At 40.1% G+C, this 144,179-nt stretch overlaps 3 protein-coding genes and 1 pseudogene across 11 annotated transcripts in view; 3 read left to right on the forward strand and 1 right to left on the reverse strand.

Annotated features, from left to right (window-relative positions):
- The first annotated feature begins 8,603 nt into the window (after positions 1-8,603).
- LOC311626871 (heat shock protein HSP 90-alpha-like) lies at positions 8,604-14,037 on the forward strand (annotated as a pseudogene). The gene is made up of 3 exons: positions 8,604-8,623; positions 11,748-12,643; positions 13,020-14,037. The product of its transcript is annotated as a heat shock protein HSP 90-alpha-like (transcript).
- A 17,385-nt stretch (positions 14,038-31,422) lies between these two features.
- On the forward strand, positions 31,423-81,681 carry ACMSD (aminocarboxymuconate semialdehyde decarboxylase). Of its 3 annotated transcripts, XR_014795740.1 has the most exons (11): positions 31,423-31,617; positions 38,426-38,470; positions 43,219-43,315; positions 49,820-49,869; positions 51,556-51,792; positions 55,099-55,192; positions 57,838-57,933; positions 59,301-59,473; positions 77,105-77,203; positions 80,208-80,629; positions 81,131-81,681. XR_014795740.1 is itself a non-coding variant. In XM_084892268.1 (10 exons), exons 1-10 carry the CDS (start codon positions 31,561-31,563, stop codon positions 80,268-80,270), a joined length of 1,011 nt encoding a protein of 336 aa, XP_084748394.1. In that variant the 5' UTR covers positions 31,423-31,560; the 3' UTR covers positions 80,271-81,681. The 3 variants fall into 3 exon arrangements, 2 of the variants coding, with proteins under 2 accessions (XP_084748394.1, XP_084748395.1); XM_084892268.1 differs by having other exon boundaries at positions 80,208-81,681; XM_084892269.1 differs by lacking the exons at positions 31,423-31,617; positions 38,426-38,470 and adding an exon at positions 42,616-42,875 and having other exon boundaries at positions 80,208-81,681.
- An 11,430-nt stretch (positions 81,682-93,111) lies between these two features.
- Positions 93,112-129,524, forward strand: CCNT2 (cyclin T2). Of its 6 annotated transcripts, XM_084892262.1 has the most exons (10): positions 93,112-93,326; positions 93,996-94,077; positions 113,804-113,932; positions 115,938-115,998; positions 118,147-118,209; positions 121,328-121,373; positions 122,977-123,140; positions 125,235-125,305; positions 125,743-126,895; positions 126,997-129,524. In XM_084892262.1, the coding sequence occupies exons 1-10, from the start codon at positions 93,169-93,171 to the stop codon at positions 127,062-127,064; spliced, it is 1,995 nt and encodes a 664-aa protein (XP_084748388.1). In that variant the 5' UTR covers positions 93,112-93,168; the 3' UTR covers positions 127,065-129,524. The 6 variants fall into 6 exon arrangements, 5 of the variants coding, with proteins under 5 accessions (XP_084748388.1, XP_084748387.1, XP_084748389.1 ...); XR_014795739.1 differs by lacking the exon at positions 126,997-129,524 and having other exon boundaries at positions 121,328-121,692; positions 125,743-126,451; XM_084892261.1 differs by having other exon boundaries at positions 125,743-129,524.
- Positions 129,525-136,615: 7,091 nt separating this feature from the next.
- MAP3K19 (mitogen-activated protein kinase kinase kinase 19) overlaps positions 136,616-144,179 on the reverse strand; it is a 49,529-nt gene continuing 41,965 nt past the window's right edge. Inside the window, exons 12-14 of the mRNA XM_084892272.1 lie at positions 143,085-143,222; positions 141,053-141,750; positions 136,616-136,885 (exon numbers count right to left, since the gene is read on the reverse strand). Of these exons, the coding sequence (XP_084748398.1) occupies positions 136,819-136,885; positions 141,053-141,750; positions 143,085-143,222 (903 nt within the window). The 3' untranslated portion in view covers positions 136,616-136,818. The remainder of the gene's footprint in view (positions 136,886-141,052; positions 141,751-143,084; positions 143,223-144,179) is intronic.

Consider the following 144,179-nt stretch of genomic DNA (forward strand, 5'->3'; position numbering starts at 1 on the left):
TAGAACATTCCACCCCAAAGCCACAGAATATACATTCTTCTCAAGTGCACATGGGACATTCTCAAAGATAGACCACATTTTGGGACATAGGCAAAGTCTCTTCAAATTCAAGAAGATAGAAATCATATCAAGCATCTTCTCAGACCATAGTGGCATAAAACTGGAAATTAATTACAATAAAAATAATCCAAAGAAATCAAATACATGGAGACTAAACAACATGCTATTAAACAAGGACTGGGTTACCAGAGAAATCAAGGAAGAAATTAAAAACATCCTGGCAACAAATGACAATGAAAACACAACAATCCAAAATCTATGGGACACAGCAAAAGCAGTTTTGAGAGGGAAGTTCATATCCTTACAAGCCTATTGCAAAAAACTAGAAAAAATGGTAACAGATGAACTAACTCTACAACTCAAAGAGTTAGAAAAAGAGCAACAAGAAAAGCCCAGTGTAAGCAGAAGGAAGGAAATAACAAAAATCAGAGCACAGATAAATGACATAGAGACCAAAGAAACAATACATAAGATCAACAAAACCAAGAGCTAGTTCTTCGAAAGGATAAACAAGATTGATGGACCTCTAGCCAGGCTAACCAAGAAACAAAGAGAGAGGACCCAAATAAACAAAATCAGAAATGAAAGAGGTGAAATAACAACAGACCCCACCGAAATACAACAGATTGTTACAAAATACTACGAACAACTCTATTCCAACAAACTAAACAACCTGGAGGAAATGGACATATTCCTAGAAAAATACAAACTGCCAAAACTCAATCAGGAAGAATCTAAAAATCTCAATAGACCAGTGACGTGGGAAGAAATTGAAACCGTCATCAAAAAGCTTCCAGCAAACAAAAGCCCAGGGCCAGATGGCTTCACAGGAGAGTTTTACCAAACATTCAAGGAAGAACTAAAACCTATCCTCCTCAGACTATTCCAAAAAATCCAAGAGGAAGGAACACTTCTGAACTCCTTCTATGAAGCCAACATCACCCTAATACCAAAACCAGATAAAGACAACTCAATGAAAGAGAATTACAGGCCAATATCCCTCATGAACATAGATGCCAAAATCCTCAACAAAATTCTAGCAAATCGACTCCAGAAGAACATCACAAAGATCATACACCATGACCAAGTAGGATTTATTCCAGGAATGCAAGGATGGTACAATATCCGCAAATCAATAAACGTGATACATCACATAAACAAATTGAAAGATAAAAATCATATAATCATATCAATTGACGCAGAAAAAGCATTTGACAAAATCCAACACCCTTTCCTGTTAAAAACTCTTAAAAAGGTGGGAGTACAAGGATCATACCTCAACATAATAAAAGCTATATATGATAACCCACAGCCAACATTATACTCAATGGGCAAAAACTAAAACCATTCCCTCTAAGAACAGGAACAAGACAGGGATGCCCACTCTCGCCACTCCTGTTTGACATAGTTCTGGAAGTACTAGCCATTGCAATTAGACAAGAGGAGGAAATAAAAGGCATCCAAATTGGAAAAGAAGAAGTAAAGTTATCCTTATTTGCAGATGACATGATATTGTACATAAAAAACCCAAAAGACTCCATTAAAAAACTAATTGACTTAATAAATGAATTTGGCAACGTAGCAGGATATAAAATTAATGCCAAGAAATCCATGGCATTTCTATACACCAACAGTGAAACTACAGAAACAGAGGCTAAAAAAGCAATTCCATTCACCATCGCACCAAAAAAATTAAGATACCTAGGAATAAATTTAACTAAAGAAATAAAGGACCTATTTGCGGAAAACTACACGACACTGAAAAAAGAGATAGAGGAAGATGTAAGGAGATGGAAGAACATACCATGTTCATGGATTGGTAGAATCAACATCATCAAAATGTCCATACTTCCTAAAGCAATCTATAGGTTCAATGCACTCCCCATTAAAATACCAACGACATATTTCACTGACCTAGAAAGAACTCTCCAAAAGTTCATTTGGAACAATAAAAGACCCCGAATAGCCACAGCAATTCTGAGAAAGAAGAGTAAAGTAGGAGGGATCTCAATACCAGACTTCAAACTATACTACAAAGCCACTGTTCTCAAAACAGCCTGGTACTGGCACAAGAACAGACAAATAGATCAATGGAATAGAATTGAGAACCCAGATATCAACCCAAATCACTATGCTCAATTAATATTTGACAAAGGAGGCACGAATATACAATGGAGTCAAGACAGTCTCTTCAATAAATGGTGTTGGGAAAATTGGACAGACACATGCAAAAGAATGAAACTAGATCACCAACTTACACCATTCACAAGGATAAACTCAAAATGGATACAGGACTTAAACATCAGACGGGAAACCATAAAAATACTAGAAGCATCCACAGGTAGCAAAATCTCAGACGTATGCCAAAATAACTTCTTCACTGATACTGCCCCTAGGGCAATGGAAGCTAAAGAGAAAATAAACAAATGGGACTACTTCAAAATAAAAAGCTTTTTTACAGCAAAAGAAACCATCAATAAAACAACAAGAAAGCCCACGGTGTGGGAGATCATATTTGCAAATATTACCACTGATAAAGGTTTAATCTCCAACATTTACAGACAGCTTATACAACTAAATGAAAGGAAGATGAATGATCCAATTAAAAAATGGGCAATGGACCTAAACAGAATATTTTCAAAAGAAGACAGAAGGAAGGCCAAAAGGCACATAAAAACATGCTCAAAGTCACTAATTATCCGAGAGGTGCAAATCAAAACAACAATGCGGTACCATCTCACACCTGTCAGAATGGCCAACATCAACAAATCAACAAACGACAAGTGTTGGCGAGGTTGCGGAGAAAAAGGAACCCTCGTGCAGTGCTGGTGGGAATGCAGACTGGTGCAACCACTGTGGAGAACAGTGTGGAGTTTCCTCAAAAAACTGAAAATGGAACTCCCATTTGACCCAGTAATCCCACTTCTAGGAATATATCCCAAGAAACTAGAAACACCAATCAGAAAGGATATATGCACCCCTATGTTCATAGCAGCACAATCTACAATAGCCAGAATTTGGAAACAGCCTAGGTGCCCGTCAGCAGATGATTGGATCCAAAAACTATGGTACATCTACACAATGGAATACTATGCTGCCGTAAAGAAGAAGGAATTCTCATCATTTGCAGCAACCTGGATGGAATTGGAGAACATCATGCTGAGTGAAATAAGCCAATCAACGAAAGAGAAACACCACATGACCTCACACATCGGTGGATGATAAAGATCTTTATAAACTGATGAACCAAGAGACAGATATAGAGAAAGTAAAGCAACAGGCAGACTGTCAAATTACAGTGGGGAGGGTAGGGATATCAGGGGGAGATAATAGATCAACCGAAGGACTTGTATAAATGCATATAAGTACAACCAATGGACATAAAACTATGGGGAGGGAGGGGATGTGTGGGAGGGAGGGAGGGGGGCAATAAAAAAAAAATCAAGAAAATATGTAAAAAATAAATAAATAAATAAATAAATAAAAATTAAAAAATAAAATAAAAAAAATAAAAAAGAAAAAATAAATCATGAATTAAAGGTCATATCATTTTTTGAGCACTTTTTCACAATCTTCAACATTCAACTATGTCATCATTATTGTGTTTCTTCTAGTATTTGTTTCTTTGTCAGCTGAAAAAAAGAGACAGCAATCAACAATGCGATATGTTTGATGAAATGTTTGACCTTTAAATATCTCATGAAATTTGGAGCTGATTGGCCTACAAATGCTTTTGATATATTTGATGGTATATTTTTTACAAATATATATTTCATCACAATGGTGGTAGCATTGAACACATGTGAAAGAATTTCTTAGACCTGAATCCAAAAATTAATCTGACATCTATCTAAAAATAGAGATGGTTTCTCCCTTTTATGTCCCTTTCTCTATTTTTAAGAGCTCACTACTTGTTCATTTGCCTTCCCCAGATGTGATCTGGAAGACAGAAATCTTTTTATAAAGCCTAGCTGGAAGAGCTCACAGATATACAAAGGTGCTGATAACACCAAAGGTGCAACTTACGTCAAAATATCACAGAACTCAAAATTTTAAAGATCTGTTGTTGCCACTTCATCTTCCATTATTAAATGCATAGAAACCACAAGGTGTATATCTGTGAGAATTTTGTGAATTAACAAACATCCAAAATGCAGAACTAATGGGGGTGACATTTAGGCTTTGAGGCAGGGCTAAATTCAGGTTTTTAAAAGGTTGGTCAGCTGTTCTATGCAGATGTTGTTTTTATCTAGTGCTCAAATCATTTCATCATACAATCATGTTTCTTGAAGAGGCAGCAAACTTGAGGCTTGGGATATTTTTAGAAGAGGTAGTTCCTATATGTAGATGCACTTAGGAATTTCACAAAACTGGGTCCACGCCCATGGTCTAAAACAAGGTTTCAAACTGGGTCCTGGCCTATTCCTAGGCCCCCAAATCACCTTGTGAATCAAAATTGAATTTAATATCTTGAATTGTTACCAAGCCCATAGTCCTGTAAAATATTGTTCTATAGCCATGCTTTTCCACAGCAATATATCTGAGGCATTTCCCAAAGGCTATCCTGATAATAAATGAGCCTATTGTGTGACAGGTCTGAAAAAAACAACACGTGAATTTAAAATAATAGAAGAGAATAAAATACATAACATCATAGTCATGTATTGTATGTGAAAGAGGAAGCTTTTGTGTGTGTGTGTGTGTGTGTGTGTGTGTTTGTTTTGGATTATGATACAAAATGTATTTTTTAGGGTGAGTCAATAAAATAGATTTGAAGGCTACCACGCTAGATTACTATTTGCAGATTTCTCACCCAATGTAAGCTATTAATAAGAGAGGAAATTAATACAAACCTAATGGAAAATAATTTTCAATAAGTTTCATAACCTTGAAATTATCCACAACCTCTAAATCAGTTATTTCATCTTCGGATATCTACCAAAATCCAGACAAAGATTTTTTTTTACATAAAAAATGTTCACTATACTGTTATTCATTTCACTGAAACCCAAAATAGCTTAAATGCTTAATAACATGGAAACAGTAACTCAATTTTAGAATATAAAAACTGGTTGAGCATTGTATCATCATTAATAGCACATTTTCAGAGGATTTATAATGATGTGGGTAATGTTTATGATATAATATTAAATTTAAAAAGATTCCCTGTACCCTATAATCTTAAGAGTTGTAAAAAACTTGCTAGAATAGAAAATGTTAAAATACTGGTTTTCTAAATGGCTGAGTTATGGATGACTTTCAGTCTCTGCTCCTCTATATTTTTCAAGTTTTCCACAGTACATGTGTGACATATCTATTGTCTAGGGCGGGAAAGGTGTTTCTTTCAAAAAACAGTTCCCTCTCCCCAGGAGGGTCAGTGTACTTTCTCATCAGTGAGTTAACAGTGTCATCATTTGCTATTTTTCAAGGACCCCACCTCAGATGACCTCCCCACACACACACCCATCCCTGTTGGCCCAGAGACAGTAACATTTCCCTTCTTTAAATGCATTTTCATGGTGTAAAATGACCTTCAAGATCCTGTGTCACACTCTTCCTGGATGATTAGCACAAAAGCAACAGCACCTGGGTCAGGGTGTCTTGTCTCTCGGGCAGCATGCCCAAAGGTATCAGTGCTTTTCTCAAGAGCAGCATCTCCGTTTCCTATCCCGCTATAGCAAACCACCACAACCCGGTGGCTTAAAACAGTGGTCGGCAAACTACAGCTCACAAGCCACTCTGAGGCTTGTGAATAATTTCAAGGTGTATGAAACTTATTGAAAATTATTTTCCACTAGGTTTGTGTTAGTTTTCTCTTATGGATAGCTTACATTGGGTGGGAAATCTGCATATAGTAATCTAGCGTGGTAGTCTTCAAATCTAGTTTATTGACTCACCCTAAAAAATACATTTTGTATCATAATCCAAAACACATGCGGTTCTTTGGCCCCTTGAGTTTTTAGCAAAGGCCAGCTTAGGAGTACCCTAATTAAGTTAATAACAATGTACCTACCTATATATTGTAGTTTAAGTTTAAAAAATTTGGCTCTTAAAAGAAATTTCAATCGTCGTTGATATTTGGCTCTGTTGACTAATCAGTTTGCCGACCACTGGCTTAAAACAACTCAGACTCATTATCTCACAGTTCTGGAGGTCAGGAATCCAAGATGGTTCTCTCTGGACCAAAAATCAAAGCATCACCTGGCCTGAGAACAGCAGGACATTCTAGATGAGACTGTTCCCTTGCCTTTTCCAGCTTCTCAAGGCCCCTTTCTCTGTCCTCAAAGCCAGCAGCTTAGCATCTTCAGCCCTCTCTCTGCTTCCGTTCTCACATCACCTTCTCTTGTCGGACTCTCCTCCCTCAGTCTTCATTAGGATCCTTGCGATTACAGTGTGCTCACCCAGATGATGCAGGTTAGTGCTCTACCTCAATGTTCTGAACATAATGACATCTGCAAAGTCCCTTTGCCATGTAAGTAACATAGTCACATGTTCTGGGGATTAGGACATGGATATCTTTAGGGGGAGGGGCCATTATTCTACCACCACCAGATTAGACAGACAGTCTGAAACTGGGAGTTCATCCCTCTTGCATACAGACAGAGTGGTCTGAAACTGCAGTGCCAGTTAGCCCTCCCAAATGTGTACAGACTCCTGATTTTCCTGTAGGGGGCGACATCCATTAGTAACAGGGTCTGTAACTCAGTGGTTGGCGCTGGCCAAAGGTTCTCAAAGGGAAGAGAGGGTTCCTAGCTTCTACAGCATCACAACCTGCAGACAAGGTGCAAACACAGCCCCAAGTAGATGCTGGAGTTGCTATCACGACTCCGTTCTATGCTGGTCGCCTAGACGATGGTTATGTAGAAGGTAAGTGAGCCGAAGAAGAGAGATCATGAGCTCAAAAAATTCAGAGGTTAACAATAATAATGAAAACCTTAGATACACACAAGTTTGCTGTGAAAAAACAATTTTTAAATCAGAGATTATTCTAACTTGCTTTTTTATTTTTTTTAAATATATTTTATTGATTTTTTTACAGAGTGGAAGGGAGAGGGTTAGATAGCCAGAAACATTGATGAGAGGGAATCATTGATCAGCTGCCTCCTGCACACCCCCCAGTGGGGATGTGCCCGTAACCAAAGTACATGCCCTTGACCAGAATTGAACCTGGGACCTTTCAGTCTGCAGGCCGACGTTCTATCCACTGAGCCAAACCGGTTTTGGCCTTTTTTTTTATTTTAGAACTTTAAAAATTCCTACAGCAATGCAACATTGAAAAAAAAAATAGAAAATATAGTTAATTAAAAAGCTATGATAAAAATTTTGTTTTTATGTCCCATTCAAAGCTGAATATGAAACAAATAAGAGTCCGTTTTGTTTTTTAAACCCCTTTTACAGAGTTGTGGGTTTAGAACATTAAAATTCACTTAAACAACTAAATTAAACTTCAAAGCAGTAAGAACATTTGGTTATTTAACGATCCTCACACCTTCTGTTTGGGTTTATTTGCTTAAACTCAATAGTGTGCTATTTTTAAAAGATTAATTTCACTGAATTAATTAATTTGGAGTCACAGTGTTCTCCAGGCCCCTCCGCCCCGCAGCTGTGCTTCTGTAGCCTTCTGTGCTTCCCACCTTCCTTCAAAGCTGATGAAATAAAATGCCAGCGTTCATGAGCCTTTCCCTCTAACTCCTCATTGTGGACAAGAAGGTAAAGAAATCTGATTCTTTTCCGTCTGTCTCTCGGCTTTTTCTTCTCAAGGTATTATCCTGCCTGAAATAGTCCAGCTTCTGCCCTATTTGCTAAATTTCTGCCCACCCCTCCAAAGCTCAGCTTCCTCACTGCCTCTTCCCCCCAGTCTAGGGGAGCCACACAGGCCAAGGCTCTGAGTTTCTCCAGACTCGATGAGCTACCCCAAGTCTGACACTTCATCACCAACGTTCTTGCCAAGCATCTTCATGTAGCCTGATGTTATCTGCCTCATCTTTTATGTTTTTGAGGGCCTCAGCTTGGAGAGGTCAGGCCACTGTCCCAGAGTCACACAGGACACTCAGGAGTGGCTGGACCCTCCAGCCAAGTCTCCAAATCCTTTCCCAGTGCCTGAGACCCTGCCCCAGGCTGCCTCTTGTGTCATCATATTGCCCAAAGCAGGTCTTCTCATGTGATCATGGATTACCCTTTCCAATATTTGTATCTTTCCATCCTAGATATTATAAACTGCTTGAAGGTGATCATATTTCTTCATGCAAAATACAGCAAATACATATTCAGCTCTTACTCTTTGCCAGGTACTGTGCCAAGTGATAAAAATGGAAGGGTAAATTAAGACAATCCCTACCTTTAAAGTTCTTAGTCGGCTGCAGACAGAACTGAGAAGTACATCACCACAATGACACCTCAGTGTGAAAAGTGTCCGAATTCAGGACAAAGCAAGGGGGGGGGGGGGGTGTCTAGGCAGCCTGGGGTCAGGAAGGTCTCTCCAAAGGGAAAATCCTCTAAGTGAGACTGAAAGGCAAGGAAAGCAGAGGAAGGGGGGGTTCACCATGAGCCAGGTGTCACTCAGGTATCACCTGGTTCAATCCTCCCAGGAACCCTAGTACAGATGTGGGGAGGGCAGAGGAGGGGAGGTAGTTATGATCCATTTACTGATTCGCCATCCACTGTTAACACCAACAAACTCCTATGCAGCACTTCTTATGTGCTGGCGCTATTCCAAATACTTCACTTACATTAATTTAATTAACAACCTTTCAGGGTAATAGGATTGTCCTTATTTTACAAGTCAGTAGAGTGGGCACAGAAAGGTAAATATCTTTTCCACAGCCACACAGTAACTGGATTTAAATTTATTGGCAGTCTAGCTCCAGAGTCTGTGCTCATAACCACCACACTATGCCAACTCTACCAGACTATTTCTTCATCCCTTGAATATTTATATTGGCAAAAGTAATGCATATTCTTACTAAAAATGCAATAATTAAAAACTGTGCAAAATGTCATTTTTTTTATACTTCACCTGATATAATCTCCAGTATTTTGGGTGAATTTTGAAGCTAAATATTATTATGCCCATTTTATATATGGGAAAAGTGAGTCTTAGAAATGCTAAGTAACTTACCTGGGGTCACAGAGTTGAAATTCTGGGATTCAGAACTAAATCTTTCTAGGTCTACCATCTGTATGGGAACTGCCAAGCACGCTGGGGAGAGTGAAGAGGAGCCCAAACTGATGACCAGCATGTGCTCCGCAGGCACAATCAATGTGGGCTGCACATGTCACGCTGATAAAACCAGCTCTTCTTGGTGATGCACAGGCAGAAGGGACATGACCCTATTGGGCTTTTCTTGTTGGTGATGTGCAAGGCAGAGGGGACATGATCCTCTTGGGCTTTTGGGGAAAGCATGAGAATGTGGAGACTGAAATGTCAGAAACCAGAATCTGGATCAAGGCAGTGGAAAGAATAGGTCAACACTCATGATCTCAGTGGAATGGAGCAATGGAACCTGATGACAGTGAGGGCAGGGTCTCCAATTTGGACAGAGATCTGAAAAATGAGGAAGGAATACACATCCCAGTGAGAGGGAATAGCATGCACAAAGCCATCAGAAGGAAGGGGGCAGGATGCTCACAGGGAGCTGTTAGTAAGAATCTACACTAATAAAAGAGAAACATGCAAATTGACCATCACTCCGCTATGCCCATCAGCCAATCATGAGGAATATACAAATTAGAAGGACAAAGATGGCGGCCACCCAGAGACAGCAGACACTGGCTGGAGCCTGCAACAAAAACAAAAAAGACAGACTCTAGCGGGAGCAAAGGCCTGGGTCTCAGGTGCCAGAAGAAAACCGGTGCTGGAAGCCAAGGGAAGGAAGACCTGTTGCATGAATCTCTTTGTGCAACAGGCCTCTAGTGTGAAATAATAGTCTTTTGAGAGGCAATTTGGCAGTTGGTATAAGAATGTTCAATGCTCATACTCTTCAACCCAGTAAACCTCTTTCAGGTTTCCATCATAGAAAAACTCCTTGCACATGAGCACATTAATCCGTTGAAGATGGCAGTGGTAAAACAAAACTCTGGAAACAGCCTAAGTGCCCATGTACAAGGAAATGGGGGGGGGGGGGGGGGAAGAAATAGAACATCATCTTACAAAACACCAGAAAGCAATTAAAAGAAATGAAGTAGACATAGATATATAGATATGTAGCTTGGAAATATCTAGAAGACGTAGTAGTTAAAGAGAAAAAGAAGATTATTGGCAAGTCTGTTCCAAAAGTATCCCGGATCCATCACCCTCTGGTTTGGCCCCTGGCATTGGCAAACAAGGTTAATCCTTCCGTGGCATGGGGCATGCTGCTTTCAGAAAACTAAAGTGGAAAGCTCTTTCTGAGGACACTTTCACTGCGTTCATGACTGGTCAGACTGAGGAAATAGTCCATTGAAGTACATGTTAGGGGCACCTGACGTTGTATTGATTTTCTGTTATTAAATCTGAATTTCTCTGGAGGTACCAAGGTAAGCTTGATTAACGTTCTCTTTCAAATGATCCCCAAGTGGCAGCTTTTTTGCCTGTAATTCAAAGCCTAGTGCAGCTCCTTGTCAAACGGTTGCCAGGAGATAGAAGAGCCACCTCCCCCTCTCCCTGCCATGGCAACGTGCCGTTACTTCCTAATCCATCTTTTTTCTGTGGAAGTCTATGTTTCCGAGAGTGGGGTGCAACCCTTGATTAGCTAATCTGGCAGAGAGAAAAGAACCTTCTAACCTTCCTCTGCTCAGAGATCTCCTTACATGGTCTATGATCTTGCCCTATAGCTGCCATCATTCTTTTTTATTCTCTCACAGCTTCAGTGAGACACTTCTGGAAACAGAAATAAACTTTGAACCCTTAAAAGTACAATATTTTAACCTGGCCAGGTGGCTCAATTGGTTGGAGCATTGTACTGTACACTAAAAGGTTGCAGGTTTGATTCCCAGTCAGAGCACATGCCTGAGTTGTGAGCTCAATTCCCAAAGTTGGGCATGCAGGAGGCAGCCAATCAATGATTCTCATAATTGATGTTTCTTTCTCTCTCTCTCTCCCTCTTCCTTCTCTCATAAATCAATAAAATATATTTTATAAAATAAAAAGAGATACCATCAAAATTATTTCCAGTTTATTAAAAATTCATATATCCAGGCTCCAACTCAGAAATTCTGATTCAGTAGTCCTGGAGTGAGGACCAGGAATTCCCATTTTTAAAAAACTTCCCAGTAAGTCTGATGTCATATGAAATGTGATGAATATGTAAGTGTTCTTTTTTCCTTTTTAACAAAGAAGGAATGCTTGTTGCACACACATCTAGAACTTGTAATCTCATGTCCATAAATCTAAATAAAGGTAAAATGCCATAAGGAAAGATGAGAAGGAAAGAGCTCCTTCCTATGCTCTGACTGCATTTCTAGAGTGACTGATCACAATGGCTGGAGCATGGTCCCAACACACCAAGGTTATGGGTTTGATCCCCACCAGGGCACATACAAGAATCAACCAATAAATGCATAAATAAGTGGAACAACAATTTCTCTCTCTCTCTCTCTCTCTCTCTCTCCCTCCCTCCCTTCCCAATCCCATTCCTCTTTCTCTAAAATCAATTTTTAAAAAGATATGCATCAGGTTGATTCTGCATCCTTGTGCTGCATTGCTGCAGAGCCTTGGCAGACCCGTGGAGGAAAAGGAAGTGGAGACATTTGCAAGATCGAAATCTCACTATTGTGGATACTGAAATTGGAATAACCAAGGCTGATTTGATCAATAACCTGGGTACTAACGTCAAGTCCAGGACCAAAGCATTCATGGAAGCTTGCAGCCTGCTGTTGATATCTCTCTGATTGGCCAATTTAGGTGTCGGGTTCTATTCAGCCTATTTCTTGCTGAGAAAATGACTGCGATCTCCAAACACAATGATGATGAGCAGTTTGCCTCGGAGTAGTCTGCAGGAGGATCCTTCACAGTTAGGACTGATATAGGGGAACCCATAGGTCATGGAACAAAGGTTATCCTGAACCTGAAAGAGGACCAGATGGAGTACTTGGAGGAGAGATGGATCAAAAAGATTGTGAAGAAGCACTCTCAATTTATTGGCTATCTCATTACTCTTCTTGTTGAAAAGAAACATGATAAAGAAGCCTGTGATGATGAGGCTGAAGAAAAGGAAGAGAAAGAAAAAGAAGGAAAGGAGTCTGAAGACAAGCCTGAAATCAAAGATGTTGGTTTTGACAAAGGGGAAGATAAAAAGAAGGATGGGGACAAGAGGAAGAAAAGAAGATCAAGGAGAAGTACATCGATTGAGAAGAACTGAACAAAACAAAGCCAAATTGGACGAGAAATCCTAATGATATTACTAATGAAAAATATGGGGAATTCTACGGGAGTCTGATTAATGATTGGGAGGATCACTTGGCAGTGAAGCACTTTTCAGTTGAAGAACAGTTGGAATTGAGAGCCCTTCTTTTTGTCCCAAGAAGTGCTTCCTTCAACCTGTTTGAAAACAGAAAGAATAAGAACATTTGTTGGAAGCCATCCATTGTCTTCACTAGCAGAGAGGTGTGGATAAGGCTGGTCAACCTTGAAGCTCTGAAAGGTCAGAGCCAACCACCCACTGTCTAGTTGAGACAATGATGGCTAAAGCAACCTCCTCCTTTTAATCTTATGTAAATCCTTGCTGATTGGCTATTACTGGAATTGCCTGCCTAGAGCTATGGGTGGATCCATAGCCTTAATAAAAGGGATTTTTAGGCCAGAGCAAAACAGAGTCCTTCCCCTTGAGTTCCCGCCTGGCTCCCAATATTTCCAAATTAATATTTTCCAGTCTCTTTCATTTGCGTGCGGCCTCCTCCAAAGCCAGAACCCTGAACCTGAACTCTGAACCACATGGGACGTGAAAGGGGTACACTACAAACATTAAGTTGTATGTTTGCAGGGTTTCATCATGAATAACTGTGAGGAGCTGATCCCTGGATACGTGAACTTCATTAGAGGTGTGGTGGACTCTAAATAATGTCTGGAAGTTGTTGCAACAAAGCAAAATTTTGAAAGTTAACTGAAATAATTTGGTCAAAAATGCTTAGAACTCTTCACTGAACTGGCAGAAGATAAGGAGATCTACAAAAAAAATTGTGAGCAGTTCTCTAAAAATATTAAGCTTTGGAATCATGGAGATTCTCAAAATTGGAAGAAGCTCTCAGAGCTGTTAAGATACTACACATCTGCTTCTGGTGATGAGATGGCCTCCCTCAAGGACTACTGCACCAGAATGAAGGAGAACCAGAAGAATATCTACTACATCACAGGTGAGACCAAGGACCAGGTCGCTAGGTTGGCCTTTGTAGAATATTTTCCGAAGCACGGCCTAGAAGTGATCTATATGATTGACCCTATTGATGGGTACTGTGTGCAGTAGCTGAAGGAGTTTGAGGGGAAGACTTTGGTATTAGTCCCCAAAGAGGGCTTGGAACTTCCAGAAGATGAAGAAGAGAAAAAGAAACAGGAAGAGAATAAAACCAAGTTTGAAAACCTGTGCAAAATCCTGAAGGACATCTTAGAGAAAAAAGTAGAAAAGGTGGTCATATCAAACCGATTGGTGACATTCCCATGCTGCATTGTCACAAGCACATAGGGCTGGACAGCAGACATGGAGAGAATCAAGAAGACTCAAGCCCTGAGCAACAACTCAACAGTGGGTTACATGGCAGCAAAAAGCACCTGGAGATAAACCCAGACCATCCCATCATTGAGACCTGAAGGCAGACAAGAATGATAAGTCTGTGAAGGATCTGGTCATCCTGCTCTATGAGACCACGATCCTGTCCTCTGGCTTCAGTCTGGAAGACCTCCAGACACATGCTAACAGAATCTACAGGATGATCAAACTTGGTCTTGATATCGATGAAGATAACCCTCCCCCACTCCCCACCCCACCCCACACCCACCCCCGCTGACTAGAGCAGAGCAGCTGTGACAGAAAAGATGCCACCTTTGGAAGGAGACAATGACACCTCATGCATGGAGGAAGTAGACTAAGCTCACCTGGAGAATACCTGCACACATGTTCAATACTTTACCTTCATTCTCTTGGATAATATATTTTCAAGTACTTTTTTATTTACTTTTGTTAGCGTTTTTTAAATATGTTTGGCATGGCAACTACTTAAAGGGAAGACCAGGTTCCTTCCCCTCTATGTGTATGAGACTGTGATACTTCAGGCACTGAAGCCGAGCTCCTTTTTCTTTCCTCGTTCCATGTTGGTCTGTTTTAACAGAATGGATTATGTTTGTTGTAAGATACGTGTAGCCTAATTTTAGTTAGCTCTGTGGTCTGAAGTGTTTATCTCTCAAGCAAATTCCCAAGTAGACCAAATCTCTGTTGCTAAAGTGTTCTGAAATGCATGGTTAAAACAACCTTCATCTCCTAAGATCTACTTTTTGAGCCTAACATCCCCTGTAGTTATCAACTGCATGTTTGGCCTCTAGAAGTTAGTATGCTAAGCTGAACAACACAATGGTAGTAACTATCCATAGAGTTTGTCTCCAAAAGAAAGGATTGTTTAGCATAGCAGAAATACAAGCTACCTAGGCATGTTGTTGAGCCGCTTGAAAGCAAGTTTTGTGAATAGATGTGTAGTGCTGTAGTCACATTCTGCTTTAAAAGGTCATGGCAAATACAGACAAATTAAAAAGAAAAAAAGATATGCATCCTTCAGTATGCAGAAGTTCTTTGTGCAGACATCCCATTTTGACACATAGAACATTAAAAAGATAAATAATCAAGCGGTAAGATTAGTAAAATTAATAATTTCTACTGCTTCATCAAGAATATTCTTAAGTTAAACTGGTATTTTTGTTTTGTTTTGTTTGTTTTGTTTTTTAAAAGATTTTTAATTTATTTTTCGACCGCTCGGCCACGCTACCTCATGTGATTTTTAATTTATTTTTAGAGAGAGAAGAAGGGAGAGAAACATCTATGTGAGAAACATTGATTGGCTGCTTCTGCACACCCCCTACTGGGATCAAGCCCACAATCCAAGCATGTGCCCTGACCAGGAATTGAACCAGCATCCTTTTGGTGCACTGGACAATGCCCAGCCAACTGAGCCACACTGGCCAGGGCACTGACTTTTTTTCCTTTTTTTTTTTTTTTTTTTTTTTTAGCTGCAAATGTGTAACAGGTTCTGTGCCATTGCCTTGAATCCTACTTAAAGCATCAGAAGTTTTACTCATCATTGCTTTGACACTACCAATGCAAATGTCAGCACAATGAAAAAGGCAAACAATATTTTGAAACAATTATTTAAATAGTTTTTATGTGCACCACTGTGTGATCTTTCTCCAGTTATTGTCAGTTGCTGGAGAGGCAAATAGTTGGATATAACGAAGGCTGAGGTTCTGCCAGTCAGGTACAAGAGACAGAGAGGACCAAAAGAATCAAAGGTGTTTTAAAGGAGAGGTACACAGTATGTATACTTGGAATCTCAACTGAGAAGGGAAAAAAAGAAGGTGAGAACCAAGAGAGATTACAAAAGATAGTGAGAAAGTGGATTGGTCAATGAAAGGATGGTTTGGTCCAAGTGGGATGGTTGCCATTGAGATGTCAGAGGTACTATAGTTTATTTTTTTTTAATATTTTTTATTGATTTTTTACAGAGAGGAAGGGAGAGGGATAGAGAGAAACATCGATGAGAGAGAAACATCCCCTACTGGGAATGTGCCCACAACCTAGGTACATGCCCTTGCCCGGAATCAAACCTGGGACCTTTCAGTCCACAGGCCAACGCTCTATCCACTGAGCCAAACCGGTTTCGGTGGTACTGTAGTTTATTGATAATGTCAAACCTGTTTTGACTGTATGGCAGATAATAAGAGTGACTGATAATAATAATAACAGTAGCTGGCACTTACTAAGGCACTAAGCTAAGCATATCACAAATGTTATGTCATTGATCTTTATGTCAATTCTATGAGAGAAGTACTATCATTATTCATTGTCATTTATCCACTGGATTTAAAAAATGGAGGGTCTAGGGAGGTTAAATACTTTACTCAAGAACATTTTGTACTGGAATTGGGCTCCAAACCCAAAGCCCATCTATTTCATCACTACCCAATAGTATCCTTCCCCAACCAAGTCAAGGTATTTGGAAGTCAGGCTTGGTCAGCCTTTGCCTTTATAAAGAAAGAGCGATATAGGAGTGAAGTGATGAGAAGAAAACACTGTGGTGAAAACCTAGACAGGTAGGTAAGAGGTGGACACACCTGGCATTTTTCCTAGAGGCGCCATCCCTTCCAACTTCTCCTGTCATAGCTGCTTCCATTCAAATCACAGAAACTGAGTCCTTCCCTGCTTGTGTATTCTCAGCTTTATTCCTGTCTGTTCCTTGGTCCATGGATACGCGACTCAGTGACAGGAGCCTGGAAAAGAGGGACAGACTATTTGCATGTTAATTTGAAACTGGAAAAAAAATTAAAATATGGGCAGATGCATTTTCTTCACCCAGAGATAAAACATATGTTTTGAATAAGAACAGATCATATTACTGATTTACAAAACTTGACAAAATAACAGTTCTAGAGTTCAGTTATCTTTAACACTAATCTTTGTCTAATGAGACAAGCTTTCCAGATCCCCTTTTTTAATGGAAAAAAAAAAAAGCTGTTTTGCATAATGCTTTACATTTTTTCAAAGAATCTCATTCATTCTTTCATACATTAAAACTTAAATATAAAAGATATCTATAATATTAAAGCATAATATGCTAATTAGACCAGACATCCTTCTGGGCGAAGCTGCAGTGGGCTGGAGGCCATGGCAGAGGATGCAGAGGTGGCAGAGACATTGGGCCTCTAGTATAAAATATAAAACAATTATATAGAAAGTTTACTCTGACCTAATAAATACGAAATTGCTTAACCAAACACAGCACATCTTTTCTTATATTCCAGAGGGGTAGGTAGACAAAATGACAGCTTTTCACAGGTGACTTCTCTACCTTGGCTCTCCTGACACCCTGTGCAGTAGGTGACTGTGTAGGAAGAATAATGACCCCTGAAGAAGTCCACATCCTAATCCCCAAACCTGTGAATGTTACCTTACATGGCAAAAGGGTCTTCATTGATGTGATTAAGAATATTGAGATGAGGAAATTATCCTGGATAATCAGGGTGAGCTCAATGTGATCACAAAGTCCATATAAAGGGGAGACAAGAGAGTCAGAGGAGATGTGCAACGGAAGCAGAGATTGAAGTGATGCAGGCCACAGGTCAAGAAATGTGGGAACCTGGAGATGCGGGAGAGGCAAAGGAGCAAATTCTCTCCCATGCCTGCACCAAGGCCCGTCCTAGATGGCTGATGTCCAGAATTACAAGATAATAAACTTTTGCTGTTTAAAGCAACTAAGTTTATGGTAAGTATTATAGCAGCAGCCAGAAACTAATATAAATGGGCATCATTATTGGTCCTATTTAACTGATGTATATGAATGAAAAGTTCACATGACTTAAACCTCACATTCTGGAGGGAGTATAAAATGGTACAACCTCCATGAAGGATACATTGGCAATTACCCATCAAAACCACAATACATTTACTCCACTTAAACCCAGTCCTACAGATTGACCTACTTGCATGAAATCACACACGTTCAAGTACATTCACAGCAGCATTGTTAATTGGAGCAAAACATTGGAAACAATCCAATTGTTTATCTCTAGGGGCATAAAGGAATACTATGCAACCGTGGACAAGCATGAGGAGACTCTCTACATACTGACATGAAAAGATTCCCAAGATATATTAAGTAAGCAAAAAGCACCGTCCACAAAAGTATGTATGGTGTGCTACTTTTTTATGTATGAAGATGGAAAAAGGAGAATATATTTCATATTTGCTTATATTTGAATAAAGAAATACTGTGAAAGTACACAAAAACCTATAGAATACAGAGCTGTATGGAATGAGGTAAATGGCCAGAGAAGTAGAAGGAAGATTGTTCAATATACATCTTTTTATGTCTTATTTTTTCACAATGTGAATGCGCTACCCTATTTTTCTAATTAATTTTAAAATGAGTTTAAGTTGCTTATGGGCCTAAGGTAGCTCAATTAATGACAACAGTAGCAATAAAAGTGAAAGCAGCAGTAGTGGCAGCAGCTACCCCTTATTGAACACATGTTATGTGCTCAGCCCTTCCAGGCCTTTCTTATTAAACCATTCTTATAAATAGATCCTTATTATATTTACAGGTGAAGAAGCTGAAGCTCAGAGAGGTTGAAACTTGCTTGAGGTCACTCAGTTTGTAAGCAGAAACATTGACCTCCTGGAGCCTAGAAACCATGTTGTCAACATCTAGCATTAGTGCTCTAAATATCACACACAGTATATCACCAACAACTTGTTGACAGACAAAAGTGAAAACCACACTGGCTAAGTGGAGTATGAAGCTTTGGTTTTTTGGTTTTGGTTTTTTTTATTTTGGGGGGAGCAGGGCTGGGGTGGGCAGTCTTATCTGTGATGCTTCGGAGAACTTGATTTCAGGACAATTCATATTTATTTACTTATTTATTTGTTTGTTTGTTTGTTTGTTTATTATTTAATAGTTTGTTGATTTTTAGGGAGAGAGGGAAAGGTAGAGAGGGAAACATTGATGTGAGAATGCAACATCCATTGGCTGTCCCCTGCATGCCTCCACCAGGGATGGAGCCAGCAACCCAAGGACATGCCTTGACTGGGAATCGAATAAGCAATTTTTCAGTGCACATGACAATGCCCAACTAACTGAGCCACTGCTCAGGGCAATCCATTGTTTTTAAATTTGTAAAATTAGGTAATTGAATCATCTCACCAGTGTTTGCACCATAGAATTAAACTGTCAGGTTCTTCCTTTCATTCCAGGCCAAGATCTGGATACCAGCCCCCTGAGTTCTCCACCTGCCTACCAGGCCAGGTCAGGGCCTGGGGCAAGGACATAAATGGAGGCCTATCTGCTATATTTATGCCTGTAAGTTGTAAGCCAAGTTGTCAAATAAAATATATTCTGTCTACCCACCTTGACAAATACACCCCTTCAGAACTACGTGAAAGGCCAAGAAGTTTGAAGTTAAATTTCTTGGACTCAGAAATTCTGTCTGTGTCCAAACATGATACTGTGTAGACAGTTCTGGTCTCTGGCCCGCAAGCTATGCCTTTTCACTCCTCACTTCTAGTTCCCTTCCATCCACAATGGACCTCAAACTCCCAGCCCACATGTCCAAGCTCTACACACTCCCAAACAGCTACCTCTTGGCCACTTTTTGGGCCTGGGGATATGCATTCCATGGCACATTCTGTCCTTAGGAGGATGAACCAGGATGAGGCCCACACAAACCCTAGAAGCAAGCCCAGGGCCATTGGGAATTCCCAGGCTGTGGTCTAGATGGTGAGAGGGAGGGCTACCTGTAGGCGTGGTTCCTTGGTCTTTGAGACTCCTCACCCAGAGGGAGGCAGTATCCAAGTGTATTAACACATGGGGCACAGGGAAGGGAATCTCTTTCTCAAGGTCAAGAGAAACACTGCCTACCCCTAGATGTGTTCACAAAAGTGATCCTAGGAGATGGACAAAATTCAGGGCTCAGGCCAATCTATCACTTAGTGACCAGGAGAAAATAGTAAAGAGAAAGAATCACATGGTTCATGGTAAATTCAAGCACACAGTGGGTGGGGTAAGCAACTAGACTACACATAGAATTTCAGTGGATGTTTGGATCTATCTAAGCTCAAATTTAAAAGATGAGCAGTTGAGCAATGATAAAAATATACCGTTTTCCTTTTTGTTGTTAATGTTTTCAGAATATTTAAGTCCTGCTCACACACTTTGTACCTTAGAAATCATTCAGTCCCGGTATGAAAGTCCATGTCCAAGTTGTCTGAACTCTGTTGATCACAAGGAACTGAACGTTCCTCAGGCACCTAAGTAATGTGGGCTTGGAGTGAGGTTGCCGTGGGCCAGCTGTTACACCCAGGCCTTCTCCTCTCCCACCATCACGGATTCAGGCTGGGCCTGCTCAGGCTGGTCTCCATCCCTGTTTTGCTAAATCAGAGCTTTGGGATTTTGTGATGCACAACTGGAATAGAAGGAAAAGGAGGAGAAAACCCAGAAATCCAAAGGTGGGGGCGAGGGAAGAATTGGAGGCTTTATATGGAAAAAAAATATTTAAAGAAATTTGAAGATATTTTATTTTGATCTATGGTCCCCTTCATGGTGTCTGAGAAATACATATGGGGGACTCAAGTTACTTTGAAATTACATTTAATTGCTGGGCTATGCTTTGTTTGTGCTGACTTGGTAATGTAATGTCCTGGGTGAAGGCTTCTGAGCTTGTAGGTGTATGTGGACTAAGGATCTTGTGAATATTATAAGGAGATGTCAGCAGTCATATTAACACATCCATGGTGACCAGGACATAATGCAACTAACGTAGACATGGTTCAGAACCACAAGTAGCTTTGACAATCATCAGCGACCATCAGCAACCACCACCAGCATCATACGATTGTTCACATATAGCTCTGCCTCTAATTACTCTTGCCTCTACCAACCATCCAGGGTTTTCCTCACTCCTGACTCCAGTGCTCTCATGCCATCTGCATGCTGTTCTGTTTCTGTGTGTTGTTTTAGCTTCAGTATCTGTCATTCGAGCAAATATTTTTTCTCTTCTTCTAAGCAAATGATGAGATGATGTTACATGCTCCACTAGAAGTTATGCGTGGATGTGTGATTTTTTTTAGCCAGAGAAACTGAGTGGAAGTGACATGTGCCACTTGGAGGGGGAACTCTAAGAGTCAGAGTGCGCTTCACCCTTCTTTCTGCCGTGGTGGCCAGAATGTTTCAGAGAGTAGCTAACTGCATCTGGGTCTCAGACTGAGGAAACTAACATTGTACAGCAAGGCGTCCAGCCACGTTGGCTGAACAGCTGGCCCAGACAAGAAATAAACCTCTGTTTCCTTCATCCACTGAGATCTGGAGCTTGTTTGCTACTGTAGCATAAGCTAATCCAGAATGCTCAAAGTGTGGCCCTGAATCTACAGCAGCAGCACGCCTGGTAATATGTTAGAAATGCAAACTCATAGATTGCAGCCCAGACCTACTGAACCAGAAACTCTGGGGTGCAGCCCAGAATCCTGTGTTTTAATAATATTTAATTAATACTACTGATAATATTTAATTAGTATTCAGCTCAATATGTTTGAAAGTCACTGACCTAACCTATTTCAATGGATTCTGCTCCCATTACCAAACATCTAATGCTCTGTACCAAGAAATAAAATGCACCAAGAGATTGTGTCTGGTTTAATTTAATCATCCTCACCCTACTGGGCAGAAGTCTGTACCACACCACCTCGCAGGCCACTGTCTCCCTCAGATTAGTCCCTGGCCCAGAGGCCACAGTTTGGGCCAGGGAGGGCACAGGCCTACAAAGCCACCCAGAACCGCCCATTCACACGAGGGTATGGTTCAGAAGGGGCTGTGGATGCAGCAGGTACCATGATTGCTCTCAGTACATTATAACAAATATAGAAAAATACATAGTAGATAGGACAGCAAACTAGAAGACTTTAAAGGCGTTGTGATGGTTCTACTGACCTGTTGTAACAATCTTATCCCATCCTTCTCCCTCCTGTTCTTAGTTTGCCTTCTGCCAGACAACCTGTCTGTAGAGAAGGCCTGTTTTTTGGTTTTTAATATATTTTTATTGATTTCAGAGAGGAAGGAAGATGGAGAGAAAGATAGAAATATCAATGATGAAAGAGAATCATTACTGCAGCATGTGCACAGGAATCAAAGCTGGGACTTTTCAGTCCTCAGACTGACGCTCTATCCAAACCGGCCAGGGCTAGAAGAGGCCTTTTAAGGCTTAGCCCAGAGTTATAGAATTTGGGTGTACATTAAAATCACCTGAGGGCTTTAAAAAATCCAGACCTGTCAATTCTGAATCAGAATGGGGGCAGGGGAAGCTGTCAGATTTAGCAAGGAAAACTGCAGGACTCACAGTTCACTTTGAATTTCAGATGAATCATTATTTTTTAAGTGTAAGTATGCCCCATGTAATATCTGGGATATATTTTTACTAAAAATATCATTCATTATTTACTAATTCAAATTTAATTACTAATGGGCATCCCTGAACAGGGGCAGGGGTAGGGGCAGGGGCAGGGGCAGGGGCAGGGGCAGGGGCAGGGGCAGGGAGGGTGGCAGGTCAGTATTTTTACATTTCCCCAAGTGATTACTACTTGGGGTTTAAGATTGAGAACCTCTGGTTTTGCTCAAATCATCTGCAACCCCACACGATAAATTGTCATTATTTTCTATCACCAGAGTTCTGAATAAGTCCAGAGTGAAATTCATTCTTTTTTTAACACACTTCAGCTGATGGATTTTCCATTCATTCATTGCTGCTTCTCCTCCCACAGCACTGTGAGAATGTGCAGTGATTGACAACTCTCACATTGCCATTATGAGTGAATAGCACATAATCCCCATTATGCAAATGCCTACCACCTCATTTCTGAATTAAGTATTAATTATGGCAATAGTGAATGAAGAGGCTTACTCAAAAAGGAGAGCTGTTCTCTCAGTCAAGTTAGAGTGGAAAAAAAAAAGATGAATAAAATTCCAGTGTACTAGCTTTTAGGCTGACACTCATAAATCTAATTTAGAGTGAGCCAATCCTTTTTCCTGAGTTCCAGTAGGCGTAGTTCTTTCTCCCAGTGTAGAATCTTATTAAATTTATCTGATTTGGCAAATGCTAATGTATTCAAAGGATATCTTGGATTGAATCTTAATTCTTGAAACCTGCAATTGATTAAAAAATATATTTTTACTGGCATAGAATGTGTCTTGCTGTGAAATTATCATCTCAATCATTGAAGCAAATAGGTAAGCTATATTGTGTCTATCAAAATGAGATGAAACATTAGATCAACTTAAACTGCTCAGAGAAGACAAACCATTGTATTTCACAGTCCAAGATGACATTAGTTATGGTGACCTTTGATAACTGACAATGTAACATATCACAAATTTTTTTAAAAAGCATTTTTAAACCTTTCCAAATATTACAACTTCATTATAAAATATTTTTTAAATGCAGAGATAAAAACTCATTCAGAATCCCGCTCTTCTAATAGAAATGTAGTGTGCATTTTGGCTGCATTTTCTTCTGAACTGAAAATTAATTTTGCATGTTTCAGGTGGTTGTCCATGAAACATTCTTAAAGTCTACTCACTGTAGCCCCTCTGCTGCTGTTCATCGCCTAGCAAGCCACTCAGAAGCAATTTTAAAGCTATTTCTTTCATTTAAAATCTCTAACCCTGTCTCTGTGGATGATCTAACTTCCTACCTTTAAAAAAAAAAGAGATACTAGTAGTTCCTGATGGTTGATTGCCTTTGATTCAACACTTCTTGGCTTTATCCTATCCTTTCATCCTTCCCTTCACTCTTAAAATGACAGAGGATCCTCTTCTACAAAACCAACCTTTTACCTTTACTCTGATTTCCATCACTTCCTGTTCCCTGAGCAACTTCCCACCTGTTCCCTGGTCCCCATTATTCAGAGCCCGTTTCCCCCCAGTAAGCTAACTCTCCATCTATACTCTGGTCTCCCTGCCTCCTCAGGTGGCTCATGTCCATTGATAATATACAGGATGGAATTATCAATCCAAACCTTCACCAAAATTCCCTACCCATATAATAACACCTGGGGTTCCTAGTTGAGTTTGCAAAATTTCAGGTGTGTTCTTGTATAAATGTAAGAAAAATATATATAAGTTACTCTACTTTTCTATAAGACCTCTCAATTATTAATACAAAGTCTTTATGCTATCAGATGGCAGAAACTTAATCTCAGTTGTTTCAGGATTTCTCTTACCCATCCATTTTTCCTGACTTTTTATCTAAACTCTGGTGGGCCTATATGACAATAATATTATGAAAAATAATTATGACCCCCTAATACTTATTCTCAGGTAGGCATTGCTTTATATGCCTTCCATGTGTTAACTCGTTTGATCCTTACAACAGCTCAAGGTAGGTTCTATTGTTGTCCTATTTTACAAATGAATACATAGAGAATTAAGTAACTTGTTCAAGGTAACAAAGTTTGTAAGTCTATGCTATAGTCCATGCTCTAAACCCCATCACTCTTTTGTAGCCCAAAGCATTAAAAGGTAGAAGTAGTATCTGATTTGGGTCCTTGTCTATACTGGCATATGCGGAAATATCTTCTTTCCATCACCAACACATGAGAATGCCTGCTTCTTCATCCCTCATCCCTCACCCCAAGACTCCTTCATGACTGGCTTGCTTTCAGCTGCTTCTGTCCTACTTTGGGGATCACTCTCTAGCTCTCCTGCCAGGCTCAGCTTCGAGCACACTGCCTACATATCTAAAGCTTCCCTGTCCTTGTACAATTTTAACCACATTTCCTTGCCACCTACTCAGATATTGCTTAGGAATTATGGCATAGGTCCCCTCTACTACCAGATCTGAGAGCTATCTGAGATGTCTTCCTCTGCCTTACCCCCAGGCTTTCCTGTGGAAGGCAGGCATAGGGATGCCATCCTCAGGGACCCACAGTATCAACACACACACCCTCTTTCTCTGACTCCCCTCTGCCTGGCCTGGGAGGTCTTTATTTCATCAGCAGTGAAGAAATTTGGTCTCAGCCCTAAATCATCCTTTTCCATCAATCACCAAGGCTGAGGCTTTTAAAATTCAAAATTCAAAAGCTGGCTCCTATCTTTACCCTTGAACACCTAATTTTTCAAATATAAAAAGAGCCACAGGATTCATGGAAATACTAGGAATAGCACTTGTTGCTGCATGACATTGAATAAGGACTGAAATCATTCATACAGCAGTTCCACATGAGGCTTGGGTGGAAATGCTTCTAAAGACATTTATCCACTTATTCATGTTTATTTATTAATTAGATCATCAAGTATTCATGAAGCACTTATAATGCATTGTACTAGTCAAGATTTCCTGATAAACAGAATAATAAAGTGTGTGTGTGTGTGTGTGTGTGTGTGTGTAAAAATCTCTCTCTCCATATATATAATTTTAAGGAATTAGTTCATGTGACTATGGAAGTGGAAAAGTTCAAAATCTGCAAGGTAGGCCAACAGGTAAGAGGTCTAGGGAAGAGTTGATACTGCAGTCAAAGTCTGAAGGCTAGCAGAATTCCCCTTTATTCAGAGAGCCAATGATTTTTATATTAAGGTCTCAAATGATTAGAAGAAGCCAACCCTTCAGCAAGAGCATACAATGAGGTCAAGACAGTCTCTTTAATAAATGGTGTTGGGAAAATCGGACATATACATGCAAAAAAAAATGGAACTAGACCACCAACTTACATCATACACAAAAATAAAATTAAAATGCATAAAGGACTTAAATGTAAGACATGAAACCATAAAAATCCTAGAAGAAACCATAGGCAGCAAAATCTCAGATATCTCATGTAGCAATATGTTTACTGATACATCTCCTAGGACAATGGAAACAAAGGAGAAAATAAACAAAAGGGACTACATCAAAATAAAAAACTTCTGCACGGCAAAAAAAACTATCAGCAAAATAACAAGAGAGACCACTGCATGGGAGAACATATTTGCCAATGATACATCCTATATGGGGTTAATCTCCAAAATTTATAGGGAACTCATACAACTTAATAAAAGGAAGATAAACAATCCAATCAAAAAATGGGTACAGGACCTACAAAGTGAACATACAGAAGGCCAAGAGGCATATGAAAGAATGCTCAAAGTCACTAATCTGAGAGATACAAATAAAAACAACAATGAGGTACCACCTCACACCTGTCAGAATGGCTATCATGAACAAATCCACAAATGACAAGTGTTGGTGAAGTTGTGGAGAAAAGAGAACCCTCTTGCACTGCTGGTGTAAATGCAGACTGGTGCAGCCACTGTGGAAAACATTATAAGGTTCCCTCAAAATATTAAAAATGGAACTGCCATTTGACCCAGTGATCCTACTTCAAGGAATATATCCTAAGAATTTAGAAACACCTATCAGAAAGAATATATGTATCCCTATGTTCATAGCAGCACAATTTACAATAGCTAAGATTTGGAAACAGCCTAAGTGCCCATCAGCAGATGAGTGGATTAAAAAACTGTGGTGTAGTGGGGGTGGGGCAGGGAGATCAACCAAAGAACTTGTATGCATATAAGCAAAACCAATGGACACAGACAGTGGGGTGGGGGGAGGAGGAGAGAGAGTGAAGGCCAGGACTGCAGGATGGGGACAGGCTGGGAGAGGACAACTGGGGGGGGGGAAGGGACATATGTAATACTTTAATAAAGATTAAAGGAGGAGAGAAACCAAGATGGTGACATAGGTAAACACTTAAACTGCTGCCTCACACAACAATTTCAAAACTACAACTAAAGGACAAAATGGACATCATCCAGAACCACAAGAAGGCTGGCTGAGTGGAAATTCTACAACTAGAAGGGAAGAGAAAGGCACACTGAGATTCAGAGGAGCTGCAGAAGGCAGAGGTACAGAGGCACGCACGCGGAGAGGGCTGGCAACTGAGTGCATGGCTGGCTTTCTCAATCGGGAGGGAGACAAAAGCTCCTGACTGCTCTGAACTCCAGTTCTGGGTGAGACTCTGGGGACCCAGACTCATTCAGGGAGAAATTGGATTGTTAGGAAAGAGAAAAGTACACTGAGACTCCGAGGATCTGTGGAAGGCAGAGAGGTATGGAGGCGTGCACAGAGAGGGCTGGCAACTGAGTATGTGGCTGGCTTTCTCAATCGGGAGGGAGACAAAAGCTCCCAACTGCTCTGAACTCCAGTTCTGGGCGAGACTCTGGGGAACCAGACTCATTTGGGAAGAAACTGGACTGTCTGGCAGCAGGTAAAACTCAGAGGTGTTTGCAGCAATTACCACGAGATACTAACACCCAGGGCCTCTTAGGGCAAGGCTAATGGGAAGCCATTGCTGTCTGCTCCGTCCATCCCATCCAAACTGAGCACAGAGGCTTTTGCAATTTTGCAAGGCTTGTCTCATAAGGATGTCTCCAGCACAGAAGTTCTCCCAATGTAGACACAGCTGATCCTCACAGCCAATTGGCCTGGAGATCAATTCCTCCCAGTGATACCAATAACAATCAAGGCTTAACTACAACAAGGCTGTGCACACAGCCCTCAAAGGGGTGCTCCAAGAGTGTCCACCTCAGGTAACTGAAGAGGCTGAGCCACTGGGTCCTATAAGACACCTAGTACACAGAGCAACTCTATCAACTCAGGGAAGCAGCCAAAATGTGGAGACAAATAAATAGATCACAAATGAAAGAAATGGAGGAAAGCAAATGACTGGATATAGAGTTCAAAACCACAGTTATAAGGTTTTTCAAGAATTTCCTAGAAAAGGCCGATAAATTTAGCGCGGCCCTTGAGGATATGAAAAAGGATCAACTAGAAATTAAGCATACACTGACTGAAATAAACAATATACAGAGGTCCAACAGCAGACTAGAGGATCACAAGAATAAGTCAAAGATTTGAAATACAAAGAAGCAAAAAACACCCAACTGGAAAAGCAAAAAGAAAAAAGAATCCAAAAATATGAAGATAGTGTAAGAAGCCTCTGGGACAACTTCAGGTTTACCAACATCCAAATTAGGGGGTGCCAGAAGAAGAGAGAGAGCAAGATACTAAAAACCTATTTGAAGAAATGATGACTGAAAACTTCCCCCAGCTAGTGAAAGAAATGGACTTACAAGTCCAGGAAGCACAGAGAACGCCAGACAAAAGAAATCCAAAGAGGACCACACCAAGAAACATCATAATTAAAATTCCAAGAGCAAAAGACAAAGAGAGAATATTAAAAGCAGCAAGAAAAAAACAGTTACCTACAAGGTAGCACCCATACTATTGTCAGCTGATTTCTCAACAGAAACTATGCAGGCCATACAGGAATGGCAAGAAATACTTAAAGTGATGAATAGCAAGAACCTACAACCAAGATTACTGTATCCAGCAAAGCTATCATTCAGAATTGAAGGTCAGATAAAGAGCTTCACATATAAGAAAAAGCTAAAGGAGTTCATCACCTCCAAACCAGTATTATATGAAATGCTGAAAGGTATTCTTTAAGAAGAGGAAGAAGAAAAAGGTAAAGATAAAAATTATGAGCAATACTTATCTATCAACAAGTGAATCTAAAAATCAAGTGAATAAAAAATATGATATACATAATAAACTGGTGAATATAATAGAATCAGGGGCATAGAAAGGGAGTGGACTGACAATTCTCGGGGGGGAAGGGGTGTAGGGGATGCAGGAAGAGACTTGACAAAAATCATACACTTATGGATGAGGGCAGTGCGGGGGTTGGGGGGAGTAAGGGCAGAGGATGGTTTGGGAACTGGGCGTAGGGGAGCTATGGGGGGGGGGAGAAACAATTGTAATAATTTGAACAATAAAGACTTATTTAAAAAAAAAAAAAAAGATTAAAGGTGGAGAAGAAGCCAGCCTTCCAACAAGATAAAGGGTAGCCGAAACCAGTTTGGCTCAGTGGATAGAGCATCAGCCTGTGGACTGAAAGGTCCAGGGTTTGATTCCGGTCAAGGGCATCTGGTTGCGGGCACATCCCCAGTGGGGGGTGTGCAGGAGGCAACTGATCAATGATTCTCTCTCATTGATGTTTCTAACTCTCTATCCCTCTCTCTTCCTCTCTGTAAAAAAAAAAGTCAATAAAATATATTTTTTTAAATGTAAAAAAAAGATGGAGGGTAATCTGCTTTTCTCAAAATCTATTGACTCAAATATTAACCCCCACCCCACCCCTACACACACACACACACACACACACACACACACACACACACACACAACATCCTTCATACTGGTAATAACATATAGAATAATGTTTAACCAAATACCAGGATACTGTTGCCCAGCCAAGTTAACACATAAAATTAACCATCATGAGCACCTACCCAGCTGCTTTTCACTGAGGATATAACAAACAACACAAACACAGTCCCTGGCCCCATGCTATTTTCTGACAAAATTCATTGATTCAACAGGTGCCCCAGTTTACGTAACTTCAAGCTCAAGTGAAAAAGGCTGAAACCTGCTCCTCTCTAAATAGCAAGCATTGAAAAGGAGGAAGAGAGATAAAGACTTCTCTGGATACAAAAGCTGGAGACTAGGGAAAAGTAGTAGAAAGGAACTATTACCTTCAAAGATAAACTAGAAATCAGTCACAGCTTTGCCAAGGTCATCCCTACTCAATCATGCCCCCAGCTTACTCTCCCAGGAGAAGGTAGTTCCCATTTTGAGGTGTGAACAGTCAGAAGAGGATGATGTTTAAGCTAAATGCTCAGTAATGGATAGGTGTGCAGTTGGCAGAAAAGGGTCCTTTCAAGAATTAGAGATCAAAGAATCCATAAATACAGATAAAAAGGAAATACATTACATTTGGGGAGATACGAAGTATTCCCTGGACTGGGGTACAGGACACAGTGGAAAGCACAGAAACAAAAGAGGTGCACAAGTACAAATGGGACCTTGTTTCTCATGCATGCTTGGACTTGGCAATGAGAAACCATGAAAAAGGTTAAGCTGGACAGAGACATGATCATTTTGTGGTTTAGAAAGACTACACTGACTAAGAATCCTGGAGATTGATTATAGAGGGACAAGACTGGAGTCAGAGACCAGAGATGATGAAGGCCTAAAAGTGAAACTGGAGAGGAACAAGGTTGAGAGATGCAATGGGATTAGAATAAGAAGACCTGATTTAGTGTGTGTGTGTGTGTGTGTGTGTGTGTGGGGAGAGAGAGAGAGAGAGAGAGAGAGAGAGAGAGAGAGAGAGAGAGAGAGAGAGAGAGAGAGAAAGTTTGACTTGTCATCCACTAGAAGAGAAGCAGATGGAGGGGAAAGAATTCCATTATTTTGAAATGAGAGCCTCTAGGATTGGTCCTTTTAACCAGTGGAACTGCCCATCTTCAAGGGCTTCACACAGGCCTGGACAAGGAGAAACACAATCGTGGTGACGTCAGAGGGCATGCCCTGACCCCACCGTCCTGGGTCACATAAAACCAGGCTTCTTACATAACCCAGGAGGAGAAAGCAAGGTCCCTCAAATTGACTAATACCAGACTTCCTGCTAGTCTTTGTATCTGGCAGATTAAGAAATAATTAGATTATGTGTCATGGTATAATTCATAGCTGTCAATTATATTATTCAAGTTAATACTTCAATAACTATATGAGATCAGTTCCAATGTTGTCCCTATTTTACAGAGAGACCATGGAACTTTCCAAAGGCCATCAGCTAATAAGCAGTAGATACAGGCTTTAACCCTGGTATTTGAGCTAACTTATAGCCATCAGATCAGGGCCAGGAGGAAGAACCACTCAGACTTAATTGAACCCATTTTTTTATTCTTATACAATCCAACTACTAATAATCTAAGGATATCTTGCCTTTTTCTACAAAGAAATAATAATATGGGGAGGGGCAAAAGAGGGGGAAATGGGGGACATCTGTAATACTGTCAACAATATCTCCAATATATTTGTCCTTAGAGGTTTAAATATATTATTATTTCTGTGGACACTCACTCATGATGGATTTTTTCCTCATATGTGTAGAATTTTTATTATGAGTCAATATTTTGTTGACGTTAATCTGTGGCATACTGCCGAAACCCGGTTTGGCTCAGTGGATAGACTCGATCCTGTCAAGGGCATGTACCTTGGTTGTGGGCACATCCCCAGTAGGAGGTGTGCAAGAGGCAGCTGATCGATGATTCTCTCTCATCAATGTTTCTAACTCTCTATCCCTCTCTCTTCCTCTCTGTAAAAAATCAACAAAATGTATTTTTTTTAAAAAATCTGTGGCATACTGAGGGAATCAGTTGGAATTATTTTCTCCAGAAAGTATTTGCATTTTATTTTTCTGGGTATTGATGGGGAGGGAGTGCTTGAGCATTACCAATCTGGTACCTTAACTAAAAATTTCAGTAGGTCTTTGACCAGTACTTCTCAAAGGAATTCCCAAAGAAAACTATTTCTTCGTTTCTTTTAACCAGGTACTACTTGATTTTTTTAATGTATATATGTTGATAAAATTGAAATATTTAAAAACAAAGATTAGTCCATTTTTGGACCTGCTGTATTCATAGGTGTAGTACAGTCTTTTTTAAAAATAATTTTGTGCTACCCAGCCTGCCTAACAAAGAATTACTGACCAACAGCTATGTTGACAAACAAAACTTTGAACTTGAATAAGCTCCAATGAACTCAGACTTGGCTGAGCAGGCCTGCTGGCCAGTGCCTAAAGATAGCTGTGAAGGGGCAAAGTAAATCAATAAACTCCATGGTGTTCATCTCTTGATATCAAAACTTCTTTCTTTATATGCTTCTCCTCTGATCCTGTGGAGATGAAAATTGACATCCATAATCATATTCTACCAAAAGAATGGCCAGATCTAAAAAAGGTAATGGTGATTAATTTGCTGAATTATTTTTGGAACTTCTCCAGGGTTTTTCAATGCCTCTATTACAAACCTAGCTTTTCTTTGAGAAATTAGACGTTAAGTTTCTCTGCTTTACGAATGCTTTAAAATTATTTGGTTGCTCTGATTTCTTAGTTTAAAAAAATTACTTTTATGTTGATTTTGAAAGAACATTGATCAAGATGTATTTCTCAAAATTCCTTTCTCCCCTTAAATGAAGCATTCTTTAAAATTTCTGAACAATTTAAGTCAGTCAGTTTCGCTTCCATTTGAATAATATATTCAGCTGCTGGGAAGGGAAGATACATGCCAACTGCAGAATTGAAAGTTACAGTTTCAAGTAAAAGACTATTAAGAAATGGAATGTGACAGGTTTCCGGGATTTCTACAACATATCTTCTTTCCATAATGTTTAAAATAAGGTTTAGAAGTGCCAAGAGATAACTTACTGATTTTTTTTTTTTTTTTTGTAGTCTATTTTAGGGTGCTGCCTGAAACCTTTCCTTTTTGATGTTCTTTAAGCTGTAAATCCTTGTTATGAACAAGAGAGAAGGAACATCAAAAACCCTAGAGGAAATGACATGAGGCTTTCGCACAATGAGTGTTTCCAAAGACTGCTCTGTGCTTCTCCAAAAATGGATATTTCCTCCTGTCATTAAGAACTTTTGAATGAATAACTGTAACTGAATAAAACGACTAGGAAGGTGGGAGACATAAAAGATATCTAAAATTGGCTTGAGTTTTGTTCAGGCGAATTATCAGGTTTTACCCAATCATAAGCCTTCTCTAGAACTTTCACACCATTGATGTTTCACCTTTTTATCCCAAGTGAGGAAAAATGGATTAACCTAAACTCTGATTAAATAGTGATGCATTGTGCAAGTAGTGGAGACAATTTTCTTCTCATAGTTGTCTCCTAGAAGGATGTTAACCTTAAGTGTTTCTTTGTTCATTGGTATTTTAGGTAAGATGGGTGGTAGACATTGTGGATTGAAAAATACCAATTAGGCTGAATCATCTTTGAAAGGCTGTCCTGTTACAGCCAATGCTAAAAGCTTACCCCATCAAACTCGCCCCTCAAAAGAAGTATGAGTGTCTACATGGGAACTTGCTGGGCTGTTCTCCTCGCCATATTCTATTAAAGCGTAAACACAGCTTCACAATGTTTATGATGATGACCCAGCGCAGCCTAAAATGGTTCCTCCTCTGCTGGGGGGGAGAGAGGGGAGTCTGTATCCTATACCACAAGCCACCTCCTCCCAGGACTTGTCTCCCACCCAGAAGCCTGCCTCTAGTGTGAGCAGAGAACTGGTCACCAAGAGCTGTGCAGGGCCCTAAAGGTATTGTGAAAACTGCTTAGGAAGCTGAGGGATGCAGAGAGCATGGGGAGGCAATAGCCATAAATGGGTGTCTGGAAACTCGGTAAACACCTATTCTGCTGACTCTTTAGCCCACCTCCTGTTCTATCTTCCAGCTATTGCCTCAAAGAGGGAGAGACATTTTCTCCTGATAAACCAGGCTTCCATCTATCAGTCTCACAACCTGCAAGCAGATAACAAAATACACATCATGATGATGATGATGATCATGATGATGATAGTAGTAATCCTATCTAATAAAAGAGTAATATGCAAATTGACCACCACTCCAACACTCAAGATGGCTTTCCTTATGTGGTCAAAGATGGCTGCCCCCATGTGGACACAAGATGGCCACCTCAAGATGGCCAGCAGGGGAGGGCAGTTGAGAGGGACCAGGCCTGCAAGGGAGGGCAGTTATGGGTGATCAGGCCAGCAGGGGTGGGCAGTTGGGAAGGACCAGGCAGGCAGAGGAGGGAAGTTGGGGGCAACCGGGCCTGCAGGGAAGGGCAATTAGGGGTTACCAGGCCTGCAGGGGAGGGCAATTAGGGATTACCAGGCCTGCTGGGGAGGACAGTTAGGGGCAATCAGGCTGTCAGAGGAGCAGTTAGGCATCAATCAGTCTGGTAGGGGAGTGGTTAGGGGGTAATCAGGCTGGCAGGCAGAAGTGGTTAGGAGCAATCAGGCAGGCAGGCAGGTGAGCAGTTGGGAGCCAGCAGTCCTGGATTGTGAGAGGGATGTCTGACTGCCCGCTTAGGCCCAATCCAGGTAGAATTGGGTCTAAACGGGCAGTCAGACATCCCTCAAGGGTCCCAAATTCGAGAGGGTGCAGGCTGGGCTGAGGGACACACACCCCACATACAAATTTTGTGCACCATGCCTCTAGTAATAATCATAATACTCTTATACTTCCAGGGAGCAATATGTAATTTGATCCACATAAAATCTTGCTAACTGCAAAATTTATAGGATTTATATTATTAACCCTGCTGGATTGATAAAGTCCTGGAGACTCAGAAATAAGCCTAGAAACACAAAGCTATGTGGGATCATGCGGCCCCTTCCCAGCACTACAACGACACCCAGCTGAGAGAGCTGGCCCAAGGAGAATGGCACTGCTATAGGGGACGTCCCTGTTTCCTTTTGCCACCCCAACCCCAAGTGCCTCCTTCAACACCAGCCTGGTCCCAAACACACACCAAACCCACTTAGGGTTCATCATGGGGTATTGGAATCTGGCTTCCAATCTGCAGGTCAAGCAATCAGATCTGGTATATGGTAGAATTTTGTGTTTAAGTGCAGGCAAGCCTGTGAAAAACCAACTAGCAAAAAACGGTTCTGTGTTTTCAAATTGGGAGGAGTGAGATAAATAAAAATACATGAAGTGGTGCTGGGACCCATCTCCCTCCCTCTGCATTTTCAGTCTATGTGGTCAGAGTGAGTATTGAAGTGACAGTAGTTAAGAGCAGATCTTCTTTGGTGTTCATATTGTTCAATAGTTCCAGCACATTTTCCTTTGCCTTCCAATTGTTTCATAGGGGGTAAAATATTTCAAAGCATCAATCTCTGATCTTTTCTCACCATTTTTTCAAACTTTCCAATCAAAGAATGAAAAGGATAAACCAGTACTAGTTTTATATTAGAAGATGAAGCCCGTTTGGAATAACTAACATCTCTTTTCAAACCTGACCTTTTAAAAAATTAAATATTAATAGACACACCTCCAAAACCTTGCTCTCTTTATGCAACAGAGAAACAGAAAAACAGAATCAACATGCTGGCTTGATGATTAACTAATCATTACAAAAGACTAGGATTTGAGAAAGCTATTCATTTTCACTTTATAATAAATCAGAGTTACAATTAAGATCTGTGAGGCACAAAGATAACAGAATCAGAGAGCACTTGATTAAATTGTTTCTAGTGAATCAGTACCCACACTCTGTCACAAATAGGCTAAGAAACCATGGTGGAAGTGGTTTCAGGTTATCCACATGAGACTATTCCTCAAGAGAATGATTATAATAAGCTTTTGGCTTTTTCCTTCAGCAAAACTCTACTGACCACCAATGATGTGTCCAATAGTAGGGCTTGCAAAGATTTTTCTAATTTGAAATAGTGTTGAAAAATTCTGGCCTTTAGTAAAAAAAAAAAAAATATATATATATATATATATATATATATATATATACATCTTCTTTCATTAGCAATAACTTAATTACACTTTTTTGTTGTTGTTGTTTTGTTGTTGTTGTTTTGTTGTTGTTGTTGTTGGTGGTGGTGGTGGTGGTGGTGGTGTGTGTGAGTGTTTAAGGAGGGAGGAAGAGAGGGAGGATGGGAGAGAGAGAAACAATGATGTGAGAAAGACACATCAAATGTTGACTACTGGAAATTCCTCAATTGGTTGCCTTGAGTATGCACCACCACCAGGGCCAGGGATTGAACCTGCAACCCAGGTACATGCCCTTGACTGGGAATTGAACCTGAAACCCTTCAGTCCCCAGGATGATGCACTAACCACCTAGCAATGCCAGCCAGGACTAAGATGATTACTTGGAGCTGTAACTCAAGAACAAAACTTATGCACAGGTAGAATACAGGTGGTATAAAATTGACCAAAATCTTAAGTCTTTTGGATCCAACCGAAGTCACAGACACACAGTCACACAAACACTCCTATGCTGCAGGCCCAGACCTCCCCTCTCAGTCTGGAGGGGGGAGCAGAGCTAGGATGAGGGATCTGCCAAGACCTGACTTCCTCAAGACAAACTCACTGTTATGACATAAGAACCAACCACTGCTAGCCGGTCTCATCCAACTAAAACATGGGAGAAGTTGTACTGACCTCCAGATTCCTTAACTCATCTATCCATCAGTGATGCCTGGAGCTGTTGAGGAGCTCTTCACATCACTGTCTCTGGCTGCCATACTCTACCCTCTTACACCACAGTTTGAGAGCCACTGCTTTGGAGCATGAAAATGTTGACCACTGGAAGTTCCTCTCCAATCTGACCCCAAAAGCCCTTTTCAATCTCCATTCCCTGGCATCACCTGACCCAAGTTGTGGGTCAGAACCCTCCTCCAGGCTCCCAGAGGAATTGTGCATCACTCAATCACAGCACATCTCACGTGTGATTATGGAAGTATTTGCCCAACCCAGCCCACCCTCTCAAGACCGTGCTCCACACAGGCTGGAACTGCTCTTCACTTTTTATTTTCTCTGTCCTAGGAAGGCCAGTCATGGTGGGAGTCCATGAGGGTTTGTGAAATGAATGAATGAAGAGTGAATGAGTGAATGAACAAATGAGATTTTAAAATCTATAGTTACACAAGTCACATATAGCTACCCTGTTTCCCCAGTGTCTTATATTTTTTCTCTCAAAGATGCGTTAGGTCTTATTTTCAGGGATGTCTTATCTTTCCATGCACTAAGTCTTATTTTCGGAGATGTCTTATTTTCGGGGAAACACGGTATGTTCTTAGGCAGAGGCTTACATAACTGTCAAGGAGAAATATATTTTATATTGTGACTCGGCACAAACATCCACATATAATGGAAACAAGAGTTTCATGAAATGAAAAATTACACATGGGAGGCATTCTGATCAATCCATTCCACTCCACTCAACTCCACCCCACTCCACTCCACTTCACCCCACTCTATTCCATTCCATTCCATTCCACTCTTCTCTATATCATTCCTCTCCACTCCACTCCATTCCACTCCACTTCACTCCATTTCACTCCACTCCATTCCACTTCACTCCACTCCTCCCCACTCCACTCCACTCCACTCCACTTCACTCCATTTCACTCCACTCCATTCCACTTCACTCCACTCCTCCCCACTCCACTCCACTCCACTTCACTCCACTCCACTCCACTTCACTCCATTTCACTCCACTCCACTCCACTCCTCCCCACTCCACTCCATTCCACTCCACTTCACTCCATTTCACTCCACTCCACTCCATTCCACTTCACTCCACTCCTCCCCATTCCACTCCATTCCACTCCACTTCACTCCACTTCATTCCACTCCACTCCATTCCCCTCCTCTCTACTCTATTCCATTCCACTCCATTCCACTCCATTCCACTCCACTGTATTCCATTTCACTCCACTCCACTACATTCCACTTCACTTCACTCCACTCCATTCCCCTCCTCTCTACTCTATTCCACTCCACTCCATTCCACTCCACTTCATTCCATTTCACTCCACTCCATTCCACTCCACTCCATTCCCCTCCTCTCTACTCTATTCCACTCCACTCCATTCCACTCCACTCTATTCCATTTCACTCCACTCCACTCCATTCCACTCCACTCCACTCCACTCTATTACACTTCATTCCATTCCATTACACTTCAGTCCACTCCATTCTCCTCCTCTCCCCTCCATTCCACTCCATTCCTCTACTATCTAAGCTTGGGTTTTTCAAAAACCAGACCCCGAGATAAAAATTCAAATGCAAGTTTACTTTGGAGGTGACCTTAGAAAACACCAGTAGAGTGAGGAAGAAAGACAGGGAAAGCAAGGCATCCAAAAAAAAGTGTAGAATCTATACCTCACCCCAGCCAGACCTGTGATCCAGTGTATTCAGTGTATTCACAGACAAGCACCCTCAGTCATTGGTTGAGGACTGCTGAGGGGAGGTGGACACTAGTTTACTAGTACTAGAAGGTTGGCTTCTGTGGCAAAAGGGCTGATGTGAACAGAAGTGTTGGGGGTGGGGGAGAAATAATATGGGTGAAACACCAACACCATCTGCTCCATATACTGCTTGGTATTTTTAGAACATCTGGGTCATTCACTGTTCACTAAATTGATTTCATGGATCACAACACACAGTTTAAAGAGCAGTGTTCCAATATGGCATTTCCTAAAGAGTGGTTCTTACTGTCCATGTTCTCCTGATGAAATAGTTTAGTTCAGGGGTCCTCAAACTTTTTAAAGTGGGGGCCAGATCCCGGTCCCTCAGAGAGCTGGAGGGCCGGACTATATGAACTACTAATTCCTACTGTAACACCTCGGCTGCGCTCACTGCCCAAAAAACCTGGCGGGCCGGATCAGACTCCTCTGCGGGCCGCATGTGGCCAGCGGGCCGTAGTTTGAAGACCCTTGGTAGTTGATACAGAAACAAATGTTTTTTAACATAAATCTCACTTTAAAATTACAACCTGCATTAGGATAAAAGGTAAAACTAGCACTTCTATGGTATAGAATTTTATTCCTGAATAGATGCATTTAAGGAAAGAAAGTCAATTGATTTTAATATAAATATTGAATAAGTGGTGAGTGGATATGAGGGGACGATGGAAAGGTGCTACTTGAAAGGCTGGAGCTCAGGATTCTTTGCCGCAGAAATGCCCTTTATTGCAGTCCTGTCCGCTTTGCTCTTTCGGTCTAACTGTGCCTCTCCCCTGCAGAGATTCGGCTATGGAGGCTGGGTGCAGCTCCAACACCACTGCAAGGTGAGTTTCTCCCAAAGTGAGCCTGAGACCTCCAGGCGCTCTCCACCCTCTGGCCTTCTGTGGACTTTGCAGTAGGCAAGGGAGCAGCACTGAGGTTTCTCTAAATTATTAAAAAAATGTGGGTCACTGCAAAGAGCAGCATTCGAGAAGGTAAATTGGAATTTGAGAAGCTATTAAGAAATTTTTTTTTTCTTTTCTTTTTTTTCCCCCTCAAACCAATTTTAGCATCTTTGCTCTGCCTTAAGGAATAGATGCTGGAGGACATAGAATTGGGCACTAACTGGCCCCCTCCACAGGCCATTATAGTAGATTAAGGCCAACCAAATAAATGGATCAGTTTAGGTTTGAGCACAAGATAGAGAAGATAACATTGGAGACTCGGGAGAAGCCACTGTTAGGAAAGATGGGAAAGTCCAAGGAGGACTGAGAAGGAGCTCAGAGTCTAGGGCTTCAGAGAGGTCAGCCATGACTACATTTTTAGAGGCAGCACGTGCCTGCGTGGAGCTGGGAGGGAGCATGCCTGAGTGTCCAGCTGGAACATACATGTGCCTAAAGCAGACCTGGGAGAAACACATGCAGTGTGATAAGGTTGGCGGACTGCTTTTCACCAAGTGCTGGAGGACATAGATTTAGGCACTAATCCTGGAGAAGACTTCCTGGAGGGAGTGATGCCCAGCCTGAGGCTTGAAGCAGGAATAAAGGAAACAGATTTCCAGGAAGAGAAGACAGGGAACACCTGCATGGAAATAATAAACTTATCTAAGCCCACAACTCAAGCACTTGCTATGGCTGGGACCAGCATTTCTCCGAATGTGATCCTCAGACCAGCAAGGGCAGCTTCATTTGAGAAGATGGAAGAGATTCAAATTCATGAGCCTCAACTCAAACCTACCAGAACAGGAACTCTGAGAAACCAGCCAGCAGTCTGTGTTTTGACAAGCCTCCAAGTGATTCGGACGCTTACTCAAGTTTGAAAACCTCTGCCCATGTTCATTCACTCACTGGTTTTTATTAGCATCACCAGCTAGGCCTGGGAGATATACTGGTGAACAAGACAGGCCTGTTCCCTGCCCTCGTGGTGATAAGCTCCTCGGGGGAGGCAAACCTGATCACTTTGGAGAATGGACTGACAAACGCTGCTATAATAGGGAGGTTACTTAGGGCGGGCTGCATGGGCAGCTAGTGAAGACTTGGAGGAAAGGAAGGAAACCGTGGAATAGCATCCCTCAGGGAACAGCGGTTACAAAGGCTGTCCCATGAGGAAGAGCTGTGCTCAAGAAACAAAGAAAGAGGGCATGTGGCTGAGATGTGATGAAACGGGGAAGCGGTAGGAAATGAGGCTATTGAGGCAGGCAGGGGCCAGATCATAGAGGGGCATGTGACACATGCTAAGGAGTCTAGATTTTATTTTCAACACAGTGCAAAGTCTTTGGAGGGTGTTAATGGCTTAAAAAGGCCATGTCAGCGGCAGAGAATGGATTGAGGCAAGCAAGGGTTTTAGGAGCAAAGCGGTGGGAAGAAGCTGAAGAGGTGGGCAGAGCCTCATCAGATGGAGCCTTGGAGAATGGGTTTAGGCCTTTGAACTTGATCCTGAAGGCAGTGGGGAACCATTACAGAGTGTTCAGCACCAGAATCGGTGGGGCATCCACTAAGTGCTGATTTAGGCACTGAGCCGCACTTCTGTGCTGAGCAGTGCCAGTTCCGAGCCTGGAGCAGTGATCTAAGCTAAACTGGCCTCGGGTCTCCCCAGGAGGAAAACAAGCTGAGCAGAACTGATTACAAGGCTGCGAGGAAGCCCCAACGCAGAGACAGGACGCTGTGATTTTTATTTACCCCATATCCCAGGCTGCAGTCTGTAACCTTGATAATGGATTTGAATGGCCTTTGTTTCACTTTGTTTTCATGTCAAGAGATTGCATAAACTTAACAGCAGATCTAAAAATAATAATAATAATAAATAAATTAAAAAAAAAAAACCAAGAAGGAAAATATATCCAGTCCTACATATTTCCAGCAAACTTGGATACAATGGAAGTATAATAGAACAAAACAGTGACTCTCTCCTTCCTTCTCCCTCAAAACAAAACAAAACTAAATCTGTATTTTTTATAATCACAGTGGTCAGGGATTACAGTCACTGGAAAACAACATGTGAATGTATATAAATATTCAAATTAGACTAACAGCAATGAGAAAATCTAGTTTCTTTTCTTAATGAATTTCAATGCTTTTGGAATGAATGGTGGGGTGCTTGTGTGCCATGGTAAAGCCTTGTTCAGAATTGAAAAAATACCACCTGTGTTTTGGTTGAATATGTAGGAAAGTGTAGGTAGCAAGACAGTTTGTGTAGCCTCCTCTCAGGGGCTGCACGGGGTGAGGATAGAACTGAGTCCTGACGGCAAGAACCTGGGAGCATTTCAAAGGGTGGACATAGGGCCTCTTTCAAACCACGGGTCAGCAGCATCCACAGATCCCCACTGAGTGTTTTCCAGGCCCTTGAGACTACACACACACACACCATTTCCAAACCACCAAGCAATAAACACACACTATTCTATGTAATTCTGATCACTGGGTTCCTGATCTGAAAAATGATTTTCCCCTCACTAGGAAGCCAAGAAGAAACCTGAATGGATAAAGTTGTTTATTCAATAGCAATAATATTGAGCTAACTGAACAAAAGAGACAATAAATAGCAAGGGAGTCAGGAAAAGTAGAAAGCCCACAGCAAAGGCAGTCTCCATAAAGATAAAGAATCATAGACCAGTGATCATCGACTCCAGAGTTTGAAAATAAAGGTTGCAACCTAATAGTGAATCATAATAACAAGTCAGGGGGTTAGGTAGGACAGCTTTAAAAATTAAATAGATTACAAAAGGAAACAGCAAGATGTACTGTTCATAGTAACATTGTTTCATGGAACTTTTGTCCCAGTTTTTATCTGTTTAAATAGATTTATATGGGTCTACTGGGTCACAATGGGGAAAAAAATATTTCTACATGTGAGGTCACAGCCAAAATGGATTGAAAGGCATTATTCTAGTCCAATGGTGTCATTTCTGTTATTTTGAAGGTTAACTTTTCATTATGTAAAGTATCATTTCAATAAATTCTCCGCCACCAGGACCCCTGTCAACAGACACAGCATGTGGCCATTGTCATAGTCATTGGCAGCATAGTTCACTGTTCTGCCTTTTTGTATCACTTGCTCTTGATTAAAAACCAAGCATTGATTGGCCAACCTCAGGGCAAGGAGAACAAGCATTTGGGCTTTTGAACTTTACTAGAGGAAGGCTGGGCTCTGCCTCCACTAAGACTCTTCTAGGAGATTCCCCAACCCAGGAAAGGTGTTCAGATGCTGGCAGGGTCAGCAAAAGAAGAGGACTGAAGCAAGTCAACCCTGATGTAAGAGACTGGGTTCTGTCTGGACACAGACACCTGTCGTGGTTACACAAGCCACTTGCTCACTGACTTCTTCCCTCCAGTCCATGAGAAATGAAAACATGGATCTTAGGGCTTCCTCATGCCAGCCACATTTGAAGGGGCTGCCACACCTGCAGGGAAAAGTGGTTGGCTTTCTCCAAGCAGAAGTTGGGAAAGGTTTTGTCCATAGGATAGACGGATCAAGAAAGAAGCTATGGCAAGACCTGTGTGCAACTCGCCATCAAAACAAGGGGGAGAGCGGGAGGGCAGGGACTCCATCAAGCAGGGCTCAAGGCCATTGATCACCTCGGTCATCACGCAGGGCCCAAGGGCAATGTTGAGGCCTAAAGCACTGCCAGAGGTGATGTGCCCTCACAGCAGGGGGACTGTAGGTGACAGCCTAGTCCCTCGTTAGCCACATGTCATTAATAACTAATACTTAGAAAAGCCAACACTTAACATGCGTCAGATACTCATGTGCTTTATATGGATTCTCCCATTTTATGCTCACAAGATCTCTTTAAGGTAAGTTATATTATTTTTTATCCCTACCTTAAAGATGAACAAACTGAAGCTCAGAGGTGTTGTTTTAACTTGCTCAAGACCACACAGTACGTAGTAAAATGGGGATTTGAACCTGAGCAGTCTGAGTTCAGGGACCTGGGTCAGAACTTTTCCCTTTCCTTTAGGGATCACAAGCTGGAGGTTGAATTTAGAACCCACTGCCGTCCTTCTGTACAGCCATTTACCTTGGCCTCGGCCCTGAGGAATAAGAGACAGTGTACACAGGTGGCAAATGCCTGGTGGCGGTCAGCAGCTCGGCCCCAAGGTCGAGACCGATTCACTTCATCACCCACCTCCTCCTGCAGGTGTTGACATCAGTGGGCCCTGCTCCGCCGGACAAATCACTTCTTCTGACTATCCATCTGTGGCTTCTCTATAAGACCTCTCAGAAGGCTGGACTACACAGTCTATCTCCAAGGTCCTTTTCAATTCTAAAATGTTGTGTTTTTTCTGGAATTTTCCAGACTGAGCCTTCCTCTCAGGACTTGTAGCCAGTGGTTCAGGTAGACAAGGTGACCAGCCATCCTTAGTCATGAAGCCCCAAAAGGCTATGACCATGGCCTTGTTTCTCTCTGTGCCCAACTGCCTATGAGCACACACCTTTAACTGCCAGCCAATATGAAGGCAGAAGAGTGAAAAGCTGAGTTCTGCTGAATGAACAGGTTTCTATTATTAGGGGAGAACCGTGTTCCAAAGCATAGGAGGAAGGCTTCATCTAATTAAACGTAGGTGAAGTTACTGATGTTCCTCTTCTGCCCCAGGGAGAGGCGAAGATGCTGAAGGACGGGAAGGTGTTCAGGGTGGTCCAAGAGAACTGCTGGGATCCAGACGTCCGCATTAGAGAAATGGACCAAACAGGTACTTACTCTGAGAAATGTTACCGTGATCAATCACATCTGATAGAAAAGCCACGTCTCTCCCTGAAGTCTGTTGACCACTTTATAGGATTTATATGATGGTAACTTCCAACGCCTTTTCTCCACGGGCCAGATGGGGGAGGAGTGGGCCTTCTACTATAATTGCTTTAGTGTGGATTAAAATTAATTTTTAATTACGTAAGTATACCTGTTTAAAGTAGAATGCTATATCATTAAAAAAAAACATATATGTGGCATTTTACTATTTTAAAGCTTTTTGAGTTCAAATGTATAGTATGTATTTATTATTAGAGGTGATTAAAAGAATAGAAATTAGAATTCGCAGAGTAAGGATGCCAGTTTCCTGTTTAGTCAGATTCAGGACCCAATTTCTTCCTTCACTTTGTCTTGGTACACAGGACACAGAAAGTCCCCACTGACACATAATGGGTGGAAATGAGAGCAGTTAGAAAGCAAGTTAATGGTGTAATCTCAGAATTGTCTATAATGAAGTTAATTCTGAAACTTGAAAGAGGAGAATTGGGACATTCTTATTTCAAAGCTGAATCACTAACAACTTCTGAGAACTGCTTTGTATTACTTATCTTCTTGCCTAATAATAGACAAACATGTAAATTGACTATACCTCCACTATGCCCACAATCAATCAGGAGTGAGTATTCAAATTAACCTGACAAAAATGGTGAGTTAATTTGCATATGCAGGCATGGAGCTGCCTGGAGAGGCAGGACCACCGCTATGAGGAGGGGGGGTGGTGGAGGAAGCTATAGGAGTGGTGGTCCACCAGGAGCAAGGACTTGCAGGCTCCTGGGTGGCCGGGAGCGAAGCCAGGGGAAGGAAGGCCTATTCTTGCAAGAATATTGTGCAACGGGTCTCTAGTATATTTATATACAAGTCCCACAATTTAAAAGACCATTTAAAATATGGTATGATGGCCACTGTGCTTTCACTTATTACTGTTCCACCCAAGTACACATGCTCCAGAAGATGGGCTGAGCCTATGGGCACATGTGGGCCATGCCAGAGGAAACTGCCCTACAACACTGCCAGGCCTGAGCTTCGACATTGGTGTTGTAGATGTAAACCAGACAACAGACACTTCATACCCACAAATGAAAGAGCAGCTCAGAACTACCACCTTCTTAATCAAAGATAAACGAAAAGAAGTTAAAATGTATACACAGAGATGGCAGGAGACATTTTATTCCAAAGTCTACACAAAATGAGTTAACCTGTCAGCCCCAAATGAGGAGGTGCTCTATGGAATGTTAGAATTTGCTCCAGGATACTTTGGGTCAGGAATTGCTTTATAGTTTTTATAAATAATTAAAAGTATATTTAAATGGCATTCAACTTGAACTTTGCAGAAAGCCTGAAAACCACTGCAGACCATTCCACAGAATACAGCGTACATGCCCCTGGTCTAGAAGTATGTGGTGGGCGGAGCTAGAGAAAGAGCGTGCTGCTCAGATCTACAGCAAAGAGCAAGGCTTCCTCACCCCTTCCAGGAGAAAACTAGAGGAAATGAGACTCGGATGGCTGGTGTTGGCTTAGATAAAGGGTGTCCCCTTCCGGTTTTGCTGTGTGTTTCATCCATTGGCTGTCTTTGAGAGCACAGTCATGACTATTCCTTGCTGAGCATTTACTTTGTACCAGGCACTTTTCTCAGCACCTAACAGGTATCAACTCATTTCATTCCTATAACAACCCTAGGGGGTATCATTTATTATGATGCCCATTTTACAGATGAAGAAACTAAGGGACAGAGGTTAAACAACTTGCCCAAGATCACACAGTTTGTAGGAGTCAGAAAAAGGATTTGAACCCTGAGCAGTCTGCCCCCAAGGGCTTAGCAACTACATCCTACCACCTCTGTGGAGATAAAAAAATAAATGACAAAGGCCCAACACAGAATATTCCAGCAATCTATGCCATCTTCACAGGGAGCGAAATGTAACTGGCAACCCCTGGGTCACTTCATCACAAGATTCAACACAGAACAAAGGCCAAAATAATAACAATGAGATGATGCACATAGAAGCATAGGTCAGGTTCCTATTGAAGCTGGTTCTGGAACAGACCCAGGAGGTCAGAATTGGTGAGGGATCCAGGCCTGGTGACAGCTGGGTGGAAGCTCAATGCTTCTAAGTGGCAGGCATTGTTATATCTGTTGTTACCTAAGGGGGCAAGTAAGTTAATGGATTTGCTCAAGTAAGTTAATGGATTTGCTCAAGATCACACAGCTAATAACAAGCAGAGCCAAGATTGTGCATAGGGCTGTCTTTTCATTCCACCACAAAAATATTTTCCCAAATCTCCCTCAGGGTAAGGATCACCTGGTTAAAATATTTTTTTCAGGCCCCATCCACTAAATCAGAATTTCCAAAAAAAAAGGACCTAGGAATTTGTTTTTAAAATATTCTTCCTCAACCCCAAATGCAATCAACAAGTAAGTTGTATAAAGGTTGTGCTATGTCATACTGCCAACCCTCTCCTTTAAAATATATATATATATAAATTCTAACTGTATCAGACTTGTTTTCCCTCTTAGTTCTGAGAGGCCAAAGAATATGTATCAAAATCAACCAATACACAAATGATACAATTACTACATTAATATGAAATATTGTGACAAGTAATGGTCACTGGGAAATAGGGAAGGAGAAAGGCTAGACAGGAGCCTCATGGCACCTCTTTCAAAACATGTGACCTTAGATCTAATCTATAAAATAGAGGAATTAAATCAAGTAATGTAGTGAAAGTATTTGTGTAAAATGTAAAAGATTTTACAATTGAAAGGTACTCATTTGTTTGATACTAATCAATGAATGTAAATATCTTGTGACAATGATGAACAATACTCTCTTATCAAACCTGCAGTCTTTCGTTTATTGGGTATGTTCAGGCTTCACTCGGGATGTTAATGCTATGGCATGGAGAGACAGACTCAAGTGGTGTTTGTATTCAAATAGGGGAAAGCACAGAATCTATAATAATAAAAGAGTAATATGTTAATTCGACCAGATGTCCTTTCTTCTGGGCAAAGCCACAGCAGGTCGGGAGAGGCATAGGATGGCAACTGGGGCAGACAGGGGCCGAGGCAGAGGCCCACAGCTGCTACAGGGACAGGGGCCAAGTCCCTTGCACAAATTTTATGCATCGGGCCTCTAGTAAATGCATAAATATAGAAATGACAGAGTGTAGAGAGAATCCAAGATGGCTGCTCGGGTAGACACTTAGCCGCAGCCGCACGCAACAATTTCAATAAAATACAACTAAAATATAAAATGGACATTACCCAGAACTACAGGAAAGTCAACTGACTGGAAATTCTACAACGAGAAGCAAGGAGAAAACCAGAAGGAAGCACGGAGGAGCTGTAAAAGCCCAAGGTACGGAGACACGCGGCGCGCGCGGAGAGGACGGAGCCGGAGAGGAGGGAGGCCGAGTGCCTGGCTGGCGTTCCCTAGCGGGAAGGAGATAAACACTCGGACTGTGCTGGGCCCCCAACTGCTCTGAACCCCCGTTCTAGGCCAGACCCTGGGGACCCAGGCTCATCCAGAGGGAGCTGGGCTGTAAGGCGGTACTCGGGGAAGCAGCGAAAGGAGGTCCCGGAGGCGCACACAGCGCGCAGAGAAGGGCCGGCCGGATGTGCCGTAGGACTGCCCTGGCGGGAAGGAGACAGGCTCCAGACTGCTCTGAACGCCACCTCCAACTCCACTTCCAACTGAACTGAACCCCAGTTTCGGGCCCATTGCGGGAGAGCTTACACTGTTTGGTAGCAGGCGAAAATCGAGGGCACCTTTCTCTCAGAGGCGCTTGCAACAAGTACTGAAGGACCCTGAGTCTCAGGAGTCGCATAGGGCGGGGCTGACGGAAGCCAAGGCTGTAGGCTCCACCCTCAAACTCCGCCCCATCAGAAAAGCTGCCTGCGAAAATGCCTAAACCAAATAGATCACAAACGAAAGAAATGGAGGACAAAAAGCGACTGGATATAGAGTTCAAAACCACACTTATAGGGTTTTTCAAGAGACTCCTAGAAAAGGCCGATAAAATAAATGAGACCTATGAGGATATGAAAAGGGAGCAACAAGAAATGCTAAGGGATCAACAAGAAATAAAGAATACATTGTCTGAAATAAAAAATATTCTACAGAGTCCTAAAAACAGAATAGAAGATCGCAAGAATCAAGTCAAAGATTTGGAACATAAAGAGCCAGAAGACACTCCTCTGCAGAAGCTAGAAGGCAAGAGAATCCAGAAAATTGAAGATAATGTAAGAAACCTCTGGGACAACTTCAAACGATCCAACATCAGAATCATGGGGGTCCCAGAAGATGAGAGAGAGCAAGATATCGAAAACATACTGAAAGAAATAGTGACAGAAAACTTCCCCCACCTGGGGAAAGAATTGGACTTACAAGTCCAGGAAGCACACAGAACTCCAAATAAGAGGAATCCAAAGAGGACCACACCAAGACAAATCATAATTAAGATTCCAAGAGCAAAGGACAAAGAGAGAATATTAAAAGCAGCAAGAGCTAAGCAGGTGGTTACCTATAAAGGAGCACCTATACGATTGTCAGCTGATTTCTCAACAGAAACCATGCAGGCCAGACGGGAATGGCAAGAAATATTCAAGGTGATGAATAGCAAGAACCTACAGCCAAAAATAATCTACCCAGCAAAGCTATCACTCAGAATCGAAGGCCAGATAAAGAGCTTCACTAATAAAAAAAAGCTAAAGGAGTTCATCACCACCAAACCAGAATTATATGAATTGCTGAAGGGGGTTCTTTCAGAAGAGAAAGTAAATAAAGATAAAAATTATGAACAACAAATACGTAACTATCAACAAGTGAATCTAAAAACCAAGGAAATTAAAAAAACAAATCTGATGAACAATATTAACTGTTGAATATAATATTGTAGAATCAGAGGTATGGAAGGGGAGTGAACTGATGATTCTTGGGGAAAAGGGGAGAGGGGAATGTGGGAAGAGACTGAACATATAAACTGTGCACCTATGGATGAGGACAATGGGGAGTGGGGAAAGGGCAGAGGGTGGGGTGGGAAGGGGGGGGGGGAAAGGAACACTTGTAATAATATGAACAATAAAAATTTATTAAAAAAAAAAAAAAAAAAGAAATGACAGAGTGTAATAAGTATTAGAAAAGGAAAGGAATGAGACAATGGGATAGATCATGGCTGACATGTGAACTGAGACCTTCAGGTAAAAAAAAAAAAAAAAAAAAAAAAAAAAGCTTATCTTTTTTAATGAGCCAAAAGAAAAGTATTCAGCCGAAACCAGTTTGGCTCAGTGGATAGAGCGTCAATCTGAGGACTAGTTCGATTCCAGTTAAGGGCATGTACCTTGGTTGCGGGCACATCCCCAGTGGGAGGTGTGCAAGAGGCAGCTGATCCATGTTTCTCTCTCATCGATGTTTCTAGCTCTCTATCCCTCTTCCTTCCTCTCTGTAAAAAATCAATTAAAAAAAAAAATTTTTTTTTAAGGAAAAAAATGGAAAGCATTCAGGCAGGAGGAACAGCAATGCAAAGGTCCTGAGGCAGAAAGCAGTTACAGAGAACAGGCAAGAAACCGAGGAAGATTATGTAGCCCCAAGAGAGACCGTACGGAGCCTTGCAGACCATGCTCAAGTCTGGATTTTACCCTAGTGTGAGGGAAAGTTTTGAGCAAAGTTTTAGCACGTTACTCTCATTTCTGAGTGGAGAACAAACCGTGGGAGGACAAGAATGGTGGTGGGGACAAAGGTGGATGCTTTCGCCGTGCTCCGTGTGGTAGACGCTGGTAGCCTGGTTGGCAGGCAGGGGATGGGGATGCCTGGGTGGATGAAAGGAATTGAAGTAGAGCTAAAGAGGTCTTGCTGGTGGGTTGGATGTGAGCATGAGGAAAAGAGAGCCGCCCTCCATTTGGCAGCCTCTCTCCTGACACCCGAGCTCCCAGAGCTTGAAGATAGAGATTTCAGGCCTCTTGGAGGCTGGATTCTGGAGCCAAGTCCCGGGTTCCATTCTGAGCATTCCATACAGTGGGACCCAGAACAACATAGTAGTAATTAAAGAGGGGGAGAAGGTGGCTGGGAAATACACGGTCATTCATGAGCTAAGATAAAAAGCCCTAAAAAAATTGCTGGGGAAATTCTTACTTACATAGACCTTCACAAAAAAGGAGGGTAGAAATAACCTAAACAAAGAGTGCCAGTTAGTTCTTAATTGATTTTATTTTTGTCCAGCTTTTACCCCTCCTCTGGGAACCCAACACTGAGGGATGAGGGAGGTCTGGGACAGAGATCCTGAGAGAAGGTGGACAGGGAGGAGCAGCCAGGGAAGGAAGAGTGAGGACGAGGTGTGTGTGTGTGGGAGGGGGGGGGGGGGGTTGCGCGTTGCTGAGCTACTTGGGCATAGAAAACACAGCAGTGTCTGGGCTATTCTCATCGGCTTTGCCTTTCTTTGTGTCTGTGTCTAGGAGTGACTGTGCAAGCCCTTTCCACGGTTCCCGTCATGTTTAGCTACTGGGTGAGTGTGAAACTTCAAACCATCTCCTTGGTGGGCAAAGGGTATGTCTGGCAAGTAGGTAGATGACTCGGTCTTGACATTGCCCCACCTCCCCTCTGTGTCTCCCCCATAGAGATCGGGGGGGGGGGGGGGGTCCCTCGGCTTCTCACACTGCCGTGGGCCTCGGGGCCTGTATTCTTGGTCCTGTCCTTGCTCTAGACCCACATGGCCCAGTATAGTCGCCAACAGTAGCACATCACTGTGACTCGCATTGTGTTTTCACTGGACACACAGTTCTAGACTCAACCTAAATTTCCATCAGAACTTTCCTGTCTGATGGCTCATCCCCACAATGCCTTATTCAGTAACCAACAAGCCAGTGTATTCTGAGGTGACCATGATTTTGAGGTGGGAACAATAATAATGGCCTAATGTGTTGCCTCTCCCAGGGAAATGTACAATTCAAAATGGGATTTCTGGAGTTGGACGCTTTTCCCCAAGGGATTAAGTGTCGAGTGCTAAAGCTTCAGGCACGTTTGTGAGCACGTGGGAGGACACCTTTGTACACAGCTGGAGGCACACCAGCAATCCGAGCACACGAGCGAATATTCACTCATGTTGTGGTTTATGGAGCAATGGAAAAATCACCTGTTCAAACTACTTCCCCACCAGGACTCATAATTCCCGTGCTAGTGATTCAGTCTTGATCTGTTTCTGTGATTAGATTCATGATTTAAATATGTTTAAATTTATGACTTCAATATGTCTAAATTTATCAGACTGAGTATCATTCTGACTAGACACATGGGATTGCAGGAGAACACCAAATTCCTGGCAGTGGGGTGAGATGAGGTTGAAAGGAAAGATAAGGCCCTGGCCAGTTTGGATTGGTGGATAGAGTGTCGGCCTGCAGACTCAAGGATCCCAGGTTCGGTTCCGGTCAAGGGCATGTACCTTGGTTGCGGACACATCCCCAGTAGAGAGTGTGCAGGAGGTAGCTGGTCAATGTTTTGCTCTCATTGATGTTTTTGACCCTCTATTCCTCTCCCTTCCTCTCTGTAAAAAATAAATAAATAAATAAATAAATAAATAAATAAATAAATTATATATATATATATATATATATATATATATATATATATATATATGTATAAAAGAAAGAAAGGAAAGGAAAGAATGAAAAAGGAAGAGTTAGGAGAACAGAAAGCAAACTTCATCTGCATCAGCATTTTGCTAGGGTAACTGTGAGTGTCACTGCCTATGGAGGGACAGGAAGGGGGGAAGCAGGGACAGGAGAGGTGTACAACATCCTGACGTCACACAATGAGGCATGATAAGGAGAGGCCCTGGTGATGTCAGGCACCCAGCCCAGCCTCCTGGGAGGGGGTAGAGGGGGTGCCTAGGGGTGCAGCCTGCGGGCTGCTCTCTGCAGGGGTGGGATGCCAGGCCCAGTAACTGTGTCCGTCCTTCAGATTACAGCCTCACTATTTGTAACTAATCAGCAACACGAGCAGTTGTCTTTGCATTTGCAATGCCTGACTTCTGGGTCTTCTGCAGCAAGGGCCTGTCCCAGCCTGTGCCTCAGCTTTCTACGGGGAAAGCCACTGAGAATGACAGGCGGTTTGGCCTGGGGAGGTATTGTCCGGACTACAGCACTAAAGAAGGAGGTTCTGAGTGATGTGGTGTTCCCTCATCTGTCTCCACCAGGCCAAACCTCAAGACACGTTAGACCTGTGCCAGTTTTTAAACAACGACTTAGCTGCCACTGTAGGAAAGCACCCCAGGAGGTTCGTGGGCCTGGGGACGTTGCCCATGCAGGCCCCGGAGCTGGCCGTCAAGGAGATGGAGCGCTGTGTGAAGGAGCTGGGCTTCCCGGGGGTCCAGATCGGCTCCCACGTCAACGCGTGGGACCTGAATGCACAGGAACTGTTCCCTGTCTACGCAGTGAGTGCGCGGCGGCACCGGGCACCGTGCTGGGTGCTGGCTGGGCACTGGCTGGGTGCTGGAGCTGGGCACTGGCTGGGTGCTGGGCTGGGCACTGGCTGGGTGCTGGGACTGGGCATCGTGATGGGCGCTGGGACTGGGCACTGGCTGGATGCTGGGGCTGGGCACTGGCTGGGTGCTGAGACTGGGCACTGTGCCGGGTGCTGGCGGGAAGAAGATAAATGCGCCACTTCACTGGGAGGGAGAGAGAGATGCCGCTGACATGCTAGGACATAGGAGGAAACATGGAAAGAGCTCCCATAAGGAGCATTCCATTGGGAGAGGGTCGAATGGAAATGCTCCCTGAGTTAGCTGAGTGAAATCTCTTTTCTTTCTGTCACCCATGCTCTCCTTTTAACCTTTCATTCAGAAGCCAAAACGTTATCCTTATCACAGCCACTGTGCAAAGAATTGTGTTAATGACATACAAAACAATAGTTATTTTTGCTTTGGGGAAAAAAAATCATTATTTTTCAAAATTATATAACATAATTTTGAAGAAATTGGGGGAAATAAAGAAACGTGTAAAAGGAAAATATTCCATAGTCCAGTGTAATCCATAATTCCACCACCCAAAGATAAGTAACTACTGCTATAGTATATTTCATTGGTTTTTACATATATCTATATTCTATTATATGCGTGACTTCATGTCCTAATTGAGAATTTCCACCCTAAATGAAAAGTCTCTTAATGCATGATTTTTAAATAACTGCATAATATTCCAATATATGCATATGTTTTGATTTATTTAATCATTCCTCGTGTAAAACACTTTGTAAGCCATATATTTTGAAAATCTTCCTCTGCCTCCTGTTTCTGCAACTGAACCTGCTTTCTTTACACCAGGAGTCAAAATTCATGATTCTATATTCAGCTGCATTTCAGAATGGTTTCCTTCCCTCCTAGAATTAGGATAAGATTGTTTTCTATTATTTTCATTGTAAATATAAAATATTTCCTAATGAATTAATAGGTATTGGTGCACTCAACAGGCACTATACTCACTGATCATTTATTCTATTATCATCTGGTGAGCTCTGACTACATGAGGGAAAATTCCCATTTTTGTACTTATGGACCCTGCCCATCAGTCGGGAGATGCCTGTTAAATTGCCTCCTGGTGACCTGGAAGCTTTAATGTTCTTCTAAATATTGAGCTCCCTGAAGATTACTGGCTGCAGTGGCTGTTTTCTAGAAACTTTAATGAGCTTTGAAAGAGGATTTATTTATCTGTGTATCCAAGTTGTTTCAGCACAGTGTGAACAAACCTTCAGCTGCAAGTCGTTTTATTACTCTGGAATTGGGCTCAGAAAGCAGCCGCAGCCTGCTGGGTATAGTCTTTTCATGTGTGTGACTAGCTTGACCCACCCATCATTCTAACGAGGCTGTTTGGGGCTTGCAGTCCCTGAGGGGGTTCAGGAGAGCCGCCTGGCCCAGCTGATTTACCACCTCCTGGAGTTAACAGCACGCTTATTTGGTTGGCAAGTCTTGCCAGCCCTCTACTCTGTAACTTGCATCCATAACATGAGCTGAAACAAATAAGAGGGGTTTCCATGAGCCAAGTTGGCTGTGCCATGTCAAGGTCAGCCTGGAGCTCTGGGGCATCTACCTGTCCACCTTAGTTCCTAGACCTTCCTTCTCAGTGAGTGAACCCAACATTACACCTTCAGCACCATTTTCAGGCACTAACATGACTTTGTGAGGAGTACGAGGCAGACAAAATGGTAGGGGCAGACTACCTGCCTCCATCACTTACCAGCCACAGACCTGAGAGAGTTACTTAGCCTCTGTCTGCCTTAGCTCTGTTCTCTGTAAGATGGGAGTAATAAGAGTGCTCATTTTATAAAGAATAAAACTAGTTAATAATTGTAAAATTCTCATGATAGCTTTGGCACATGGTAAGTTCTCTGTTAACGTGAGTTACAATTTTGAGAGTATAAGTGACTTCTGTTTGTGTTCTCTACAATACTTCACATACAAAAGGTGACCAAAAATATTTGTTAAATTGAATTAAATAGAAATGAACCATCGTAGGCCACAGAATCAACTTTTGTACTAATGAGGAGTCAAATCCCACTGAGATATCATGGGCATGTGTCTTTGTCAAGCCCACAGAAGCTGGTATTCTTTCCAGCCTGCATCCATTATCAGGTGTATATCAAAAGGTTTCTATCTCTTCTGCTCCTCAGAACCTGTTGAATTAGAAGCCTTTCTCCAATCTACCCTTTGCCTGCCACATCCAGAATCCCATGTTGTCCCAGAATTGCTTCTTCATTTTTAAAAAATGTTTCTGTACAGAAGTCCCATTGTATCAAACTAGTGAGTCCACATATTAATATGTAAGGATCAGATGAGTCACTCCAGCCCCCAATATATTGGAAATGTGCTAAGAAAAATATGTTTTGAACCTTGCTAAGCACTAATACTCAATGCCTGGTGAGGGGACTTTTTAAAATGAAATATTTTGCTGAATAAAGGTCATTTCATTCAGATGGTATTTCCATTTCCCAGAAGACCCTGGAACAAGTTTGCTCATGACCTTCATCACAGCACATGTCTGACTGAGGCATTGAGATCTCTTATTTTTTAAAGTGATTTCATTCACACCAGGCTGTTTAGGGACTCCTGGGGCTGAGCTCCTGGGGCTGAGCTCCTGGGGCTTTGTGAAAGCCTGCAGACCCCAGAAATTCCCACTCTCTGTCAGGCTCTGAGAGAGCAGAGGCTTGGGTCAGGCCAGCCTGCCCCTGCCTAGTCCTGAACCCCTGACTCTCAGCCCATCAATCCCTCAATCTCCGTATCCTCAGTTTCCAAGTGGAGGGAAGGAGGGAACACTCCAGTCCTAACTCCAAAAATAGAACCTGAGCAGTCCTTCCGAAAGAGCAGACCAAGGAGGAACCAGCAGGGGAAATTTCCCTGGCATTTGAGGTACAAGATCATCCTTAAGCATTTTGTTCTCAGCCAAAACATCTGAATGATGGATGTTTCCTGTGACTTGCTTTGCCAAACAATACATTAAATTCATCAACCTCAATGGTAAATCCACTCACCACCCCCTTCCTCATTAAATCTAAGGATCCCTTTTATTTTCCAAGCAGGAGCACAGTTTATCAATGACTCTTTTATAAAAATTAGGAAACAACTTCAGAAATAGTTTGGTTTGTGTATTCAGATCAATATAGACCTAGGGAAAAGCAATTTCCCTAAAATAGTGCCCGTATCTGCTGGCTCACCCAAATAACCCTCTCTCTCATTCCTTCTTTGAAGGCAGCTGAGAAGCTGAACTGTTCTCTATTCGTGCACCCCTGGGACATGCAGATGGACGGACGGATGGCCAAATACTGGCTCCCTTGGCTCGTAGGTTTGTGTCAGCTTGGGGGTCTAGAAAAGAGATCTAACATTTGTATGTTTTCCCCAATTATCTGTGAGACACTATTATGTCAAAGAGAGAAAGTGCAATGTATTAACAAGATTGTGCATTATTGCGCTCTTACTCTGATTATTGTTAAATATATTATCTCTTTTCATTTTAATCATATTCACACAAAACGCTATGAGGCTGACATTGTAATACTCATTTCATGGATGGAGTAACTGAATCTCAGAGGGGTCAGGAAGCTTGTCCAAGTCACATAGTTAATAAGTCTGACTCCAAAACCAAGTCATAACATAGACTCCCAAAATAGCTCCAGAGATAAGTAACCTTGCCTAACAGATTTTTCTAGAAGCCGATAATAGCATCAACTCTTTCAAATGAGAGCCCTGGAATTAGGAGGGGAAGGTCACCTGACACCGCCAACGATCAGAGGCCCTCAATTATGGGTGACCCAGGCTTTCAATTTCTGTTACCTGCTCCTCTCTTCTGCTCTTTGCCTCCTGCATTCATTCATGGTTTTAGATGAGGACAGGGAAAGAGGAGAGGCCTCCCTTTAGCCAGTCCACTCTCTCATTAGCATCCTGATTAAAAAAAAAAAAAAAAAAAAAAAAAGACATGAAGACAGGTTAGAATCCTGGGGCCCCGTAGGAAGAATGCAGCTCATCCACAGAGCCAAGGAGTGGTCCCCGCAGAGCAGGACTGGGTTTCCTTTGGGAGGCCATTCCCCATTCCCTCTCAGCCTCGTTGATACAGGTGATTATGAAGTAACCACCATAAAGCATTAAATAGAACAGTGTGTTGAAAGTAAACCTGAATTTCAGTTCCAGCTCAGCTAGATTTCTGTGTAACCCGTGGCAAGTCCTTTCACCTCCTGACACCCCAGTTCCTCATCTGTAAAGTGATACAGCTGGTTTGGATTCTCCTTCTTCTCTGATATTTTATACCCCTGGCATTGCTTTTGGAGACCCGCGTATTTAGTAAGGCAGCTTCCTATCTACTCCCTCACCAAATTTTGAGCAGGAATTAATAGAAAGAGATCACCTAAGAAGCCCCAGTGCTTTCCAGCTTCAAAGAAAATCTTGTTCTCATTCACACAGCACTTTGACAAGTCCCACGGACTTATATACGTGGCAACTTCCCACATGAAAAACAGAGGAGAGAACAAAGGGCCACTTCATCATTCATTTATGCAACACATATACACGGATGTCCTGCAGCATGTCAGGCCCTGTGCTAGGCACCAAGGATACAGACGTGGACAAAACCTCTGCCTTCCTGAAGTCTATGTTCTGGTTGGAGGAAAGAGACCATAAGCAGGCACACAGATCACAAACAAACAGGCTAATTTCAGAATTCTATTCTGATGCAAAGGTGGTTATTGGTGACTGGAGGATTTCCGGCAGGGGTGGGCCATACTCCAATTTACACTGCAGATATCCTGCTTTGGCTCCTGTATGAGTTATGGCCCAAGTGATTAATGGGAAGCGGAATCCCAGGACCAGAAGAAAGTGATGTTGTTCATCTCCTGCCTTCATGAAGCTCTGCCATTTCAGGTGGACATTGGTCTATCATGCTTCCAGAATTCCCAAGAGGCTGTCCACAGAGCCATGGGGCAGAATGAGCACCCGCTAAAGCCCCATTAGACAGCTGGAGAAGCAGGCTTCCCCAGAAGGTGCCAGGCTCAGCTGTGGCGCCTGCAGAGATTCCTTAACCATAGTCTGGAAAGCAGTCATCTGAAAACAAAACGCAGACTGAGTCCAAGGAAGTAAAGACACCAGGCATGAAACAACCACTTCTAGGAGCTTGAAATCATTCACTTTAATCCAGTTCTTTTCTTTCTTATGTGGGGTATGGGGGGAGAACCATCAGTTTGTTGTTCCATTTATTTATGCATTCATTAGTTGATTCTTGTATGTGCCTTGACTGGGGATCAAACCCACAACCAAGATGATGCTCTGACCAACTGAGCTGCTACCGGGCCAGGACTTAGTCCAGTTATTTTCAACCTCAGTTCTAAGAAGCAGCAAAAATTTGGAAGGAATACTAATATGAGTCAACATTTATTGAGCACTTACTAAGTGGCAAGAATGAACAATGATCATCCCAACCATTTACAGATGAGGAAATTGAGGCACAGGGAGGCAATTGATATTTCTTGTGCATCTTTAATGGGAAGTTCTGGCCAAGAACTTTCCTGACATCATTTTCAAGCCTCCACAACAGCCTTGCAAGATGGGCTATACTGTCCCTGTCTCACAGGCTCCAGGGCTTTAAATACTTTGCCAAAGGCTGGAAAGCAAAAATGGGAGGAGTTAGGGTTCAGCTCAGACTCATTGTACTGTCTTGCCCCACTGCATCCAAACTGAAGCTGGGGGAATCAGGACAAAAAAACAGGTCCTCTGGCTCCTTAGCTAATCTAGCCATTAGGTGACTCTACCTGCACGTGGCAAATAGGAAGCATCAGATAGTTCTGCTCACCAAGGTAATAGTCTGTATATAAGCAAGCCATGCTAGGGCGCAGAGACCCCAAGTTTCTCAGCACTGACAATTACAAATCCCCACAGTGAGCATCACTGAACATCATGCGAGAGAGGGCAAGCCCTGTACCTTGTGACTGTTTCCTCTTTCAGGAATGCCGGCAGAGACCACCACAGCCATTTGCTCCATGATCATGGGTGGAGTGTTCGAGAAGTTTCCTAAACTGAAAGTGTGTTTTGCACATGGAGGTAAGCCCCCATCTGTTTTGGTCACCTCAGCTGCCATAACAAAACACCACCGACTAGGTGGTATAAACAACAGAAATTAATGTGTTCATGGTTCTAGAGTTCCAAACCAAGGTGCTGGCAGGCTTGGTTTCCAGTGAGACCCCTCTTCTTGGACTATAGAAGGCCACCTTCTCACTGTGTTCTCACATGGCCTTTACTCTGTGCATTCACAGAGAGGGAGGGAAGGAAGGGAGAGTGAGAGAGAAGGAGGGAGGGAGGGAGGGAAATCATTGTGCTGTCTCTTCCTCTTCTTATGAGGATACCAGCCCTACCAGATTAGGGTCCTACTTTATAACCTCATTTAGCATTAATTATCTCCTTAAAGGCCCTATCTCCTAATACTGTCACAATGGGGGGTTAGGGTTTCAACATATGAATTTTGGAGGGACAAAATTCAGTCCCTAATATCCTTCCAGTAATCATTCTAGTCCTAAAGTATATGATGGTTCAAGGGACCAAATTCCATTTTTGCAGACAAGTTTAGTTTGATTGGCACAGCTTTTGCTTTATTTTTGTTTTGATTTGTTTTATTTAAATCTCTGTCAGACTACAAGCTGTCCAGTTTGCAATAATGCCTACCATTCACTATTGTTTAAAATAGGCCTATTTTATTCATTTACATTTCCTGCTTGGACTGTATAAGTAATTGAGTTTGTGACTCTTGGACACACAGACACACACAATCAAACTCTTCGTGCTGCTCTCTAATGTTTTTTCCTTCTCACCAGCATATAGAGACATCTTCCAGGTCAATAAGTATAGAACTTCATCATTTTTTATCATTGCAAGCATGGCAATACATTTTTAGATGTTATAATTATTTAGATATTCCCTAACTTATAAGTTGCCTCAATATTTTGCTCATATGACTACACCATTTGAAAACTTTGACCACTTATCTTTACACACCTGTCTTCTCTCTTTAGGATAAATTCCTCAAATCTGAATTTCTAGATGAGTTCCTATGGGTTCTTCTGGGTCATCTCTCAGCATTTGGAACCCAGTAGGTCCTTTGTTAACCAGCTGGGTTATCGTAACTTTTCTTTACATACAGCATGAGGATTAAAAGGAATCCTTTTCAGCTCTGGCCGGTTGGTTGGAGCATTGTCCCATACACCAAAAGATGATGGGTTTGATTCCAAGTCAGGATTCATGACCAAGTTGCAAGTTCAATCCCCATGTGGGAGGCAACCAGTTGATGTTTCACTCTCACATCTATGTTTCTCTATCTTTCTTCTCCCTTCCTCTCTCTCTAAAACCAATAAAAATAAATAAAAAAGGAATCCCTTTCAACCGAAGCAAGCCCTCAGTTATGGTTTTACTTGCAGGTGGAGCCTTCCCCTTTACAGTAGGAAGAATCTCCCATGGATTCAGTGTGCGCCCAGACCTGTGTGCCCAGGACAATCCAATCAACCCAAGGAAGTACCTGGGTTCCTTCTACACAGACTCCTTGGTTCATGATCCCCTGGCCCTCAAGCTATTAACAGATGTCATAGGAAAGGTAAGCTGGGTCCACCATCTGGATGGCTTATAGAGAGCAAAGTGCAGGATCAGCAACCAATTAGTTGGTATTTCTCCAAAAAAGGGGGGGATGGAAGAAAAGGCAACTGAAGAAAGAACAGGGACAGTGAAATTTGGGATTAGGCTTGCTTGCACAGGGGGTGCTATGTAAATCACCCTTCACCAGAGAGTATGTATCTACAGGGAACCACTGCATATGCCAGGGAAATCCCAGACAATCCACATGACCAGGAATTCCCCAGATCAGCTCCTCTTTTTTTAGGGTCACCTTTGTACCCATTCAAAATGACACATCACGATGTAGTACGCAGAAGACAACCAACAGTTCTGAAGTCAAATTGAGCTGGGTTAAGATCCTGGCTCTCCCTCTTACTGATAGGGTAAATTGTGAACCTAACTGTCCTCATTCACTAAGTAAAGAAAACTGGAACGTTAAAGAGGGGGAAATGGACTACCTGAAATTTCTTCCTGAAACAGCATGGCCTACGTTTTGAAAAGAATTTTCTCATTTGGAAAAAGACCAGCACAGTAGTACTTTAAATCTCACAAGAAAAAAATATATATTTCCTCCCTTATAATCTGCTAGCTGCTCTCTCTGTTGACAGCATCTCCACCCTTAAGTATTCTTTGAAAATTCCAACTTGGCAAATTATCACAATTTTAGAGCAAACATCAGTCTGATTAGTGAAAAGTCTGAAATAGTTTTTCAATTCTGCTGTATTACCAACAGATATCTGAAGGAGGTTTCCAGATTTTCCCAAGGAAAACAAATATTAGGGGTTTTCTAAAAGAACGTGGACATACTTGAAGATTTGCAACATGGTACTTGGCTTTAAAGGAGACACAAAGGCAAGCATTTAAATCTTGTTTAGCAGAAAAAGAGGCCCATCTGAAAGGTGCAGGTAGTGTTCTGTCTCCAGCATGGAGATGTCTTCTCGCTGTGGAGTTGACTGCCGCTCTGCTGGAGAAATTGGCTAGAACATAAACATTACACATTCTGGTTTGGTAATAAATTCTGAGATGTATGTCTGAGCCTTCGAGCTTTTGTGTTGTCCCTGAAGAAATGGGTGCTTAGCAGCTGGTTGTGACTGTGAATTATTTTTGGTTTGGACAGAGGGGTTAGGGACAGGTGTTCACACAGGAAACTGCGAAGAGGAGGAGCTGAGAAACTGTGGGCTCTAACCTTTGGGCAACGGAGGAGGGGAATGGAATATAGTGTGGAATTTGGGAAAGGGTCATTTCTACTTCCTCCCATCAAGCCTAGTACCCCCTGGTTTTCTTGGAAATGGCAAAATCAGGGGGAAACACCCTTGGAAAATACAGCACTGACCTTATGAGGGCACTCATCCACAGTGAGGCATTCTCTCGGCATGAGGGATAGTTCAAACAGCATTCAGGGCAATACGTGTTGGCCAGGGGTCAGAGCAGAAATGGAAGAACATGCAAAAGCCTTTGGATAGATGAGATAGTGAGCACATGGGAGTCCCTCTTAGGGACCCACAGAAAAACTCAGAGGGCACTTTGCAAAGTTAGAGAGCTTACATTCAAATTGTGAAGATTGGAGCCATTATAATTTGGGCATCCAAAACAAATATAACCTCGTTTTATGTAGCCTCACAGTCTGATGAACCAGGACATGTAAACAGTATCTATGATGATAAAAAGTTAATATGCTAATTAGACCAGATGTCCTTCCAGACATCCTTCTGGATGACCTTCTGAATGAAGCCAGGGCTGCAAGGGAAGCCCGGGTCCCAGGTGCCGGGAGCCGGGGAAAGGAAGGCCTACTCTTGCATGAATTTCGTGCATCAGGCCGGTAGTATATTAATAATTTAGGATTCTCTTTAAAGACTAATACTTCCTCAATCTAGTTATATTCACATCAGCAAATCTCTCAAAAACAATCCTCAAACCAAAATGGCTGAGGAAAGTCCTAGCATGGCGGCTGGGCTAGAAAGCCACTGTCCAGATTAGATTGAGAGGACTAATGCTGTGGAGGGAGGCCTCCAGGCCAGGGGAAAAGGAACTGATGGGATATTTGATGTGTTTGAGAAGTTGAAACAATGATTGCCAGGCATGCAACAGATATGTTGATGCATTAGGGACAAACAAATAGTACGTGCACAGAAAATTAAGCAAATGAAAGAAAAGGAAATAACTCCAAGAAAACAAACATCCATATCACAGCAGATAACCATTGTACATTGCTTAATCAGCAGTGAATAATACTTACAGTCATAATAGTGTAAGTACTAAGTACTGGTTTAACTAAAAATTCTAATTCTATCGGGAAAATGGAGAAAAAAGTTGAGTAAAAAAGAAAATATCAAAAAAAAAAAAAAAAAGAAAGAAAGAAAATCTCAATGATTATAACAGGAAGTCAGTAAATTCTCTAGAGCAAGCATTTCAAACTCACAGCCCATGGGCCGCATGTGGCCCACAAATATTTTTACAGCCCAGCCAATATAATGGTATGTAAGAAAGAAATGTTTTAATAAAAATTTGTAACTTAATTTTTACAATATCCTGTTATACATAATTATTAATAGCAAACTACAACATTTGCTAATGACTGGTTACTATAATTGTGTTGCATTCATTTCCCTACGCACCTTACATGCAGGCACACCATTTCTCTCCACTAATACTAGCAGTGACTATTTTAGCAACCAATTGCCACAACATTAGTATTGGACACCAGGGGGCAGCTCCTGCATCTGCCCCCTGATCAGTATGCATCGTAGCGACAAGTTGTAACACCACTAGGTTGATTTGCATATTACCCTTTTATTAAGATATGCATAGCCCATGGACACTGGCAATAGGGTTGTGAATACCTGGGGGGGTTGGGGGGAGGAATGGGAGACATCTGTAATACTATCAACAATAAAAAATAAAAATAAAATGTTGAACATAAGCTGAAAACCAGTCGGGCTCAAAAGTCAAAGCTTCTTCGCCCCTTTTCCATACCTTCTTTACCAATCCAGACCACTCTGTTCAGGAACTCTAAAGGTTAGGATGATCTGAAAGCAATGAAAAGCTCTTTTATCACCAAAGAAAGACTTTATGAGGTTTTAGGCAGTGGAGCATGTCATATGTGTTTGGAATATTTCCAGCTGATTTAAATCTAAATGTATTTTAGTATGTCTATCCTTAACAATCCCTCCAACCTGTATTCTGGTGAAAGGATGTTTTCACTGCACTGTTGTCCTCAGTGAAGTGGAACCCATTTTGTATCTAAGCTTCCTGAGAACAAGAGTGTAACTTACTACCTTTTCAAGAAGTTGTGATAAGTGAGAAGGTCAAGTCCTGGCTCTACTTCCTGTTAGCTGGGTGATCTTCAATAGCAAGTTGTCTTCTCAGCCTGTTTCCTCAGTTGAAAAATGGAGATAATAACCAGGTAGAGTTGATGTGAGGAGTTAAATAATAGTATGCCAAAGAACAATACAAATGTCAGTGATTTATATTACCCAGTGCTTTACAGATAGTAGGTGTTAAGTTAATGTTTGTTTAATTGAGTTGTGTAATGATCTTGTGGATATAAGGCTACTCTTACTTTGCATTGATTGAGTTAAATATGGCCCTTTCTCTAGGAAATGATGTCTCAGGGAACCAACTGAATCCTTGGTATACTAAAATGTTTGTAGTGAGCTAGGTTATAACAGAGTTATGTTGTATTTACTGCAATGCTACTAATGAATATGCTGAGAGGATAGTTCATTGTTCCTTTTCCAGAAGACAAATGAACGCTCCTCCTCTATTTGAATTTTAGTAAGCCACATCATTCAGTGTGCACAGAATTCCCTGAAAATGTGAAAGAGCTAATGCAGCCCAGCAGGTGAACACTTTATTTCTCTTCCCTGGCAGGAATATTAATCACTAGTATCATCAGCTCAGTAAGTCATTGGCCTCAGAGGCTATGTGTGCTGCCGGCCTTGGGAAGGGAAATATATGCATGCAGTCTTGTCGGTACTGAGAAATCAATCAAGATCATTCCCTGCTTTACTGCCTGATAAAGAAAACCAGTGTCCGTCTAAAAGGTATAGGGCCAGGATCCCAGAAGAGGCCACCGTGGTTCCCAGAATGCCCACCATTAGAATTATTCCTTTGGAGTTAATGGTTTTCAAAATGTAGATGTTGTCAAAGAATTCCACCAGCACAGATATCCTTAAGAATTGGTTCATGATCAATCCAAGGGAATAGACTCCTAAATCACAGACAAGAAGACAAAAGAAAGTTCCAGCTTTTGGGAGGTCAAGATCAGGTGTGTTACTTGGGATTCTGCATGTAATCCACTTAAAATCTAATTAATTTGCAGTTACAAGATAATAAGTAGTAGAAAAAGGCAATATAAAAAGTACTTTTAACTCAAGAAGTATTCTTTAGCATCAATCGAGTAGAGACTGATACTAAGCTATGGAGCATGCAACCTTCACCCTGCAGGACATACGACATGAGAGGAATCTCTCCTCCCACCTTTCCCCTGCTGCTATCTCTTCTCTCTCAGAACAAGAAAAGCAATTATCAAGAACTTCACTTTCAGTTCTTTTATGCCTACTTACCTCTCCTTTATGAAATTACTAGCAAATTAAAATATTGTCAAAAGTTTACCAGGAAGTATCAACAAAAGGTGTACAGACAGACAAGGGTATGGAAAATTCACAAACCAGATTGTTACAAGAGGATAATTAACTTCCTATGGAGAGGAGTCGTAAACAATAGCTATAAATAATAATTAAATGCTGCCAAATCCTAAGTTTGGTTTTCTGCCACAGGCATCCAAAATCTAGTTAGGAAGGGGAGCAGAGACACGTCTTAACCAGGAAGGATAAATTGCTGAGGAGAGGTTTTCATTTCTGCTTTAAAGCCATTTGCTTTATCCACATTAAAACAGAACAGACACACACCCCTTCTTGAAATGTATTTCTGTCCTAGGCCATAATACTGGGAGTGGAAGAATTCTGGACAAGAAAAATTAATTTCTAGATTTTAATTTCATGCCAATGTAGTTGACAAATGTAATATAAGCATGGGACTTTTAAAAATTATGTTGTGTTTTGGCATTGTAAACAGCTTTAGCAAAAGGAATAGCAATACGAACAGATGAAACCCTAGTGAACACCAGCACAGTAAAAACAAGATCAGCTGTTGGCACAGATGTCAGTACACATAACTTTGGGTCTTTGGGGCTTCTATCAGCAGGTGTAGTTACCTAGTTTTATACAGTAGTGAATATAGGAATCTCAAAATAATTGTTAAGTCTATTGTGGCCTTTCTTTAAATTTTATTAGGTACTTTACCATATTATTTCATGTAAATATTTTCATAAAACATAGGGGGGAAATGTTTGGAGAAATCAAAGTGTCACATCTTCACAACAGTTTGAACTTAGAGTTTAAAATACATTTAATATTTAAGGCTTAGTAATAATGAGACTTCCCTTTTTCCTACAAGCAAGTATTCATTCCTTCAATGCACACATTTGTTAAAACAACTCTCAGGTTGATTATAGGTGCATGTCGGTTTTATTTCAAAGTTGTTTCAAAAGAAGAGGCTTTCTGAACACTACAGCTCAAGAAGACAAAAGAAAGTTCCAGCTTTGGGGAGGTCAAGATCAGGTGTGTTACTTGGGATTCTGCATGTAATCCACTTAAAACCTAATCAATTTGCAGTTACAAGATAATAAGTAGTAGAAAAAGGCAATATAAAAAGTACTTTTAACTCAAGAAGTATTCTTTAGTATCAATCGAGTAGAGACTGATACTAAGCTATGGAGCATGCAACCTTCACCCTGCAGGACACACGACATGTGAGGAATCTCTCCTCCCACCTTTCCCCTGAATTTTCCATACCCTTGTCTGTCTGTACACCTTTTGTTGATACTTCCTGGTAAACTTTTGACCATATTTTAATTTGCTAGTAATTTCATAAAGGAGAGGTAAGTAGGCATAAAAGAACTGAAAGTGAAGTTCTTAATTATTGCTTTTCTTGTTCTGAGAGAGAAGAGACAGAATCAGGGGAAAGGTGGGAGGAGAGATTCCTCACATGTCGTATGTCCTGCAGGGTGAAGGTTGCATGCTCCATAGCTTAGTATCTCTACTCGATTCTATCTTGGCAGAGACATTTTATAGGGGGAAACGGGTTCAATAGTTCTGTTAGACTGGGGGGGAAAGAGGAGGAGTACGGGGAGAAGAAAAATTATATCTATAAGGCTAACTATTTTCCAGGAAGAGTAGCTAATCACATCAGACCACAAAGTGCTGATTCAGCTCAGGTTTGGGACAATTTTCTTTCTCACATTTATGTGTGTCTGGGGTGTGGGGGGGAGAAGATGGAGAATGCCATGTAAGGAATTAGGGCTTTACTTTCTGGTTAGTGGGAAATTATTGAAGAATTTAAGTAGGGATGGGGCATGATTGGATTGCATTTTTAAAATACTGTAGCATTCTCTCCAGTGTTAGATATTGATTGAAATGGGTGAGGCTGAAATCAGAGACACCAGTTAGAAAGTTATAGTAGTGGCCCAGTTTAATTCAGTAAACATGGACTCTATACCAGGCCTTTGGCTCGGAGATGGAGACATTGTATATGTCCCATTTCTTAGCTCAGTGGAGGAGATAGAGACACAAGCCTGGCTCCACTACATTATTAGCTGTGCAACTCTAAGCAAGTTAGTTATCATCTCTGTGTCTTTATCTGTTGAATAAGAATAATAATAATAAAACCTATCTTATAGAAAGGTTGTGAGGATTAAATTAGTTAATGAATATAAATGGCTTAGAACATCCTATACATAGTAAACAATCAATAAATGCTAGATATTATTATTATCTATAATAGTAATAATATCTAGCATTTATTGATCAAGCCCGGACCAGAGGGAAGCCAGCCTGGGTCCCGGATGCCTGCAGGCAGCTGCAGAAGAAAAGCCCGGGTCCCGGTGCCAGAGGGAAGCCAGTGCTGGCAGCCGAGGGAAGGAAGGCCCACTCTTGCACGAGTTTTCGTGCCTTGGGCCTCTAGTTACTGTTATAAGAGAGTAATTCATAGTAAGAAGTGCTATGAATAAAAGTGTGTACAGGGTTCTTCAGGAATAGAGAGGTCACACTTGGCTGAACTAAGAGATCGTAAAAGCCTGAGTTAAGGGAGAAACTAGGGAAGGGAAGTACAAATGATAGATGCAAGAAATAAATAGAGGAAAAATTCAAAGCTTAGTAACCCATGATATCAGACATATCTATATTTATGGATTTAAAAAAAACAAAACTCGCCGAGACCAGTTTGGCTCAATGGATAGAGCGTCGGCTTGGGGACTGAAAGGTCCCGGGTTCGACTCCGGTCAAGGGCATATGTACCTTGGTTGTGGGCATATCCCCAGTAGGGGGTATGCAAGAGGCAGCTGATTGATGACTCTCTCTCATCGACGTTTCTAGCTCTCTATCTCTCTCCCTTCCTCTCTGTAAAAAAAAAAATCAATAAAATATATAAAAAAAATAAATAAATAAATTCAACCTGTCTCTTCAGCTATGTTAAAAAAATAAATAAATAAATAAATAAATAAATAAATAAATAAATGGAAAAAAACTCCATATTGTTATGATATCAGTTCTCTCCAAATTATAGGTTCAACGTAATCCAAGCTGAGGCTAAAATTTATAGGCATATGCAAAGAATCAGAGAGGCAAAATAATTTTGAAAAAGAAAAATAAAGTTGGAGAGTTTCAAGAGCTGCTATAAAACTAAGGTGGACAACACAACATGGCAGGATGCTAGGAAAGCCCCGGGCCCATTGTTCTCAGCATCCCATTCTGTACATGAGGCTCTGAGCAGGCACCAGGCTGGCCCATTCCTTTCAGTGCAATCACATCTGTGTTCTCAAAAGTCACTGATTGCTGAGGTTCTCCTCATAGGACAGCAAGGAGGCTGATGGAGTAGACTAGAAAGTGCAGAAATAGACTCACTCTTGTCTGGTGAGTTAATTTATGACAAAGGTACAGAAGCATTTAAATAAGGATTGGAAAGCCTTTTCATAAATGGTGCTGAAACAAGTAGATATCCATCTGAGGTTAAAAAAATGATCCTTGACTCTACTTCACACCGCACACAAAACTTAACTTGAGGGTGTCTTTAATGCATGCAGGTTTGGTTTGCAAGGACCAGTGACTAGTGCCCCAAATTCCTGTTTGTTAGCACACACTGTCAAGGCTACTGAGAGCCCACGTTCCTACGCCTTTTCCCTTTCCACAAGAAGAGAATAAAAGAGGTCAGGTGATGGCAGCAGTCTTCTTAACAGCCAGGCCTCAGCAATCTGTGACTTTTGAGAACACTAATGTGCATTGCACTGAAAAGGAATGGGCAAGCCTGGTGCCTGCTCACATCCTCATGTACAGAATGGGATGCTAGAGAACTATGGGGCCGGGGCTTTCCTAACATCATCCACTTCCAAACCAGCTCTGATCTCTCAGCCTGAGCAAGGGAAAGAGCCAGGCTTCATCCCTCCACAGGAAACCCCAAACAGGATCAGGTCCTGCAGGATACATCTCAAAAACAGGATTTACCTACTTAGCTAAGATCTCATCACATGTAATAAAATTAAAAATTCTTTAAAATCATCAGTTATGGGAAGGCAGGACAAGATTTAACCAGTTTTCAAAGTAAGAAGTTGACTTAAAACCGTTGTAAATTATGTCAAATAGACATTTTCTTTTTCTGTAGACTAATAGATTTAATGTTTTCAATTCATTAGAAGTATTCATTTTAATGTACCAAAATAGTTAACTTGGGGGTCATACACATAAACATAAAAGCTGACACTATAAAATTTCAAGAAGAAAATGTAAGAATATCTTCTCAACTTGAAATCCAGCAAACATATTTTAGACAGGACACAGAAAGAAATAAACATTTTTTTAAATATCAAATTATAATTCATCAAGTTAAATACTTCAGTTCATCATAAGAAAAATTAACTAAGTGAATAGGTAAGCCACATAATGATACAAAACATATTTTTTATGATAAAGGACTTATATCCAAAATAAAGTACTGTAACTAAATAATAAATAGGCAACCCAATTTAAAAATGAACAAAAGATTTAAATAGCCACTTTCTAAAAGACATACAGCTAGCAATAAACATGTTTACAGAAGCAGAGGGATATGAGTGAATGTAGCCAAAAGATACAAACTTCCAATTATAAGGTAAATAAGCTCTGAGGATGTAATGTACAGCATGGTTACTGTGGTTAACAATACTACGTTGTATATTTGAAAGTTGTTGAGAGTAAATCTCTAAAGTTCTCATCACATGAAAAAAAACCTATTACTATGTGAGGTGATACATGTCAACTAAACTTACTGTGTAATCATTTCTCAACATATACACAGTACCCCCCTTATCATCAGATTCACATTCCCCAGGGTCAGTTGCCCATGGTCAACTGCAGTCCAAAAATATTAAATAAAATAAGCAATTCACAAGTTTAAACTTACACACAGTTCAGAGAAACGAGATGAAATCTCGAGCCATTTTACTCCATCCCTTCTGGGAAGTGAAATATCCCTTTGTCCAGAGTACCTATGGTATATGTACAGCACAATAAGAGAGACTACATTCATGTAACTGTCATTACAGCATATTCTTATAATTATTCTATTTTGTTACCAGTTATTGTTGTTTATCTCTTACTGTGCCTAATTTATAAATTGAATTTTAGAATATATATATTTATGAAAAACACAGTATATATAATACATATATATAGTTTGGTACTATATATACTAAATAGCTTTAGACACCCAATAGGGGTCTTGGGACATATTCCCTGTGATTAAAAGGGGGTCTACTGCACATATCAATTCATTGTGTCACACCTAAAACTAATACAATGTTTTATGTCAATTATATCTCATTAAAACTTAAAAAAAAGAGAAGAAACTAAAATATGTTCTTTAAAATGGTAAAAAAATAAATAAATAAGCAAAGATGCCCCACATCATTAGTTCATCAGAGAAAAGCAATTTAAATCATAATGAGGAACCACCACCCATCACTAGAGTGGCTAAAAACAAAAAGAAAACTCTGTTGGGAATATGGTAGAGCAACTAGAACTTTCATACACTACTGGTAGAACACACTCCTACCCTACTACCCCGAAGTTGTACTCCTAGGTATTTACTCAAGAGAAACAAACACATATGTCCACAAAAGGATTTTACAAGAAAGTTCATAGCAGCTTTACTCAAAATAGCCAAAAACTGGAAACAATTTTAAGTAAAGGGACATGAGAGAACTTTCTGGGGTGATGGAAATGTTCCATATCTTGATAGGGGTATGAGTAATTCAGGTGTATACATTTATCAAAACTTATCCAACTAAGTACTTAAAAATTTTGCAGTTTGCTCTGTAATTAGTATCTTTAAAATATTGAATTCTAGCTAGTAAGTTTGCTTTTTGCAGCATATGTTTTAGCAATCCTGCAAATACTTTCTGTGCATTCTAAACTTAAACAAAAAGAGTAAATTAATTGAGTAAAAGTGTCACCCTGTTGGAAAAGGTAGTTACTAGTATAGATAAGTAGAAATAGAAATATGGGTGTGTCTGTGTACACACACAGAGTTCCATATCAACAATAATTATCACAATAATTAACAGAGGTTGGTTACTAAATACCGTTTTCCACGGTAAGGAAGCTAGGCTGCTGGCAGAAAAGGCTGATTTAAATACAGATAAAGTACAAAATGAGCTAGAAGGACTTCTAGTGCCTGAGAGTAAGAAAGTACTCAAAATAATGGTATCATACCTACAGACAAAAGATTGAAAGGTTCTTCCCTCACCACTTAGATTCAACATTGTACTGAAGACTTTAGCTATGGCAATTAGAAAGGAAATTACATGAAAGGCATACAGATTGGAAAGGAAGAAATAAAATTATTTGGAGATGACACATAGAAAATTCTAAGGAATCCACAAATAAACTATCAAGGCTAATAAATGAATTCTGCAAGATTGTAGAATACAAAATAAATATATGAAATAAACTGTATTTATATTTAGTAGCAATGAATAATCCATAAATGAAATTGAGAAAAACATTTAATTTACAATAGCATTAAAAAAGAATAAAATACTGAGAAATAAATTCAATTAAAATATGAGTTGGACAATAAACTATGAACCATTATTGAAGAAAATTAAAGAAGACCTAAATAAATGAAAAGTCATCCCATTGATTGGAAAGCAATATTGGTTTTTTTGTTTTTGTTTTTGTTTTTTTTTTAATATATTTTATTGATTTTTCCCCCCTCCCTCCGTCCCATACATACCCTCCCTCCCCAGAGTTTTATGTCCATTGGTTGTGCTTATATGCATGTACACAAGTCCTTCGGTTGATCAATTATCTCCCCCAGATCTTCCTCCCCTCCCCACTCTAATTTGACAGTCTGCCTGTTGCTTTACTGTCTCTATATCTGTCTCTTGGTTCATCAGTTTATAATGTTCTTTATCATCCACAAATGAGTGAGGTCATGTGGTGTTTCTCTTTCATTGATTGGCTTATTTCACTCAGCATGATGTTCTCCATCCAGGTTGCTGCAAATGATGAGAATTCCTTCTTTTTTATGGCAGCATAGTATTCCATTGTGTAGATGTACCATAGTTTTTGGATCCAATCATCTGCTGACGGGCACCTAGGCTGTTTCCAAATTCTGGCTATTGTAGATTGCGCTGCTATGAACATAGGGGTGCATATATCCCTTCTGATTGGTGTTTCTAGTTTCTTGGGATATATTCCTAGGAGTGGGATTACTGGGTCAAATGGGAGTTCCATTTTCAGTTTTTTGAGGAAACTCCACACTGTTCTCCACAGTGGTTGCACCAGTCTTCATTCCCACCAGCAATGCACAAGGGTTCCTTTTTCTCCGCAACCTCGCCAACACTTGTCGTTTGTTGATTTGTTGATGTTGGCCATTCTGACAGGTGTGAGATGGTACCGCATTGTTGTTTTGATTTGCACCTCTCGGACAATTAGTGACTTTGAGCATGTTTTCATGTGCCTTTTGGCCTTCCTTCTGTCTTCTTTTGAAAATATTCTATTTAGGTCCATTGCCCATTTTTTAATTGGATCATTCATCTTCCTTTTATTTAGTTGTATAAGCTGTCTGTAAATGTTGGAGATTAAACCTTTATCAGTGGTATTATTTGCAAATATGTTCTCCCACACCGTGGGCTTTCTTATTGTTTTGTTGATGGTTTCTTTTGCTGTAAAAAAGCTTTTTATTTTGATGTAGTCCCATTTGTTTATTTTCTCTTTAGCTTCCATTGCCCTAGGGGCAGTATCAGTGAAGTTCTTTTGGCATACGTCTGAGATTTTGCTGTCTGTGGATGCTTCTAGTACTTTTATGGTTTCCCAACTGATGTTTAAGTCCTGTATCCATTTTGAGTTTATTTTTGTGAATGGTGTAAGTTGGTGATCTAGTTTCATTCTTTTGCATGTGTCTGTCCAATTTTCCCAACACCATTTATTGAAGATACTGTCTTGACTCCATTGTATATTCATGCCTCCTTTGTCAAATATTAATTGAGCATAGTGATTTGGGTTGATATCTGGGTTCTCGATTCTATTCCATTGATCTATATGTCTGTTCTTGTGCCAGTACCAGGCTGTTTTGAGAACAGTGGCTTTGTAATATAGTTTGAAGTCTGGTATTGAGATCCCTCCTACTTTACCCTTCTTTCTCAGGATTGCTGTGGCTATTAGGGGTCTTTTATTGTTCCAAATGAACTTTTGGAGAGTTCTTTCTAGGTCAGTGAAATATGTCGTTGGTATTTTAATGGAGAGTGCATTGAACCTATAGATCAGTGTTTCCCAACCTTCTCTCATGATGAGAATCACCTGGTGGAGTTGTTAAAACACAGATTCCTGAATCCCAACTAAGAAGTGCTAAACTAGAATTTTTGGGAACATATAGGTAAAATTGTATACTTAACTAGTGCTCTAACACAGATGTTATATACAGAGCACTAAGTTAGGTATGCAATTTTACCTATATGTTCCCAAAAATTCTAATTTAGCACTTCTTAGTTGGGATTCAGGAATCTGTGTTTTAACAACTCCACCAGGTGATTCTCATCATGAGAGAAGGTTGGGAAACACTGCTATAGATTGCTTTAGGAAGTATGGACATTTTGATGATGTTGATTCTACCAATCCATGAACATGTAAGTTCTTCCATCTCCTTACATCTTCCTCTATCTCTTTTTTCAGTGTCGTGTAGTTTTCCACAAATAGGTCCTTTACTTCCTTAGTTAAATTTATTCCTAGGTATCTTAATTTTTTTGGTGCAATGGTAAATGGAATTGCTTTTTTAGTCTCTGTTTCTGTAGTTTCACTGTTGGTGTATAGAAATGCCATGGATTTCTTGGCATTAATTTTGTATCCTGCTACATTGCCAAATTCATTTATTAAGTCAATTAGTTTTTTAATGGAGTCTTTTGGGTTTTTTATGTACAATATCATGTCATCTGCAAATAAGGATAACTTTACTTCTTCTTTTCCAATTTGGATGCCTTTTATTTCCTCCTCTTGTCTAATTGCAATGGCTAGTACTTCCAGTACTATGTCAAACAGGAGTGGCAAGAGTGGGCATCCCTGTCTTATTCCTGTTCTTAGAGGGAATGGTTTTAGTTTTTGCCCATTGAGTATAATGTTGGCTGTGGGTTTATCATATATAGCTTTTATTATGTTGAGGTATGATCCTTGTACTCCCACTTTGTTAAGAGTTTTTATCAGGAAAGAGATTTTATCAAATGCTTTTTATGCACCAATTGATATGACTATATGATTTTTATCTTTTAATTTGTTTATGTGATGTATCACGTTTATTGATTTGCGGATATTGTACCATCCTTGCATTCCTGGAATAAATCCTACTTGGTCATGGTGTATGATCTTTGTGATGTTCTTCTGGAGTCGATTTGCTAGAATTTTGTTGAGAATTTTGGCATCTATGTTCATGAGGGATATTGGCCTGTAATTCTCTTTCATTGAGTTGTCTTTATCTGGTTTTGGTATTAGGGTGATGCTGGCTTCATAGAAGGAGTTTGGAAGTGTTCCTTCCTCTTGGATTTTCTGGAATAGTCTGAGGAGGATAGGTTTTAGTTCTTCCTTAAATGTTTGGTAAAACTCTCCTGTGAAGCCATCTGGCCCTGGGGGAAAGCAATATTGTTAAATGCAACATTCTGACATTGATCTACAGATTCAATGTAATCCTTATAAAAAAAAAAAAAAAAAGACATGCGCTTTTTTTTTTTTTTTTTGTAGTCATTGACAAGCTGATCCTAAAATCCATATAGAAATGCAAGGGACCCAGAATAGCCAAAACAATCTTTAAAAAAAAGAACAAAAAGGATTCAAACTCCCAATTTTTAAAAATTTTCTATACAGATACAGTAATCAAAATTGTCTGGTACTAGCATAAGGACAGACATAAAGATCAACTGATCTAGCCTGGCCAACATGGCTCAGTGATTAAGCGTCAACTGTGAAACAGAAGGTCACGGTTCGATTTCCTGTTAGGTCACATGCCCAGGTTGTGGGCTCAATCCCCAGTGTAGGGTGGCCAGGTGGCAGTTGATCAATGATTCTCTCTCATCATTGATGTTTCTATCACTCCCTTTCCCTTCCTCTCTTAAATCAATACAAATATATATATATATATATATATATATATATATATATATATTTTAAAGATCAGCTGATTTTGAACAGATATCAATACAAGTCAATGAGTAGAGATTAATCTTTTCAACATAGTATAGTGGGACAACTGGATATCCACATGCAAAAAATAAAATAAAATTGGGCACGTTCTTTATACCATACACAAAAATTAGCTCAATATTGATCAAAGATCTAAGTGGAAGAACTAAAACTACAAATTTTTTGAAAACATAGTGGTAAATCTTTGTGAGCTTGAATTAAGCAATAATTTATTAAATATCATACCAAAACCACAAGCAAAGAAAAAAATAGGTAAATTAGACTTGATCAAAATTCAAATTTTTGTGCCTCATAAGGCACAACTGAAAATGAAAGGACAACCCACGAAAAAATTATTTGTAAATCATATACGTGATAAGTATGAGTTTATATTCAAAAAATATAAACTATTACAACTAAATAACATCAACAACAAAAACACAAAAGATCTGAATTAGATATTTTTCCAAAGACATATTAATGTAAAATGAGCATATGAATAGAAGATGCTCAGCTTCACTATAAAAATGCAAATCAAAACTACAATGAGGTATCACTTTATGTCCACTGTAGTGGCTCTAATAAAAAAGATAGACAAAACAGCAGGTGTCAGTAAGAATTTGGAGAAATTAGAACCCTGATACTTTGCTGGTGGAAATGTAGAATGCTGCTGCCACTGTGTAGAGTAATTCCTCAAAATATCAAACATGGATTTACCATGTGACACAGCAAACCCACTGCTAGATATATGCCTAGGAGAAATGAGCATATATTCACTCTTTAAACTTGTACACGAATGTTCAGAGCAGCATTATCATAATAGCCAAAAAGTAGATAGAAACAACCCAAAAGTTCCTTATCCGATAAGTGGGTCTACAAAATTTGGGATATCTATATGATGGATGTGATTCAGCCTAAAAAGAACTGATTTGGGCTATATTATGAATGAACCTTGAAATCATTATACTAAATGAAAGAAAGCAACATATTACATTTCATGTTTATGAAATTTCCAGAATAGGCAGTTTCATAGACACAGATGGCATTAGTGTTTCCTTGAGGCTGGAGGAAGGAGATAATGAGGAGTGCCTGCTAATAGGAATGGGGTTTACTTTGGGGTTAATAAAAATGTTCTGATCAACATAATTTGATGAACAAGAATAGATCTAGAGACAAACAGTAAGGGTGGGGGGAGCAGGGGAGAGAGAGAGATTTAGAGAGCAAACAAAGGACTTGTATGCATGCATATTAGCATATCCAATAGACACAGGCACTGAGGCGGTGGGGGCTTGCCTGGGGTGGGAATGGCTGGGGTGGAGGGGTGTCAATTGGGGAAAAAGAAGACAAATGTAAAACTTGAGACAATAAAAAAAAAATCTAAAATAAAAATGTTCTAGAATCAGGTAGTAGGAATGATTATAAAAATTCATGAATATACTAATGCCTACTGAATTGTACACCTTTAAAATATCAATTTTATGATATGTAAATTACATCTTAAAAAAGAAGAGCGGTCTCCTGACCCCAAATTCAATTTTTTTTTTCCTGGAATCAGCTAATGTTATTTATTTCTTGAGTACCATTCCTGAAATAGACTCTAGACATACATGTATTTGTGTATGTACATGTGCTTGTTAAAAACAGAAATAAGAGTATAAAGCAGATACATTGTCCTAGACATTTTTTCTCTCTTTACAATATAATTTCAAGTACATTTCTTTTTACAATATAACTTGGTGGTTATTCCATTTCAGCATTTGGTTCTGGATATGCTATAATTTGGTTTGCTAGTATTCTGTTACAAATACTGTTGCAATTAATTTTCTTGTGTACATTTCCAAGACATACATGAGTGGGATATGTTTCTAGAAGTTAAATTTCAATATTTTATTTTGATAAACTGTCATTATTGACTTAATGTCCTTACTAGAATGTGGGTTCTCTGAGGACATGGACCATTTCTCTTTTGTTGACCAGGGTAATCTAGATTCCAGAACATTGCCTAACACATTAGGGCTTTATATATTTGTAGATAGTCAAGCCTGTGTGCTTTAATATACAAAATGTCAAATGAAAATTTGAAGTGCATCATTCAAAAAAATAGACAATGATACAGTTTGTAGAGATAGGAATTGTTTGGGGGATTGTTTTCTTTCCATCCAATTATTTGTAAAGTTTTTATTTTCCAACTGTAGTATGTTTTCAAAAATTGTGGGATCAATTGCAATGTATTGTTGTAAGAAATACAGAATCCTCCATTTCATTGGAATACATCAGCATGTTTTATTAAATAAATGCCTGATTCTTATATTTGAGTATTCTTTCAATTATTGGAGGAAAAAGAGGACGTGAAGTGGGAGATGTGAGTTGATTTGCAACTATAGGAGACCTAATAGTGACACCTGCTGGAGAAAATGCCAGAATAAGTTGGAGGATCTGTTTTTGTTTTTTTGGTTTTTTTTTTTTTTTTTTTTTATAAATATGTTTTCTTGATTTCAGAGAGGAAGAGAGAGGGAGAAAGAGATACAAACATCTGTGATGAGTGAGAATCACTGATAAGCTGCCTCCTGCACACAGCCTATTGGGGATGGAGCTTAAAACCCAGGCATGTGCCCTGACTGAATCGAACTCTGACCTCCTGGTTCACACAACCACTGAAACACACCAGCTGGGCCAGAGTAAGTTTTTAATCATTTGACTTTTAAAAATTTTAGATCAGTTTGTTTCTATTAATCAGGGGAAATTTTGATACTTTGCCATAGGAGCGCTTGTAATAATTATATATAATTAAATTGACAGGCGGTTCTTTGATGTTCTAAAAAATTACAAATAAAAATATTTTTTTCTTTTTTCAGGATAAAGTCATGTTGGGAACTGATTACCCCTTTCCACTAGGTGAGCTGGAACCTGGAAAATTGATAGAATCCATGGAAGATTTTGATGCAGAAACAAAGGTATATGCCTTTTATTTCATGAACTTCTTCCTGTTTTCCTCTAATTATGTTTGGTTTCAGAGCAGTTTGATATGTGATATCAAAGAACAGGGAATTTTTACACTTAATATTCTTAGAATTATTACTAGATCACCAGAAATACTAGTGAATGAACTATTAAAGGACCAAAAAAAGTTTAAAAGCTGAAAGTCAACCTAGTACAACTAAGCTTATAAAGATAAGAAAGAAAACTGCAAAGAAGCATATCATAATAATATATTTATGAAAAAATATATATTTATGTTTGCACGTTAGAAGAAAAATGTCTAAATTTTTAATTTAATGTTTCTCTTACAATCTACCAATCTCAAAAATTGTAATGATTCTAGTAATTTGAATATTGAAACTAAAGTCTTCATTAACAAGGACCCAAGGACAAGAACCCTCAAATAATTGGGTGTTTTTCTTTCGGCATTTGACCTGTAAGAGGGCGGGGAAGGAGTAAATGTGCCATAATGCTACCTGTTCTATCTCTTAGGCTCCTGAATCAAGTAGAGTTAAAATGAGATGCATTGTCCCCAGATTCTCTCTCCCTTGCCATCCTTGACATCCCCTCAGCCCAGCCTGCACCTTCTCCAACTGAGGACCCCACTGGTTTAGGCCCAAACATCCCTCTCACAATCTGGGACCACTGGCTCCTAACCGCTCACCTGCCTGCCTCCCTGATAACCCCTAACCTCTCTGCCTGCCTGCCTGATTCCCTCTAACTGCCTTCCCCTGTCAGCCTGATCTCGCCCCAACTGCCCTCTCCTGCTGGCCTCATCTTGCCCCCAAGTGCCCTCTCCTGCTGGCCTGATCACCCCTAACATCCTCTGCCTTGGCCCCCACCACCATGGCTTTGTCCAAAAGGAAGTCAGACATTGGGAAGATGGCAGGTTGACCTGGTCTAATTAGCATATTACCCTCTTAGAGTATAGATTATATAGAATACAATTGCTTAAATTGGGGGGGGGGGGGAGAAGCCTATTTTATCAGGGGAGATGCTCTTGGCAGACAAAAATACATAATCCCTATATCTGGATGCACTATACTGCCAAATCGATCATTAAAAAATTGAACCTTTTTCTTACATCTTACACTGAACAGCTGTTGGCCTTAAAACTCCTCCTCAGGCCCCACCTTAGGTTGTGCCTTTGCAGTTCACCCAGATTAGATTCTGATTGATCGGTTTCTATGCCAGTCAGTGTCAAACACTCTGCCTCCTAGGCAGCCATTGGCTCCTCGCACTTCACCCAGATTTGGTTCTGACTGGTCAGTTTCTATGCCAGTCAGTGTCTCTGGGCCTATCAATGGGCCTGATCAGAGAGGCAGGGTTGATCAGCAGCCCCAGCTGAGGCCCGAAAGAAAGGCACAGCTGCTGGCCAGGACTGGAGCAAAAGGGAGAGGCAAGTGCTGATCAACAGGTGCCATGGAGGCTACAGATCAGACCCTGCTTCTCTCTCCAGGCCTCTCTTCGGGCCTGATCGTAGCCCCCTTGGCAGTCAGTGCTGGGTCAGGGCGCCCGCAGTGGCAGCAGTCAGTCAAGCCTTCGGTCGTTTTGAATGTACGGACCCTGAGATTTTATATATTAGTATTTTATGTCTTTATCACTTTAAAGTTTTAAAATATCTTGTATAAAAATTTTATACTGTCACAAATAAAAATGACATTTTGTACAAGGTTAATCAGTGCAACATTTCCTGTAATAAAAGAATGAAAACAATCTATAGGAGAATAGTTACATAAGTAATAATGAAATCTATACAGCCATAAAAAAAAACCACTTAAGCAGAGTCCGGTTTGGCTCAGTGGATAGAGGACTGAAAGGTCCCAGGTTTGATTCCGGTCAAGGGCATGTTCCTTGGGCACATCCCCAGTAGAAAGTGTGAAGGAGGTAGCTGATTGATGTTTCCCTCTCATTGATGTTTCTAACTCTCTCTCTCCCTTCCTCTCTGTAAAATATCATTAAATATATATATTTTTTAAATACTAAAAATCAATTTACAAGATATATTAAGTTAAAAAAGCAAGGTGCCAAACAATATATGTAGTATATTTCCATTTATGTATGGTATACTATCCATTTGTGAAAAACAATTTCTATATACCTAAATATAAGTATTTGCTTGTATGCGTATAAAATATCTCTAGAATAACAGACAAGAAACTGATGGCTTCACAACTCTGTGAACACACTAAAAATCATTAAATTATACACTTTAATGGGTAAATTATATGGCAAGTTTACTATATCTCAATAAAGCTGTTACAAAGTATATAAATAAAATGTTACAGTACAGAAAAAAAAAAGGATAACTATATCTGGGAAGATAGCATCCATTTTATAAGTTTGAGCTCTCTAAAGCTCAAAAATTGATCATGATATCTAAATGTATATATGGTATGAAAGTTATATAACTCCATACATGTTTCCTTCCACCCTCAGCTACATGCCTGACCTATGTAAACTGAACAACTTTCAGTTAACATATCACAAAGTTACCTCTCAAATTGCAGTAGTTCTTTCTGTGAAGTTAATTTACAATAGTTTATAGCTAGGGCTTCATCTATATCACTTTTCTTGCTCTGAAAGAGTTCCCTTTTATTTGGGACCGTGCAAAAGGACAACACATGCCTGAAAGCTAGCGGGTGGCTTCTAGCTCTGCTGTTCCACAGTCCTAAACTGTACCTTTTCTCTGTTTTGCCTCCAAATAGTCCTTAAAATCCATTGAAGTTCCCAAAGAACATTTTCCTAATATAGTTCTTTCTCTCCCTTATAATTTTTTCCTTTCCTCTACAACCAAGTTTCAAAACATGGGGCAGGAGGATTTGGGTAAGAGATTCGTTGTTTAACCTGCTAATATTTTTCTCTCACATTGGGGAATTGATTTTTTTTTTTAACCTGATAAAGACATTCATAAAGGACTTAAGAACAACCATTAAATAATGCTTTAAAATAAAACCTTTTTTTTCTTTTTTTTTCCAGGACAAACTCAAAGCTGGCAATGCCCTAGCATTTTTGGGTCTTGAGAGAAAACAATTTGAATGACTGAATTCACTACAAAGGCAATCTTTCAAGAAGATATTTTATTCTTGTTATTAAATATGTATCAAACATGCATACTAAAATTCTACTTTGAACTATTTTATCCAGAAATAGAATATCCCCGAGTATTCTAAATTATACATAAAATGATTCGCATGTGAAAAGCAGTACATTATTTCACATGCAAGCCAAAAATGATTTTCCCAGCACTTTAAAAATTAATAGCAAAAATAAAATGCAAGATGTCATTAATGCTTTATATGAAAAAAGACCAAAACTAGATTCACCCTAGAGGACTCAAGTAGGTTCTCCACTTTGAGCAAGTATATGTGCTGAGGGCCCAAATAACCTATTTTTATTCAGTTTAAACACTTTCCATTGGCCCATAACTGGTCTGCAAATGCTTTAGATTCCACAAAGTAAATGCTGTAAATATTTCATAACCGTAGGAGCTTATAGTTCAAACTCGAGGCTTGGTGCATGAAAATTCGTGCACTCAGGGGAGTCCCTCAGCCCGGCCTGTGTCCTCTCACAGTCCAAGACCCCTCAGGGGATGTCCACCTGTCAGACATCCCTCTCGCAGTTCAGGAGTCCTCAGGGGATGTCTAACTGACGGCGTAGGCCTGCTCCCCAGGGGAATCAGGCCTAAACTGGCAGTCAGACATCATCTGGCAGCCCAAGAGCCCTCAGGAGGATGTCCGACTTCAGGCTTAGTGCTGCCAGGGAAGCAGGAGAGGCTCCCACCACAGCCGCTGCACTGGCCAGCCATGAGCTGGCTTCTGGCTGAACAGTGCTCCACCTGTGGAAGCGCACTGACCACCAGGAGGCAGCTCCTGCATTGAGTGTCTGCCCCTGGTGGTCAGTGTGTGTCATAGCGACCGGTTGTTGGGCCATTAAGGTCAATTTGCATATTGTCTTTTTATTATATAGGATAAGGAAGCAAGTCACATGTTCATGAAATAATTACTAAGCAATACAACATGAGTGTCACAAAAGTTTCAGTAAAATTCATCTGGACTCAAACTTTTGGGAGAATATTCACAGAAGTTGGAACGAGGAGTGAGTCTAGAAGGATGGAAAAGGATTATGGAGAGTTGGAGGTGGTAAACAGATAGGAAGGCAAAACTATGGGAATAGAGGTTTCAGACTAAATGACAATTTATTCTGGAGAAAAATTCCAGGCTATAATTTGCTTTTACCAGAAGCTATTTTAACTTAAAATACTGAGTAGAGTGTGTAAAGCTAACCAAGGAGATTGAGAGCAGAGCAATACCAAGGTAGCTTTATTTTACCCTTCATTTATGGTCCTACCTGGGCTGCTGAAAATGAACTTGGTCTTAGGAAGGGTGATGAACATTTGTGTTTTGTGTACCTCTGGCTGAATTCCAAAATCAAATATAATTTTTCAAAATTACCCTCTTGCTTTGACTGATTAATACTCCTATTCCCTCTCATTAGCCAGATAAATCAAGAGTATTGGCATGTAACTTATGCTAATATAATTTTTGCTAAACTACATCTATCCCGTTATTTTTACTTTATTCAGTACATTACTCCACCTCTTTGTTGCTCCTCCTATTGCTTTCTACTACTTTACCCACCCACCACTCTGCTTATTACGCCAATCTGCCTAAAAACAAAGTTGAAGAAAAGAGCAACATTCCTCCTCAAATATCCTATATTTGGGCACTTTTTAACATAATGTTTAATTACTGATTTATCATGGAAAGAAACCTGATCATTTTAGTAAATATAAATATCATAGATAGACTGATAATGAGGATACTCATATTCATGTTCACAGAATGTTTATGTGATGTGCCACGCTGTAGCACTGGGGATATAGAATAAAAGGGATAAAGGAAAAAAGTCCTTCTCTAAATGAAGTCTACAGTCTGGAGGATAAGAAATATAAAAAGGAGGGAGAAAGGAAAGAGAAAGGAGTGAACTGGAGGGAAAAAGGAATGAAGGAAGGAAATTTTTCTGATAAATACGATGAAGTAGTTAAAATGGGGAAATGTATAACGTGACTATGGGAATGATGGGAAATAAGACATTAAGTTGTGGGATCAGAGAAAGTCTCTTTAAAGAAAACTTTGACCTAAGACTTGAGTGATAGGACAGTAATAGTTAGAAAGCCCTTCTCTATACCCAGATTAAAGAGGAATTTACTCATCTTTCTTCTAGTGCCTGCATAGTTTTATTGTCTTATGGTTAAATCTTTGAGCCAATCAATGTTGGAGTTATCCTTATGTATGATGTGGAGAATGAATCTAATTTTATTGCAGCATTATTTGTTATTGTAAAATATTGAAAATTATATATTGTCCAAATGTAGGAGACTGAGCAAATTATAGTACACACACGTACAGATACCTAGGAGTCAATCTTGATTTCTTTCTTTCTGTCCTCCCTTTCCTTACATTCAGTCCATTATCAAGTGCTGCTGGTTCTATCTATGACATCTCACAACTTCATTCTATTATTCTTGCCCAAGTCACCATCATTTCTTGCCTAGTTTCCTTACTATCATTCTTGACTCCTTAAGTAATTCTCTACACAACTTTTAATGTGGTTTTTCCTTTAAAAGAAAAACATAAATCAGACTATATAACAGATCTATTTTCAAAAGTCCAATGACAAACAAAATAAAATAAAAAAATAAAAAGTCCATTGGCTTCCTATGAAACTTATAAAAATCTAAACTCTTTTTTTTTAAATAAATCTTTATTGTTCATATTATTACAAAAGTTCCTCATTTTCCCCCCTCCACCAGGTTCCTACCCCACCCTCTGCCCTTTCCCCACCCCCACTTGTCCTCATCCATAGGTGCACAGTTTATGTTCATTCTCTTTCCGCACCCCCTACTCCTTTCCCTGAGAATCATCAGTCCACTCCCCTTCCATACCTCTGATTCTATTATATTCAACAGTTAATATTGTTCATCAGGTTTTTTAATTCCCTTGTTTTTTTGTTTTGTTTTTATTGGCTTCCAAAGGGGAGTTTAAGGTTAAAAGGAGTTTCGGGTGTGCCCAGATCCTATTCATCAAAATCTGGGTAAGCTCCTTATTTTTTGGTACAAGATTTAGCATATCGAGACCTGGGAGAGTCCAGGTCCTATTTGTTCCTCATTCCAAGCACATGGATTAAGAAATCATTACTGATAAGAGGATTCTGCCAGTGCCCTCAGCTCAGCTGATAAGAATTAAAAGAATGTCCATGTGCCTTCTCAGGCGGCTCTCTACATCTCACCCTTTTTTACTAATTAAAATAAAATTTGAACATCAATAATAGGGCTCTAAAATTAAGAACAATTGCAAACAATGCCAATGCAAAAACTAAACCACATACATGTTATTTTCAAAACTTGAATGTCAAGAGCAAAACTCTGGCTATTAAATAATAACAACAATGCCAAGGCAAAACAACAAAATGAGAAATCAGAATTATGGACATATTATTATTTTTAGCTACTAAATGAGTCTCTTTTGTTGCCGGTGTGGATTTACTCAGAGTCCTTGGATTTGCTGCACAAGACTTTGCAGAAGGATGGAAGCTAACAGATGCTAGCATGAGCAGGAACATGATTAAAGAAGTAGCTTCCATTTCAGTCTTTAATTTCTTCGGATGTCCATGTTGGCACCTCAGACCCTTGCGTAGCCTTCAGTTTTCTTCTCCCACTTTGCTGTCGTCTGGGCAACTCTCAGTCCTTCTGGGTGAAGGGACACAGGAGCTTCTCTGAGTCCATTGTGATGACGGACCTAACACTCTGGTACCCAAATTGGCTGCATTGCTCCTTCTTTCCTTTCATTTTGAACCCAGGGTTCAACCCCACAACACTCTGGGCCTGGCTGCTCTGGACCTGACTGCTGCTCCGGGCCTAGCTGCGACGGGCCTGGATGCTGCTGCTCTGAGCCTGGCTGCTACTGCTCCGGGCCTGGCTGCTCCAGGTCTGGCTGCTGCTGCTCCGGGCTTGGCTGCTGCTGCTCCGGGCCTGGATGCTCCGGGCCTGTCTGCTGCTGCTCCAGGCCTGGCTGCTATGGGCCTGGCTGCTGCTGCTCCGGGCCTGGCTGCTTCAGGCCTGGATGCTGCTGCTCCGGGCCTGGATGCTTCGGGCCTGGATGCTGTTGCTCGGGGCCTGGCTGCTCCAGGCCTGGTTGCTGCTGCTCTGGGCCTGGCTGCTGCTACTCCAGGCCTGGCTGCTCCAGGACTGGCTGCTGCTGCTACGGGCCCGGCTGCTCCGGGCCTGGCTGGCTGCTGCTGCTACGGGCCCGGCTGCTCCGGGCCTGGCTATTCTGGGCTTGGCTGCTACTGGTCTGGGCCTGGCTGCTCTGGGCCTGGCTGCTCTGGGTCTGGCTACTGCTACTCTGGGCCTGGCTGCTCTGGAACTGGCTGCTCCACGCCTGGCTGCTCCAGGTCTGGCTTCTGTTGCTCCAGGCCTGGCCCCTCCGGGCCCGCCATTCTTCCATTTCTCCAGCTGGTCATATTCCAAGAGCCCCATCAGTCCCTCACTGCTCCCACCATCACATTAATTGCTTATTACCAACCACCCAGTACCTCCCTCCCATGGTCCTGGATGATAGATGTCCCTCATACTAGTTTCAATCTTCAAATTGTTGTGGGAGCGGCACACCAGCTGCTCACCCACTGCGCCATCTTGGTTTCTCCTCCAATCGGTACTCTCATTTGTGATCTATTTCCTTGTCTCGGCATTTTCGCAGCTTCCCTGAGTTGGAAGTCTTAAAAGTCTCTGGGTTCTGCTTGTATGGGGCGGAGTTTCAGGGTGGAGCCTATAGCCTTGGTTTCCGTCAGCCACGCCCTATGTGGCTCCTGAGTCTCAGTTTTCCTCAGGGTCCTTTGGTATTCGCTGCAAGCACCTCTGAGAGTGAAGTGCCCCCAAGTTTTGCCCGCTACCAAACAGTCTAGACTCTCCCCCAATGAGCCCAGAACTGGGGTTCAGTTCAGTTGGAAGTGGGATTGGAAGTGGGGTTAAGAGCAGTCTGGATCTTTTGTCTCCTTCCTGCCAGGGCAATCCCACGATACAGCCAACCATCCATTCTCTGCGCACAATGTGCGCGCCTCAGGGACCTCCTTTCACTGCTCCCCCGGGTTTCGCCTTACAGCCCAAGCTCCCTCTGTATGAGCCTGGGTCCCCGGGGTCTGGCCTAGAACTGGGGTTCAGAGCAGTCGGAAGTGGGGCTCAGCACAGTCCGGAGCTTTTGTCTCCTTCCTGCTAGGGCAATCTAGCAGCAGAGTCAACAGTCCATCCTCTGTGTGCAATGTGCACTACTCTGGGGCTCTGCCTTTCACTGCTCCCCTGGAATTCCGCCTCACAGCCCAGGCTCCCTCTGGATGAGCCTGGGTCCCCAGGGTCTGGCCTAGAACTGGGGTTCCACGCTGTCGGGTCTGGGGTTTGGCACAATATGGAGCTTTTATCTCCTTCCCACTAGGGAACGCCAGCCAGGCACTCAGCCACCCCGCCCCCTCCTCTCCAGCTCCGTCCTCTCCGCGCGCACAGCGCATCTCTGTACCTTAGGCTTTTACAGCTTCTCTGATTTTCCTTCTGGTTTTCTCTTTCCTTCTCATTGTAGAATTTCCAGTCACTCGACTTTCCTGTAGTTCTGGGTAATGTCCATTTTATATTTTAGTTGTATTTTATTGAAATTGTTGTGTGCGGCTGTGGTTAGGTGTTTACCTGTGCAGCCATTTTGGATCCTCTATCTCTAAAAATCTAAACTCTTAATCATGGCCTACTTATCTGGCCAACTTTCTATCTTCATCTCCTACTTCTTCCCCCCTTGTTCACAAACTCAGCCACAAGCTCTTTCCTGCATACAATCAATAAGGAAACATCAGCTTTAAACAGCATGGTTAGGCCAGAACATTCCATCCAAAAGCAAAAGAATTTTCATTCTTCTCAAGTGCATGCCAGAAACCAATCATTGTCTCACTAATAGAAAGAGGCTGATCAACCTTGAAGCTCTGAAAGGTCAGAGCCAACCACTCCCTATTAAGACAATGGTAACTGAGGCAACTTCCCCATCTTGTAAGCATGTAAATCCTTACTGATATGATAATCCACTTATTACCTGCCTAAGGGCTATGGGTGTTTCCCAAAGCTGCTTAAGGGTAATGGGTGTTTCCCAAAGCTGCTTAAGGGTAATGGGTGTATCCCATAGCCTCAATAAAGGGATAGCAAGGCCAGAGCCTAGTGGTAGTCTTCCCACTAGAAGTTGACTCCCTCCTGGCCCCCCATTTTCCCAAATTAACTCTTTTCCAGTCTCTCTTCATTTTAGTGCTCGGCCTTCTCCAGAAACCGGACCCTGAGTGGGCCCTGAACCACGCGAGTTGTGTTAGGGGATCCCACAAGTGCACATGGAACATTTTCCAGGAAAGATCATATGTTAGGCCACAAAACAAGTCTTAATAAATTAAATAAGATTTAAGTCAGATCAAGCATCTTTTCCAAACAAAATAGTATGAAAATAGAAATCAATTACAAGAAGAAAATTGGAAAATTCAAAAATATGTGGAGATTAAACAAAATACCATTGAACAACCAGTAGGTCAAATAAATAAAAAGTAGAATTCAAAAAATACTTTCAAACATAGGAAAATGGAAATACAACACACTAAACTTATGGGGTGCAGCAAAAGCAGCTCTAAGAAGAAAGTTCTTGGTGATAAGTGCCTGAATTAATAAATAAGAAAAGTCTCAAACAACCCAACTTTACACATCAAGGAATAAGAAAAAGAACAATGGAGCTCAAATTTAGTAGAAGGAAGGAAATAATAAAGATCAAAGTAGAATTAAGTGAAATAGATACTAAAAAGACAATAGGAAATGGCTGAAGACTAGGCTGATCACTTAGTAAGTAATATGTCTAATCACTAAGTTGTACACCTAAAACCAATATAACATTGTATGTAAACTATAATTGAAAAATAAAAAAAAATTATTTTTAAAAAAGACACTAGAAAAGAGCAATGAAAGTAGCTCTGACTTTTCTATGCACATAATTCAGCCTCTGAGATATAGTTAATGGTATTAAACACATCCTTGCTTTAGACATATTTATTTGAGGAATTGGATAGATTTACTACCATTTACCATGATGAGGAACACTATGTGATAAACAGGTTTGGGAGGGAAGAGAATCAACAGTTCCACTGTTGGACTTCTTATATTTCAGATGTCTCTTGGACATTTAAGTGGGAATATCCAGTAAGCAGTTGGATATTTATACCATTTTTATATCTTTTATTTCTTATTTATGCTTTCTTCTTTATTGCTTCTAAAGAAATTCCGGTCCTCATCTCTCACAAGAACTATTAAAATAATCTCTTATTCATACCCCTGACTTTGGGCTTAGTCTGATAAAATCCATCTGCCACTCTGTTGCCAGAGGAAATTTTCCAAAGTACGTATCCTATATAATAAAGATGTAATTTGCAAATTGACCATCATGCCCTCAAACAAGATGGCCAGCTGGAGAGGGCAGTTGGGGGAACCAGACCTGCAGGGGAGGGCAGTTGGGGGCGATCAGGCCAGCAGGAGAGCAGTTAGACGTGATTGGACTTACAGGGGAGTGGTTAGGGAGTGATCAGACTAGCAGGCAGAAGCGGTTAAGGACAATAAAGCCTTCATTTACTTATTTGCATGCATTCAACAGTACTTTCACACAACCCTTCCCCCATCTTTTCAATCTCTCCTATGAAGGAAGCCAGCACTGACTCAACTCAATTTATATTATCCAACCAGAAAACTTGAGCCTATATTCAAAACAATTACTTAAGAATAGCTTAATTTAAATAAATACCCACTTTATATTTAACTTAGAGAGACAATTCTGAGGCTTTTCCCTCAATCAATAGAACAAAAGTGGGTTGAGGTTTCCATTTCTGAATATAGAACATTGCTTACAACCTAATTTTTAAAAAATTGTGTGTGTGTTCTTGCAAAGATAGTCTACAGTTATACAAATGCTTGCATGTACATATTCCTTTGCTCATTTTACCTAAATAGTAACATCTTACTTTTTCACCTCCTACTAAATATATTGGTGCTTATTCCACATATAAGCTGCCTTCATTTTTTTAAGCCTCTTTTATTTATTCTTTTCTTTTTTTTTCTTTTTTTTATATATATTTTTATTGATTTTACATAGAGAGGAATTGAGGGAGATAGAGAGTTAGAAATGTCAATAAGAGAGAAACATCGACCAGTTGCCTCTTGCACACCCCCTACTGGGGATGTGCCCGCAACCAATGTACATGCCCTTGACCGGAATCAAACCCGGGACCTTTCAGTCCACAGGCCGACGCTCTATCCACTGAGCCAAACCGGTTTCAGCCTCTTTTATTTATTCTTAATTACAGTTGACATTCAATATTTTTCAGATATACAGCATAGATTAAATATTTATATAACTTACTAAGTGATCTCCCTGATAATTCTAGTGCCAACCTGTCACCATTCATAATATATATATATATATATATATATATATATATATATATATGCCTAATATGCTAAGTGTCCCTCAGACCATTCGACCAATAGATAGCTATGACATACGCTGACCACCAGGGGGCAGATGCTCAATGCAAGAGCTGCTTCCTGGTGGTCAATGAGCTCTCACAGCAGGAGCATTGCTCAGCCTCTTCGGCACTATGCCTGTGCGTCCCTCTGCAATCCAGACCAGGACTGGGATCAGGACCAGCATCAGGACAAAATGGACACAAGCCCATTGCTGCTTTTCGGTCATGGGTGTGCCAGTATCGCCCTAGGACAGGCATGTGGAGACTGCAGCAGAGCAGCAGGCACAGCAGGGCTGGGATGAGTGGAAGCTGTGTGGTGCACAGCCCAGGCTTGGGCTCCTCCTTGGTCACCAGTGCATTAATCCATTCACAGGGCCTCTAGTTATCACAATATTATTTACCACTAAACTGGATTTGGCCCTAATCCAGAAGTCAGACATCCCTCTCACAATCCAGGACTGCTGGTTCCTAACCACTCACCTCCCTGCCTGCCTGCCTTATTATCCCTAATAGCTCCCCTGCTGGCTGGATCACTCCCAACTGCCCTCCCCTGCCAGCCCAATTGCCTGAAATGCCCTCTCCTGCTGGCCCAATCGCCCCCAACTGCCCTCCCCTGCAAGCCTGGTTCCCCCCAACTGCTCTCCCCTGCCGGCCTGGTTGCCCCTAAGTTCCCTTCCCTGCCAGCCTGGTCACCCCCAATTGCCCTCCCCTGCTGGCCTGATTGTCCCTGTCCTCCGCTGCTGGCCATCTGTGGCAGACATCTTGTGACTACAGGGGGGCAACCATATTTTGCAAGGGTGTGCTGGTCAACTTGCATATTACATTTTTATATATAGGATCTTTGACATTGGGTAGTAGTCCCAACTTTTTCTTTGGTATTATTTTGGCCATTTGGGGTCTTTTGTCTTCCCATGTAAACTTTAGAATCAATTTGTTATCCTATCTAATAAAGAGAGAATATGTTAATTATCACTCCGTTACAAAGATGGCTGCACCCACAGCTGAGGCCAACTTCCCATAAGGAGCCTTAACGAGCAATCTGCAGGGACCTGAGGCTATGCTCTCCCTGCCCCCGTGGGGCTTGTCAGGGGACCTCAGGCCACATCCCCCACCTGGCAGGACTTGACAGGGGCCCCAGGCTGCACCCCCCACCCCCACCCCCGGCATCAGGCTGGGGGACCTCAGGCTGCACCCCGCCTTAGTGCCAGGCCAGGGGCCCTGAGGCCACACACCCCCGTCCAGTGGGGTTTAATGGGGGACCTCAAGGTGCACTTCCCATCCTGGTGCTGGGTTAGGGAACCTCAGGCTGCTCCCCCCATGCAGTGGGCATTTTCTGTTTTCTGTGTCCCGCACGGAAAACAACAGGTTCCTGAGTGGAGGAGCTGAGGATTAAGAAATTAGAGAAAGAAAGAGACAAGAGGCAGAAATAGATTCATAAAGCTGGGTGCTAGGTGGGCGCCATCTCTCTGATGGAGAGACAGTCACACTCACCACAGACAACACAGCATATTCATTGGTTTCCAAAGGGGAGTTTAAGGTCAAATGGAGTTTCGGGTGTGCCCAGATCCTATTCATCAAGATCTGGGTAAGCTTCTCAATTTTTGGTACAAGATTTAGAATATCAAGATCTGGGTAAGTCAAGGTTCCTCATTCCAAGCACATGGATAAAGATAAGAAATCAGTACTGATAACTGGATTCTGCTAGTGCCCTCAGGCTCAGCTGATTAGAATTAAAAGAATCTCCATGTGCCTTTCCAGAGGGCTCTCTACACCCCCACCCCAGCACGAGGCCCCCCACCTGGTGGAGCTTATCAGGGGATTTCAGGCCATGTTCCCTGCCCCAGCACCAGGCCAGGAAACCTGAGGCTGGGCCCCCCTTCCTGGCTGGACTTAACAGGGGACCTAAGGCAGTGCCCCCTACCCAGCAGGGCTTGGCAGGGAACCTCAAGGAGCACCTCCAGTGCTGAGTCAGGAGAATGCAGGCCACACCACCACCCAGCAGTGCTTGATGGTGGACCTGAGGCTGCGCCCCCCTTCTGGTGCTGGGCTGGGGGACCTGAGGCTGTGCCCGTTCACCTGGCGGGGTTTGACGGGGTATCACAGGCCATACACCCGTCCCTGTACCAGGCCAGGGGACCTGAGGATACGCCCCTGCCTGGCAGAGCTTGACAAGGGTGGGATTGGCTGGGTCTGGATCTAGCTCAAAGGGGGAAATGGGGGGTGGCCAGGTCTGGGTCTCACAGGATTTTGAGGTGCACGTGGGTGGGCGGGGACCTGACTCTGGGTCCCGTGGTGTGCCCCAGACTATGACAGGAGGAAGGTTTTCATATACATTTTACTAATTTTCTTTCTTCTCTGACACTTCTATTATAAAAGGCAAATAGCAATATTAAATTATTTCCTCTAATTAATCCCCTTTTAATCTGCACAAATTTCGTGCAGAGTCACTAGTATATAAAATAACTTGCTAAAATTTTTTGGGATTGCATTGACTCTATAGATCAAGTTGGAAAGCATTGATATCTAAATATATTTTCTTATCCATGAACCCAGAATAGCCTCCCATTTATATCTCCTTTCATTTCCTTAGAATTCTGTAGTTTTCTATACATATTTTAGACTCATATCTCAATATTACTTTTTGTAAACAGAGTTTCAAATTTCAGTTGCACATTGCTGATAATGTATATTAAGCTTGTATTTTTTGTTTTTTCCTTAAGCTTATACTTTATAATCTTACTATAATCACTTACTAGTTCCAGCTTTTTTAAATGAGAATTTCTACATAACCAACTATCATCTGTGAATAAAGTCAATTTTACTTTTTCCTTCCTGACCTGTTTACCTTTGATTTCCTTTCTTTTTCTTATTGTATTCTCTAGGACTCCCAATGCAATGTTGAAAGGAATAGGGAGAGGAGATATCCTCCACTTACCAGGAAAGCTTCTAGTTTCTCACCAAGTATAACGCTAGCAGTAGGGTTCTTAAAAATGCTCTTCAGCAAGTTGAGGAAGTTCCCTTCTATTGCTTATTTGTTTAGTTTTTCTCATGAATGTGTTGGACTCATGTACACTCTGCTGGAAGCCAACGAGGTAGATAAGAAATAGAGTTATTTAGACAACTAGTCATAACTGTCTACTGCAACCAAATCAATAGTTGGGTAGTGTAACGGGGAGACAGGGTCAAGATGGACAGCTCGCTGAACATCGGAGCCCCCAAATGATGACAAAGGTCTGGAGCCTTAATCAGGAACTCAGAAATCATATCAGTTGCCTTTTAGAAGCAGCTCTGCCTACTGTGCAGTGTTAACATTTTAAATTTAACATTTTCATGCACAATATAGGCAGACATACAGTAGGTGTTAGCTCAGAGCCACAGACCTACTCATGCCAGTGGAGCTCTGCGGTGTTTTCTTACAGGGACTTAGCGATGAAGTGAACAGATCTGAGCGATGTTTTGTATTAAATACTTGAAACATTCTTACGCAGTCTCTCCTGCACTATCTGTTTCTCCAAACCTCTCTTAAATCGCAGCGGGGTTTAAAAGCACGCTCTTGATAGGACTCGAAACCTAGCCTAGAAAGCCAGCTCCTCTAGTTACTAACTGCATAACGTTCCGCAAGTTACTTCAAGAACAAAACAAAACACCCGACCACGTAGGTGTGCGATTCAAACCAGGTAACGTTGGGGGGAAAGCACTCGAGCGCGAAGCACACGTGGAAGGTCTTATGTGCTCTTCCCCATGTAGGTCCCTTCCAGGACCGCGGGTTGGGCAGATTCTCTCCCGCACACGGTAGTCGGGAGCCCACGCGGACCAACGTCAGAGAAAAGTGGAGGTTGTGACGGGTCGCGGCGACAGAGGAAGTTTTCTCTCTTTTAAAGCGCCGCCACGCTCCCGGCCCACGAACCCGCTCGGATTTGAGAGACCACGGCCAGGCCCCTCAACGGACCCGCCCAGCCGCCCGCCCGCCACTCGCCACCCGGCCCCAGGGCAACCTCTTCCGGACCCTCCCCCCTCCTCCCGCCCCTTTTTCCCATCAACCCTAGACCCGGCATGCACCGCGCCGACCTTTCCCTTCCGCCGACCCCCACCTTCCGGTGTCTCCAAATGACAAGCGGCCGCGGAGCATTGTGGGTCCGCACGCAAAGCGCGGCGGGGGCCGGAAAAAAGAAAGCAAACTACTTGCGCGCGCCGGTAGGGCGGCACCTGCGCACGCGCACGGCGGAGGCCGGGGTTGAAAAGGGGCGGCGCGCGGGCTAGGGCGAGCGGAGTGGGGCGGGGCCGCGCGGCCTTGGCGAGGAGTCCGCGAGCCGGGAGGGGCGGGGGGGCGGCCGAGGGAGCGGGCGGAGGAGGAAGTGTCATGGCGTCGGGCCGTGGAGCTTCTTCTCGCTGGTTCTTTACTCGGGAGCAGCTGGAGAACACGCCGAGCCGCCGCTGCGGAGTGGAGGCGGACATAGAGCTCTCGTACCGCCAGCAGGCGGCCAACCTTATCCAGGAGATGGGGCAGCGTCTCAATGTGTATCCTTTGCTGTGCTTGGCTCTCCACTGCTCACGCCCTGTCCCCACGACTCGCCGGGTCTCCAGGGCCTGGTGCCCCGCGAACATGGCGCCGGTCCTCCCGTGCGCCTCGGCCGCGCCCGAAGGGGAGGCTCGGGCTCCGGCGGCCGCGAGCGGCCCGAGCCGGAGGGAGGAGGGGAGCCGCCGGGAACGGGGCCGGGGGCCGCGCGGGGTGGCGGCGGCGGCGGCGGGGTGGGAGTGCCGCCGGGCGAGAGGAGACTCAATCGCAGGGGTTATGGCCGGAGAGAGGCGGCTGCTCAGGCTCCGGTCCGAGAAGGGGCTGGAGGCAGGGTTGGCGGTGCTGGAGGCGGTGTTCGCTGCCTTCCCTCGCGGTCCCTGGCGGTTCTCTGTCCTCCGGGCGCCCGGGGTCTGGTGTTCGCGGCGTGGTTTTGTGCGCGCGCGTTTCAACTGGTTGATTCTGAGCTTAAGTCGGTTGTAGCTCGTGATAAGTCCTTTCTGGGCCCGTTTGTTTATTAACTGCTTTTCGTTTGTTTTGGGGTTTGTGTGTGTGTGTGTTTTTTGTGAACGGGAGGGATTGGAAAAGAACCGTAAATGGGGAATTTTCCACCGGGATTGTTTTGGAAGTGAGGTCTCGTTCTCCTCAGACATTTCCTCAATGTTACGTTTCAGCTCCCAGCTTACGATAAACACCGCGATTGTTTATATGCACAGGTTTTATATGTACCATTCCTTCACCAAGTTCAATAAAAACGTAAGTACTATTTTTATTGTCTGCTCTTACTTCCACCAAATTTTAACTAAGTCGGTACGCAGGGGGGAAAAATGGTTATTGACTTTACTTTTGGATTTAGTGCTCTAAGTGAACAGTAAAGGTAAATCTCCTGATGAACGTTTGATGACAAGCTTCCAAGATTGTGTCGGGCTCTACCTACCAGGTCGTTTGAGCTAAAAGATAAAAAGAAACATTTTTCTTTACTCAAAGGATTATGTAACTCGGTATTCATTTAAAATTTAAATAATTTCAGATAGTAATGTACAGTGTATTTTGGGCAAGTCTAGTCATTCTGTTGTACATCTTAATTGTATTTGGACTCATTGTTTCAAATGTTATGAATAGGGTTCATTGTAACATTAGTTTGAAATGACCTTTTGAAAGAATTAAATGTTTACAGAAATATTTCACTTGCTAACACAATAATTCCTGTTTATCACCCATTACCATTAGTTGTCTGCTAAAATTTTTGGTGATTCAAACGTCCAATCTTGCTGCAAGCATACCATGTGAGGGGTGTGTGTGTGTGTGTGTGTAAGTTTGAAGTGAAACTTAACCCTACAAAATACTAAGGCACTGGTTTTGAACGTTACCTGTAAATCTTGGCACATTTAGTAATGGCATTTAGTTGAAATTTTTATTTTAAGCTTTGAAAAGTGTGAATTTGTTGTCTGTTCTTTTCACAGTAGCATACATATTGTGTTGGCATATGTTTAAAATTTTGCATATTGTTTAGAAATATTTAACTCTACCTTAATTCTCACTGTATTTTTTGGTCTTTTTTTTTTTATCACAGCTATTTTTAGAATGCTATTCTGAAAGGTGTGTATAGAAAAATGGACCATGGAAGACTATATTTGTGGATTGTCATTAGGATCTTTTTGCTAAGAAAAGCCTTTGAAAAGGTCCTTAAAATTTTGTTTTGAATTGGAAAATTGGAAAGGAAAGCTTCATAATTTAGATTGATTCTTATTTTCATCTCTTATGATCATGTTTAACTTGGTTTATTAGATTGGCAAATAGGTTTGTCTTGAACAATATGTATCTGTACACATTTTGGTCTCTTGCATCCCTCTTTGCTTCTACTTTTCTCTTTTAAATTTGTGTGATTTTTTTTTTATCTGTTTCCATTTTCCTAGTATTTCTTGTGCACAGAACTTAGGTCAATGATGGTGTTATGGAAGAGGAAGGAAGTCTTTTTGGTAATAACATTTTCATTGAGAAAATTAAATTTGTATTTAAATTATCTGCAATGGCAGTAGTGAACTAATGAATACTAATGTAATATAAACGTGGCTTTCCTTAAGTAGCCCTGGAAAATGCTTCTAGAAATCACAAGTCAAACTAGTTTGGAAATTCTTTTTTTTTTTTTTTTTTCTTTAATATATTTTTTTGATTTTTTTACAGAGAGGAAGGGAGAGAAATAGAGAGCTAGAAATGTCCATGAGAGAGAAACATCGACCAGCTGCCTCTTGCACACCCCCTACTGGGGATGTGCCTGCAACCAAGGTACATGTCCTTGACTGGAATCGAACCTGGGACCCTTCAGTCCGCAGAGGACGCTCTATCACTGGGCCAAACTGGTTTCGGCTGGAAATTCTTTATGTGGCTATAGATGTCCTGAATCAGGCTTACTTTTGTATATCCAGTAAATATCTCTCCACAAGTCTACACTTATCATTTTGAATCCTCCCTCTTTCATAATTTGTCCTCTATTACATGGTTGGTGTGCTTTAAAACAACCATCTTGCTTACAGCTAAAATTTACAGCTTTAACTTGAAGTTGACTGGTGAACTCCAGGTCACTTGCATTCTAACTTTCACTATTTATGTCTTTATATGTATGGAGGTGAACTTCAGCATTTTGCATTGACTTGTTACTAGCAGGATAATTTAAATCTGGTGTTAATTTCTGTTTTTAAAAGTAATTTTGCACCGTTCATATGTAATTGTTGTCTTTTTACTTTTGCTATTAAATCAAAAGTGGTTTTAAAATCTGTATGTACACTTAAATCAATTGCACAGCCTCACTTTTTTTTTTCTTTCCCCCTATTCTTTTAAGGTGAAGGGGGTGGTCTCAAATTGAATGTGAGTCACTTTTAAATTCATACTCGCCCTCATCAATGGGGGGGGGGAATTTTTAGGATTATAATGGAATGGTATAGTAAACTTACAAAAAGCATGAGTCTTCACAAAGTATACTGAACACCAGTCAGTAAATTAAACCCTAACAGGCTTAAATTTTAAGATGCTGGAGATAAACTATATTTAATTTTATAATCAATATTATGCATTAATTATATTTTTACTGTCTTTGTGGCTTCATTTTCCCACATTGACAAATTAAAAAGGTAAAAAATCCTATAAAACTCAAGTGCTATTGTATTGAAGAATAAAATTAGTTTCAACATGTTTGTGATCCAGAAACTGATTTATCATTGAATTCTATTGTCATTTTGCCTTATAGAGTTGGATCACTATCAGCAGTAAATTACTTGTATGTGTAACCTAGGTAGATAAATTTACCCTTTTGCTCACTGGGCACAGTGAGGTTTATGTAATTGGGATTAGTAATTAAAGAATGTCTTTTTAAAAAAATATTTATTAATTTCAGAGAGGAAAGAAGAGGGAGATAGAGAGAGAAACATCCATGATGAGAGAGAATCATGGATCAGCTGCCTCCTGCATGCCCCCACTGGGGATTGAGCCCGTAACCCAGGTATATTTATATGCCCTTGACCGGAATCAAATCTGGGACCCTTCAGTCCACAGGCCGATGCTGTATCCACTGAGCCACATCCGCCAGGGCTAAAGAATGTCTTTGCTAGATCAAGCTCATAATAAATCTAGTAAAGTATAAAAGCCCTGGCACCAACAGTGCCTGCAAGGTCAATCTTAAGAATAGTTGTTAAGCCAAAACCGGTTTGGCTCAGTGGATAGAGCCCTGTGGACTGAAAGGTCCCAGGTTTGATTCCGGTCAAGGGCCATGTACCTTGGTTGCGGGCACATCCCCAGTAGGGGGTGTGGAAGAGGCAACTGATCGATAATTCTCTCTCATCGATGTTTCTAACTCTCTATCTCTCTCTCTCCCTCTCTGTAAAAAATCAATAAAATATATTTTTAAAAAAAGAATAGTTCTTGACCTAGTTACTCTTAGAAACCCTGCTCATTAATTTGGTTAGACAAGTTTATGATGCATTTGTTTCTTAAATTCCAAATCTAATGAGTACGCTTAAGATGAGGTTGTAATAAGAAGTACACTCTTCTGAGTATTTTGTTGGTGATGGTCTGTTGTCATAGCACCCACCTTCTACTTTTCTTAGTTCTTTTGCTTTTTTTGAGCTGCTGCAATCAAAACTGTACATAAAATGCCAAATTTAGGTGTACTGTAATTTTCTTTAAGATCCCAAGAGTATGCCGAAGCCGGTTTGGCTCAGTGGTAGAGCGTCGGTCTGCGGACTGAAAGGTCCCAGGTTCGATTCCGGTCAGGGGCATGTACATTGGTTGCGGGCACATCCCCGGTAGGGGTTGTGCAAGAGGCAGCTGGTCGATGTTTCTCTCTCATCGATGTTTCTAGCTCTCTATCTCTCTCCCTTCCTCTCTGTAAAAAATCAATAAAATATATTAAAAAAAAAAAAATATCCAAGAGTACATGGTTGTTGGTTAAGGACCGTATTCAATACTAGTGATTTTAAGGAATGCTTATAAGAATGAATGCATCATTTATCTCATGTCTGAATTCGATTTTATACATCTAAGTTTGGTTGATCAGCTTCTACACATAAGCAAATTTGTATTTGCTTATGCTAAAATTGATTATATAACCTTTCTTAATTGATTTGACTCTTGACTAGTAGGTAGCATTTGAAAATCAGAGGTTCTCTTACTATTTAGAAAAATGCTCACTAACTCTGTTCTTTGATAACATTCTCCAATAATTTTTAATAAGAGTCCTTACAGTAGAAATTTATATATGACATTTTAAAAGTTAATGTTAACCAGTTTATACCATTGCCTTTTGTGAAAAACAAACAAACAAAAACATTTGGGGGAAATTGATTAGCTAAAGGATCTTATTTAAATTTTTATTGTGAGAGCCCTAATTTTTCTCAAAGATTAGAACATAGATAAAGTTAAATATAAAAACCTCCCTAACACACACTTTCTCTCTAAAACTAGAAAGTAAGCAATGTAAAGGGCAGGGGAGGGGGGGGGAGGGAGGTTGTTTATTTGTTTGTTTGTTTCCTCTTTAGCTTTGCTTACTGTTGTATTACCAGTAACTCTCATAGAACAGATATTCAGCAACTATTTGTCAATAGAATGGATCTAATCTTTTTTATTTTTTTTTTAGTCCTCATCTGAGATATTTTTCCATTGGAGAGTGGAACAGAGACCAACGCTCTCTGTCCACTGAACCAAACTGGCTAGGGTAAATGGGTGTAATCTTGTTACCCACAGCTCTATTAATAAATCCTTACACATTTCTCTCTCTCTCTCTCTCTCTCTCTCTCTCTCTCTCTCTCTCTCTCTCTACATATATATATATATATATATATATGTTCTCTTCACAGACACACTTACAATGTTTTCTTTTATTATTAAAAACTAATGTAGGCATATGGTAAATGAAATAGGTACAAAAAGAGATATTATTAACCTGTGAATCCTAGTGTCTAGCCGCCGCCCCCGCCCCCCCAGCATTGGCTATTAAAGTGTTTGTGTGCCCTTTCAGAAATACATTTTGTTTGGGCAGGCATATATGTATATTTATTTTTCAGCACAGAAAAAGGTCCCTCCCATACCCCAGTTCTTAGAACCAGCACACAGCCTCATATAGAATTGAATTCATCCTAGTTGGGGATAGGTGTGGGTACTTCTGAGGAAGTAATTTTTAAGATGGCACCAGAAGGAATAGTGTAGATTGACCCAGTAGATCTAAGCTGGCAGTAGTTTAGCTGACCAAGGGACATTTGACAATGTCTGGAGACGTATTTTCATTTTCACAATAGGTGAAAGGGGTACTATTGGCATTTCATGGATAGAAGCTGAATGCTGCTAAATATCCCACAATGCATAGGACAGAACCCCATAACGAAAAGTTACCTGGTTTAAAATGTCAGTAGTAGTGAGGTTGCAAAAACCCCACATTAACCAGTCCTACAGAGTTAAGTTTAATGAAGGAGTGTTTATTAAATTAATTTTGAGTGTTTGTTAAATTTCATCTGTTCAGTAAGAAATTGTCTATTCATTTGTAATTCCTCAAGGACCTTAAGAACAAAGATCACAGTTGTAATTTTTTTTGAGGGTTTTAGGGAAACTTTGATAAAATTTAAAGTTTGTATTTAGTTTGTTAATAAATGTTGCCTTTCTGTGAAATAACTGTTCTTAGCCTCTTGTTTGAGTTTGTTATGAATCTGACATCTACTCACAAAATTTATTTTTTCTAATTTGTCTTCTTATTCTGTTATTCTAATTTTCATTCTGTTCTAATTTTGTTAAATCTACCTGCCTTTTGCTTTGTTTTATTACCTTTTATGCTTATCTGGAGATAAGTGTTCCCCATATTTACTGATATGGAAACAGTTCTTGGGTTTTATTTTTGCTGTTTAAAACAGTAGATACTAACCAAACACATGTTTCCTTGATAATACATTTGAAATTATTAGACTAGATGATTTGAAAATTCTTTTTTAACATTAATTGCATGGATGAAAATTTAAGAAACAATATGTAACAGTCACTTTATCTCAGCTAAAGTATTCTCTTCCTGAGAAAACAGATGCAGTTACTGAGTGACTTGCCGAAATCTAACAGCCATTATGTAGTTGGCATTCAAACAGATCTGTTGCCTAATCCCCATGCTGTATTTTTCTCACTTTTGTCCTACCCTAATATATGTTTAAGAAGTAGGGCACACTAATAATTGGTGCCAGTGATTTCTAAGGAGATGAGTAGACAAGTAAATAATGAAAATACTCTGATTTACATCATTGGACAAAATCCAATAATATCCTTCCTTAAACTAGGCCCCTAATTCCTCTTTCAGCCATATTCCCCTCCTCTTTGTTTCCACCCCTCCCCCATGTGGTGCTTTCTCTATTTCATGTGATTATGGTCTGTCAGGTTTTATGACTCAGCTGAAATTACAACTCTTTATAAAAAGTATTTCCCAGATAACTCCACTCTTTCACTTCTAAATTTCTATCTCTGATTTTATCATTTAGGTTCTATTCACATTCCATTGTATTCCCATCTGACAACCATTTAGTGTTGAGGGAAAACCATGCATATATGAGGTGAGATGTTTTATGATTATAAAGTACAACAAACATAAAACCACCGAATGTACAGCTTAGTGAATTATAAGGCAAATAACCTTTTTATCTCCGCTCAAGTCAAGAAACTTTGCTAACTACCCCCAGAAGTGCTTCTGCGTGCCCCATTTTGCTATCAAACCCTGCCCTCCACAAAGTACCAGTATTCTTATGTTTAAGTAATCACTTTTTCCAGTTCATTTATGCTCTTACCACCCATCTCTGCATTCCTACACACCATAGTTTAGGGAAGATGAGATTTGATCGGGCTTTAAGTCTCAATATTCAGGTTTCCCCTCTGTCCCTTTCTTTCACCTAAGTTTTAATTTGTTGAAGAACGTAGGGCAGTGGTCGGCAAACAGCTTGCGAGCCACATGCAGCTCTTCGGTCCCTTGAGTGTGGCTCTTCCACAAAATACAGCGTGCAGGCGCACACGTACAGTGCGATCCAAGGAGTACCCTAATTAAGTTATTAACAATGTACCTACCTATATAGTTTAAGTTTAAATAATTTGGCTCTCAAAAGAAATTTCAATCGTTGTACTGTTGATATTTGACTCTGTTGACTAATGAGTTTGCCTACCACTGACCTAGGGCATTAGATCTGAAGAATTTCCAGCTGTCTGGAATTTGTTCATTTTATACTCATGGTGTGGTTTATCATGTTACTTTGTTCTTGTATTCCCTGCAAATTGCCATTTGGATCCTGAAATTTGATCAGATTCATATTAGATCCCTTTGGCAAAAGTGCAGGTGGTTTAGTGTTCTTTCAACAGGAGGCACCTAACGTCTGGTTGTTTCTCTTTTTTATGGTGTTAGCTATTGACATTTGATGTCTAGATCCTTTTCATTCATTTTGAATCTATAATTCTATCATTTCTTCTTTATTAATTAGAATATTTTTATAATGAAATGCTATGATTCATATACTATTTGGACACCCAGTGGTACAGTTCATATTGAAAAGGCAAGATAAATACTTGTTTCTTGCCCTATATTTACTACCTTTTTGAGGTGTTATTCACATACCACACATTTCACCTATTAAAAGTATACAACTGAATGTTATTTTACTGTACGTCAGTTTTAGAAATTTTCATTACCCAAAGAAGAACCTCCACACCCTTTGGCCCTCTGTCCCAAGTCCCTCCAACTTACTCTGGACATTTCTTATAAATGGAATCATATAGTAATGTGGTCCTTTGTGACTGGCCTCTTTCACTTGGTGTGCATTTTCAAGGTTTGCTTGTGGTATAGTGTGTATCAGTGCTTTATTTTTCTTGAACTACCATTATACCACATCTTAAATACATTTATCGGTTTACTATTATACATTAACATTTGGGTTGTTTCCACCTTTTGGCTATTATATTGCTGCTATGAACATTTACGTATAACTTTCTGTGTGAATGTATGTTTTGCTTTCTCTTGGGTATATACCCAGGAGTAGAATTGCTGGACCATATGGTAACTCTGTACTCCAATAATCTTGGATAGCTTCCTCATTATCTGCTATAGCAAGGTATTCCAGGCTCATTTGTACATTTCCTGCTCCACAGCTGGAATGGCCATTTCTTTAAAAAATTTGCTTTCTTTTAGTAGCAAGTGGTATTTCAAGATTTTAATTTGGACACTAGGGATCATATTATGTGGGTCTTGTTTCTAGGCATCTTAATGAAAAGTGAGAAAATACATAGTACATTAACTATATATTCACTGTGCACATCAATGTATTAAATTTTGTTTATGCATTAACGTGAAATATACATTAACTGGGCTTTCTACATATTTTTATTTTAATATATATTTAAAATATCTTAGGAATTCATTCTGATTCAAGACATTATTTTTTAGTTAACCTCTTTTGTATTGCCTTTACAAGAGGTTATATTGCCTTTCTTTCACACCAAAAATCTTAGTTAAGCCTCAGAATAACAGTACTGCCACCACCATTATATTTACTGAAAACAAATGTTTTTGCTTTGCTCTTATTTTTCATCCCTGGTTTTAATTCATATGGCTACATTATCTTAAACAGCTGTTACAAAACTCTTTCAATCCTCATTTAATCTTGGTTCTGCACATATTATTGTTCATTACCAGTGCTTATGTTGAAGTCTATTTTCTGCTAACCATCCTAATGGCTGTGAAGTGGTATCTCATTGTAGTTTTGATTATCATTTCTTTTACAGCTGTTGATGTTAAGCATCTTTTTTAAAAAAAATAAATTTAATTGATTTTTTTACAGAGAAGGGAAAGGGATAGAGAGCTAGAAACATCGATGAGAGAGAAATATCAACCAGCTGCCTCCTGCACACCCCTTGCTGGGGATGTGCCCGCAACCAATTGTACGTGCCCTTGACCGGAATCGAACCTGGGACCCTTCAGTCCACAGACTGACGCTCTATCCATTGAGCCAAACCGGTTTCAGCGATGTTAAGCATCTTTTAATGTGCTTATTTGGCCACTAGTCAAGTAGACATTTGTCCATTTTTTAATTAGGTGTTTTTTGTTAAGTTGCAGAAATTTTTTATATTTGGGTATCAACTCCTCAGGTAAGACATTAAAAGGTTATCTTTAGTCACTTTAGCAGTTGATACACTAATTTCTAATCACTACAATAGACTATCATTTAAATATACTTCATTAGGGTTAGTCCTTCTAGGAATAATTAATATACTTGAAGTTTATTCTGTTAAACAAGGAGAAGAATATCTGGGAGTGTTTATGGATAACATTAAAAAAAGCATGTGGTTTTTTTTTATTGATTTTTTTTTTTTCAAATTTTTTTCAAATTGAATCTGAAAACAATACCTATAAAAAGTTTTCCAAAAAGCTTTAAGGTTGTTCTCAAACATGGTATTCCAAGTGCCTAATTACAGGGATATTGACTTATGGAACATTTTTACTATATATTACATAAGTCTTTATGAAGTCTCCTTGAAGCAGGTTTTTCTTTTTCAAAAACTAGATGATTGTAAAATATTCAAAGATTTTCCATATATACATACATACATGTGTCTGTTAGTACTAATAATTCAAATTGACTTTGAAGGCAGATAGAACAGGTATTCTGAAGATGTTTTTAGTATAGAAAATTGGGTAATTTTTTTAAGTAAACAAATTCCATCACTATATCTTACTACCTTATAATATTTGGGAGTATTAAACTTAATATTTTATACTTAAATAAGTTATGGTTCTAGTTATAAAGCTGACATATTAAGTACCTATGTGATCGCATTTAAGGAAATACATGCAAAGTGAAGCATTTAATACATTTAAATCTGTTTTAATATATTTCAATGAATTTTATATTCAAAATGCCGACTATAGGTTTAAACCTATATAAACTCCTAGCTAATTTATATGTCTATATAAACATTATCTAGGAGTTAATTTCCTACTTACTATGTTAATGTGGTTATTTGAAAAATCATAATTACATTTATATTTGACAGTGCTTGTTTGGACTATAAACTCTTAAAAGTAACACCAGGTAACTACTAATGGAAAGTACTGTATAGATGTTTGTATCTATCAACAAATACGTTATAGTGGAATTGACATTGGAATTTGTTCTATAAGAAAGAGTGCACATTCAAACTAATTTGAAATTGAGCTCTCATTTAGAAGTTGAAAAAGTAAAAATGATAATTCTTTTCTAGTCAAGAATCTTAAGATCATGAAAACTGACATAGTTCCAAGTGTGGGGAAAAAATAGCTGAGCGCTGATGGGATAGCTTAGTTGGTTGAAACATCATCTTGTACACCAAAAGGTTTAGGGTTTGATCCCCAGTTGAGGTGCAGGCAACCATTAATGTTTGTTTCTCTCTTTTCTCTCTGTCTGTCTGTCTCTGTCTCCCCCTCCCACTTCCTCTCTCTCAAATCAATAAAAACATATCCTTGGATGAAGGTTAAAAAAAAATAGCTGAGAGAGCAGAAAAAAGTTCTGAGGATTTGGGGGCAGTCTTTAAATGGTGCATTGATTCAGAGAGGATTCCAGATTTTTACACATTCCCCATATCCTTAGGTAGATCCTGTATTTTCTATTGCTATAGTTCAGTGATGGTTGTTTTAATGCCTAATAGGAGTAGCTATTTAAATTAATATATTTTATTGATTTTTTACAGAGAGGAAGAGAGAGAAAGAGGGACAGAGAGCTAGAAACATCGATGAGAGAGAAACATCAACCAGCTGCCTCTTGCACACCCCCTACCGGGGATGTGCCCACAACCAATGTACATGCCCTTGATCAGAATCGAATCTGGGACCTTTCAGTCCACAGACCGATGCTCTATCCACTGAACCAAACCACTTTCAGCAATAAGAGTTCTTTATATATCCTGAGTAACAGTCCATTATCAGATACTAGAGGCCCTGTGCACGAAATTTGTACAAGGTCCTTGGCCCCCACCACAGCAGCCACCTCTGCCTCAGCTCCTGCCACCTCGGCTTCCTCGGAAGGACTTCTGGTCTAATTAACATATTGTGCTTTTATTATTATAGGATTTTCAAATAACTCCTCCCTGCTATGGACTGTCTTTTGCACTTTCTTGATGTTATAATTTGTAGCACATGCATTCAGTTTATATTTTTCATCTGTCACTTGTGCTTTGCTGTTATACCTACGAAAGCATTGTCTAATTCAGGGCCATGGAAATATATTTCTGGTTTTTTTCTAATAAGTTTTATAGTTTTAGCTACCACATTTAGGTATTTGATCCATTTTGAGTTAGTTTTTGTTTATTGTGTAAAGAAGGGAACCACCATTTTCACTTTTTTGCATGTGGATATACAGTAGTCCTGTCGCCATTTGTTGAAAAGACTATTCTTCCCCCATTGAATTATAATACCTTAGTATTCTTGTTGAAAAACCAATATACCATAAATATGTTTATTTTGGTATCTGTTCTGTTCCATGATCTATATGTCTTTCCTTATGCCAGTACCACATTGTGTGTGTGTGTTTTAACTTTTATTTTTCAGTTATAGTTGACATTCAATATTACATTAATTTAGGTATACAACATAGTGATGAGACATTAACATACAATGTGATCACCCCAATAAGCCTGGTATTCATCTGACACCATACATACATACTAAGTATACCGGTTAATAATGGTGGATTTTATAATCAAAGAAAAACAATAATTAAAAGAGAAACATCGAAAGTGCTTTATTCAAAGTAATGTCCATCGCTAGCTATACATTTCCCCCGTCTTTCAGGTAATTTGTGGATACCATCCCCATAGAACTTTTCTTGTTTTGAGGCAAACCATTCAGAGACCCAATTTTCCACTATTTCATATGTTTTGAAGTGCTGCTCAGAAAGTTCATGTGCCATCGATCAGAACAAGTAGTAATCTGAAGGAGCAAGGTCTGGTGAGTACAGCGGGTGGGTTAATACTTCCAGGCAAGATCTTTTAACGTGTCTTTAACTGGTTTTGAAGTGTGTGATGGTGCATCATCATGAAGCAAAATTATTTTGCCGTGTCTTCTCGACCATTCTGGCCATTTCACGATCAAAGCGTGGTTCAATTGATTATTTGTTGTCAGTAGTAATCAGTATTCATAGTTTCACCTGGTTTTAGAAGTTCATAATACACCACACCTTCCTCATCCCACTAAATGCAGAGCATTGTCTTCTTTCTGAAGCAATTTGGCTTTGCAGTTGATGTTGATAGTTGACCTGGATCAACCTATGATTTTGTGCATTTGGAATTCTCAGAAGAAATCTACTTTTCATAGCCAGTCACAATTCAATGCAAAAAAGTCTTTTGAATGCTGTTGAAACAACGTTTTACTGATGACTTTTCGGTTTTCCATTTGTCTTTCGTTCAGTTGATGTGGCACCCATTTTCTTTCCTTTAAAATCTTTCCCATTGCTTGTAGATGATCAGAAATTGTTTCCTGAGCAACATTTAATTTTTTTGCAAGTTGTTTTTGAATTTGACACACATCTTCATCCAATAATGCTTGTGCTTGTTGGTCTTCAAACTTTTTCATTCTTTGTCTTTCACATCAAAATCATCACTTTTAAAGTGTTTAAACCAGTGTTCACAAATAAATATCTTGAGATGGAGCATATTCACCATAAGCTTTCTGAAGTATACAATAATTTTTTTTCAAAATAAAGTGATGAATTAAAACTTCCCGCAAATGCTCTTTTTTTGGCACGAAATTCAACATTTTAAGCATAAAAATATCAATGATATTAACAACTTCAGCAAATTTGACATGAAGTTTTGAAGCTTGTCAATACAACAAAATAACGTAAATATCAAATCGCATATATATCAACATGTGTAACTCATCTATTGAAAAAAATCTGCTTTATTAACTGGTACACCTAGTATAGTTATTACAATATTATTATGACTGTGTTTCTTCTGCTGTGCTTTACTTCACCTTGGCTGTTTTTATAACTGACAATTTGTACATCTTAGTCCCTTTACCTTTTTCACCCATCCTCACAAGCTCTGTCCCACCTGGCAACCATCAAAATGTTCTCTGTGTCTGAGTCTGTTTCTGTTCTGCTTGTTCTTTATTTTTTAGATTCCATATATAAGTGAAATCATATGGTATTTGTCTTTTTCTGTCTGACTTATTTCATTTAGCATAATACCCTCTAGGTCTATTCATGCTATCACAAATGGCAGGATTTTATTTTTTATGGCTGAGCTTTATATATATATATATTACTTCTTTATTGAACACTTAGGTTTCTTCCATATCTTAGCTATTCTATATAATAAAGGGCTAATAAGCAAATTGACCCAATGGCAGAATTACCAGTCACTATGATGCACATAGGGAGAGCGCTGCTCAGCCAGAAGCCAGGCTCACGGCTGGCAAGTCCATCGGTGGTGTTGGTGGGACCCTCTCTTGCCTCTGTGGCAGTGAGTTTCTTCAGCTAAATACCAGAAGTAGAATCATTTCGTGACTAGACTTTTGTCCAAGGTAAATATTGCTACCCAGCTTTTCTTTTTTCTTTTTCTTTTCTTTTTCATTTCTATTTGCATAAACTCTCTTTTCACATTCTTTACTTTCAGTTTGTGTGGTGTGTTTTTAGGGGGGTGGGGAGAAACATCTATGACATCTATGTGAGAGAGAAACATCTAGCTAGGTATGTACCCTGACCAAGAATCAAAATGGTGCCCTTTAGGTGTGTAGGACGATGCTCCAGCCAGGGCAATCTGTGTATCTTTTGATCTGAAGTAGGTTTCTTGTGGGCAGCATATGTAGGGGTATTGTTTTCTTATTCATTCAGCCAGTGTTTTGAACTGTGCATCCAATAGGTTGCTTATTTTCATTTTGTTTGGCTCTTTTTCTAGAGTTTTGTCCTATTCTTTCATTTGGGACATGTTTCTTTGTCTCCTCATTTTGTCTGTCTCCCTATGTTTGTTTCTATATATCAGGTAGGGCCATTACATCTCTCAGTCTTAGTAGAGTGGCCTGATATAGTAGGTGTCTTGTAGGGCCCAGGCACGGCATCTCCCTGTTCACCTGAGCGAGGTGCTCCAGGAGTGTCCATGGTATGGGTTGTGTGTAGTTGAGACTTGATTGCTATTGGCACCTCAATAGGAGGGATTGACCCTCCAGCTGATTGGTGTGAGGACTGGCTGTCACTACAGGGAAGGAGCTATTGTGTATCCTGACCTCAGAGCAGGATTCGCTATAGTGATGCTCTGCTGCCGGCTCTTTGGGTGTGTCATTTGTGGAGGTGGTTGAGTAGTGCTGTGGTGCAGTACCACATAGTTTTGATTACTATAATTTTATAGTAAATTTTGAATTCAGGAAGTATGAGTCTTCCAACTTTATTATTCTCTTTCAAGGTTGTTTTGGCTATCTGGGTCCCTTGCATCTCCATAAGAATTTTAAGATCAGCTTGTTAGTTTCTGTAAAACAGAAGCTGGGATTTTGAAAGGCATTTTGTGAATCTATAGATCAATTTGAGGAATACTGCCATCTTCACAATATTAACTTTTCTATAACACACTTTTCTATATTTCTATAATATTAGTTCATATTTCTATAATATTAGCCATCTGAAGGAAAGTGGACCTTTCTTCTTATTTTTAGAGATAAGGGGAGAGAGAAATGTCAGTGTGAGAGCAAAACATTAATCGGATACCCTCTGCATGCCCCCTACCAGGGATCAAACTGGCAACCTTTCAGTGCATGGGACAATGCCCAACTGAGCCACACTGGCCAGAGCAAAAGTGGACTTTTTAAGATTAATGTAGAATATTTGAGTACCTATGGAATGTTAATATTCTTGTTTCACAGTAAGTACTACATGAGTTTGGGAGATGGTAGCTGAGAATAGAGATTTAACTATCAAATGCTAAGTGTACTTTAAAGTATAAGTTGCTTTTTGTTTATGTGTTGTTTTTCTTTTGTAACAATAAATAAATGTTAAAATTCCAGATAGTATTAGGCATATTTAATATATTTAAATGTAATTATGGAAATCAAGCCTTATCCTCTTGAAGACTGCTTTTCAGCAATATTGAATACTAGTATTTTTTAGTATTTATTAAGCCAGCTCTATTTTAAATGTAATTAGATGTCCCAAAAAACATCCAGCCTGAAGATTTTTTAAATTCTAAAACTAAATTATTTTCTGTTGACAGTATTACATTCACACATAATTATATGAGTAGGAAAAAAAAATAGCTAAAATACCAGGCTGAGTTAATGACATTTTTTGTAATATTGAAATGTCAGTCTTTTCAGTGCAGCAAAATTAAAGATTTAAACCACTTCTTAATATTGTGCTGGGATTTTGGTTTAATTTGTTTGAGCTTGGTAATCTTTCTTATTAGCAAATGTACATTTTGAACTTTTCCATTTTCTTCTTTGGTGGGGGTCTTACCTCCCTTGTTTTTACTTATATCTAAGTTTCTACCTTTCCTTTTTCTATTCTAGGAATTTCTTTCTATGAGTTTCTGCTAAAGTTATACCATTACTACTTACCCTTACCTATACTCTTAGGCCAGTGATTTCCAAATTTTAAGCTGTGATACCTAGAACTAGCTAGATATTAATGAAATCCTTTTCAAAGCACAGAAATAATTATCCTCATCTTAGTCAGGGGAGGGATTGGTGTTGAGGCTGGTGAAAAAGGGGGGAGTGGAGGTGTTTGAGTTCAATGAAACAATAGTTTATGAGCCTCTTGATACTAGTATTGTATTATCAAATAGAAAGCAGACTTAGAGGTCTTATCTTTGCTTCTTTTAGTGCTCTTTTGGGATTAGGAGATTTAAAGTTGAGTAATAACACAGCTGTGGGTGGTTCTTAAATACAAATGTACACGCACAGTGTGTGCATAAAGCTAATTACTAAAACAAAGACCAGATAATTCACTTGAAACTGGCTGATACAGCCATCTTCAGTGACTTAGAAAATTGCCCGGGCTTTTTGTTAATTCGAAAACCTTGCCTCCAACTATCAAGGTTGAAGCCAGCAATGGAGAGTGAAGAATGTCAGCAGTGAGGGCATCATCAAGAGCAGAGAAAGGGGAGACAGCGGCCAGGAATGGGCAGGAGGAGTGAGTCCAAGAGGTAGGAATGAAAACATAAAGGAATAGAAAAAGAGAAGGGGGTGAAAACAACGGCAGAGAGAAAGGAAGAAAGGAATGTGGGTATAACTGTTAATGTCAAATATCATAACTCAGTGTTTTAATCTGCTTAGTTCAAAACTAAGAACCTTTAAAGAATTGAGTTTAACTGTGGAAGGAAGAGGTGAACAAGAAAGAAGAAAATTTTTATAGTGTGTTAAATCGCATTTAAAACTTAAGCTCAACAGTAACAATACACAATTGTTTAATTTTTCAAGATAGTAATGACATTTGAGTCATATTACTATAGGGCACTATTCTAAGTGCTGTACATATCTTTATCCACTTAATCCTTACCACAAGTTTACAGCAGATACTGTTTCTCCCATTTTACAGATGCAGAAACTGAACCACAAAGAGAATAAGTAATTTGCCTAGGCTAGTCAGATTCTTCTGAGGCAGTCTGACTACTGTGCTGCAGCTGGCTTCATCACCTCTTCCTCCCCCTACATGATTTGTATGGTATATTGTTTTGAGAATATAATACCTCCTTGAACTAGTTGTACATTTGCTAGAGTAACAAACTCTGGACTATTTAAAAATAAATTTTTCTTCCCTTTAGTTATAATAATTGGAGAAAGTTTATCAAACTAGGGACCAGAACACAGGTGGATAATGCATGGTCCCTGCCCCCAGTGAACTGAATCTCAGTAATTGGTCCTTGAACCAGCCTATATATACTCCAGCATTGGTGTGAATTCTTTGAGCCAAGTTTATGTGTGTTAATGAATGTTCCCTCAAAAGCCACAAACTAGTACTGACAATATTTAAAACATTTGACATTCTTATCCTTTTAATAAGCCACACAACAGAATCAACTTTCCATATAAAAAGCAGTAGTGCCTAGTTTGATTACCTTTCTTAATCACCCTTAAAATTAAAGTCTCACTTGGATATTTACAAAGTATTTATCTAAAAAGGTGTTTTGTTTTGTTTTTACAGCCCTGATGGAGTAAAATGTTTGCAGGCTGGTAGAAAAGGAAATGTGAATGGAGTTAGTGGATTTCACCAGGAACTTTGGAAGAGTGTTGGGTATTAGTTGTACTGGAGGAGAATGAGAATTGAGCCCTAATTAGAGGGAACAGAAAGACTTCTGTGAGGAGTGTGGGTAAATACACAGGAATCTACCCTGATGATCATTGGTTAGCTCACTAAATACTTAATTTTTAAAATAACTTGTAGAATTTCAGAATCATTCACTAGTACAATACTTTGTTACATTGAGACTCTCTTCTAAGGAGACAACTGTGTGGTCTGAAAGTACCTCTTCATATTGAGGCTTTCAAAAAGTCTGAAGAGGACCTGAAACTGGGTAAAATCCTAAAGATTTTACTAAGAAAAACTCATTAGAGACTTTTAAAAGTGCCTTTAGGCAAGTAAGAGAGATTCTGGATCATCTGGCAGTTGGGAAGGAATTTAAATATTAAGTTTAGTCTAATTTGACTTTTGCCTTGTTCCTCTATTCTTCACTCCTTTGATAAATAGTAGCATTTGAAAGCTGGCTTAGCCATTCCCCTTTTAGATGTGAATAAGATAATAAATGAGAAGTTATTCAAAACTGAGTGTCTTCATTTTATTGGGTATTTCTTGCATTTCTTAACTTGGTATTGGTTCTTAGATTTTTATTGTGGCATTTGGAATACTTTGAATTATATATTGGTGCCTTTATGTTTATAGATTATCCACATGTCATTTATTCAAACATATTGAACAGCAGCTGCACAGTGCTAGATAATGGGAACATGAATGAATAAGTCAATCTCTGTGTTCAAGCTGCTTCTAGACTGGAGGACAGAAAGATTAATAAACCAGAAGTTAGAATACAGTATAAGTATAATGATAGAGGTATGCATAATTTTTCTTTGAATAAAGAAGGGTGCTTCTCTCTGACTCAGAAGTTTTACTTGGGAAGGAGATGATCTTTTGAGTTAAGCCTCTAAATAGAAAAGGAGTTAATCAAAATAAGTAGCAGTAATAGGAAATTTTAAGTATGGGGAAAAGTACCAGATAGGAATAATTGTCCAATCTCAGTTGTTTTATACTTTTTGCATCTCAGAAATACCACCACCACCATCCCTGCTCCCCCACCCTGTGTGACTGCTATTTAACTGGCATTTTAAGAATATTAGCTGGGTTTGATATTGCTTAATTAAATTTGTTGTAAGAATAGTAACAGTGTATTCTAAATTTATGAAAACTAAGAATACATTGCTTTTTAGCATTCTCAATTAAAATATATTTTGTTACAATTTTAAAAGATGAAATTAATTCGAAAGTTCAAATTAAAATTATTCAGTCCAAATGTAACATTATTTCTGGTTATTTAAAGCCAAACTTATTTAATTTTAGTTCTGTTTTAAAGATTTATATATCAGGAAGAAGATTTCTAGTCATTTTTACTCATTCATCTGCAAATGCATTTGGAATAGAGAAGGTTCCTTTCAAAAACAAAATCTAGCAATTAAATTTCATGTCAGTGAAAATAAAGGTTCCACCTTCCCTGTATCAGAAATATTCTCCTTTTGTTACCTACCCAAATCACATAACATTGATTTATACCCTTCTCTCTTTCCCTCCCTCTTCTGACATTGTTTCTTTATAGTGATTGAACCCCAAGATACAGTGAGACTCAAGATGTTTATCTCTTGAAAAATAATGTATCTGAATCTTGACATTTAGACATGATACTTCCATGAGATATTTCCTTTTTCAATTAAGTTTATGGGGTAGTATTGTTAATAACTTTATGTAAATTTCAGGTATACAACATTAAAATACTGTGTTTCCCCGAAAATAAGACCTAGCGTATGGAAAGATAAGACATCCCCTGAAAATAAGACCTAGCGCAACTTTGGGAGAAAAAATTAATATAAGACACTGTCTTATTTTCGGGGAAACAGGGTATAACATCTGTATACTCCATTGTGTGCTCACCACCCAAAGTCTTGTCTCCTTCCATCACCCATGAAATATTTATCTGTAATCTTAGAACCTTATTTGAGTTTAAAGCATGCCCATTTTCTGAGTCAGCAGTTACTTTGTTTATTAGTAAGTTCAGGGATAAATGTTGGTTCAAAATTAGTGTTCTCTGTCTTAGTGCTATGTTCTTATACTTTAATCCAAAGAACATAACTTAGTAATGCTTTAAAAATTGCTAATTTCTAGATCTTCAATTGGCAATGTTTCTACTCTGTTAGTTTGTCATACATGTTTATTTCCATGAAACTTTTAATGATGTTAGTAAAGTACTAGAGATATTAGGTAGCAGTTTCATGTGCAGAATCTTCAATTTGCCGTGTAGATCCTTTTCCTATCTCTTAAGCAAGATTGTGTAGCTTTTAGCTACACAATGAGTCATTGATTAAGAAAACCCTAGAAAGTGGTGGCTGGGTTAGGTATACTTTACCCAGTTTTTGATGTTTTTTTTTAAAACTATGGCTTCATTCCTTGTCTTAAGGTGTTTTTTTTCCTTTACCTTCACAATGTGCATTAATATTATTTAAACTTTCTCTTAGTTTAATAAAGTATAAGTCTTTTTCCTTTAGTATTCTACTTGCAAAACAAGTAAAACAGATTTTACCAATTGGGGTCACTAGTTCTATTTATTGAATAACTTTATTAAAACTTTCATCAGTCTTTTCAAAGCCCAACTAGCAATTCATAATTTCAGTGTTACATTCCTTTCTTGCACACCTATCCCCTTTAGAAAGTAAGTTTTTTCCAAAATTTGTTTTTAAATCACCAACTTTCTTTCGTTGCTGCAGATAATATCACCTACTGCATTATTTTTGGCTGCAAAAGTGGAAGAACAGGCTCGAAAACTTGAACATGTTATCAAAGTAGCACATGCTTGTCTTCATCCCCTAGAGCCACTGCTGGATACTAAGTGTGATGTATGTAAAAATTGGGTTTTTGTTTTTTGGGTTTTTGTGTTTTTTTTTATTTCTTTGTAAATTTGAAACCTTTTCATTATTTAGACATGATAAAAATACATCTTAATTAGTGTTTCCTTCCAAATGCTGGTTATTCCTATTACTACTTAGGAATGTAAAGGCAAGAAGCAATCAGGCGGGGACTTATTTCATGTATGTTCATGAATTATAATGTCATTCTGAATTATGTAAAGTGCTTTTTTAAGTATATCACATTTTGTTGTTTATGCTCCCAGCATATCTGTGATATATGTAGAGGGTAAATCATTTCACCTCCATTGTTTGGGTATGTTCAAGATCAGAGATAATTCAAAATTATTAGCAAATGAAGGAATAGGAAAACCTCTGGATTTACTGCCAGACCAGTAGTTAATCTTTTTTACAGAATTGTTTATTTAATGCATATATATATTACTACTTATCTCTTCGATACATAAAAATACATTTCACCATGCTTGCATGAGCAGCAAGCACTTTTTAAAAATATTTTAACTTTCCTAAAGAGTAATGCTAGTTTCCAAACAACTTTTCATCATCAGTAATTTAATACACCTTGTTTGAAAGCACCATTTTAAAATGATCTGTTATCTTATAACAAAGAATTCTGGGCCTTTAAAATCATTTTTCTAGCACTCTTATTGTAGTTGAGTTCTTTATCAGGAACTTTTAAGTACTAAATGACTACCAGATTATATTAATTCAGTTTGATTTGGATCAAGTTTAAGTTCCAATTAACTATATCTGATTTTATTAATCTAGATGTTATCCTAGATGTAGTTAAGGAAGTAGAATGTTAATATAGCCATTCAAAAATAGAGAATTTATAATTATTCAAAAATAACTACTTAAAATTAGTAGTGTCTACTAATTTTACAAATTCAGAATTATTTCTTGTGGTTACTTAGGATATTGTTCAAATAACCGAAATGTACGTTTTAAAAAACAGCTCAGTGACCTTTTCAAAACAGGACAAAAATTAAAGGTACTTTCACTCTGGGTTTAGCAATATGTCCTTATATAAATGAATACTTATATGTGACATATTGTTTTCTTATTAACAATGTTTCTAGTAGTTATGTCATGATCAAAAAATGAGATTATGGAAAATTTTTCATACCATTTATTTTAGAGTAATTGCAATAGATGATTTTTTGTTTGTTTATTTTGTTAATTCTACCCCGAAGATTTTTTTTTCCCATTGATTTTTTAGAGAGTGGAAAGGCGGGGGGACAGGGGGACCGAGAGAAACATTGATGTGAGAGAGACACGTTAATTGGTTGCCTCCCACATGACCCTGAGATATGTGCTTTTGACCAAAATCAAACCCACAAACCCTTCAGTCCGGGAGCTAACACTCTAACACTAAGCACAACCAGCTAGGGGGTGAATACTTTATTGAGGTTGGGTGTATGATACATTATTTTGGTATTTTATATCTAAACTTTTTCCTTTTTATCTAGAGATTATACAGCTTTTTAAAAATTTTTATTTTGCCTTTTTTGAAGAGGAAGTTAATTCTAAAAGTAATCTCCTGTTACTGTCAAGAAATTATCACATGAAGGTGTCCTAGATTAAGTTGATAAAAACTTTTCTTTAAGGTGGGTTTGAATTTGGTGTTCTTATGTAGGTTGGTGCTCCCTATCTTAATATGTCTTGAAGCACTCATAATACCTAGGTAAAGTTTTATATTATAGACTAGAGATCTCTTTTGTTCCAATTGGCCCTCCCCCGTTTCATATTATCATTATCATTAGGGTTTTTGGGGTTTTGCTTTATTTACAGAAGTAATTCAATTTAGACTTGTCACAGAATATAGGCTCTCCATTTCCTTCTATTTCATTCCTTCATGTTTATAAACTACTCTAGTTCTGTTGTAATCAACCTGTAATTCTCATGAGATTTAACAGTCCCATAGTCTAGAAATGTTTATATTAAGTATTTTGATATTTCTCTTTTTACCTCGCAGGCTTACCTTCAACAAACTCAAGAACTGGTTTTACTAGAAACCATAATGCTACAAACCCTAGGTATGTACTTACATAAAATATTTTTATGTATGTTCTTCAATGCAATACAATAAGTCTTTACTTAATGTCATCAATTGGTATTTTAACTAAGTGAAACAACATAACAAAACCAGTTTACTATGGGCTAATTGATACAAACAAAAGAGTTAAGTTCCTATGGTATAACAAATGATGTTGATTGAAAGGACATTATTCAAGGGCCTACTCTATGTACTATACAAAATAAAGGAAAAAAAGTCTGGAGTGATTTTATCTTTGATGAAAGTTTCATTTTTAAAAGAAAGTTTGGGGCCAGAATATTATTGCCTGGTTATAAGAAAACCATTTTTTAAAAATTTCATTTCACATAAACAACCTTTGGTGAGATTTTAATGTATTCAGATAATTGGGATACTGTGCTTCATTCTGGCTTTGCATTGGAGAATGAAATACTCCTCTCAAACTGCTGCATATGATTGTAATGTGTACATACATACATGGCAGTTCTTGTTCTCCTAGAGCTTATAGTCAGTATTTAATGAATGTATATCATTTTTAATGTGACATAATAGTTCAATGTTGAACATTCTTTTCTAAAAGTTATGTTGTCTACAAAGTTAGTGCAACTTAATTGGCCTCTAAAGATCATTTATTCTGATGTTTCACTTTACCATGAGGCAGTTGGGGCTCGAGACAGTTTTGACTTCTGTAAGGTCCTGTATTACTCCTAGAAGAACATTGTCTTTATGGAAAGCTGGGTTTAAATCTGTAGGCCTCTGCTTGGGCAAAATTCCCCTCTTTACCTTTCATGCCTTGATTCTATATATGAGGTGGAATAATAATGCCTACTTTAACATTGTGAAGATGATGTATTATAAAATTGCCACATAGTGTCTGTGTCATAATCATTATTTATTATGGTAGTTATTTTTATTTTATTTATTACTCCCTTCCCAAATGTTGAATTCAAGTAGTAATCACAGCTTCTCATAATAATTGATTCTTTTTATTATAAAAGTAGCTTGTTTGAAATGTATATCACTTGTTCAGTTTTTATAGTATAAAAGGATACAAAAATAAAAGTGAGAATATTCTCATTCCCTCCAAATCCAGTAATGTAAATGTTATTGTTTATTATATAAAATTAAATAAATATGAAAATTTGAATATGAACATTGAAAAAGAAAATTATATTTTAAAATAATTAAACCTATTTTTTAAAAAAAATTATTGTCTTATTTGCATTATGACAGAGTCTTAAGCACAGAGAATGAATAATGGCATTTTAAGGGAAACATAAAAATATATAAGATACAACTCTTTGGCTTTCATTAAAGTATGATTTTGCAGATTTTATTACAGTTTTATTATAGGAATATAAATAGACTATCCAGTAACTTTATAAATCCGGATTACCTATTTATTAGGATATTATTCACCTACTGATTCTGAAGGCATTAGATGTGTCCTCCCTTATCCTACTTAAGGGTTGATCGGGCATTGAAAGCTTTTCGATATTTTATCTTTGGTTTTAGAAACAGTGGTTTAATGAATCATGAGGCCTACAAAGTATACTTAACCTTAACAATTTTATTATTAATGAAACATAATTATAAGCTAACTTGCTGAACCTTTTGATCTAAGGCATACTAAGAAAATAAGAGCACTGTATTATTTATAAGGTCATTTCTTACACTGTAACCCAAAGGTTATATTTATGAAAAATTTCTTTTCACATCTTTTGAAAGAGTTGGAATACACTTAAGAACCCCAGTGAATTCAATAAAAAGGGGAGGGCGAGAGAAATATACTACATAGTTGAATTCCATGCTTAACATGTGGGACAAACTTAATTATAATTGTCGTAATTTTAGTTTATTTTTAACATGAGGATAATCTCAAACTAATTGTAATTCAGAATCTTGAATAAATATTCCCCCAATCTCCAAATAACTTTGATAATAAATATTCATAATTGGAACATTTTTTTTAGAAGAAATGATTTCTTATCAGAGGTGTATAGTGTTCGTGTCAGTGATAAGAAACATTGTCTTTGGGGTTTTTTAATAGTGAAAAATAGATTACACATTTATGGTTCTATGGTGAATGGCATTTTTCAGGCAAGTATTGTAGTGGTGAGTGATTGGGGAAAAGTGCTTTTCATTTCAGGTTTTGAGATCACCATTGAGCACCCACACACAGATGTGGTGAAATGTACCCAACTAGTAAGAGGTAAGTGATCTTTGAAACTTTTTCATTAAATACAGTATTTATGATTTCTGTTGTCTGTAATTGATTTGAATGCTTATTTTGTTATTATAGCCTTTTCTTGAATTTTATTAAAATAAAGGAAATGTCATTTTGAAGCATTACTTTTTAGTGTTGGGTATCTTCCTATTCGTCTACTTCTATTTATATACACTTCAGTGAAAGTTTCATTTCACTAAAAATTTGGAGGGCTTCAAATATTCGGCTCTCTACCTCCCCATTGGGCTATGCCTGTCCTATATTTCAGTTAATATTTAAGATGTAGGCCATTAACACATGAGTACAGAGAGTAATATTAATTTTTAATTTATGCCAGCAACTTTCATTGACTTCTTGAAAAGACTACAGTATAAGAATTTGGAGGTCAACCTCAAATTTTTTTTATAAAAAATTGTGTTTCTTAGATTTGTCATATTTGCAAATGTTTTGCCCATCTTCATTTGAACAAAATTGTTTTACTACATTTTTCAGTTCTTTAGTATTACTAAAAATGGTTTTCTTTTTGTGTATAATGAAGAAATATATAGCATGATACATAGTGTGTAATGTGGCTATTACACCTTTTATAAACAGGAATAAGGAAGCTTTTGTACTTCTTGCTTTACTGCTTATAAAGCATGTGGAACACATTTTTCTGCTCTTGTTAATGAATCCTGTGTATCTGTTATATGCCTAGAAATGGTTTTTCCACATTTGCATGTTGTTATACTGCTGCTACTACTACTGTTTCCCATTAGAAATGTTATGTACTAATAGCAATCCCTTAGAACCTTTAGTGTGCCTTTTTTCTGTTACTTCCTTTTTGAAAATTAAATTTTGCAGTTTCATTCTTTTACCACCAGACTTCTTTAGGATTATTCTAAACAAAATGGGTAAGACTTTTGAAGGCCTTGTTTTGTTTTTTAGTGTTTACTTAAATATCCTCACATTTTATTCATTCTAAATTGAATTCATTTTATACCTAGGTAGGATTTTATTATGTTATGACTACATTAAGAAAAAAGGCTCTTATCTGGCACCACAAGAACTGGACCTCTAAAAATGCCATTATATATATTTTAATCCTAATAGCACGCATTATCATTTGTAAACTTGAACATACTTAGTTATAGTTCCTGTTCTTTGTGATTATATGAATATATTTTATAGCACATTCTCATCCCCAGTCTTACAGTATAGTATAGATTTGTATAAATAACTAGTATAGATGTTGAATTAAGGGGGGAAAAAATCTGAGTAGTACTATTTTTCTAAAAACTTGAAAGGGTAAACTATTTTGTCAGACTAATGGAAAGCCATATAATTTGTTTTAAATTGAGTCTGATGAAGAATGATATTGAAGGAAGATATTAATATAGGTTAAAATAATACTTTAGTAGGAGTTGAAACTGGATTTTCAGCTTAGTATTGTGAAGTTTTAGTTTTTTAAAAATTGTTTTTCAAAGTTTATTAATTTTTTGTACTTTATCCTATATTTAAAAAAGCTAGAGACATAAAGAACATTGATTTGCAAAATTGAATAGTAAATTTTAAAACATTTATAAAAACTAAATTTTATGTATCATCCAAAGCAAAATATTAAAATACTATTTTTTTTGTTAATGTTTAAAATGTGACTGACTTAAATTTTAGTACAGATTTTATATATGTTTAAACTCCTCTTGTGTGACTAACATTTTGAGTGACAGGGTTTGTATCTCACTCCATTTAATAAATTTTCTTTCATGTTTGGTCTCTTTTTCTTTGCTCTATTTACAATTTTAAGCTAAGAAAAGAACATTTTCCCTACATTCTTCCTCTGTTGCACAGTGAAGCTATTGAATTTAGACATCTTGCGAGGTGAAAACTGCTATGGCAATTTAAAATTTCTTATCTACATATTTAGTGTCTTTTGTGAAAGGAGTAAATGGTTTGGCTTCTTTCAAGTCCTTTACCTCCTTTCCCCACAAGAGAAAATTGGTATTATGCTCCTTTGCTGCAGAATTGGCTAATGTCATTTTACAGGGACCTTCACTTTTCTGATTTATCCTTTCTTTCCCATAAGGAAAGAAAGCAATACTTAAGTCAAACTGTCTCCAGGACATTCTTGGACACTCTTAGCATACAGCTCTGCTAAACCAAGTCCCTTTTTAAGATTCACATGGGACAGCAGGGATTATAGGTGCTACAGATAACACTACCAGGGGGCAAGGATTTTGAGGCCTTTTAGAGAAGGGTGAGATGAAGGGAACTGACCCTAGTTGAAACAAAGGGGAAAGATTATGTCAGTTTTATGAATGTAATTGGAAGGAAAGGGGGTACTATAGCAGAGGCATCCCTGTTGGGAAAAATAAGAAGCAGAAGGGGAGGGCCTGTTTTCCATTTCAGTGTCTTAATTTCTATTCTTTGAGAGGTTGACAATGTTGAAGCATTATGATTCCCTCTACATTACTCATATCTAAAGTTCTATTAATTGGATTCTATAATTTAAAATAATAATAATAATAATAATAATAATAATAATAATATAGTGGAGTTTCCTGTATCTGTCCTTACAATGTTTTAGGTTGTTTATTAATTGATGCTTAGTAGCATGATGAGAAACTGAGCGGTTGTGCTCTCTGACTTTGGAGGGTGGGGGTTTGTTTTCTTTTGTTTTGATGGAAGTACTAAGCCAATTTAAATATGATTGAGGATTAAGTCTGGCAGGCAACTCTTTGTATTTTGTATTAGACTTCAAAATCTTTTCTTCTTCTTCCTCTTTTTTTTTTTTTTTTTTAAATCCAGGAGAATGCTTAATTGCAACTTTTAGCTGACTAGATGCTTAACTTAGTAACAAGTTTAGCCCTTGTAACTGGCTAGCTAAAAGCAAATCGGCTTGTTTCTCAGATCTTTGGGGGATAGCAAGAAACATTTGAGTGAATGTTGTTGAAGATTTTCAGTAGTATAGAAAATGATGGCGCTCTTGTGATATTTGTAAGTAGTAAGTAAAATTTACTTTTTGTGTACACATCTTTGAAGTTTTTGTTATGTTGAGAACTTTTTAATGGTAGCATGTTAAAGCTGATAGTATTGTCTTCGTTTTTCTTTTTTTTCCTTACAGCAAGCAAGGATTTGGCACAGACATCCTATTTCATGGCTACCAACAGGTTGTTATCCTGACCCTCTTTGTTGCACTGTTGTAGCACACTATAGCTTCCTTTAATGCAGGGCCCCCTCAATGTGTCTCTTACCCTTGTTGCAGCAGGAGACTGGACCATCTACTGTGGTGGTACCTTCCTGTCTGCTTTGCGGTGTATTGTACAAGGGACTTTGGGCACAGAGGGGTTAAATGCACAATGTGAAGTGTAGTGGTGCTTTCTGATGACATATTCTCGATTTGTGAGTGCATAAGTCTAAAATTGGTAGCCTGAATAGCAGCTAAAGATTACACAGAGCTAAACTTAACGTAGAAATTCGAGCAACTTGGTAAGTATAAAGCTATTTCTAGTTTATAATTATAGTTAAATGACAATTTTTAAAATTTCACATTGATCCAATCTTAACTTTAATCATTAAAGTTTTTTAATAAATAAAATTTCTATAACTTGGTTCTATAATACCCATTAGTAGTAAATTAGAAGTAGTCGACTCCTATCAGTGCCTAGATGTGCATAAGTACAATTTTTACTTTTAAAAAACCTTACTTCCTTTTCAGTTTATATAAATACAAAATGGTGTGGGTTGTGATTGATCAATAAACATTTTCATTAATTCTGAAACTGAAGTGGAAGAATAGTTTTTAAAAGCCTTTAATATCTAATATAAAATTCTGTATTGATTATATTAATTATTTAAATTTGTTGGGGTTTTTTAATGGGTTTTGGGGGAAGAGGGACCAAACCAGCTTTAAGTGGCCCTTAATTTTTTTGTGACACTGTTAAGTTTTATTTAAATTTTGGATTGGCGAATACCCATGTATATCTTAAGATATATGTTGTTGGGCTTTAACCTCTATTCCAAGGAATTCTGAACAACAAAAGCAAAAATAACACTTAAATTTAAAACTTGGATTAGAAAAGCCTACTTGCAACATGTTACATGCCCAGTCTAGAGAAAGAGTATTTTTGTAGTACATAGCAACATTGGGCTTTGAACCTGTTACGCAAAAGGTAAGTTTTCTCTGTGGCTCTATTGAAAAGAAGACAGAGGTTTACATAGAAAAAGTGTTAAATTCTCTTTAACTTACTTGAGAATTACATTTAAGCCACATCAAATAGTAGAATCCCTAATTATAATGCAGTGTTGAAATGTGTCACTTTTACCGAGAGTCCTCTGTTTTTTCATTACTTCTTTGCCATGGTATTACAAAAAAAACAAAAATGTCACAAAAAAAAAGTTTAAGGTATTATAGTGGTTATTGGAAATAGAAGTGTATTAGGTATATGTCTTCACCTCCATTTATAAAGAAATAAAAATGCTTTTAGTTTAGATGTAAAAACAAAACTCAGAAATATTAATATATTAATAAAATATTAATAAAATACTCGGTTTAATAGTATGGGTAATGTTCATAATGTATAGGATTTTTTTAGTACTAAAATTTTGTAAGTATAGGGTTAGCTTTTAACATGATAAAATAGGTTTTGTACTCTAGGCTTACAGAAGAAAACCTTTATACTTCTGTTTTTGTTCTTACTGGTAAATGTTTTTTCTTTGTTTTACATATTTGAATTTCTATGACTCTTCATTGTCAAACATGCGCCACAACAGTCTACATCTTACCACCTTCTGTCTTCAGTACAAACCAACAGTGATAGCATGTGTATGCATTCATTTGGCTTGCAAATGGTCCAATTGGGAGATTCCTGTGTCAACTGATGGAAAACATTGGTGGGAATATGTGGATCCTACAGTTACTTTAGAATTATTAGATGGTAAGTAAAAAAAAATCTTTTTTTGAGTTAAAAATATTTCTTTTTATTATGGAAAAATTCTATCTAATTCTGTATAGGTTTGAAAACTAGTGAATCCCATACACTCATGCCAAACTGAATAGTTACTAATTCTGGCCAATTCATTATCCTTCCCTGCAGTTTTTTATTTTTAATCCTTACCCAAGGATATGCCTTTATTGATTTTAGAGAGAGGAAAAGTAAGAGGGAGAGAGAGTAAGAGAGAAATAACGATTGGTTGTCTTTCGTATACACCAAGAGAGAGAGAAAACCCGAAACCTAGGTATGTGCCCTGACCAAGAATCGAACCAGCGATCTTTCGGTGTACAGGACGATGCTCCAACCAACTGAGCCACACCGGCCAGGGCTCCCCTATAGTTATTTTAATGCTAATCCAAAATATCATTATTCCATGTATTAATATTTTAGTTTGTTATTTCAAAAAATAGACTCTTTTTTTTTTTTTTTTTTTTTTTTTTTTTACATATAACAACTATAATTCCTTTTAACAATTTGGTAAATTTAAAAGAATAATTACATGATCAAATGAACACAGAATGAAAATAAGAATTCATTAGCCTAAAAAAGATAAAGTGTACATATCAATATATTAACCACTACTGAATATCTCAAGCCCTTTGACACTTCTCAAACTCAAAGGTTAGTTTTGTTAGTTTAAAATGTACGGATTCAAAATCAGGTATTATTGCAGAAGATGTGAAGCAATCAACTAATAGTATTTTCTGGGTAACAGTTCTTGCTCTGTAGTTCCACTGATGAAATGTGCCATTGTTGCCTTGCATCATTAAATGTAGTTAACAAGGAAAAATTGGGGTTACAAGCTCTCTAAATTGAGCCTAGAATTTGAAGGTCTCCTGATAAGAAATTTCCATGGTTAAGGCATAAGAGAATTTGGCCAGAGGTAGGAGATTCTTAGAGATTAAGATATTTTAGCTATGTTATTATAAATTTCAGAAAGGAACTAGATAACATTCTTACTTAATAGATGTGCCTAAACTAGTATGTTGGGTTTTAGCTTATTCTTTTTGTGGGCTTTCCCCAACTTCCTTCACAAAATTTGAAGCTAATGGAAAGTAGGATTTATGTCTGTTGCAACTGAGGACATCTAGAAACACAAAAATAATTTTATCAATGCACTAGAGGCCTGGGGTGGAAGGAGGGTCTCTCAGCCCAGCCTGCACCCTCTCCAATCCAGGATCCCTCAGGGAATGTCTGACTGCCTCTTGCAATCTGGGACCACTGGCTCCTAGCTGCTCGCCTGCTTGATCGCCTCTAACCCATCTGCCTTCCTGATCGCCCTTAACTACCCAGCCCCGCACCTAGGACCCAGGATTCCCTCCTTCTGGCTGGCCGCAGCAGTCCCCCTCCCCCCCTCCGCCCCCGGAGCGGGCAGCTTTTTTCCCTCTCCTGGGCTGCAGGCACCAGTGCCCGGGGCTGTGTGCGGGTGGCTTCGCCTGATCCCGGCTTTGTCAGGAAGGATGTCCAGATGGTCATCAGGAAGACGTCCAGTCTAATTAGCATATTACCCTTTCATTGGTATAGATCTTATTGTGGGTACATCATGTTGATATCTCTTATTGCTAGTAATGAAAACCATCATTACTTGATTAAGATGTTATTTACTGTGTTTCTTCATTGTAAAGTTACTGTTTTTCTCTTTGCAATTAAATATCTTGAGGAATATATCCTTTTTTTTCCCTCCTCAAACTTTTGCCCCTAATTTTAAATCTATTTAAGGATCTTGCCTGCAACAAATAATATTATTATTATTATTATTATTATTGCCTAGTGGAGGTTTATATTTTGGGAGAATATTTTTTTAAATGCTACTAAATTTTCCAGAGATCCTGAGTAGGCACATAAAATTGGGGTGGGAAAGTGATTTTCTCTAAAAATACTAGTTCAGAGCTCTGTCCACTGTAAATGCTGAAGATTGAATAGGAGGGTGAGAGTGAGGTAGATGAACTCTTGAAAACCTTTTTAATATTGCTCACTTGAGAGAAATTTAAATCATAAAGGCACCTTCTAAGTTATGAATTTAAATTTTATTTTTAGAGTTAACACATGAATTTCTACAGATACTGGAGAAAACGCCTAGTAGGTTGAAGAAGATTCGAAACTGGAGGGTAAGAGAATAGGCACGGTTTAAAAGATTATCAATTTGTCATTTATCTTAACAATTACAAAGCTAACCAGTTTGAATTTGGGGGGTTAAATATTCTTTATTTCCAGTATTCCTGAATAATTATAATGTATCAGAAGCTATATACACACATACTGTATTCAACTACTATGTCCATTGGACTTTGCCGAGTATTTTATAAATTTTTTTATAAACCTCACAATGGTGGTGATATTCTTCTCATTTTACAAATGGGCAAGTTAAAGCCTAGACAAGTTAAGTTACTTTCTCAAATGATGGCTAGGTTGAATATCAAATTCCAAAATTAGTGCTTTAAAACATTTTATAGTCTTGTTTTATAAATATAGAATTTTTATAAGCAAAGAATTGTGTATTAAATTCCTGTGTTGTCATTGCTTTTTTTGTGTTTTATTTAAATAGGCTGATCAGGCGGCTAAGAAACCAAAAGTAGATAGACAAGTATCAGAAACGCCGCTTCTTGGTTCATCTTTGGTCCAGAATTCCATTTTAGTAGATAGTGTTGCTGGTGTGCCTGCAAACCCAAGTTTTCAGAAACCCTCTACATCGGCATTCCCTGCACCAGTACCTCTGAATTCAGGAAATATTTCTGTGCAAGACAGCCATACGTCTGATAATTTGTCAGTGCTAGCAACAGGAATGCCAGGTACCTCATACAGTTTGTCGTCGCACCAAGAATGGCCTCAACATCAAGAATCCGCAAGGACCGAGCAGATATATTCACAGAAACAGGAGACATCTCTGTCTGGTAGCCAGTACAACATCAACTTCCAACAGGGACCTTCTCTCTCACTGCATTCAGGATTGCATCACAGACCTGACAAAATTTCTGATCATTCTTCTATTAAGCAAGAATATACTCATAAAGCAGGGAGCAGTAAGCACCATGGACCAATATCTGCTACTCCAGGAGTTATTCCTCAGAAGATGTCTTTAGATAAATACAGAGAAAAACGTAAGCTAGAAACCCTTGATCTGGATGTCAGGGATCATTACATAGCTGCCCAGGCAGAACAGCAACACAAACACATGCAGTCGCAGGCATCCAGCAGCAGCTCTGTAACTTCTCCCATTAAAATGAAAATTCCTATCACAAATGCAGAAAAGCCTGAAAAATACATGGCAGATAAGAAGGAAAAAAGTGGATCGCTGAAACTACGGATCCCATTACCACCCACTGATAAAAGTGCCAGTAAAGAAGAATTGAAAATGAAGATAAAAGTTTCTTCAGAAAGGCACAGCTCTTCTGATGAAAGCAGTGGGAAGAGCAAACATCCCAGCCCGCATATTAGCAGAGACCATAAAGATAAGCACAAGGAGCATCCCTCCAACCGCCACCACCCCAGCAGTCACAGGCATTCCCACTCACACAGTGGCAGCAGTGGTGGCAGCAAACACAGTGCTGATGGAATACCACCCACTGTTCTGAGGAGTCCTGTTGGCCTGAGCAGTGATGGCATTTCCTCTAGTTCCAGCTCTTCAAGGAAGAAGCTGCATGTCAATGATGCATCTCACAACCATCACGCCAAAATGAGCAAAAGTTCCAAAAGTTCAGGTAGTTCATCTAGTTCTTCCTCCTCTGTTAAGCAGTATATATCCTCTCACAACTCTGTTTTTAACCATCCCTTACCCCCTCCTCCCCCTGTCACATACCAGGTGGGCTACGGACATCTCAGCACCCTCGTGAAACTGGACAAGAAGCCAGTGGAGACCAACGGTCCTGATGTCCATCACGAGTACAGTACAAACAGCCAGCATTTGGACTACAAAGATACATACGACATGCTGGACTCGCTGTTAAGTGCCCAAGGAATGAACATGTAATCGTTTGTTTAGGTCAATTTTTTCTTTCCTTTTTTAATTTAAAAATTGTTAGAATGGAATCCTCCTGATCTAGCAGTGGTAACACCTGCCATTGCTGCCACTGTTTCAATATTTGTAAGTGCTGCTTTATTCTTCATTCTGAAAAGAAGAGATTATAGTAAACAAGTCTTTATCTCCACATATGATAGTGTTATAAATACTGTAAAAGCATGGAAGGTGCAAAACTCAGTATTTCTACAATTGCAGCTAAGAACATTAGGATGAGTGGCTGGCTGCTTCTAGGAATATAAGATGCCTCAAGCATTTGTTATTTATAATTTGAATACTGTAGCTATATTATTTTTGTTGTTGCTTGACTTTTGAATGAGTGTAAATTGTTTTCTTTTGTGTATTTATACTTGTATGTATGATTTGCATGTTTCAATGTTAAAGGGATAAAACAGTATATTGAAAACAGTTTACAGGAAAGTGGAGAAAAAATGTACATACATTTTTGTATGTTTAGATATTACCATAAATACTCAGGATTGGAGCTGCTTGTAAGTATAACAATATACAGAATAACTTTATTTTATCTTGTCAGAGTCCATCACTAATCTAAAACAAAGGTGGCACTTTTTCATGTTAACCTTAAACTCTAGGCCTTACTGGAAGCCTCTGAAGGGGGACACTTCAATACCAGATGGGTATGCAGTGCCACAGATGGTCACTTACACTGTGAGGCACTCACTGCCTTCAGGGGTTCTGACCAGATTGGCTGCTGAAATAGCCCCTAGTTTTCTGAAGGCTTGAAGAGGAAAAAATTAAGTTTACATACTCTTGATGTGAAGTGCAGTTAAATGTTTGTTGGTTTGTTGCAGTACTATATTTAACACAGAGCTGTTAATAATGGTTATGTAGATTACTGTGATTTGAAAACTAAACTCACAAAACGTACATAGTGAAAAATTAAGTTTTCCCTTAAAGAAAAAACGTCAACACTACATAGTTGAACAGTAGACAGGGATCGCATTTCCTTCAGCATTCGGAATGACAGCGTATTCTCAAACATACTCCTCCCCTCAAGCTTGTTTGTGTGTGATGCCCATTTCTTTTTCAGGTAAATTCAGTCTTCCTTTTAAAAATAAAATTAAAACTATTACTCTCTCAGTTCTTTATATTTTAACAATAAATAAAAAGATCACTGTGCATTGTACCTGTATTTATAGCTTATCAGGAACCTCTGAGGAAAAAAAGGTAGAGAGCTAGTGGAGGTTTTACATTTGTTTGCACGTCTCAGTATATTCCTGTTGAGGTCACATTGGCACAGTCATCTGACTTTGAATGAACAATAGACATTAATTTGTTTTAAACACTAGTAATATGGCCCTGGTTTATCAGTGAGTCTTCTATTTATTCTGTGGTAAATCTTTGAGCTGTTGAGTATCTTTGAGATGGGTTGAATTCAGCTTCTGTTGAACTGAAGGCTGTCTTCATTTTTCCTCTATGTATATGATTTATTTTTGTTTTAAAAAGCCACTGATATGTGCACAATTGTAATTTTACCCAAGTATGTTGCAGTTGTAAATATTAGAGTTTAATCTTGTGCTCTACTTTTACTTAGCAATTACCTAATTTGCCAATAGCTTTATAATTTTTTAAAAGATAATTGTTTGTTATTTTGTTGATGTTATTTGAATTTAGTATAGTAGGAGCCTCTTTCTAGGGACTTTGCCTAGATAGCATGTCCTAACATTTGTTCGTCTTGTAAAACTTTAGTAATCTTTGTCATTATGTATAACTTTGTTGTTCTGTATGGCATATTATTGTATCCACAAACATGATAATTTTGATGCAGTTATACTTTGACAGTGGTACATAATCCAAGGACTAGTACATAGAATTAAGCTGAGTACAGAATGAGGGAGGGAAGGGTTTTGTTCTTGGTAATTTAGATGTGAAACCTCTAAGGAGCTATCATGTGAAACTACATAGTGTGGTTATGCTACTGTATACTTAGGGATGATAATACCAGGAATTTTAATAAGATTTTGTAAAGAATATCCAGAAAATTAGTGAACATATTTTCAGTATGACATAGAAAACAATGTGAATATTTAAGGTCTGTGACTATACTTAAACTTCACAAAGAATTTGCAGAATTGTTTTTGAGATGTGGGAATAAAAGTGATTTTGTTGAATCTTTATTGGTGCTAATGATGGACAGTTAAAAAAAGTTAGCTAGTGTATATTGTTATGGGTCAGTACTTATTAGTACTTCCAAAATTGAATTTAAAATGCTATGTATTCACTTTTCACTCTGTAAATGTAAATCTTTACAATGATTTTATTTATTAAAGGGCAGCCAGTTGTAATTTTTACAGGATTGTGTGAGCTGTTCAAACTCTTTAACTTCTGAACGGGACATTAGCTTCCAAAACCACGATGGGGATAAACATGGAAATCCTTTTAGTTTCAATTCCTTTCAGTGAAAATTCACATAATTCATATTATCATGAATTTTCTTTAGCCGTCTCATCAGCCTGGTCCCAGTAGGCTCAACCAAAGAAAAAGACTCTAGTGAATGGACATTATTACTGAGTCTTCTTGTAAGTAGCCATAAATGAACCAAAATAGTATCACCAAATTTAGGTATGAAATTCCACATGTGCAAAGTACTGTTAAGGTGAAACATTTTTGATGAGATTTTTAAAACTATTTGAAATATTAAAAAGCATTATCTTTTAACTGTATAAAAGAGTGATTCATTCTTTAGTTGTGTTTTCCCCAGGTCATAGGTTGTTACTTTTATGCAGAAGCACACTGCATATGAAGGCTTTACTTCTACCTCTTTCGACCAAATTGCCAACATTGAGCTGTGCCCCCTAATATTTACCTTAGCTACTTTAAAACACAGTATTTCAGAACCGAAGCAAAGGAATATCTTTTCACAGAAAATTTCCTGGAGGCCTACCTTACAAAACTGGCAGTAGTCTTTATTGTTAAGACTTTGCAAAAATCCTAGTTATTTTTTCTTATTTAAATCTGAGGTTCCTTTTTAGATTTTTAAAAAATATATATATTTTATTTATTTTTTTACAGAGAGGAAAGGAGAGAGTAACATCGACCAGCTGCCTCTTGCATACCCCCCACTGGGGATGTGCTCGCAACCAAGGTATATGCCCTTGACCAGAATCGAACCCGAGACCCTTCAGTCCGCAGACCGACGCTCTACCACTGAGCCAAACCGGCTTCGGCTGAGGTTCCTTTCTTATTGCAGGTCTTTAAATACTGAAAAGTCATATGAATCATCCCTAATTTTATCTTTGAGTGTATTTATAGATGCATCTGGCTCTTCCTATGAGCCTGCTATTTGTTCTGGTGAGAGTTTTTAAGAGTCCAAGAAAATTTTCTACCATGATACCTGATTTCATATAGAATTTCTTGAGGGGTGTTTACATTACTTTGTACTGTTAGAAATCTTCAAAGCCAAAAGTTTTTCTGAAAAATAGGGATAACCAGAATAAGGGTCTGGTTCTGGGGCATACAGTCTAAGCCACCAGTCCAGGGCTCAATGGAGAAGACAAATGGCCACCATCCTGGAATGGATGGGGCTCTTTCATACAGAGTTTGGGGAAGAAAGGTGTAAGTTGTCATGGAAGAATTTACATTGGCTCTAGATAAAAGGGCTGGAGAAGGTGTGATGGGGACCATTCCAGGATAGGCTGTAAAGGAAAGGTATTTGATGGATTTGTATTGGTTGTGAGCAACAGTTTGGAATATTCATGTGTAAAGGATGAGGCATCATCTGGTAATGGCTGTTCTCTGGATAATCCTAGGAACCTAGACGTTAATTCACAGTTTCAACACACATTCAGGAATATAAACAGTCTTTCATTGGTTTCATTCCTAGGCTCTGTTAGCTGATTTATTTCCAGTCTCTCCCACCCTCCAGCCTGATGTAATTTAATTTAGGATAGGACATGAGAATTTTTCTCCTGTCAGTTGGATACCTTAATTTTAGCCTGTATATCCCCTTAGAACTAAAGAAATGACTAGTTGAGGTTTATTTTAGATAACCAATTTAAAGGTTTTTGTTATTGAATGCCTTGCCTTAAAAGCATTTAAAGCACATTTTTGTTATATTTGATCATTTAAATTGCTGAGTTTTATCCCTTAACCAACCTTAGAAATAAACAGTGAATGACTAGTAATGTACTCCTTAAGTATCCTTGGTTGATGAGATATTTTAGTGCTTTGAAAATGAGGATTTTTTTTTTTTTAACATGGTATTATCTGTAAAGTAAGGAAGTTGTATTCTCAAAAAATCTCACTCTTCCCAAATTTTATCTAAATAGAAAATAATAGTTCTCACCTAGTATCATGCCTAAATTGTTAGGTAATTGTAGGCATCTTGAGTCATTTTGCTGTCTCATGTGCCCATCTATCTATATATATAAAAGCCTAAGCTACCATTACAACCGGTCGACCAATCAACCAGCCTGTAGCTATGACGTGCCCTGACCACCAGGGGGCAGATGCTCAACACAGGAGCTGTCCCTAGAGGTCAGTGTCGCCTCCCCCCCCCCCCCCCAAGCCAATCTCCCTAGGCCAGCCAACCTTCCATGGTCCCTCCCCCACCCCAGATTGGACTAGACGGCCCTGATTGGTCCCAGTCGCCAGCCAGGCTGGGGGACTCCCTGTGCACGAATTCGTTTGTTTATAATAGGCTGATTTAAACAGGCATTTTTATATTAGAAAAGCAGCACATTCTGTCCCTGGCTGCCCAGGGTGCCAACTTACTATACAGATGTGTTCATTTGAAAATTCAAAATTCAGCTACGTCAATATCTGAAATTTGATCAGTGTAAGGTGACATGTTGCTCATTTAGTAAAAGAAGTTAGCCTCTGAAACATCTTTACAGCCAGTGGGGTCTGGGATGCTCCAATTGTTTTCAGCCTGATGCCATGCATCCATTTTTCCACAATGTAGAGTTGGGCAGAGCTGGCTTTTGCACCTGTGACTCTTTGTGGCCTATGTAATTTTCCAGTACCTGTTCTGCCTAACAGGTTCTTGGGTAGGTTGGTAAGCAAGGTACATTGAAGGTTGTGTGGCTAGGAACAGTTTTGTTCTTATAAAGGTGACTTGTTCACTGTGATCCATCAGTCTCAAAAGTAAATTCTGAAGACTAATTTCAAAGTTTTTGAGGGAAGCCTCACTTAAACCTGTTCAGTTGTTGGTTTAATTTGATTTGCCTATTGTTAATGAGTACGTTATTATTATCAAGCAGTTTCACTAGGTTTGAAAAACTGCACTTGTACTCATGGTGGTGTCAACAGTGACTGGGATTTCATTTTCTGAGTTCCCCAAGAACTATTGAATGAGATGTTTGCTGATAGAAAATCCAAAGCAGGAATATGTGTAAACGGCATAAATTCAATTAGTCATTGAATTTCAGTTCGGTATCGACAAGAAATTAATAAAATTTGTGTATTCACAACATAAATCCGAGGCTCTAATATGTCTTGTTAATGTGCATCAGAAATAAGTTTTAGTCCCTGGGAAATCAGGTCTCCTAGTATAGCTTACTCCTAGTAAATTCAGATACCATCAAGGGGTATGGTCTCAGGGATCAGAATATCTCCATTTCAGTCTCAGCCTCACCACTTTCTTCCCTACAACATGTTGGTGATAGTACCTATCATAGGGCGTGTGGTTTAAGGTGTGGGTGATGGAAGGGCTAAAAAGAACATGATATGGAAGAGCATCCTAATAGAGGTATATGTTTTGGGAATTAGGGAGAATGATGAAGGCCAATCTAGGTGCATAAACTTCAACATGTGCTTAAGCACTGCATTCCTCCCATTTATAGAACTCTGGTTGTTCACTCTAATTCATACTTCGGGATTTTTTTTGTTTAACTTCTTTTGTCACCTCCACAAAAACCAAAGAGTAAGTAGTTGCAACTATACGGAAGGAGGATTAACCATAAAAAAATAAACTACTTTAATATGGCTGATCTTCCCCAACTTCCTCCCCCACCCATCTCCACTGACTTCCTGCACTGCACCTTCCACCTGGAAAAAAAAAAAAAAAAAAAAAAAAAAAAAGAAGGCTTGCATGGCTTTAATAACACAGAACTAGGGTAGAGAAGCTACTTCCTCCAAAATGCATTTGAAGCCCAAATCGAAATGTTTTGAAATCACATTAAAAGGTTTGTCTTCATCTTATGTTGATAACACCAGTAAGGTGTTATTGTTAGCATATAGTAAATTACATGAGTTTTATTTAGAAATGTTATAAAGTCAGTAATTCCAGTTAACCAGACTTAGTAATTCCATTTGTGATTCATCCTACTCCATTGTTCCCTCATTTTTCCACTATTGTTTTCAAGATAATTTTTAAAAATTGTGCTTTTTGTTTTAACTACTATATGGATCTGCCTGTTCCCTTCCTGTAAAATCACCTCTTAAAGCAATGGAGAACCTCTTTAATTAAGGTTTTTATCATATTGCCATGAAATTAAGAGGCTTATTAAACCTTATAAATGTCCAGAGATATACCTGCATTTTTTATTTTTTTTTTGTCTTTGAAGTCATAACCTATAGCAGCAACTGCTTTGGGGATGACTTCAGTCGTCGTTTTTCACAAGTTTGGCAGCCATGGCAATAGGACAGTATAATAGAGCTTTTCCTCTGAGTGTTTGCTGTTCCCACCTCACATTAATGCCATCTGCAAAGTCTTGTTAACTTTGTTGAGAACCAGTGAAGATGTAGACTACCCACACAGGGTGCTTTCCAGTTCACCTACCAGCTGGAAAGCCTTTGTAAATGCAAGTTTCTACATTATGTAGCTGCTTTGGATTAATACAAGTGCAGCAAGTAGGAATAAAGACAAACCAGTAGGTGATGGAGGCTTTTGGCTGGTCATTGAGCTGATTGAGTTTTTCATCTCAGAGCAACTCATTACACTGGAAATCCCAGGGCTGGAGGTCATACAGGAGCGTCGATAGAGCAGTTGAGTGGAATACAGCATGTTCCCAGTCCCATACTCTATAGATCACTCTTTCCCACTATGGCAACTCCTAATTCAGCCACTGAGAAATGGCCACAAATTCCATACACCTGAAACTGCTTTTAGAAGTTTACGTGGGAGTTACATTTCCTTTGGTTGAGCGTGGGGCCCAGAGCATACAGGAAGATTCACCCCATAATGAAATGCACCTCTGAATGTGAAAATGGGCATTGTGCTTGGTAAAAAAGGAGGTGGTCAGAGGGGAAGGCAATACTGCCAAGTGAAAAGATTTTCAAACCATTCAGATAATCAAAACCACTAACGGGACTGGTGGGTTTATCAGCACCCCAGTGAAGTTTTGTTTGAATAAAAATTTAATGATGTAACTGGTTTTGTTTTTAAACCATGAATCTGGAAGGCAGCAGGAAAGTTCTCTAAAGTCAAATCTGGGTGGCAGTCTCAACACCCACCTACCAGTGTATGACCTGAGAAGATTGTGTAGCTCTGAGCCCTGTTCATCAATAAAATGGAATTACTACCAACCCAAACAGCAGCAAGAAGTAAACGATGTGCATTTTTCTAGTAAGAGCTCAATGAATGCTAGCCCTCCCAACTCCACCTACCTGCACTCCCAGTCTTCTTCCAGACACTTTTCCTACTGAGGAAGCTCTAAAGCAGGGGTCCTCAAACTTTTTAAAGTGGGGGCCAGATCACGGTCCCTCAGAGAGCTGGAGGGCCGGACTATATGAACTACTAATTCCTACTGTAACACCTCGGGCTTCGCTCACTGCCCAAAAAACCTGGCGGGCCGGATCAGACTCCTCTGCAGGCCGCATGTGGCCCGCGGGCCGTAGTTTGAAGACCCCTGCGAAAGCGTCAAGCACTTGGGCGATGATGAGACCGAATCCCAATCCCATGTCTTAACAAACAGAAAGCTCTTCTTAGGACCAAGGCTGGCCTATTGAAACTTTAAAGTTTTTTTTTTTTCCTTTAAAAAAAAACTTTTTAATTGATTGTAGAGAGGAAAGGAGAAGAGATAGAAACATCAATTATGAGAATCATTGATTGGCTGCCTCCTGCATGCCCCTTACTAGGGATCTAGCCTGCAACCCAGGCATATGCCCTTGGCCAGAATCAAACCCAGGACCCTTCAGTCCACAGGTTGATGCTTTATCCATTAAGCCAAACTGGCTAGGGTGAAACTTTCAAGTTTTGAAGGGTCTGTTTCATATTCCAATACTTCAGAATTCTATATCAATAAAAGAGGGATAGGTTAACACCAAAGACACGTGTCCATTACTGTGATATGTATACATAGTACGAGTTGCAAACCTTTTGCTGGTGGAGGGTCTTGCCTTCAATTTGTAAAAAAAAAAAAAAAAAAAAAAAAAAAAATCTGAAATGCAATAGAGCAAATTGCAATAAAATGAGGTATGCTTGTAAGTAAAATAAGAGACAACATATCCCTTAAATTCCTCTCAACTATGAGAAAGAACTGTACAAATTGGAGAGAAAGAAGGAAAGTATACTCACAAAAACCCATCTAAGCATGTTGACCAAAGTGAAACCTGTTTTACCTCAGCTGGACTTCATTTCACATGTATTTCTCAAAACCCTGAAGCAGCAAGCCTGACTAACAGTCTGACAACTGGTGTGAGAATGCACCTCAGGTTTGTAGTTGTGACATGTTGAAATGATAGCCAGTTAAAAAAAATTAAAATTAAAAAATCCTGCTATAGAAACCTTATCAAATATGCTTAGTCCACCAACTTAAACCAAGGGCTTGTAATAATTTTGACCACTTGTCCATGATCATTTTGGTGAGGTTTATCAGGGTTTGGGATGTGAATGTGAAGAGTGGCCTACGTGGGGATGTTCTTGGAGTATAGAGACCAGGGTGCCCTGAAAGTTTATATGTATAAACTTTCCCGTTATCCAGTCAGTGGGCTAGGTTTAGCTAGTTCTACATGTGACAATGACTTAATTCTCTCTACAAAAAAGTGAAGACCTCAAATCATACTACAAGTTATAGGAAAAGCAGTCTGAAGTTTATGAGGCCACCTATTGTAGTATAACCCGCTTGTAGTTGGAGACTTCAGAGGAGTTTGGGGCCCTCTGATAGATAGTAAAATACTAAGGCCTTTAGCTCTTCCTGTTAACCTTGACGCTCCCATCACCTGCAAGGTTAAAATTGTAGCCCAAGATAAACAGAACCTAGTGTCTCTATACTTTTAACCTCTTTCTTTCCTCAAGTCTCTTGTAAAAATAAAAATAAAAATAAAAAAAGTGTCTACCCACCAAGCAATTAAGTACAATTTTTTCCCACAATTTATTTTAAACTAATGACATTACAATGACAGGACAAAAATAAAACAGAATATTGTATAAGCAATAGAGATTATGATTACTGGATAGTCAATATGTGGGGGTTTTTGTTGTTACTGTTTTTTTAAAAAAAATCTCATATACATAAGTAATCATGCCCGAACCTTAGAGAGACTACTATGTAACAAACTTTTCAGGTAGCGACACTGTAGGATCTAGTTAAACTGGGTTAGATGGACTTTCCAGTAGGAAAACCAAGGTCCTTTAACATCTTTCCCACAGTGAAGCAATAACAGGCTCGGTAGTGGAACTGGAAAGAAAGTGCTGGTGCGTAGTCAGTAACTTCTCTTCAAGAAGGAGTGCTTCAGGAGCTGAACAGCAGAGGGGCGCTCGTGCTGGTCCCTTGGAGAGGAAAACCACATTAGAAGCAACATCCAAAAGTGTGCATGCCAACCAGATCTACTTGACTCAAAATGCCAACTTTAAGAAGAAAGTACAACCTCTGCCAGTCAAACCGATGGATTGAGCCCAGCCTGCAGTTTTCAGCTGTGTGATCTTAGGCAAGTGACTCAGACTCTTTCCTCATCAGTAACACGGAAATAACAGTGATACCTAACTCGTTGAAAGAAATACATAATGTATATGCAGCTGTTCAACAATGTCTGGCACATAAGTAATTGTTCAAAAAACAGTTGCAATTATGATTAAAAAGTAGGCCCTATTTTTCATATTGTAGTCTTGTTCAGTTTGTTTATGGTAAAATTTATACACAAGTAAAATTATAATTTTAAAAAAGCTTACTGCACTTTTAACTAGCATTACATTTATCTTTAAAATTTCAAGGCACGGGGGAGGATCCAAGATGGCTGCTCGGGTATACACCTAGCCGCAGCAGCTCACAACAATTTCAAGGGAATACAACTAAAATGTAGAGTGGACATTGCCCAGAGCTACAGGTAGTCGACTGACTGAAAACTCTACAATAGGAAGGAGGGAGAAAACCAGAAGGAAAATCAGAGGAGCTGAAAAAAAGCCTAAGGTACGGAGACATGCTGCGCGCTCGCACGCACGCGCGCGCGGAGAGGTCGCAACTGGAGAGGAGGAGAGGGCTGGGTGCTGCCTGGCGTTTCCTAGCAGGAAGGAAATAGAACCCCCAGCCTGGGCTGAACCCCCGAACCGGCAGCGCTGAGCCCCAAGTTATGTGCCAGACCCTGGGGACCCAGGCTCCGGCAGGGGGAGATGGGGCTGTGAGGCGGAATCCCGGCGAAAGGCGGGGCCCCCGGAGTCGCGCGCACATGGCTTGCAGAGGACTGAATGTTGACTCTGATGCTGGATTACCCTAGCGGGAAGAAACAAAGCCTCCGGCGGCAGCTCTGAGCCTCAGTCCAGACCGCCCCGAACTCCAGGTCTGGGCCAGTCCCTGGGGACCCAGGCTCGGGCAGGGGGAGACGGAGCTGTGAGGTGGAGTCCTGGGAGCGCGGCCAAAGGCCGAGCCCCCGGAGTCGCGCACACTGTGCGCAGAGGACAGTCTGTTGACTCTGAACCTGGACTCCCCTAGTGGGAGGGAGAAAGAAAGCTCCAGACTGGAGGAACGCCACGAGGAACAGGAGCCCCTGCCGGACACCGGCCAGCCGGGCGCCAGCAAGGAGCCGGGCGACTGGGCCCCCAGTGGGGGGGGTGCCCCTGAGCCTTCGACTGCTGAGCGCTGGCAACGGAGCCAAGGACGGGGGCTGCTTCCTGGGCGGCGCCGACCCCCGGCAACAGGCTGGAGCAGCGCGGGAGCCCGCAGAGAACAAAGGGGTGCCACAGGCCAACCAGCTGAGCTCCCAGGACAAGGAGGAAGAAACCAAAGAAGTTCTCAATGTGAAGAAATCAAGTGAGAGCAAATGATAGTAAAATTACTTAAGAAAGAATACAAAGAAGATCTTGAAAAATCAAAGACTAAGTCAGAACTCAACGCACCAGCCAACATTGCAACATAAATGCGTTTTGTTTTTTTTAAAAAAAGAAAGAAAAAAAAAAAGAGAAAAAAGGGACAGAATGTTGGAACAGCGGCGACCAGGCCTAGAGTGGCCAGGCACAAGGCAGTGGCAGCTGGGCCCGGAGCAGCAGTGGCCAGGCCCCAGAGCAGCAGCAGCCAGAACAAGAACATCAACGCCCAGCACTGGAGCAGCCAGACCGGGGGCAGTGGCAGCCAGGCCTGAGGCGGAGGCAGCCAAGCCCAGGGTGGCCAGTCCAGGAACACCCAGACACGGAGTGGCTGGGCCCGGAGAAGCCCGGCCCAGAGCAGCCGGGCTGGGAGCAGCCAGGCCCAGAACAGCAGTAGCCAAGCACGGAGCATCCAGGCTGGGAGCGGCCAGGCTCGGAGCAGCCGGGTCGGGTGCAGCCAGGCCCGGAGCAGCGGCGGCCAGGCTGGGAGTGGCCAGGCCCGGAGCAGCTGGGGCTGGTGTGGAGAGGCCTGGAGCAGCGGCTGCCAGGCTAGGAGCGGCCAGGCCCGGAGCAGCAGCTGCCAGGCTGGGAGCAGCCAGGTCCGGAGCAGCCGGGTCTGGTGTGGCCAGGCCCAGAGCAGCGGCTGCCAGGCTGGGAGCGGCCAGGCCCAGAGCAACAGCTGCCAGGCTGGGAGCGGCCAGGCCCGGAGCAGCCGGGTCTGGTGCGGCCAGGCCAGGAGCAGCGGCTGCCAGGCTGGGAGCGGCCAGGCCTGGAGCAGCAGCTGCCAGGCTGGGAGCGGCCAGGCCCGGAGCAGCCAGGTCTGGTGTGGCCAGGCCCGGAGCAGCGGCTGCCAGGCTGGGAGCGGCCAGGCCCAGAGCAACAGCTGCCAGGCTGGGAGCGGCCAGGCCCGGAGCAGCGGCTGCCAGGCTGGGAGCGGCCAGGCCCGGAGCAGCCAGGTCTGGTGTGGCCAGGCCCGGAGCAGTGGCTGCCAGGCTGGGAGCGGCTAGGCCCAGAGCAACAGCTGCCAGGCTGGGAGCGGCCAGGCCCGGAGCAGCCGGGTCTTGTGCGGCCAGGCCCGGAGCAGCGGCTGCCAGGCTGGGAGCGGCCAGGCCCGGAGCAGCCGGGTCTGGTGCGGCCAGGCCCGGAGCAGCGGCTGCCAGGCTGGGAGCGGCCAGGCCCGGAGCAGCCGGGTCTGGTGCGGCCAGGCCCGGAGCAGCGGCTGCCAGGCTGGGAGCGGCCAGGCCCGGAGCAGCCGGGTCTGGTGCGGCCAGGCCAGGAGCAGCGGCTGCCAGGCTGGGAGCGGCCAGGCCCGGAGCAGCCGGGTCTGGTGCGGCCAGGCCAGGAGCAGTGGCTGCCAGGCTGGGAGCGGCCAGGCCCGGAGCAGCGGCTGACAGGCTGGGAGCGGCCAGGCCCGGAGCGGCCGGGACCGGAGCAACCGGTCCCAGAGCAGCCGGGCCGGGTGCGGCCAGGCCTGTAGCAGCAACAGCCAAGTCCAGAGCAACTAGGTCGGGAGCGGCAGTGACCAGACCCGGAGCAGCTGGTTGTGGAACGAACCAGAGCAACAGAGGCCAGGCCCGGAGCAGCCAGGCCCGAAACAGCTCGCTCCTCGCCTGTACCTGCCCACGGCTGCCTCTCAGACATGGCTGGAAACTTTTGCGGGAACTTGAGGGTCTGCTGAATCAAGTGATGAAGGCTTAGATCTGGATGTGTTAAGTTAGTATAGCGCTGGGGTGTTGATCTGTGAGTGCCTTGGGTGGGGCCTGGATGAGGCTGGTTGACCTATTTGAAAATGTCTTTTGTGTGAAGTGTATCATTGGGCATGTGGAGGTATTATTGATATGAGAAAATGCTAAGTAACAGATTTACTATCTGAAAAGGGATTTACTATCGGGGAAAGGGAGGGAGGAAGAGACTGAACATAAACTGTGCACCTATGGATGAGGACAATGGGGGATGGGGAGGGGGCAGAGGGTGGGGTGGGAACCTGGTGGAGGGGGGAAGAAATGAGGAACCTTTGTAATAATATGAACAATAAAGATTGATTTAAAAAAATAAATAAATAAATAAAAAAAAAAATTTCAAGGCACGGGAATCCAGAACGAAGGCTCTTAAGGAGTCATTTAAATATGTGCTGTGATTAATTGAAATGATCCTATTTGGGGCACTCTTGGAAGAGCATAAAGTAAAGGGAGACAGTTGCTCAATTAGTACAACTGTGCTTTTGTTTTTTCCCCTCAAGAAATCAAAAAGCTTTTGCCAATGAACCAGTCAATGAACTAATGAACCTTCCAATAGTTATCTGCAATGATCAATTCCAAGGCATTCTTTTGGTTAAACTCGCATCTTTGGATAAGTTTTGGAGCAAATGACCACTAAGAATAGCCCAGGTGAAAATGGAAATAAAAATGAAATACTTTGGGGGGGGGGGAAAGTGATATAAATCATTTAGAAATAAAAACTTCTCCTCTTCTAGGAGGTTCTTCCTCTGAATACAAGGCACACAGCCATCCAAAATGACTTATAATGATTCCTTTCGGTACAAAAATCACTCCCTGATTCGAGTGGAGGTTTGAATGGGCCATATATTGGAGGGGAAATCTGTGGGCATTTATCTTCCTCCTCCTGCCTGCACTTTCTTACCTGGTTAGGCACATGCGCACAAAGTCCGCTGCGTTTTCTGAGAAGTGTTCAGGTAAGGGTGGCATCAGCCCCCGGTGTGCGCCAATGTAGAACATGGCTGCCACCCGGTCCATGGATGCCAGCGGAGGCTTGCCTGTGGCCATCTCAAACACAGTGCAGCCCACACTCCAGATGTCCGACTTCCTCCCATAGCCAGACTCATTGATGACCTCTGGGGCCATCCAGTAGGGAGTCCCATGCATGGACTTAAGCATGTCACTGTGAGTGCCATTTACGCCAGCCCAGGCCAAACGTTTGGCACAGCCGAAGTCGATCAGTTTTATTATTCCAGTAGGCATGAGCATAACATTATTTCCTTTGATATCTCGATGCACCACGCAGTTCTCATGGAGATAAGCAACGCCTTGCAGAATTTGTTCTGTGTATTTACAGAATACCATCTCAGGCAATGGCCCAAAACGGCTGATAATACTAGAGATTGAGCCACCAGGAACAAACTCCATGAAAATGCTCACGGTGTTTTTTTCTAAGCAGGTCCCCAAGTAGGCCACAATGTTGACATGTTTCAGTGCTTTGAGCAAATCCACTTCTTCCTGCAGTTTCCGGTATTCTTTTTCAGTAGATAATTTATCAGAGGTATCCAAAGCCACCTGTTTTACAGCTATTAGCTCTCCTTGGCTAGTGAGACCACAATATACCTAGAAGCAAACCAATACCTATGATTAAATATAACCAGCATTTCAATGGAGCTAAGATGGGAATGAGCAGCGTGGTGAGTGGGTATCACAAGTGGCCTATATTTAGATCCTGGCTTACCCCACTCCCAGCTGTGTAACTTGGGTAAGTTGTATAACAGTTGTGACTTCAGTTTTTTCTCATCTACAAAGCTGAGGTAAAGTTCTTACCTCACAGATATCTACAATGACTGACTGAGATGGTGGTTTGGGAAAGCTCCTTGTGTGATGACTAAAATAGGGCTATTTTAGAGCTAAAGTGTGGAGAAGCATGGAACTTGGTTGGAAAGTCTGTAAAAAGCAAACTCCAAAAGGTTGAAACCTACAGAAGGAGTTGGCTGAAGGCAGCTGCCCCTGCCTTGACCTTTCCAAACAAGTCCATGTACCTGTAAGCTCCCAGGTGCTTAAAGGACACTGCAGATGTGTCTTCTCAAGGATGCTTACCCAACTGATAGTATCTAATAGTTCATTTTAGTTCAAGCTGTTGTTATAATAACAGCCTAAGGAGACAGGTGAACGGGTGGTTTGGTTTCTCTAGCTAGGAAGTCCCTTAGCCCTCTCTTTCACAGAAACGTGTGTCAGAGTAATCATTCATCCGTTACCCAGGGTCGGCTGGTCAGTCCCGGCACTAAAGCTCAAAGGAGACAAAGGAAGGCAGGTCCTGAAAAAATCCAGCAGTCACCTCTGCCAAGTCTTCCTACCTTTTCACTGATGCGCAAATGTCCAGCTAGAAGCATAACATGCGCTATCTGGGGGACAGTCTTCTCTTTACCAAGCTATGTAAATACTATCAACACTGCTAGGACTTCAAATGATCTTTTTTCCAATTCACAAAATGTAAGGAACATCTTTTGTTTCTTTCACTCAGCAATGATTCTCCTCACTTCTGGTAAAATAATACTCTGAGCTGCTGAACAAAGATATTTCTTTCCCATTAAACTTGAACTTAGGAGAAGGAGAGGCTAGAAATGTGAAGGCCATTGTACAAGCACAAGGAACCTGAGAATGAGAGCTGGAAGGCGATTAGAGAGGCCAGATCCTGATGACATTGTTTCACCCTTGAAACACCTGTGCCTGGAGCCAGACCTACTTGAGATCCTCTAGTTACATAAAGCAGTGAACCACCTTTTCCCTAAGCCAGTTTGTTTGGGTTTCCTGTTACTCCCAACTGAAATAGTTCTAAATAAAAGAGTATGATGTGGGGTGGGGCGGGAAGGGCTTACTCAGAGTATAAAGAAGAAGGAGGGGTCAAGGAGGAGTGGGGTTTGGGGTTTCATCTTGTTTCCCATTTAACTTACTGTGCCGTAGGCTCCCTTCCCAAGGATCTCGCCCTTGGTCCACAGGATGGCTTCTTCATGCTTGAAACTATTTTCAGAAAATATATTTTCATTGAGAAATTTCTCTTCGTCATATATTCTAAACCCATTACTATGTCTCTGGAAGAATGAGATAAAAAGAAAAGTCGCCATTAAACTCTAAGAGAAGAGAAGAGGTGGCTTCCTTCCTTCTAACTTACGATCAGCTAACTAGGAAAAGGCAAATATGCACCCGTAACTAATTACATTGGATGCCCCTTTTACTTAACCCATGCCAACAGCCTCCAATCAGGTCATACTGAAGCCTTCCCTTTTTCCACTATGAGACTTTCCCACTCCTCTGCCTACTTTTGACTTGTTGCCAAATGCAAGTGATGGTAGCCAGCTCCTTTGCTATCGTGAACTCTGAATAAATAGCCTTTGTTCTTCACTTACTTCCATAACACATACACACTCAAACACACACATATTTACATAAGCATATGCTTACATACACATTTTTACATTTACACGCAAACATACATACAGGTAAGATCCTCTCTCATGCATACACCCACAACCATAACAAGCAAATCTAGTGGTCAAGACCAGGTGCAGCAGACTGAAGATCCATGGCCTTGTAGACCCTTGATACTCAAGGGAGAATCTGCAGACAGCTGTATCAACATCACCTGAGTGCTTGTTAGACAGGCAGAATCTCAGCCCCAGACATACTGAATCAGTGTCTGCATTTTAACATGATCCCCAACAGATTTGCATTCACTGTAAACTGTGAGAGGCCTTGCCCTGGAAGGGAGGAAACAAGTATCTCTTTGTAGAATTCAGATCATGTTTTCCAATTGGTTGATCCTGAGTCAAGGCTTTGTCTTGGCCTCCTTTACCAGTCTTTAGAAATAAATGATGATGGTGATGCAGAGGCATGTGAAGGCCCTATACGAACAAGACAACCTGCAGGTCACCTTCCTCCCAAATGAGCATACAAGCCCCCAAAGGTCCTTTGGGTTCCTCCTTCCCATCCTTTCACATTTCTCTATCCAAATTGAAAGCTAAGGGCTTTGTGAAAAAAGAAAAGGTCAC

The sequence above is a fragment of the Pipistrellus hanaki genome (assembly GCF_964339955.1).
Source record: "Pipistrellus hanaki genome assembly, chromosome: 8".
NCBI classification, from domain to species: domain Eukaryota; kingdom Metazoa; phylum Chordata; class Mammalia; order Chiroptera; family Vespertilionidae; genus Pipistrellus; species Pipistrellus hanaki.

What these genes read in the sequence shown, in the direction of transcription:
- ACMSD (XM_084892268.1), top strand. Translation starts at nt 31,561, where the DNA reads ATGAAAATTGACATCCATAATCATATTCTACCAAAAGAATGGCCAGAT. An exon ending in AGCTCCAACACCACTGCAAG is followed by an intron (nt 38,471 to 43,218) that starts GTGAGTTTCTCC and finishes CTTCTGCCCCAG; the next exon opens with GGAGAGGCGAAGATGCTGAA. An exon ending in CTGGCTCCCTTGGCTCGTAG is followed by an intron (nt 55,193 to 57,837) that starts GTTTGTGTCAGC and finishes TTCCTCTTTCAG; the next exon opens with GAATGCCGGCAGAGACCACC.
- CCNT2 (XM_084892261.1), top strand. Translation starts at nt 93,169, where the DNA reads ATGGCGTCGGGCCGTGGAGCTTCTTCTCGCTGGTTCTTTACTCGGGAG. An exon ending in TATTTCATGGCTACCAACAG is followed by an intron (nt 121,374 to 122,976) that starts GTTGTTATCCTG and finishes GCGCCACAACAG; the next exon opens with TCTACATCTTACCACCTTCT. An exon ending in AGAAGATTCGAAACTGGAGG is followed by an intron (nt 125,306 to 125,742) that starts GTAAGAGAATAG and finishes TTATTTAAATAG; the next exon opens with GCTGATCAGGCGGCTAAGAA.